At 45.2% G+C, this 132,992-nt stretch overlaps 1 protein-coding gene across 3 annotated transcripts; it reads left to right on the plus strand.

Annotated features, from left to right (window-relative positions):
• The first annotated feature begins 61,833 nt into the window (after window positions 1–61,833).
• Window positions 61,834–117,353, plus strand: sh2d5 (SH2 domain containing 5). 3 transcript variants are annotated; one of them, XM_085966827.1, is made up of 10 exons: window positions 61,834–62,205; window positions 65,389–65,469; window positions 67,305–67,379; window positions 78,993–79,139; window positions 91,151–91,413; window positions 92,248–92,332; window positions 93,687–93,852; window positions 98,665–98,773; window positions 115,896–116,055; window positions 116,145–117,353. In XM_085966827.1, the coding sequence occupies exons 1-10, from the start codon at window positions 62,149–62,151 to the stop codon at window positions 116,334–116,336; spliced, it is 1,335 nt and encodes a 444-aa protein (XP_085822953.1). In that variant the 5' UTR covers window positions 61,834–62,148; the 3' UTR covers window positions 116,337–117,353. The 3 variants fall into 3 exon arrangements, with proteins under 3 accessions (XP_085822953.1, XP_085822951.1, XP_085822952.1); XM_085966825.1 differs by lacking the exon at window positions 92,248–92,332 and having other exon boundaries at window positions 91,151–91,414; XM_085966826.1 differs by lacking the exons at window positions 67,305–67,379; window positions 92,248–92,332 and having other exon boundaries at window positions 91,151–91,414.
• Window positions 117,354–132,992: the final 15,639 nt, after the last annotated feature.

Genomic DNA, 132,992 nt, shown 5'->3' on the forward strand with positions numbered 1-132,992 from the left:
ATAAAGCAACAAACCCTGTTGTTTAGCAACAGCTTCAGAACAACGTCCACAAGTTGCAAGCGTCTCTGTAGCTTAGCAACAGCTGCAGCCACACCCTTGCCTTCCTCCATTTGTTGCTGTGCAAGTAATAAAAGTTACCTGAACCGACTCCTGAATTTAGCCGGTTAACCGACATTTCCGGTTATTTAGGTGCCGGTAAATCGAGAGTTTCCTGTACTATCTCACCCGACATAAACACTACTGACAGCAGATTAGCTGCAGCTAGACATTTACCAACCCTCAGGAAAAGTGGGTTTTCTGTTTCCAATGTTTTAAAATGAGTTGACCATCTGTGGTAATAAAAACAGAAAATGCTGGAAACACTCGGCAGGTCAAGCAGCATCTGGAGAGAGAGAGAGAGAAACCGAGTTAACGTTTCAGGTCGCTGAAATGCTATTTCCAGCATTTTCTGTTTTTATTTCAGATTTCCAGCATCCACAGTATTTTGCTTTTGTGACCATCTGGGAGGTCGAGATTAAGTCTGGTCTAAAGGGGTTGGGGGGTGGGTAAGACGTTCAGCCCATATTAAAATTATATATTATGCCTTTATCTTTTACAAAAATACTTTCTGGTTTTGTTAAATAGCCAAACTTACAATAATTTGGGAAGTACTAAGTGGAGGAATGTAGACACCTTCATTCTGTTATTACTGTCTCCCTTCTGTTCAGGTTTTCCTGTAAACAGCCTCTCTCCTCTGCTTGGGTCTTCCAGATGGTCTTTACCCAGCTTTTGAGGGTACCAGTCACATTCTTCTTTCCAAAATGTGCTGCATTACTGCATCTTGGCCACTGGTTCAAGTTTTGTTATGGAAACTCTACTTACCCAGTGAATTCTGGGAGGAAAAAAGCCTTCAGCTGGACTACACTAACCTCAATGCTCCTTTTCCCATCCCATGATCTGTGTTCTCGAGTGCTTTGCCTGGTCAAGAAACACTTCTTGCCAGAGCAAAGTATTTTTCTTGCATCTTCCTTTGTCGCGCATACCAAGTTAACGGGTATATAAACTTCAGGAGTGAGCACACTGATGTAGCGTGGAGACATTGCAGAGTAAAAGTACTTTGATTGTATTACCACTTTAATTGGGCTCAAGCCCAAATTGGAAAAGATCAAAAAACTTTAAATATTTTGCCGAAGCTATTTGGAGCAACAAAAAGGCTAGTTGTGAGTGAGGTGAACAAGTAAAACCCAAAGGTAACATATTCTTAGGGCAGGATTGACTGATAAGTAATAGTAAATGCATAAAGAATGACTTGAAATGCTGGAACAACATAAATTTCATCCAGCACAGAGTAATAGCTTAATTATATCAGCCACTGCAATTGAATTAATTCTTCTGTTCCAACAAAGCGGGTTACTCAACAGTATATCAGTGATATTTTATCTGCTCCTGAACTGCTGCAGAATTCCATACTTTCCTTATGATGGAGCATGTTGATCTTTAATCTTAAAAAGTAATTCACTAATTTTTGGCTCCATATTTCTAATTTAATAGAATTCCATCACCACTTGGTACTTAGTAACCCATCAACAAATACAGGGTATTAATATGTAAACTCCATTGTATGCCTTTCAAAGGTGATTGATACTGTTCCAACAAGCGCATTAATCAGCTGGTTTATACAACTCAAATCTGTCCACGTAATCGTGTGGTGTTCTGTATGGCTTAGAGAAGTGTAGAAATGTTTGCCCGAAAACTAATATTGGTATTGGATGTTTTGCGTGTTGGGGATTAACAAGTAGCTCACAGAGCAAAAGAAAAATCTAAGACAATAGCTGAGGTCATCCAGTCACCAGCCAGACCCCCACTCCCCCTTAATTTTAATTGACAGGATATTACAGGTTCACAAGCACAGGAGCGGAAACCCTGGCCATTGACCTTAAGGTCAGAGCACTTAAAAACTTTTAATAGTGTAACGATGAAGTCAAGTGAGACCATTGATCACTATACATGAATTAGTTCCTTGTGCTAGTAGTGACTTGTGTGCTTTTTAAATCAATGCTGCAATTAGTAGTTGACATCTTTAATGGAACAATTTGGCAAAAGTTCCTCCAACAGGCAAGTGCTTAAATGCACTTCCAGGTATGGTATGGAGCCAATAGTCCAGGAAGATACCAGTTTCAACCCTGCTTGGTGCTGAATTAGATGGTTTTCGCCATGTAATGGCCGTCTCTTGGACCAATATGTGGAGGGTCACTGTTGAAGGCATCAGAAAGACGCTACCTGAAACATTGTGTGACTCCACTAACCATTATTGTCTTGTGCCATTGGCTCAAGATTATGGACACATTGTTGCTGCTTCAAGATGGTTTGATGATGTAGGAGGTCCATAGAGAGACATCAACAGTTTTTGTACTCCTTTGGTGTTTGTATTTTTTTTTGTAGAGGCTAACATGAAAATGGTAGCATAATACTGCATGCTACTTATTAATCCCCCACTGATTGATTATGCTTGTTGGAACAGTATCAATCACCTTTGAAATACATACAATGTTTACATAGTAACCTATGTTTTCAGAAAAGTCCAACTTCTGTATACCAAGCTACCCACCCACCCCCACCACCTCCCTTTTCTTTGACTTGGTATGGCTTCAAGCTGTGTATTACTGTAAATAGATTTGCATTAGGTTCGCCATTACTGCTGGTCTCTTAACTTTTGCACCTGCCTTTTCTGGGCAAAGATCTGAAGCCTGCCTCTGATGGGTACTGGTAATGGAAAATTGCCTAAATGCAGATTTTCTGAAATGTTCCTGGTGATCTCCACACCTATGGGATCCCTGAAATTCTTACTTTCCAAAGAATGATCAACATGCGAAAGGATGAGTAACTACCATTTCCTGCAGGATATTGAATAAAAGTCTATAAAGCCAATGCACGTATTTTAGCTTTCCACATACTTGATTCTTCACCAGTTGTTGTACTTGGCAGAATGTTCTGATCACCTCATCACTATTACCTTTCCTGCTGTATGTAATTCTGCTGTTAAACAGGATTTCAATTATTTATTCCTGCTGTCTCTAGCGATGATTGACTCTCATCCAATTTGTAATGCCTTGAATTTATGCTCACTGTTATAATCTAATTCAGTTCATTTCTCATACCTACTGTACCAAACACACTTTAGTCAATTTAATTTCTAATAAATAACAGGCTGATTCTTTTTAATACCTTGTGCAGCCTGAACACAATCTTATTTTTATTCTGAAATATGAAGTTAAATGTCACCAAAAGTCCAAAATAATTGAACATGTATGAATAGATTGGAACTTACTTGACATTTTGTTAATAACTTCTTTATGGAGAAATTTGGATTTGCTTTTCTTAATATGCAAAGGTTAAACTACTCTGCCGTATAAACTGAATGGCTTTAAGTTGCTATGAATGTCCAATTACATCTTGGTTCAAATTGTCATTTATTTAACAAATAGTTCAAAATGAAATATTTTTGAATTTTGTGGACCTTAATACAATTATATATTCTCTTCAACAATATATTTAGAATCATGTTTTTTGCCTGTCAACAGTTTATAGCTGGGGCTTTCTTAAATACTTTACCTGTATGATTCCAGCCTGTGGAACTGTACCCTTCAATAAGCTCCTTCAGAAGAACAAGGGACAAATGAGGAGGAAATCTGTTCATTTTCAGGAACTGTTCTTCATTACTTAAATCCAGTTGATCTGTAAACACACCACATTACTTATCTGTTACTTGCATGTGGTTCTGTGCCTGTTACAGGCTGCAGGATAAAGCAACATTTGGCAATACCATGGACAACAGCCTTCAGTGTCTGGGGTGTGAGATGTAGCTAAGAGTGAAATACAATACTTCCCTTTGTAAGCCACTAGTATGTCCCCACCTTGAGTACGCTGCCCAGTTTTGGTCCTCTCACATGGGGATGAGAGTTTTCAGACCCTGGAGGAGGACCACTAAATTGATACCCAGTCTTGGGGCACTTAGTTATGAGGATATGCTCACTTGGGAAACAGATTTTGATATGATTGAGTTCTTTAAAATGATGAAGAATATATTCTATTAGAGTTGATAGGTTATTTGAGCTAGGTACAAAGGGGAGGACATCAGTACTGTACAACGTAAGAATAGAATTGAAAAGCAGAGAAGTGATGTTAAACTCGTATAGAACCTTGGTTAGACTGCACTTGGAGTACTGTGCACAGTTCTGGCCTCCATATTGCAAAAAGGATATAGAGGCACTGGAGAAAGTTCAAAAACGTTTTACAAGGATAATACCAGAACTGAGAGGTTATAACTATCAAGAAAGGTTGAACAGGTTGGGTCTCTTTTCTCTAGAAGAGAGGGGTGACCTGACAGAGGGCTTTAAAGATAACAAAAGGGTTCGATAGGGTAGACATAGAGAAGATGTTTCCACTTGTGGGGGAGACCAGAACCAGGGGCCATAAATGTAAGATGGTCACTAATAAATCCAATAGAGAATTCAGGAGAAACTTCTTTACCCGGAGAGTGGTTAGAATGTGGAACTCACTACCACATGGAGTGGATGAGGCAAATAGCATAGATGCATTTAAGGGAAGCTAGATAAGTACATGAGGGAAAGGAATAGAGGGATATGCTGATAGGGTTAGATGAAGAGGGGTGGGAGGACACTCCCGTGGAGCATAGACCAGATGGGCCGAATGGATTGTTTCCCTGCAGTAAATTCTACGTAAGAAAACAGAGTTGGGTTAGATGCCAGGAGGTACCTCTTCGGAGAGTCATTGACCCCTGGAACAGATTACCAGTATGTGGGGTGAGGATGGATTTACTGCAGGGAGCCAGATGAATAAGTAGAAGACAACTTGAGCTATAGAAAGTAGGTGGGAATAGCAGTGATTAGTGCATCGGTTACAACAGCCTCCTAGAGCTTGTTTCATTGCCTTCAGGGGTTGGTTAGGAATTTCCCAGCGTTTCTATACTGGCCTAAGGTATTTTCCTCTGATTTTTGCCTCTCCCGGGAGGTTCGGGGGATAGACTGTACCATATCTAGATGGACCAGTCATCTTTTCTGGTATCTCTTTTTCATACGTTATGTTTAAGTTTCCATGGTCCACCTCCATTAGCTCCTTTTTTAAAAGCCCTTTGCTTGTTTATTGAACTGTTACACTGTTCCAAATAAAAACGGACTTTCCCCTATTTTCTCTGAATTTAGAATTGTGTTTTGGGATCCCTGCTTTTCTCCCATTTTATGATGCTAAACATAGAAACAGGTAAGGTCCCAGGTTCGTAAATTGACAATAAAAAACAACTTTAATAATCGTTATGAATCAGGCAATACATTTAACCCATTGAAGATAATCCTTAGATCAGCCTAAGATGCAACATCTCATCTTCTAGACACACAACCATCCCATTCATTTTATGTGGGTAAAATATTGAGATCAATTGCCTAGGATTAAATCCTACTTAGGATATCTTTCAAAATTTAAAATTTGCTGTTTTTATTCCCCAAATCACAATAATTTAATATAATGTGTGATTAGGACAGGCAGCCTTAATCTTTAATATTTCACATGTTATAACACAACAAGTAAACCAAGATGGCTGTTTTATGAATATAAAGGATTTGGTGATTCTGATAGCATTAAAAGCTCCATTTCACTTCAAGCTATACAATTTCTGAATTATATCTTCTCCATGTGAACTTTTTAAGCTACCAAGTTATGGATAATTTGAAGGATATTGGTTATTTATTTCAATCAGACGTGCCAAAGATTGAGAGTTTTCCGATGAAGTCTTCAAAATGGCCGACCCGTCAGAAACAAGCTTTGTTCTGTCAGACGCAGACCAGATGTTTTTGATTTGCAAATCAGACAGGATGTGGAGAGCTCGTCTCAGGGCTAATCTGATTATACCCCATCAAAGCATTCATTTGGTCATCTGAGGTCTGGACGACTTGTGAACCAGTGCTTGTCAAGTGGTTCTCTGTTATTTCTTTGATTTAGCTTCATTGGCAATTCTGTGCTGAGAGGCCTCTTAGCCTGGTATATATTCTGCAGGCTGTGGGCCATTTTTTCAGTATAGTATCGGTGGTATGCCAGGTAACACTCGGCTCTGTGGAGAGAGCAGGATCATATTCTACTCCTATGTACAAATAACCTAACTGGAAGTCTTGCTGTTTATTTGACATTTTCAATTCTTGTAGACTGAATAAAACCTTTGCTGTTTTTATATATATATCTACATTTGTTAGCCCCTTAACTGCTTTCTTTTTCTTCTGTGTAACTTCAATTCATGCAAATAAATTACTTTATATTTTATCCTGATCAAAACGGATTAACAGTGAGGTGTTTTCCCACCTACCAGAGAGAATAGGAGTGTATGGTGGGAAATAGGGTCCTGAGGCACACTCCTTCTATTTATGGCATGCCCAAGACTGTAGGTTTCAGATCATAGGGGATGCGATTCCACTTCATGGATTTGCAATTCTCTGTGAATACAAACAAAAAGAGTTGGGAGAAAGCCGAATTGTAAATTGGTCTCTTTATGTTTTGGATGCTTGTTGTTGCAACAGGAAAGCTGGGTGATAGATCTTTGTTGAGTAGTTTATTCCTTGTTTACATGTTGCAGTTGGCATTATCATCCAGTGCTAATGGCTACTGCCAAAGTTACCAGAACCATGTAAACAAATTAAAGTGCAGAATATCCAGCACAAAGTCGAGTGTTAACTGCAGGGGGCATCGAGGTATTTCTGTAGTAGGGATTAATACTGTGGCACCATTATAAAGGTGCGAGAGACACGTCTCTCCTGTAGGCAGGAGCTGCACGTAGTTGGGTTGGTTTGTTCTGGAACTGCAGGTAATTGTTTTCTCTCATTGACAGGCAGAGCCGAAAGCTTTGCAGTGTCTCGACAAAACTAATATGTTGAACTAGAAAGGAACATTCAAAGAATTTAGAAATGCTAGTCAGGTCCGGTGTGTGTTGGGTTTATCATTGTAGCAAATTGTGTTGTGGAATTGCTTTTAACCCAAGCCATTACATTTCCATCAGCTCCCAAATGTGAAGCCATTTTCCCTGGTCTGTGCCCAGTTCTCTCTCTCTCGTGCTCCCTCTCTTTCTCTCTATCGAAGAACAGACTCGGGACCATTATCGCCCAGTCAGAACGGGGGCGGGGGGGGGCCAGTCTGAGCGGGAGGGCAAGGGCCAGTCAGGGGAGCAGACCCGTCAGTGGGAGGGGCAGGGGCACCAGTCACAGGGAGGGGAGGGGGAAAAGCCCAGTCAGAGGAGGGGGAGGGGTAGGGGCCAGGGCATTACGAGAAACACTAACCACGATGTGCCATTCTTCTCCCAAGTGCTGCCCAGGTTTGATGTGCAGTTCATCATCCCACCTGTGATCACCATCTTGGAGACTAGCTTCACAGTGAAGACCTGCGTGAGGTAAAAGTCTCTCCCCAACAATCCTCATGTCTCTCCTCCAGGGAAGGGGCTGCTTTGATCAGCCGAGTACATTAATCCAAAGTTAAACAGGTTCAGGGGCCAGAGATAGATCAGGTGGTTGGTTTTATTCATATCGAGAGAAAGTAGCAGCAAGTTATATGTCTATATACTTACCATTAGGATACTCATCGGGGTCTGCCAACTATTAACCATTCCAGGCGAGATCTCAGCACAGAATGCCAAAGAATTACTGAGAATGAGCCTATTTATACACCTAAGGTCACATGACTTGCTCCGAACATATCAAACCTGATCTATCCTGTCATCTTTGTGTGTCATATGCTATTCCACCAGTAGATAGCAATGTCACACCATACACACTACTTAAACTGAAATGTGGAAGTTTGCACAGTTATATACATCACACCTTAACAGCTAGATTCTAGACATGTTGACTCCAGCCTAGGCTATAATTCTTATACAAACTTTTTGATGCTTCTTAAATTGCATTAACCTAGAATCACACAATAAACAGCACAGAAGGAGACCATTTGGCCCATAGTTCCTGTGCCAGCTCTTTGGTAGAGCTACCCAATTAGTCCCACTCCCCCCTGCTCTTTCCCCATAGCCCTGCAAATTGTTGCTTTTCAAGTATTTATCTAATTACCCTTTTGAATGTTACTATTGAATCTGATTCCGCTGCCCTTTCAGGCAGCGCATTCCAGGTCACAACAACTTGCTGTGTAAAAAAAATTCTCCTCCTCTCTCCCTCTGGCTCTTTTGCCAATTACCATAAATCTGTGTCCGCTGGTTACTGACCCTTCTGCCAGTGGAAGCAGTTTCTCCCTATCCACTCTATCAAAACCCCTTGTAATTTTAAACACCTCTATTAAATCTTCCCTTAACCTTGTCTGTTCAAAGGAGAACAACCCCAGCTTCTCTAAGTCTCTCCACATAACTGAAGTCCCTCATTCCTGGAACCATTCTAGTAAATCTCCTCTGTACCCTCTCCCAAGCCGTGACATCCTTCCTAAAGTGCGGTGCCCAGAATTTACCACAATACTCTAGTTGAGGCCAAACCAGTGATTTATAACCTAACCTCATTGCTTACATTGCATTTCCCTGTGGCGTTCTAACCACCTAGTCTAATGCATGTGTCGGCCTCTATCACACAGGATACATTCTCATAATACAAAGATATTAATACTGGCTTTTCTATTGTTGAGCTATTTTTTCTGTTATATTATACATTCTCTTATGAGGGCCACTTGCATTAGTAAAGAGGCATTTACATTATAGTTCTCATCGTCATATTATAAAAAGAATATAGAGGCACTGGAGCGGGGGCTGATTCCAGGGTGAGTCCAGAACTGCAAGGTTATACTGATCAGGAAAGGATGAACAGGCTAGGTCTCATTTGTCTTTATAATTAAGTAAGAGAGAGTGTTTCCACTTGTGGGGAAGAGCAAAACAAGAGGCCATCACTATAAGATAGTCACCAAGAAATCCAATAGGGAATTCAGAAGGAATTTCTTTACCCAAAGAGTGGTGAGAATGTGAAACTCGCTACCCCAGTGGTTGAGGCGAATAGTATAGATGCATTTAAGGGGAAGCTAGTTAAGCGTATGAGGGAGAAAGGAATAGAAGGATATGCTGATAGGGTGAGATGAGGAAGAATGGGAGGAGGCTTAAGTGGAGCGTAAACACCGGCATGGACTGGTTGGGCCGAATGGCCTGTTTCTATGCCGTGTATTCTATGTCATTCTATGTAATTTCCTTCACCTCCCAAATGTGAAGCCATTTTCCCTGGTCTGTGCCCAGTTAACAAATCTCAGCCGAGACTGTAGTTGGAGCATTAAACCTGGCTTCAGTGTCCCTGGCTGGTGTTCCCCACTCCTGGCTGCTATCCATTGACCACTTCTGAAAACTGGGCATGTGTGGTTGTTGGATGAGTATGGGAATGGGTTCGACTGAACTGCTCTCCATGGTTGAATAGGCTATCAACACTCACTGCCTAGGATTGCCTATGAAGAATGGCCCATTGGATGAGGTACCTTAGCAGCTCCAGCAAAAGAAAACGGAAAAGGGGCGAAGGGTGGAAAAGAAAAAGCAATGTGGTGTATTTCTATGACAAACCCAGTAACACAAGCCACACCTCCCTGGGGGCTTGTACTTCTCCGAATGCTCCAGTCCAGTTAATCTGAGTATCTCACTGGCATCTCCCCGTTTGAAAATAAAACCACTCCAAAGAATCATCATTGACAATCTTTCGTTTGGTCCAATTCTATTGATTTTTAACGTATTTTTGCATTAAATATCAAGGTGCCGATGACATCATTTAAGGTAGTGGCTTGGAAGAGCTACTGAGACAGAGTGTAGGAGGTGAATCACTGTACACAGTTGCTGCTAAATTATCGCTGGCTAGATGATCATATCTCATTGAATACTGAATCAACCTAACTGTTGGCTGCAGTAATTCTTTTCAACCAGTAAACATCATAAGCATTCGGTGTTTAAACAAACATATTCAGATATTCTCAGGCAAGGGTGATAATGCCAGTCATAATTCTTTGTAAATATTGGTAGATCTCCCATGGCATTGCTCATGGCAAGTACTACTTGTGGAGAAATGAACCCCCCAATTTCATGATCTCCCCCAGCCAAAAATGAGGGCTGGTGTGAGCTGTGTTGAAATTGGAGCTGGAAGACTTGCCTTCTAATTGTCCGCAGTACATAGGAACCTTGTGCAGGGAGTCAGGTCTGCGAGCCGGCTCACTTCCAGTCGCAAAATCTGGTTAACCAGCAGCATTTAAATGGAGGACGTCCACCTTAAAAGGGGAGACATTGGGCTGGATTTTACGAATCTCGGCGGGACCATGGCGGGCGACGTCTATGGCGGGTCCCGACACCACTGCTGTCTCCATCCCAGCCTCTCAAATGAATTTCCCCTAACTGGGCTTGTTAAGCCCGCCCAGCGCTTTTCCCGGCCAATTAGAGGAAGCGGGTCTGGTGATGTCATTTGATGATACGTCATCAGCTGGTTTCCTTAAAGGGACCATGGCCAACATTATTTTGACAGTTGTGCTGTCAGTGTTCTACAGCATTGAGGTGCTGCAAAAACTGACAAGCACTGCACAGAGGTGCAGGGCTGCACCCAGGCTCTCCCATGACTCCCACCATATGCTTACGGAGGGAGTCACAGCACACAGAGAGGTCCTCTTTCCTTCCCATGGGCGGAAGAGACCTCCCTAGGAGATCAACACAGCCTGGTTGCACATTGCACAGGAGGACACAAGCAGGGATGTGGTCAGGAGGACCAGGTGCAGTGGCGCAAACCTTTCAATGATCTCAGTAGATCACGAAACGTTAGTACAAAGCCACGCTCAACCTCATCCTGCAGTGCCTCGCATCACATCCCCATCACTCTGCCTTCCCTACCCTACTCCTGCACATCCTTACTCACACCAACATACCTTGCACCTCCACCCATCCCTCTCTATCTACATTATCACTTCCCCATCTCACTCCTCACACTCACCCTCATCCTAGTGCAATCATACCAACTAATAACACACAAGGATAGGCACTTGGGTGTTTTACGCAATTTTCATGTAAAGTTTCTGTTAATGTGGTGTCAAACATTGAAATCTTTATTTTCAACACTTTGCGCTCTTGGACAGATTTGTGTGCACGTAGAAACATAGAAGATAGGAGCAGGAGTAGGCCATTCAGCCCCTTGAGCCTGCTCCGCCATTCAATGAGATCATGGCTGATCATCCAAATTCAGTACCCTGTTCCTGCCTTCTCCCCATATCCCTTGATCCCTTTAGCCTTAAGAAATATATCCAACTCTTTTTTGAATATATTTAATGAACTGGCCTCCACCGCCCTCTGTGGCAGAGAATTCCACAGGTTCACCACTCTCTGGGTGAAGAAATTCCTCCTCATTTCAGTCCTAAATGGCTTACCCCTTATCCTCAGACTATGACCCCTGGTTCTGGACTCCCCGGCCATCATAAACATCCTTCCTGCATCTAGTCTGTCCAGGCCTGACAGAATTTTATAGGTTTCGATGAGATCCCCTCTCAATCTTCTAAACTCCAGTGAGTATAAGCCCAATCGACACAATCTCTCCTCATACGTCATTCCTGCCATCCCAGGTATCAGCCTGGTGAATCTTCGCTGTACTCCTTCCATGGCAAGAACGTCCTTCCTCAGGTAAGGCGACCAAAACTGCACACAATACTCAAGGTGCGGTCTCACCAAGGCCCTGTACAACTGTAGCAAGACATCCTTGTTCCTGTACTCGAACCCTCTTGCTACGAAGGCCAACATACCATTTGCCTTCTTAACCGCCTGCTGCACCTCCATGCTTACCTTCAGCGACTGGTGCACAAGAACACCCAGGTCTCTTTGCACTTCCCCTTCTCCCAATCTATTGCCATTCAAATAATAATCTGCCTTCCTGTTTTTGCCACCAAAGTGGATAACCTCACATTTATCCACATTATAGTGCATTTGCCATGTTTCTGCCCAATCACCCAATCTGTCCAAATCGTACTGGAGTTTCACGACATCCTCCTCACAGCTTACCCTCCCACCCAGCTTTGTGTCATCTGCAAATTTGGAGATATTACATCCAATTCCCTCGTCCAGATCATTAATATATATCTTGTGAACAGCTGGGGTCCTAGGATCAATCCTTGCGGTACCCCACTCATCACTGCCTGCCACTCGGAAAATGACCTGTTTATTCCAACTCTTTGCTTTCTGTCCGCCAACCAGTTCTCTATCCAAGTCAATACCTTGCCCCCAATCCCATGTGCCTTAATTTTGCATGCTAATCTCTTATGTGAGACCTTATCAAAAGCCTTCTGAAAGTCCAAATACACCACATCCACTGGTTCTCCCTTATCTATTTTACCAGTTACATCCTCAAAAAATTCCAGTAGATTAGTCAAGCATGATTTACCTTTTGTAAATCCATGTTGACTTTGTCCGATCCTGTCACTGCTTACCAAGTGCTCTGCTATTACATCTTTTATAATAGATTCTAGCATTTTCCCCACTACCGATGTCAGATTTACCGGTCTATAATTCCCCGCTTTTTCTCTACCACCTTTTTTGAATAGTGGGGTAACATTAGCTACCCTCCAATCCATGGGTACTGTTCCAGAGTCTATCGAGTTCTGGAAGATGACCAGCAATGCATCTACTATTTCTAGGGCCACTTCCTTAAGTACCCTGGGATGTAGATTATCAGGCCCTGGGGATTTATCGGCCTTCAGTCCCATCAATTTTCCTAACACCATTTCCCTACAAATACTGATTTCTTTCAGTTCCACCCTTTCATCAGGCCCTATGTTCCCTGGCATCTCTGGGAGGTTATTTGTGTCCTCCTTTGTGAAGACAGAACCAAAGTATGAATTTAGTTGGTCTGCCATTTCTTTGTTTCCCATTATAAATTCCCCTGATTCTGACTGTAAGGGACCTACGCTTGACTTCACCAATCTTTTTCTCTTCACACATCTATAAAAGCTTTTACAGTCAGTTTTTATGTTCCCTGCAAGCTTACTCTCATATTCTATTTTCCCTTTCTTAATTAATCCCTTTGTCCTCCTTTGTTGAATCCTAAACTGCTCCCAATCCTCAGGATTATTGCTTTTTCTGGCCAATTTATATGTCGTCTCCTTGGATCTTATGCTATCCCTAATTTCCCTTGTTAGCCACGGTTGAGTCACCTTTTTTGTTTTATTTTTATGCCAAACTGGGATGAACAAATTCTGTAGCTCATCCATTCGGTCTTTGAATGTTTGCCATTGCCTATCCACTGTCAACCCTTTGAGTGCCATTCCCCAATCAATCCTACCCAACTCGCTCCTCAGACCATCGTAGTTTCCTTTATTTAAATTGAGGACCCTAGTCTCTGAGTCAACTACTTCATTCTCCATCTTAATGAAGAATTCGATCATATTATGATCGCTCAGACCCAAGGGGCCTCGTACAACAAGATTGCTAATTAATCCTTTCTCGTTACATAATACCCAGTCTAAGATGGCCTGATCTCTGGTTGGTTCCTCGACATATTGGTCCAGGAAACCATCCCGTAAACACTCCAGGAATTCCTCCTCCACAGTATTGTTACTAATCTTTGGAAGTGGCTTTGTGAGATGCAGTGAATGGTGAGACATAACGGTACCACCCCCCCCCCCCCGCAATGGTGATGAGTGTGAAAGGGATGGTTTGGGCATTGTAGGGGTGCTTTATGGTGTTGGTGTGGGGTGGTGCCAATCTGGCACATCATACATCAGCCAGGGTGTACAGCGTCAAGTGAAGTAAATCTGGCCATGATGAGACCATCCCCGGCCTCCCAGGCAGCAATGTGGTCGGGTGCTGATGCCCTGTGTCCTGTGCAGCATCAGGTGATTGCAGAGAAGCTTGTTGTTGTTGTTGCTGCTGCTGGTATGCCTGTTGCTGCTGGTGTTGGGGCTGATCGTGGTGGGATTCTGAGGACCAAGGTGAAAGAGTTTCAAGGGCACCGATGCTGATGGAATAGATGGCGGGTGAAATAGAGATGGCAGAAGCGATCTGTCAATGCTGGGAGAGGTAATAAGGTCAGACGATGTAGACTTGTGTGAAGACTTGCAGCATCCTGAATCTATAGTGGAAATGCAGTTTAGAGAAGCTAGTGGTTAAGGGAACATTTCTCAATCAGCTGGGAGCTTTGACTGGACATTTGAAGCTGTCAACTCATCAGCTGATTCAATGGCCACTGACCTCCCGCCTCAGCTTCACAGACAAGGTCTCGGCACAGCAGGAAACTGGTGGACGACCTGTCAAATCCAAAAAGCCAGGGGAAAAACCCATTGATAAGTGGCTGTAAACAAGCCACTAATGATTTTAATTGCCTTCCCCGCCGCTGCATCGGGTCTGCTCAGCGCTGACAGACCCGACATTTGGTAAAGGCGCGTGGCAGCGGGTTCACAGCGGGGTCGCGAATCGCTGGGGGAAAAAAACACTTTCTCACCCGACCCGCCACCGATCGCACCCGCTGACCCCGCCCCCCCCCCCCCCCCCGCAAAATCCAGCCCTGTGTTTTATCATCAGAAAACAACAGCTGCACTGGGCAAGAAGAGTTAGTAAAGAGCAACATGGGCAAAACTGTCCCTTTCAGTGATGAAGCCCTGGAGGTGCTCCTGCGGGAGGTGGAACAAGGAAGGGTGGCTCTTTTTAAGGTGGGATGCCATCCTCCAGCACAGCCTGTAGCGCAGGCTGCCGGGAAGGTGGTGGCAGAGCAGGTCAGTGCCATCTCCCAGGCCTGGCAAACCTGAGAGCAAATGTGGAAGAAGTTTACAGGCATATGCAGAAATGCCACGGGAAATGGACTTTCTTTTGCACAATAACTACCTCTTTCTCCAGGAAATGTGTGGCACACAGGGCCAGGTGCTCCCCTGCCCCCTCAGGAATACAGGATGTGGATAACATGTTTCCCTTTCCACATCACTCTTGCAGTCAATAGAAGGTGCAAGGCACATTTGCACCCTCACACCTTTGCTTAGTACATGCAAGTCCTGCTCTAACTCAGTGCAGCCACTATAGTGGGATCACGCAATCCCTTCTTTTAAAGGGATGGCCCTGGGAGGGAGGTGGTGTTGTCACCATGAGGTGATGTATGAGGCTCTCCAATATTCTTTACTCCCTTCACCTAGTAGGGCAAGGCTACACATAACCACCAGGAGAGGACCCAACAATGGGTGCGGGGGGTGCGGGGGGGGCTCTAACCCTCACTCCACACAAGGAGATGGTCCTGTTTCCCATGGAAACTGGGAGGCATTAGTGAGGCCGAGCTTGGAGACATGGTGCCACCATCCAGCAAGAATCCATTTTTTAAAATCTTGCCCTCACTCTCTGTCTTCCTTCTCTTTTGGGGCAACACTTGCTGTCTCACGCAGAAAATGCCAAACGTTTTTACCTCTCTGAAGGAATTGTCTTGGGGAAGCAATGGCTGACATTTCCTCTAAGGTGAGTGTCGAGGAGACAGTGGCATCACAGTCTCTTGCACAACACAGCAAGGTTGCGGCAAGTACTCTCCCGGCACCCAACACCAGCCCAGCTATTGGCACCCTGGAGCAGGCAATTAGTGACCTAAGGGCATTAGCAGAAGCACTATTTGTAAGCAAGGAAGAACAAGTGGGGCTCGATTTTCAGTGTGCCATGGAGTCGGGATTGGAGGCGTGTGGGGGGTTAAAATCCCGAAATCAGGGGTCCCGACCCCATCCCGCCCCCAACCCACCTCCATGCCAGTTTCAAAGGAGGCGGGTACCCGCTCCGCACTGGGACCCACCTCCCCGAGGCGGGAAGTGATTAGTGCCAATTAACTGCCTGTTAACAGGTAGTTAACAGGCAGTTTTTAGCCTAATCCCTATTTTTAAGCTTGAACTGTGGGATTCCCGACGGCTCCAAACCACGCCAAGTTGGAGGAGTCGGGCCGTCGGGTTGAAGGGCTTGGAGGAGTCGAGATGTCAGTGTTCAGGTGAGTGATGTGTGCATGAGTGCAAAGGTAAGTGTGTTTGGTGTGTCTAAAGTGATTAAAGAAGTGTAAATTACCTTTTCTTACCTTTTCAGCCTTCCTTCCTTTAGGTTCGGGGAGTCCCTCATCTCACCGGCACAGAAAGCAGAATGGCCACGAACTGTCAAAAGTGACAGCCTTCAGCTTTCTGTGCCGGTGAGATTTCTAATTGAGTCTGTGTAGAAGGACTCAGGTTAGAAGTAAAACTGTCAGTGTTTGACAGCTTCAAACAGCTGTGAAACGCTGATATTTCATCTGTCAAAACGTCTTGACAGATGAAATTTCAGTCTGTGATGTCACCTGTTGCTGGGTGGCCCTTAGTTGGCCTGCTGAGCCCGCTGGGCGGGCTCAACAAGGTCAATCAAGTCAAAATCGCGTGGATTGGCCGCATCTCGATGGAGGTGGGTCTACAACCCCGAAAGCTGTAGTCCCGCCTCCAACCCGACTCCTGAATGAAAATCCAGCCCGTGGTGTTTGACATTCATTTGCCCAATCCACTAAGTGACTAGGTCCATTTGAATGTTATCTGTCCATTATCCTGCACAACTTTGCTTCATCCAGAAGTGTGAACATTTTTTGTACCTTTGTCAAAATCAAAATCATGCATAAATACTATCAGATCTCCCGTGGTGTTGTTCAGAGTTACTGTGCGCTCTGGAAAATGATTGCGATGTTTAACTGTTAACCTGGCCTGTGCCTTTAAGGCCACTACGCTAAATAGGCAAAGCTAGCTGTAAGTGCTTGTAAATATCAGGCTCTCTTGCTTTCTCTTTTTAAAACTATTTAACATTTTTAGCAAAATGTAATGTCTGGAATGCAATGAATGCACAAGACTTATATATATATATATATTTATAAAATATATTAAAGAATTGCGAATAACATGCACTTCCTGTGAGAACCACACCTACTTCCTGTCACACTTTAGTCATCACACATTAGCATGTCCTCTGATTCACAGTGAGAAGCACCACTGAAGATCTGCTAATATATACACACACACAGCACCAGTCCCAGCACTGATCCTCGGCGGACACCAAAAGGTCATAGCTGCCCAATTCGGACAACTACCTTTGATAATTGCCATTACTTTTTATTGGCTAGCCAATTAATAAACCAAATTACATAACTTCCCGGCTCCCACCATTCTTCACGCTGCCCAAAAGATTCCTAAGAGATAGCAAATGTTATTTCAAAATCAAGAAAAACTTCAACTGCTTCCTTACCTTCATCCACAAATCTGGCACATCCTCAAGGAATTCTAATAAACGTGGCAGGCATGATTCTTTAATAAAAACGCTATAATCCTTGCTCTCCTTAGTGGCTCTTGAATTAATTTGTAGATATATTTTCCCCACACCAATGTTAAACTAATAGGTTTGTAATCATGCTTCTGACCTTCCAAGACTCGTCACACTAAATGTCCTCCAGACCTCTGTATCCATTGATGTACGTAGCATTTCTGCCATTAAATTTCCTACTTGCATATATTTGTTTCTTTTAGTACTTTCAATTTCAATCCATCGGGTCTGGTGTTTTATGTACCGACTGGTGTTAGCTTCTTGGTGCCTTTTCTTCGTATTTTTGCCATTGACTTGGATGCCTCCCTCTCCACTTTATAATTGTGCTTTGTTGGGTACTCAGTACCCGCAGATATATACACACTAGGTTATCATTGCTCGTCATATAACAGTACATACCAGATACAGATAACTGACTGGAGGCGATAGCTTTGTCTCTCAGCATTTGATGTACCTGGCCCTCTGTCAGGACAGCATGTTTAGTAGCTGCTGGTTTCCTCTACCCATTGCCCTCGAGCTAATATTTTGCCCTTGTTTCCATATAATATCATTGAGAGGTTTTTGGCAACTTCCAGCATCCCCTTTGATTGCAAAAATGTTGCTAATTAATTTTCAAAGCAGCACTGTGCTCCCTTGAGGTAGAAATACAGCATCTGGATTCAAGATTTGGCATCTTGCCTTTGTAGAAGTTACATGACTAGGTCATGGTTTGTGTGTCAAGGCAGCCTTGCCTGTCACCTTCAACGTTTGACAGCTGGCAGATATAATGCCTGAGTTTGTGACTGTGCTGAAATGGATTGTTTCCAATTACTAAGCTGATTAATTTCTGCGATTTTAATTTGGCTTAATTTACTGCGGTTTTAATACCCTTACAAAACTGCTCTTCAGCAGTGTTACCATTGGTTTACATATAAAGAGTCTTACCGTCCGCCTACTATTGGTTATACAGTGATTGAAAAGAATTAAAAATTAAACTCGGCTTTGTTACTGCACATCAGTCAGCTTGTGTTACTCTCAATCGCTTGGTCCAAAGCACAAAGCTAGATGTTTGAGCCTTTGAAAACGTGTGGCGTTCTGATTTCATTCAGAAGCTGGCCTTTTGTTGTGTTTCCAGTGAGTTGTTCAAATGGACATCAATCCTCCCCAGAGGAGGCAAACATCTGGTCATGATTAATTGATGTTATCACCACATCTCCACAGGGGATCCTCACGAAACGATAACTTGGCTACACCATGTTTCTCATCTCCATCAACACCTAGTTTATGTCATCAAGAGTGACAATTAATGGAATACTGTATCTATGTTTGCACAGGGAACCCGGGGACACAATGGAATACTGTATCTATGTTTGCACAGGGAACCCAGGGACACAATGGAATACTGTATCTATGCCATGTTACAGAGTCATAGAGTTATACAGCACAGAAAGAGGCCCTTCACCCATCGTGTCCGCGCCGGCCATCAAGCCCTATCTATTCTAATCCCATTTTCCAGCACTCGGTGCTTCTTGAATGTTGTGAGGGTTCCTGCCTCTACCACCCTTTCAGGCAGTGAGTTCCAGATTCCAACCACCCTCTGAGTGAAAAAGTTTTTCCTCAAATCCCCTCTAAACCTCCTGCCCCTTACCTTGAAACTATGCCCCCTGGTTATTGACCCCTCCACCAAGGGGAAAAGTTTCCCTCTATCTACCCTATCTATGCCCCTCATAATTTTGTACACCTCAATCAGGTCCCCCTCAGCCTTCTCTACTCTAAGGAAAACAACCATAGCTGAAGCGCTCCAGCCCAGGTAACATCCTGGTGAAACTCCTCTGCACCCTCTCCAATGAAATCACATCCTTCCTATAGTTATTTTTCTTTCTTTGCTTTACAGTATTTTTTGGGTTAAAGCAGACTCTTTTGAAAACAATTCAGCTTGGGGATTGCACGGGGTACATTTTAGTCTTTATCGCCTGAGTGGAGAGGCAGCGAGGAAAATTGGGCGCGGTGGGTCATGAAACCAGTAACAGGGGTGCACAGGGGTGATGGGCGAACGGGACGCGGTGCGAGTTAGGACACGGGCAGCCGAGTTTTGGATGACCTCAAGTTTACGTAGGGTAGAACGTGGGAGGCCAGCCAGGCGTGCGTTGGGATAGTCAAGTCTAGAGGTAACAGAGGCATGGATGAGGGTTTCAGCAGCGGATGAGCTGAGGCAAGGGCGGAGACGGGCAATGTTACGGAGGTGGAAATAGGCCGTCTTTGTTATGCCACGGATATGTGGTTGGAAGCTCATTTCAGGGTCAAATATGACACCAAGGTTGTGAACAATGTGGTTCAGCCTCAGACAGATGTTAGGGAGAGGGATGGAGTCAGTGGCTAGGGAACGGAGTTTGTAGTGGGGATCGAAAACAATGGCTTCGGTCTTCCCAATACTTAATTGGAGAAAATTTTTGCTCATCCAGAACTGGATGTCGGACAAGCAGTCTGACAATTTAGACACCGTGGAAGGGTCGAGAGAAGAGGTAGTGAGGTAGAGCTGGGTGTCGTCAGCGTACATGTGGAAACTGACGCTGTGTTTTCGGATGATGTCACCATGTAGATGAGAAATAGGAGGGGGCCAAGGATAGATCCTTGGGGAAACCAGAGGTAACGATGCGGGAGCGGGAAGAGAAGCCGTTGCAGGTGATTCTCTGGCTACGATTAGATAGATAAGAATGGAACCAGGCGAGTGCAGTCCCACCCAGCTGGACGACAGTGGAGAGGCGTTGGAGAAGGATGGAGTAGTCAAGCATGTCAAACGCTGCAGACAGGTCAAGAAGGACGAGGAGGGATAGTTTACCTTTGTCACAGTCACAAAGGATGTCATTTATGACTTTGATGAGAGCCATTTCGGTACTGTGGCAAGCGCGGAAACCTGATTGGAGGGATTCAAACATGGAATTGCGGGAAAGATGGGCACGAGTTTGGAAGGCGACAACATGTTCAATGACTTTGGAGAGGAAAGGGAGTTTGGAGATGGTGCGGTAGTTTGCAAGGACGGAGGGGTCAAGGGTTGGTTTTTTGAGGAGCCATCTTGTTGTCTGCTTATTTTACTGAGGAAGTTGTCTGTTTCCCAGCAAAGGAGGATCAAGAAATTGATAAAGAAAGGGAAAATAGAATATGAGAGTAAACTAGCGAGAGACGTAAAAACAGACTGTAAAAGCTTCGATAGGTATGTAAAAAGGAAAAGATTAGCGAAAGTAAATGCGGGTCCCTTACAAGCTGAGACAGGAGAAACTATAATGGGGAATAAGCAAATGGCAGAGAAATTAAACAAATACTTTGGGCAGGATTTTCATTGTGCCGCGGAGTCGGGATTGGAGGCGTATGGGGGGTTAAAATCATGAAATCAGGGGTCCCGACCCCATCCCGCACCCAACCCGCCTCCCTGCCAGTTTCAAAGGAGGTGGGTACCCGCCCCGCACTGGGACCCGCCTACCTGAGGCGGGAAGGGATTAGTGTCAATTAACTGCCTGTTAACAGGTAGTTAACAGGCAGTTTTTAGCCTAATCCCTATTTTTAATGCTGAAGTGTGGGATTCCCGACGGCTCCAAACCACGTCAAGTTAGCGAGGCGGGCCGTCGGGTTGAAGGATTTGGAGGGGTCGAGATGTCGGTGTTCAGGTGAGTGATGTGTGCATGAGTGCAAAGGTAAGTGTGTTTGGTGTGTCTAAAGTGCTTAAAGAAGTTTAAATTACCTTTTCTTACCTTTTCAGTCTTCCTTCCTTTAGGTCTCGGGAGTCCCTCATCTCACCGGTACAGAAAGCAGAATGGCTGGGAACTGTCAAAAGAGACAGCCTTCAGCTTTCTGTGCAGGAGAGATTTCTAACTGAGTCTGTGGAGAAGGACTCAGGTTAGAAGTAAGACTGTCAGTGTTTGACAGCTTCAAACAGCTGTGAAACGCTGATATTTCATCTGTTAAAACCCCTTGACAGATGGAATTTCAGTCTGTGACGTCACCTTTTGCCGGGTGGCCCTTAATTGGCCTGCGGAGGCCGCTGGGCGGGCTCAACAAGATCAATCAAGTTAAAATCACGTGGATTGGCCACATCTCGATGGAGGCGGGACTACAACCCCGAAAGTTGTAGACCCACCTCCTACCCAGCTCCTGAATGAAAATCCAGCCCTTTGTGGCTGTCTTCATGGAAGAAGACACAAAAAAACTTCCTGGAAATAGTGGACTACCAAGGGTCTAGCAAGAATGAAGAACTGAAAGATATTAGTATTAGTAAAAAAGTAGTACTGGAGAAATTAATGGGACTGAAAGCCAATAAATCCCCATGGCCTGATGGCCTACATCCTGGGGTTTTAAAAGAGTTGGCTATAGAGATAGTGGATGCATTGGTTGTCATTTTCCAAAATTCCATAGATTCTAGAACGGTTCCCGTGGATTGGAAGATAGTAAATGTAACCCCACTATTTAAGAAAGGAGGAAGAGAGAAAACGGGGAACTACAGACCAGTAAGCCTGACATCAGTAGTAGGGAAAATGCTAGAATCTATTATTAAGGACGTGGTAACAGGGCACTTAGAAAATAATAATAGGATTGGGCAGAGTCAACACGGATTTATGAAAGGGAAATCATGTTTGACAAATCTGTTGGAGTTTTTTGAGGTTGTAACTAGCAGAATAGATAAGGGGGAACCAGTAGATGTGGTGTATTTGGATTTTCAGAAGGCATTCGATAACGTGCCACTCAAGAGGTTATTAAACAAAATTAGGGCTCATGGGATTGGGGGTAATATATTCGCATGGATTGAGGATTGGTTAAGGGACAGAAAACAGAGAGTAGGAATAAACGGGTCATTTTCGGGTTGGCAGGCTGTAACTAGTGGGATACCGCAAGGATCAGTGCTTGGGCCTCCGCTATTCACAATCTATATCAATGATTTGGATGAGGGGACCAAATGTAATATATCCACGTTTGCTGATGATACAAAGTTGGGTGGTAATGTAAGTTGTGAGGAGGATGCAAGGAGGCTTCAAAGGGATATAGACAAGCTCAGTGAGTGGGCAAGAACATGGCAAATGGAATATAATGTGGAGAAATATGAAGTTATCCACTTTGGTAGGAAAAATAGAAAAACAGTGTATTATTTAAATGGTGAGGGATTGGGAAATGTTGGTGTTCAGAGGGACCTGGGTGTCCTTGTACACGAATCACTGAAAGTTAACATGCAGGTACAGCAAGCAATTAGGAAAGCAAATGGTATGTTGGCCTTTATTACAAGAGGATTTGAGTTAAGAGTAAAGACGTCTTACTGCAATTATATAGGACCCTGGTGAGACCACACCTGGAGTATTGTGTACAGTTTTGGTCTCTTTACCTAAGGAAGGATATACTTGCCATAGAGGGAGTGCAACGAAGGTTCACCAGACTGGTTCCTGGGATGGGGGGATTGTCCTATGAGGAGAGATTGAGTAGACTAGGCCTATATTCTCTGGAGTTTAGAAGAATGAGAGGTGATCTCATTGAAACATACAAAATTCTTACAGGGCTTGACAGGGTAGATGCAGGGAGGATGTTCCCCCTGGCTGGGGAGTCTAGAACCAGAGGTCACAGTCTCAGAATATGGGGTCGGCCATTTAGGACTGAGATGAGGAGAAATTTCTTCACTCAGTGGGTGGTAAATCTTTGGAATTCTCTACCCCAGAGAGTTGTGGAGGCTCAGTCGTTGAGTATATTCAAGACAGAGATCAATAGATTTTTGGATATTAAGGGAATCAAGGGATATGGGGATAGTGCAGGAAAGTGGAGATGAGGTAGAAGATCAGCCATGATCTTATTGAATGGCGGAGCAGGCTCGAAGGGCCAAATGGCCGACTCCTGCTCCTATTTCTTATGTTCTTATGTTATTTGCTTGTTTTGCTGAGAAAGTTGTCAATTTAAAAATTAATTTTGATTCTCAGGTTGTGGGCGTCGCTGTCAAAGCTGCAATGATTGCCCTCGAGAAGGTGGTGGTGAACCGCCTTCTTGAATCGCTGCAGTCCGTGTGGTGAAGGTACTCCCACAGTGTTGTTAGGGAGAGAGTTGCAGGATTTTGACCCAGCGACAATGAAGGAACAGCCGATATATTTCCAAGTTAGGGTGGTGTGTGACTTGGAGGGGGAACTTGGAGGTGGTGGTATTTCGATGCATCTGCTGTCTTTGTCCTTCTAGGTGGTGGAGGGGGTGAATGTTTAAGGTGGTGGATGGGGTGCCAATCAAGTGGGCTGCTTTGTCCTGGATGATGTCGAGCATCTTGAGTGTTGTTGCAGCTGCACTCATCCAGGCAAGTGGAGAGTATTCCATCACACTCCTGACTTGTGCCTTGTAGAGGGTGGAAAGGCTTTGGGGAGTCAGGAGGTGAGGCACTCGCTGCAGAATAACCAGACTCTGACACAGTATTTATGTGGCTGGTCCCGTTCAGCTTCTCAATGGTGATCCCCCCAGGATGTTGATGGTGGGGGATTCGACGGTGGTAATGCCATTGAATGTCAAGGGGAGCTGGTTAGACTTTCTTTTGTTGGAGATTTGCCCTGCTTTTTGTGGACAGGACATACCTGGGCAATTTTACACATTGTTGTGTAGATGCCAGTGTCGTAGCTGTACTGGAACAGCGTAGCTAGTTCTGGAGCACGCGTCTTCAACACTACTGCCGTGATGTTGTTGCGACCCGTAGCCTTTGCTGTGTCTAGTGCACTCAGACATTTCCTGATGTCACGTGGAGTGAATTGAATTGGCTGAAGACTGGCATCTGCGATTGTGGGGACCTCAGGAGGAGGCCAAGAAGAATAATCTACGGGGCACTTCTGGCTGAAGATGGTTGCAAACGCTTCAGTCTTATCTTTTGCTGGGCTCCACAATCACTGAGATTAGGCATGTTCATGGAGCCTCCTCCTCCCATTAGTTGCTTAATTGTCCACACCATTCGTGACTGGAGGTGGCAGAACTGCAGAGCTTTGACCTGATTTGTTGGTTGTGGGATTGCTTAGCCCTGTCTATAGCATGCTGCTTCTGCTGTTTAGCATGCATGTAGTCCTGTGTTGCAGCTTCCCCAAGTTGGCACCTCATTTACAGGTGCACCTGGTGCTGCTCCTGGCATGCTCTTCTACACTCCTCATTGAAGCAGGGTTGGGCACCTGGCTTGATGGTGATGGAGGAGTGAGGGATATGTTGGGCCGTGAGATCACAGATTGTGGTGGAATACAATTCTACTGCTGTTGCTGGCCCACAGAGCCTCATGGATGCCCAGTTGTGAACTGATTACCTCTCTTCTGAATCTATCCCAGTTAGCACGGTGTTAGTGCCACACAACACGATGGAGTGTGTCCTCAGTGTGAAGACAGGACTTGGTCTTCACAAGGACTGTGCAGTCGTCACTCCTACCAATACCGTCATGGACAGGCGCATCTGCAGTAGGTAGATTGGTGAGGACGAGGTCAAGTAGATTATTCCCTTGTGTTGGTTCTCTCACCACCTGCTGCAGGCTCAGTCTGGCAGCTATATCCTTTAAGACTCAGCCAGCTTGGTCAGTGATGGTACTACCGAGCACTCCGATGGAAATTGAAGTCCTCCACGCAAAATAAATCCTGAGCCCTTGCTACATTCAGTGCTTCCACTAAGCGGTGTTCAACATGGAGGACCACTGATTCATCAGCTGAGGGACGGCGGTAGGTGGTAAATGCCACGATGTTTCCTTGCCCATGTTTGACCTGAAGCCATGAGAGTTCATGGGATCCGGAGCCAATGTTGAGGACTCTCAGGGCCACTCCCACAGTCTACCAAAAAGTTAGAACAGTTTAACTTGATCTCAGGAAGGAGCCGAGCTATTTCATTTGACAGCAGGCCCAGCTCAGTCAGTATTCTCTGTGTTTTAAACCCTGCGGATGTTTGACAGCCTTATGCAATTGCAAAAGATACAACTTTGATTTCCTTCATTCCTGATTGAACTTCAAAGAGGATGAAAAGTATATCTCACATAGTTCATTCGTTTTTTTGGTACCAGTGCATTGCAGCCTTTGTGGAGAATCACAGAATCATAGAATGATACAGCACAGAAGGAGGCCATTCAGTCCATTGTGCCTATGCCGGAGAATGTGTGTAGAAACTTTGTGACCTATGTATAATTTTTATTGCTACAGATGCTGGTCCAGGTTGAATATTATTAAGAAAGTTAAGAAGTACAGTACCATGCATTAAAGTGATTTTTGATATCTGAGAAAGTGTAAGCTAAATATTCTATAATGAATTCAAATCTGCTGTGTTGACTTATTGATATTGTTAAACCTTTGCTTTTAATATACCTAATTTATAGTCTAAATCATGCGGTCTGATGGAACATTTATTCTTCCGCTGAATGAAAATGAGGAGAAAATAAGAGAACTCGTTAGCTCGAGAAATCTATTAGAGTAACAAGGGTTTCTGTTCAGCCCCAGGGCAATGCTACATTAGCAGACATTGGGCATGTAAAGTCACATTCGGGTTTGTAGGAAGCGAGGCTTTGCTTATGGGAGTGGTACTTGGGCACTGAAAATGAGAGAAGTAGCTGAGTAAAGTCTTAAAACATAACAAAGCCATCTCTTGTTCCTGGACTCAGTATGGCCCCAACACATGCCGATCAGTGGAGCTGAGGAGAACGGTACTATGTCAAACTCCACCTTCTGCAGGACCAGAAAGGTGTCTCCATCCTGTACAAGATTAGGAGCAGCACCATTAAAGTTGCAAGAACTCGAGCCGAACCCCAGTACTTAAACCAGAAATACAAGGGCTGCCTCAACATCCTGTATCAAGCAGCAGTCAAGCTCCAGATACTGCTTCTCCTATGTGTGAAATTCTCTCAGATGTCCTTGTCACCTGGAAATCTCTTCCTTGTGTGCAAACCATCACTTGGTGCCCACCCAGGCTTTAGGCTAAAGGAAGTCTGTGACTCACTTGATATCTTCAGACTTTCTGTGTTCCCAGCAAGGGCCAGGGTCAAAATCAGAGACATCTGTCTCACCCAGTTATTACGCCCCCCGCCCCCCCTCAATACCTATAAGTTAAAAGTCTTGGGCCATGTGCAGTCCCAAGCCCTGGCAATCCAACCCCTGGCCTTGGGGCAATTCAATCTTTTTGTGCTTATTTCTTTGCCAGTTTGTATTACTTGAATTCTGTGGGCCTGGAGGTTTGGTAAAACCTATTTGTAGCGGTGTTGCCTCATTAGTGGATGAATCCTAAATCAGAACCCTGCGATTTATCAACAACTTGAGATATATGGAAATTGATGTGAACATGGATTTAGACTTAATGGGTGGCCTCAGAGGCCCCATGGCACATACCTACTATTGCATCTTGACCGAACAGTAATGAATAGAGGAGACGGAATGTACCTTTTACTATTTACTGAGTAAATGGGTGGACATTACAGCACATTGTCTTTCACTTTCAGTTTCGGGTTCTGCCATGCAGACAAAGTAAAGCCGAGCCCCCCAGCACCCCCTTCAGGTAACACCCGGGAACTGGGACAAACTTAATTGAAGCAAAACTCAAAACACAACACTCCTTTCCTCCAGATAAAACCCCTTAGTCCTCCAGGCGTCTGGGACGGAATCTAACCTGACTTGAGCGCCGCTGGACAGGCATAGTCGGGGTGCCACTACTAGCCGCAGGAAAACCTTCCTCCGTGGCTGATGACTCCGTGACACCTTCTGTCGATGTGGCTTCCGTCATTGTTGCAGGAAGCAGGCCATTACTGCCTGGCAGAGGTGGCGGAGACAATGGCCTAGCCTGTGACGTCTCTGTTACTCTCACCGGAGTACGACCCCGTAGCTGGTCTACGTGGCGTCTGTGTAGCTGGCCATCAGGTGTACGGATACTGTACGACAGGGGACCCGTGGCCTGCTCCACCACGGCAGGCATCCATTTGTCTCCTCCTGCATAGCAACGGGCAAACACAGTCTCTGACGGCTCGAACTGCCTGGCGGTGCCCTGATGCTTCTTAGCCAGCTCCTCTTGCTTTGTGTGCATCTCATCCCTGTAGTCCAGGTGTAGCCGGTCCAGTGCAGTCGCCAGCCAGCGACCCATCAGCATCTCGGCAGGACTCTTCCCCGTTGCTGAGTTTGGTGTGGTATGCTGTGATAACAGGAACCTGGCCAATCTGGTTTGCCAGTCCCCCACCGATATCCTCACCAGTGCCTCTTTTGTGGTTTGTACCATCCTCTCTGCCTGCCCATTAGAGGAGGGGTGATAGGGCGCTGTGGTCACGTGGCGGATCCAGGTTCGGCCTGCAAAAGCCTTGAACTCCGCTGACGTGAAGGCTGCTCCATTGTCCAAAACCAGCACGTCGGGGACCCCATGTGTGGCAAACAGCAAATGCAACGCGTTGATCACTGCACTGGATGTCATGGAGCTCATGATAGCCACCTCCAGCCATTTCGAATGAGAATCCACCACTATCAAAAAGACCTTCCCCTGAAATGGCCCTGCAAAGTCAATGTGGAGTCTTGACCATTTACGAGTGGTCCACTCCCAGGGGTGAAGGGGAGCCTTGGATGGGCTATGGCGAGTCAGCTGACATGTCTCACAGCTCTTTACCACCTCCTCCACGTCTCGGTCCAACCCCGGCCACCAGACGTAGCTTCTCGCCAACGCCTTCATGTGCACAATCCCAGGGTGTGAGTCATGCAGCATTTTCAGCACCTCCTCTCTTGCGGCGGCAGGAACCACCACATGGCTTCCCCAGAGCACACAGTTCTTGTGTGCAGACATTTCATGGCGCCTCTGAACGAAGGGCTTGAAATGCTCCTCCTGGACCTCGGAGGGCCAGCCATGCAGCAGCCAGCGTAGCACCCGTGATAAGACTGGATCTTTCTGTGTGAGGCTGCCAATCCGCTGGGCATGGAGTGGGGCCTCCGGAACCTCCTCCAGTAGCAGCACCTCCAGGGGTGGTGGCGTCTCAGCCATCGGCCGGTTCAAAGGCAAGCGACTCAGAGCATCAGCATTAGCCAGCATCTTCCCAGGCCTGTAGCAAAGTTCATAACTGTAGGCCCCCAACATCAGACTCCACCGAAGCATACGTGGTGATATGATCTGGGGCATGGGCTTGGAGTGATGCAGGAGCCCCAAGAGTGGCTTGTGGTCTGTGTAGATGATGAACTGTCTCCCTAACAGGTACTGGCTGAACTTCTTTACCCCAAATATGATGGCTAGGGCCTCCTTGTCAATCTGGGCGTAATTACATTCTGTTGTTGAGAGTGTTCTTGAGGCAAAACTGATAGGCGCTTCCCGGCCATCTGGCTCTATGTGACCCAACAGAGCTCCCAGCCCGTATGGTGAGGCATCACACACCAACACCAATGGCTTGTTTTCATCTTGTGCCAGAACCTTATCTGCTTGTAGCAGTTCCTTTGCCTGTCTGTAGGCTGTTTCATGAGCTGAGGTCCAGTTCCACACTGTTGCTTGGTCTAACAGCCTGTGCAGTGGCTCTAAGATTGTGGCTTTGCCCTTGAGAAAACAACTGTAGAAGTTTAACAGTCCGAGGAATGCCTGCAGTTCAGTCTTGTTCTTGGGGGTGGGAGCGCTCCTGATAGCCTCCACCTTCTCCGTAGTCGGATGCACACCATCTTTGTCCACTCGGAATCCCAAGAACTCCACCCCATTGGCAGCGAACACACATTTCTCCTTCTGAAGGCGTAGTCCTACCTCAGCCAGCCGGCATAGTACTTCCTGCAGCCGCTCATCATGGGCTTCCTGTGTCCTGCCTGTAATCAGTATGTCATCCAAGTAAGGCTGAACTCCCGGAACACCAGCCAACAGGGTGTCCATGAACCTCTGAAAGATTGCCACAGCCGTAGACACCCCAAACTGCAACCTTGTGGCTTGGAAAAGTCCTCTGTGGGTGTTGATTGTCAACAGCTCGGCTGACTCTTCATCCAGGACCAGTTGCTGGTATGCTTGCTTGAGATCCAGCTTGGTGAACAGAGTGTCTCCAGCCAGTGTTGAAAACAGCTCTGTAACTGTTGGTAAGGGATACACATCTGGTAACACAGCAGTATTAACCGTACATCTGTAATCTCCACAGATGCGCAGGCCCCCGATAGGGGTGGCCCAACGGGAGTTCTTCACTGGCAAGAGAGCCCCTTGGTTCACCAGCTTATCCAGGGCCTCATCCACCTTCTTGCGCAACGCAAAAGGAACTGGTCGCGCCTTGAAGAACTTAGGCGCTACCCCTGGGTCCACTTCGATTGAGATTGGCGGTCCCCGACAGGCCCCGAACTCACCAAAAACCTCTTCATAGTTCTCCAACATCGGCATTATGGGCTGTCGCTGTACCGTGTGTACTCCTGTCACTTCAATACCAAGGGGCTCAAACCAATCTCTGCCCAGCAGGCTTGTGCCCTGCCCCGCCACCACATAAAGTGGAAGTGTGTCCTTGACTGCCTGATACTTAACTTCCACATGAATCATACCCAGCACCTGGAGTTGAGCTTGGGACCACTGACCTGAGCCATCGCCGGGGGTTCACTTGGCCACAGCCTATTGTAAGTCTCTTCACTTATCAACGAACACGCTGAGCCTGAATCCACCTCCATGCAGAGTGGTGCCCCATTCATGATCACATTTGCTGTGTATCCCCACCATCTGTGGGGTAGCTGCTCAGCATCCGTGGTATACACTGTGTACTCATCGTTGTCCACCAGTGTCAGGGTGTGTGTCTGCGATGCTTGTGTTGGCTCTGCTGCAGCAGCCTGAGCTTTCTTCATGCAGACACGAGCTATGTGTCCTCTTTTCTTACAGAAATGACATACCGCTGACACAAATTTGCATGTCGTGGAACCATGGAGAGCCCCACAGCGGAAACATTTTCTTCCTGTCTCTTTAGTTGCCTCCATGTCTCTCGCAGCAGCAGCTGCATGTGTGGTCTTGTGCACCTCCTCGGCGGCCTGAGATGGTGCTGCCTCTGTACGGAGCATACGTGTGTTCATCGATGCAGCCTCTGCTGCTAAAGCCTTCTCCTCGGCCAGTCGGAACGTCAGGGCCTTCTCCGCTAACAGCTGCCTCTGCAATGCCGAGTCCAGCACTCCACACACAATCCGATCACGGAGCATATTGTCTAAATGGTCACAAAATTACAATGTAATGAGCATTTCCTCAACTCAGCAATGTAACTTGAAATAGATTGTCCAGGCTGTTGTTTACAATTGTGAAAATGGAAACGCTGCACAATCTCTGAGGGTTTTGGGTTAAAATGTTTCTGCAGCTTCTCAATCAAATCAGCATAATCCACCTCACTAGGTTTACGAGGAGCCACCAATGAACGCAGGATGGAGTAAGTAGCAGCTTCGCATACACTTAGCAACACTGAGCGCTTCTTCTCTTCTTTGTCAATATTATTGGCCTCAAAGAAACACCCCAGTCTTTCTGCATATTCCTCCCATGAACTGTCCTTATCCCCAGAGAACTCTTCAATACGTCCCAAGGTCGTCATAGTTTTAATGTGCACTGTCCCTTTAAGATCCACGGACTTTTTTCTGTTTTTTAAAAATTCTTCTTCTCCTCCGGCCAGAGTTACGGTAGCTACACTCACGGTAGTTGCCTGGCCTGCACAATACTCTGTCCGCCGTCTACGTCGCTATCAAAATGCCGTTGATGTTGCTAGCTGAGTGGCCCGCTCGTCGCAATTTCCAATATCACGACTGTAGGTTCGCATGTCTATCTCCGTCCTTCTAGAGAGTTCAACAGCTGCCTCGTCGCCAGTATTGCATCTTGACCGAACAGTAATGAATAGGGGAGACGGAATGTACCTTTTACTATTTACTGAGTAAATGGGTGGACATTACAGCACATTGTCTGCATGGCAGAACCCGAAACTGAAAGTGAAAGACAAAGTAAACCGAGCCCCTCAGCACCCCTTCAGGTAACACCCGGGAACTGGGACAAACTTAATTGAAGCAAAACTCAAAACACAACACCTGCGCAGCCCATGAAGACAGAAGTTTTGCTAGCACTATGGTAATCCATCACTGTTGGAATCATGCACGTGTGGCCATGCATGGAACTCCATCGCTGACTCTGCTGAGGTTCATGGGGTTAGTGGGAAGGGCTGCCAGGAGCGGGTCTTTGACACCCGCTGCCAAAGAATCTGAAAACATTTTAGAAGTTGTCCAGGTCGGGGGTGGGGGAGGGTGCTGGGTTCCTCCCACCCCCACAGTGAAGAACAAATAGGCTGCCATTATAATCTTTGGGGGCCCCAGGGCTAGATGGGCTCCACTTTTGATAGTTTTGGCGAGGTACGCCTGGCGAGACCGATGCTAGATTGGGTCTTGACTGAGGGCCAGGGCATGGGAACTCCCGTCTTAGGGAGTCCTCTCCCCCCTCCACCCCCGCCTTATGTCGATGGCCTCGGTGGAGAGGTATCCAGATTCCAGCCGACTTTAGGCTCATTCTGGCTGATTCTCATCAAACTCATGGTGGCAGTCACCAGAACGGCCGAACAAACCTGGGGCCAGTATGTCATGGAGTTTGCAAGCAACACCACTACTGATAACATTTATTCACTGTAACATAGGTATCCAGTGTATGTGGGTAACAGGCAGAGTGGAACCCTGTGTTATTGTGTATGCTGTGTTTGAAATCTTATAATGAAAATCATACAATCACAAAGTGGTGCACTGGTGGTGAGGGCCTCAAACCATGCACTGGTGGTGAGGGCCTCAAACCATGCACTGGTGGTGAGGTCCTCAAACCATGCACTGGTGGTGAGGGCCTCAAACCATGCACTGGTGGTGAGGGCCTCAGACCATGCACTGGTGGTGAGGCCCTCAAACCATGCATTGGTGGTGAGGCCCTCAAACCATACATTAGTGGTGAGGGCCTCAAACCATGCACTGGTGGTGAGGCCCTCAAACCATGCACTGGTGGTGAGGCCCTCAAACCATGCACTGGTGGTGAGGCCCTCAAACCATGCACTGGTGGCGAGGCCCTCAAACCATGCACTGGTGGTGAGGCCCTCAAACCATACATTAGTGGTGAGGGCCTCAAACCATGCACTGGTGGTGAGGCCCTCAAACCATGCACTGGTGGTGAGGCCCCCAAAACATGCACTGGTGGTGAGGCCCTCAAACCATGCACTGGTGGTGAGGCCCCCAACCATGCACTGGTGGCGAGGCCCTCAAACCAGGCACTGGTGGCGAGGCCCTCAAACCATGCACTGGTGGCAAGGCCCTCAAACCATGCACTGGTGGCGAGGTCCTCAAACCATGCACTGGTGGTGAGGCCCTCAAACCATGCACTGATTCAAACAGGATTTGTTCCAAAGCAAAAAAATCCACAGCATGTCAGCCAGCTTTTGAAAGAGCAAGTTATGTTACATCTGAAACGCCAACTTACTTTGTCAGATAGATGCAAAATTTAAAATCTGATGAGACCATATTAGGAGGCATAAGAACATAAGAAATAGGAGCAGGAGTAGACCATACGGCCCCTCGAGCCTGCTCCGCCATTCAATAAGATCGTGGCTGATCATCGACCTCAACTCCACTTTCCTGCCCGATCTCCATATCCCTTGATTCCCTTTGAGTCCAAAAATCTATCGATCTCAGCCTTGAATATACTCAAAGGCTCAGCCTCCATTGCCCTCTGGGGCAGAGAATTCCAAAGATTCACAACCCTCTGAGTGAAGAAATTCCTCCTCATCTCAGTCTTAAATGGCCGACCCCTTATCCTGAGACTGTGCCCCCTAGTTCTAGACACTCCAGCCAGGGGAAACAACCTCTCAGCATCTACCCTGTCAATCCCCTTCAGAATCTTGTATGTTTCAATGAGATCTTAACTTGTTACTAGTATTTTTCTAAATATGTAATAAACGACGTAATGTGGGTAGAATTTGGGCAGGATTCTGGTTACACCGAGTCTCCACCCCTTTGTCCGCCCATCAGAGATTCCCCCAGTAGTAAGGTGGGTGCATAATAGGCCTGGCATAAATGGGCAGGTGGGTTATGACGCCAAGCAAATGAGGGTGTACATCCTATGAAGCACTTGTACCCTACCAATGTTAGGTGCAACAGACACCTGTATGTTTGTAGGGTCCAGCGTTGCTAAGGGCCTTGGGGATATAATGTAAAATGTAGAAGGCTCTGTGATCGATTGCTTTCAGGAAACCAGTTCCAGTGAAAGCTGCAGCATTTTAATCTTTTTAAATGTAGCTTTCTCTTGTCCCTGGGCCTGCTAACACTGTGGCAATGCACCCCCCCCCCCCGTTATGTTCATAAATAAATAGAGGTTTTCATTATGAACAGCTAGCTTGAGCTAGTCATTTATTCAGCCATGTGGACTAGTGTACAGGCATCCATCTTGACTACTGCCTTGTGGGTAGCCCACTACTAAACATACAGCTCCGCCTAGTGTACCATTCTAGAATGACATGTTACTGATCATTACATCCCCCTTCCTTAGAGGTTAAACAAAATCAATATCAATCAATATCAATCAATCATAACGACATAAACATCTTCACAACAGTCAACACATTTTCAAAGCTTTACTTTATGAACTCTAAGCTTTTCATTCTTTTACTATAGTTTTCTTTGTACTCAAAGATTAAGTCTATCAGGCTTTTTTACTTCACGTGTGGATCTTCTCAGCACAGGTAAGTCTGATGTGTTTTCATGAGAGCCTGTATGTGTGTTTGTGTTAGATTGTTCTGGTGGTGAGTGACAAGATTCAGTTGCGGCATTGTCATCGATTTGCTCTTGGATAGTTTCTTGTGTTTTCAGGAGGGAACGGCGGTTCCTCCTGAGAATCTGTCCTTCCTCAGTTGTAACAGTGTATGACCTTGGTCCTACTTCCTCAAGAACTGTAGCTTTCCTGTTCCATGCATCTGGATCCTCAATCCTGACAACATCATCCCTTGTCAATGGTTTCAGAGTTTTGGATGACTTGTCATAGTGTGATTTCTGTTTCAGCTTTAACAGTTGAAGTCTCTGTCTCAGTTCCTTACTCTGCTTTTCTTTTGCACAGCAGGGTAGCGTGGTGCGCAACTTGCGACCCATTAGGAGTTCAGCAGGTGAAGAACCACAGTCTAAAGGGGAGGCTCGGTAGCTCAGCAGGGTGAGATAAGGATCAGACTTGCTTTCTGTTGCTTTCTTCAGTAGCTGTTTGAGAACTTGAACACCTTTCTCTGCCTTACCATTCGATTGAGCATACAGAGGACTGGATGTGATGTGTTGAAAGTCATAATGTGCTGCAAACTGTTGCCACTCCTTACAGTTGAAGCACAGACCATTGTCGCTAACGGCAATCCTGGGAATTCCATGTCTGGCGAAGATGGATTTAACATGCATTATGACACTGCTTGCTGATGTGCTTGAGAGCAGCGCCATCTCAGGATAGTTAGAATAGTAGTCAATCACTATTAGATAGTCTTTACCATTCAAATGAAAGAGGTCCATACCAACCTTTTGCCATGGTGCTGTTGGTAAGTCAACTACTATCATTGGTTCCTTTGCTTGTTTGTTTTGGTGTTTCTGACATGTCTCAGATATGCCTATCATGTTCTCAATGTCCTTATTTATGCCAGGCCAATAAACAGTGTCTCTTGCTCTCCTTTTGCATTTTTCAATTCCGAGGTGTCCCTCATGAATCCTTTTGAGCATGTCTTGACGTAGAGCCTGTGGAATGATTATTCTGTTCTGTTTTAGGAATAGTGCACTTGCGACACTTAACTCTGACCTGATGTGATAGTACTTTGGACAGGAACCTTTTGGACAACCATGATGAATGTTCTCTATTACTGTTTGTAACACTGTATCTTTTACTGTTTCTTCTGCTATTTGCTTTGATTTTGTGTCTGACACAGGCAGCGCAGCAGTGACCATACTCACATGAACATCCACGTCTTCCTCAGTAGAGCTCACATGACTCATTGTGGGTGCTCGAGATAGTGCATCTGCTAACACTATGTGTTTGCCTGGTGTGTAGATCAGTTCAAAGTCATATCTTTGCAGCTTCATCATGAGTCGTTGAATCCTTGGAGACATCTCATTCAGATTTTTTTTTATGATGGCAACCAGTGGGCAGTGGTCTGTCTCAACTGTGAAGGTGGGAAGTCCATATATGTAGCCATGGAACTTTTCTAGTCCAACTACCAAACCTAGACATTCCTTTTCAATCTGGGCGTATCGACACTCAGAATTAGTCATAGACCTGGAGGCATAGGCAACAGGCTTCCAATCTTCACCCTCTGCTTGTAGCAAGACCGCACCTAGGCCATCTTTTGATGCATCCGTTGACACTTTGATTCTCTTTGTTGGGTCAAAGAAGGTGAGTACAGGTGTGGTTGTCAGCACTGTTTTGAGGTTCATCCACTCTTGTTCATGTCTTTCTGTCCATGCGAACTCATTTGTTTTATGTAGCAGGTCTCGCAGACAGGCTGTCTTGGCTGACAAGTTAGGAATGAACTTTCCAATGAAATTTATCATCCCCATGATGCGTAGCACTCCTTTTTTGTCAGTGGGTCGGGGCATGTTGAGTATGGCGTTTACTTTTTCCATATCTGGCTCTATTCCTTTACCAGATAGATTATCTCCTAGGAAAGTGACTTCCTGGATGCCAAACTGACACTTGGCTTTGTTGAGCTTCAGTCCATTCCGGCATATGCTCTGTAGCACTTTTGTCAGTCTCTCATTGTGTTCTTTCAGTGTGGAGCCCCAGATGATGATGTCATCAACATAGACCCAAACTCCTTCCAGACCTTCAATTATGTGTTCCATCACTCTATGAAAGATTTCAGATGCAGATATTATCCCGAAAGGCATTCTGAGGAAACAATACCTGCCAAATGGTGTGTTGAAGGTACAGTATTTGGTGCTTTCTTCATCCAGTTTTAGTTGCCAAAATCCTTGTGAGGCATCGAGCTTTGTGAAGTATCTGGCACCTGACATTTCACTGGTGATTTCTTCTCGCTTGGGAATCTGGTAGTGTTCACGTTTTATGTTTGCATTTAAGTCCTTTGGATCCATGCATACTCTTAGATCATTGTTCTTTTTCTTTATACATACCATGGAGTTAACCCAGTCTGTTGGCTCTTCGACTTTCCTGATGACTCCTAGTGTGGTCATTCTCATAGAGTCATAGAGTTTTACAGCACAGAAAGAGGCCCTTCGGCCCATCGTGTCTGCGCCGCCCATCCATCCCTGTCCAGTCTAATCCCATTTTCCAGCATTTGGTCCATAGCCTTGTATGCAATGGCATTTCAAGTGCTCATCCAAATGCTTCTTGAATGTTGTGAGGGTTCCTGCCTCCACCACCCTTTCAGGCATTGAGTTCCACATTCCAACCACCCTCTGGGTGAAAAAGTTCCTCCTCAAATCCCCTCTAAATCTCCTGCCCCTTACCCTGAATCTATGCCCCCTTGTTATTGACCCCCCCACTAAGGGGAAAAGTTCCTCTTTATCTACCCTATCTATGCCCCTCATTATTTTGTACACCTCAATCAGGTCCCCCCTCAGCCTTCTCTGCTCCAAGGAAAACAACTCCAGCCTGTCCAGCCTCTCTTCATAGCTGAGGCGCTCCATCCCAGGTAACATCCTGGTGAATCTTCTCTGCACCCTCTCCAAAGCAATCACATCCTTCCTATAGTGAGGCGACCAGAACTGCACACAGTACTCCAGCTGTGGCCTCACCAGCGTTTTGTACAGCTCCATCATAACCTCCCTGCTCTTATATTCTATGCCTCGGCTAATGAAGGCAAGTATCCCATATGCCTTTTTAACCACCTTATCTACCTGCTCCGCTGCCTTCAGGGATCTATGTACATGTACACCAAGGTCCCTCTGACCCTCTGTACTTCCTAGGGTCCTACCACTCATTGTGTATGCCCTTGCCTTATTTGTCCGTCCAAAATGCATCACCTCGCACTTTTCAGGGTTAAATTCCATTTGCCACTTTTCCGCCCATCTGACCAACCCGTTTATATCGTCCTGTAGCTGGAGGCTTTCCTCCTCGCAATTTACCACCCCACCAATTTTCGTGTCATCTGTGAACTTACTGATCATACCTTTTACATTCTCATCCAAATCATTTATGTAGATCACAAACAATAAGGGACCCAGCACCGATCCCTGAGGTACCCCACTGGACACAGGCTTCCAGTCACAAAAGCAACCTTCGACCATCACCCTCTGCCTCCTGCCACTCAGCCAGTTTAGGATCCAACGCGCCAAGGCACCCTGGATCCCATGGGCTCTTACCTTCTTGACCAGTCTCCTATGCGGGACTTTGTCAAAAGCTTTACTGAAGTCCATGTAAACCACAGCCACAGCATTTCCCTCATCCACCCCACTAGTCACCCCCTCGAAAAATTCGATCAGATTTGTTAGACATGATTTACCCTTGACAAAGCCATGCTGACTATCCCCGATTAATCCTTGCCTCTCCAAGTGGAGATTAATTTTGTCCCTCAGAATTTTTTCCAATAATTTCCCCACCACAGATGTTAGACTCACTGGCCTGTAATTCCCTGGTTTATCCCTGCTACCCTTCTTGAATAATGGTACTACGTTAGCTGTTCTCCAGTCCTCTGGTACATCCCCTGTGGCCAGAGAGGTTCTGAAAATTAGTGTCAGAGCCCCTGCAATCTCCTCCCTTGCCTCCCACAGCAGCCTGGGATACATCTCATCCGGGCCTGGGGATTTATCCACTTTTTGGCCCGCTAAAACCGCTAGCACCTCCTCCCTCTCGATGCTAATATGTTCGAGTATGTCACAGTCCCCTTGCCCGATTTCTATGTCTGCATCGTCTTTCTCCATAGTGAACACAGATGCAAAAAATTCATTTAAAACCCCACCTACATCCTCTGGCTCTACACACAGATTGCCACTTTGGTCCCTAATGGGCCCTACCCTTTCCCTGGTTATCCTCTTGCCCTTAATATACTTATAAAACATCTTAGGATTTTCCTTTATTTTGCTCGCCAGTGTTATTTCATGGCCCCTCCTCGCCCTCCTAATTTCTTTTTTAAGTATGCCCCTGCTCTTTTTATACTCCTCTAGGGCTTCTTCTGTCTTTAGTCTTTTGTAACTGCCAAAAGCCCCCCTTTTATTTCTAATGCATTTTTGTATATCCCTTGTCATCCAAGGTTCCCTTTGCTTGTTGGTCCCACCCTTGACCTTTACAGGAACATGTTGGTGTTGTACTCTCTCTATTTCCCTTCTGAAAGTCTCCCACTGTTTTGATGTGGATTTTCCTATAAGCAGCTGCTCCCAGTCCACTTTGGCCAGATCCTGCCTTATCATATTAAAATCGGCCTTCCCCCAATTTAGAACCCTTATTTCCGGGCCGTCTTTGTCTTTTTCCATGACCACCTTAAATCTCACCGAATTATGGTCACTGTCGCCAAAATGCTCTCCTACTGACACTTCCACCACTTGCCCGGCTACATTCCCCAGAATTAGGTCCAGTATCGCCCCCTCTCTTGTAGGACTTTCTACATGTCTGTCCAGTTCTTTCTTGAGCTGGTCACGCAGGGGTGCTGGAACTCTCCGTGGAGCATGTACCACTGGCTGAGCATCCTCCTTTAGCTGGATCTTGTAAGTGAATGGTAGTACTCCAAATCCTTTGAACACATCCTGGAAATTACTCACTACAGAATCCACCGAGTCATCTGGTCTGCTGATGGCACAGTTTATACGGTAGACTCTCTTGACCAGTTCTAAGTCCTCACAAGCTTTGTCACCTAGTAGTGAATCAAGTCCTTCAGCCACAACAGAAAACATGAGATGATGCACTTTGTCTTTGATTGTCACTTTAAGTCTGCATACACCTAAGCTATCTATTTTCTGTCCATTATAGTTCTTCAGTAGTACTGGCTTTTTCTGTATTTTGGGCTTTTCTTTCATATTTTTAATGTCACTCATACTGATTAAGTTTGCTTTTGCCCCAGTGTCTAGTTTCAATGTAACTAATGCTCCATTTACCTGCAGTGGCATCATCCATTTGTCCTCTTTTACTGCATTAACTTTATGTTCAGCATTGTCCATTCCTGAGGGCTGCACATTTTCTGTATCCTTTTCTATGTTGTCACGTGACACCATTCCTACAAAAAATGTCTCACTTAAAAATCAGTGTCCTCAATCACATTGACTTGTTGCCCTTTCTTTGTTTTTACTTTTGAAAAGCATTGTTTGGCAAAGTGATTCTTTCCATTACATTTTGTGCACATTTTTCCAAATGCTGGGCATTGTCTTGACTGGTGCTGGTAACCACAGCGTTTACAATTAAAAATTCCACCCTCCGATTGCTTTGCATTTCTGTTCTGCCCATGTTTCTTCCCCTTGTAGGACACAGCACCGACAGCAGCACAGTCACTCATTACAGTCGCATCATTATTAATTTCACTGAAAGTCTTTGTGTGCTGCCAAGCTAGCTCACTGGCATGGCATATTTTCACAGCTTCCTCCAATGTTAGTTCAGTTTCTCTCAACAAACGTTCCCTGACCTTTTTATCATGAATACCAAACACACTCTGGTCACGAATCATGGATGATTTCAGTTCAGAGAAATTACATGTCTGTGCTTTCAGTTTCAGATCGGTCACAAAGCCATCAAAAGTCTCATTTTGCTGCTGTGTCCGTGAACGGAACACATACCTCTCATAGGTCTCGTTCTTTTTGGGAGAACAATGTGTATCAAACTTCTTTAGCACATCGTCCATCTTTTCTCTGTCCTCCTCTTGATCAAATACAAATGTATTAAATGCCTGTGGGCCTGCAACCGTGAGCAGCAACGCTATTCTCCTTGCGTCTGGCTTCGTACCAAACCCAATGGCAGCAATGTAGAGTTCAAATTGTTGTTTGAAAGTCTGCCAATTGCAGTCAACATTCCCCGTGAGTTTCAAACCCTCCGGTGGCTTCAAATTCTCCATGTCGCGTTTCACAATATTCAGCAGATATTACCAAGCCTGGTATACCATGTTATGTTCATAAATAAATAGACGTTTTCATTATGAACAGCTAGCTTGAGCTAGTCATTTATTCAGCCATGTGGACTAGTGTACATGCATCCATCTTGACTACTGCCTTGTGGGTAGCCCAGTACTTAAACATACAGCTCCACCTAGTGTACCATTCTAGAATGACATGTTACTGATCATTACACACCCCCCCTGCCATTTTGGATACCTGGCAGGAATATACAGGTGTTTTTGGTGCGTGATTTAGGACTGGATCAGGAGCACATCCATGGGGTGGGTAGAAGGTCCACCCCCAAAAGCTCTCCATCAAAATTTCTGGGCCAAAATCTTTTTTGGTGAACATGCATGTCAGGCTCTTGTTACTTTTAAACACAGAATGGCCGTTGTTTACTTTCATTAATGGCTACTTATGTGATGATCTTTTCTGCAAAGTAAATCTTGTCACGAATCCCATCATGACATTGCAATCGCACGGCTTCCAATTTACCTTTTCTGACCATTGTTTTTTCTGGACTGGGTTGAGTTTGGGTTTTGAGCCCTCCAAGGCACAACTCTCAGACTTTTACTTTACATTCTACAACTTTATGAAAACAATATGCAGACTAGAGCTAAACGAAAAAGTTACAGATGCAGTGATGGCGATGGTTGTGGGAAAATCCTGTGTGTGGAGGGGAGGAGGTTTGTTCTGGACTTATTACATGCAGATAGCACCCTCTGGTGGTAGTTATAGTATAGCAGTGTTAGTATACTGCAAGATGTCATTTGACCTAGTTCCTGTCTCAACCTGGAAGTAGTTTTCCAGAAAGAACTTACTGAGTAATGGAGAATCCCTCATGTGAGATTCTCAATCCAGTGCCATCTCATCTCATATGCTAGGCCAGACGCAATGTCTGTGAGTATCTTTGTTTGTTAACATGATAGCAACTTTGTCAGTGTAGTATTTGACAACACTTTGTTTATAAGAAGTTATTGGTTGTTAGCTACAGAAGTCTAGCTCAAGTGCCATTTAGTTATACAATTAGTCTATTCTATTGTTATAAATATGTTTATATCTTATGTAACATTTAATGTATAGTACTCAGTTCAAAACACACTTTGTCTTTGTTTACAGTTTCACAAATTTGTTCAAGTAAAGCTTTGAAATAAAGAATAGATTGGCCTTCCAAAGCTAGGCTTTATTAACTTTAAAATCAGCAGCATATCTTTCCACATCCAGTCCCAACTAAAGCTAGAAAAGGACTGAATTTAAGGTAGCCACAACACATCATGTGATCATCAACTACCAATGAGATTACAACACATATCCCAAGGCAGTTAACAAACAACGAATCACAATACTTTTACTAATCAAGGAATAATCACCACATTCACCCCTCCTTTTAAAATATACTCCAACCTAATAACTTTTACAATTTACAATTAATTATTTACAACTAAACTATGCACGAGAATAAAACTATTTACATAACACAATACTAAATGAACAACAACAAATAATAACATTACGCATAAGTATTAAGTATCTCTCAACTAAAACAATATACTATAATATTTCAACAATTTTTAAAACATTACTATCAATTTAAAAGTCCATTTTCAATCGGTCGACCGGATATCTTGTTCGTGTCGACCTTCTTAACCTTGGTGAAATTCCTTGCCCTCCCACGCCAGAAGGCACAGAAGTATCTTCAACAGGAAGGCTATCCATATCCCGATTCTCAACGGTTTCCGGATTAGAAATCCCATCAGAAGATGAACTGGGACGGTCATAAACATCTATCAAAGGCTGACTAATAGAAGTATGATTATCTGCAATCGGATTGGAAATATTCGTAGTATCTGTAACAGCATCCACATTATCCGAATCATGACCATTATTAATATCCTCAGAAGAGGGCTGGCCCCCACAAGGAGCCAAGTCTTTAATTGAAACAGTACTTTCTTTCCCATCTTGGAATCGAATATGAGCATATTGGGAATTTGCCTCCAACAGCTCCACCTCCTCCACCAAGGGGTCATATTTTGACAATCTAACATGGCGTCAAAGCAACACAGGTCCCTGCATAGTAAGCCATGAAGGTACTGAATATCCCGTAGTAGATCTCCGCGGATAGTTAAAGAGCCTTTCATGGGGGGTCACATTAGTAGCCGTTGAAAGCAATGATCTAATGGAATGCAGGGCATCAGGCAGCACCATTTCCCACTGTGTATTCTTAAGGTGCCGGGATGTCAACGCCAACATAACTGCCTTCCAGATCACCCCATTGTATCGTTCACACTGTCCATTACCCTGGGGATTATACAGGGTAGTTCTACTAGTAGAAATTCCCTGACTCTGAAGGTATTCCTTCAACTGGGAAGACATAAAAGAACTTCCCTGATCCGAATGGATATACGCAGGCATCCCAAAGATGACAAAAAGTTGAGTCAAACATTTAATAACTGTAGCAGCTGATACATCTGCACAAGGAAAAGCAAAAGGGAACCTTGAAAACTCGTCCACAACAGTAAATATATATCGGTTTTGAGCAGTTGAAGGAAGAGGTCCCTTAAAATCGACACTCAAACGTTCAAAAGGAGAAGTAGCCTTTATAAGATGAGCTCGTTGAGGCTTAAAGAAATTCGGTTTACACCGAGCACAGATAGAACATGATGAAGTCATCCGCTTGACGTCTTCAACTGAAAAAGGCAAGTTCTTACTGCGTACAAAGTGTATCATCCTCGTAACCCCAGGATGACATAAGGCATTGTGAAGATTAATAAGCGTATCTCCGTGAATCACAGAACAATAAGCCCTCGACAGTGCATCAGCAGCAACATTATCCTTCCCCGGACGATAAACTATGTCAAAATGGTAACATGCCAACTCAATCCTCCATCTCATTATTTTATCATTTTTAATCTTTCTAAAATGTTTAACATCAAACATAAAGGACACAGATTTTTGATCAGTTACCAACGTGAAATGTCGCCCCGATAAACAATGTCTCCATTTACGCAATGCTTCTACTATTGCGTATGCCTCTTTTTCTATTGAGGGATGTCTTTTTTCACTATTATTCAAAGTACGTGAGAAAAAGGCCACAGGTCTTCCATTTTGGTTCAAAGTAGCCCCAATTGCAAAATCCGAAGCATCCGTCTCAATCACAAAGGGAACCTGCTCACCAATGGAATGCACAACTGCTCCTAAAATATCCTTTTTAAAATTCTCAAAACATGTCCTGGCCTCCCATGATAGAGGATATGTCGTAACCCGAATAAGAGGCCGGATCTTCCGTGAAAAATTTGCAATCCAATTAGAATAATAAGAAAACAGTCCAACAACTCGTTGCAAAGCCTTAGAATTAGTAGGACAAGGTAAATCGATCAATGGTCGCAGACGTTCTGGATCTGGTTTAATCTTATTTCCCGAAATAATATACCCCAATAGATTTACCTCAGTAGTCGAAAAGATACATTTCTCTTTGTTAAAAGTTAAACCAACTTTTTCCGCAGCTTGAAGGAATCTTTTTAAATTAGAATCATGCTCCACCCTTGATTTGCCACACACTGTGATGTCATCTAAGTATGAAAAGGTGTCAGAGAGGGAGTTATCACTTATAAAAGCATCCATTGCCCGTTGAAAACAAGCAACACCATTCGTAACACCAAATGGTATTCGGCAAAACTGATACAGCTTTCCACCAGCCTCAAAGGCCGTATATGGTTGATCCTTCTTAACAATAGGAATCTGATGATAAGCACTCTTTAAATCAATAGTGCTAAAAACTTTATACTGAGATACTTTATTGATAAGCTCATCAATCTTAGGCAAAGGGTACGCGTCTAATTGAGTATACCTATTAATAGTTTGGGAATAGTCTATCACCATTCGTTTCTTGTGTCTCTCATTAGTCATGACAACTACCTGTGCTCGCCAAGGCGAACAACTAGGTTCAATGATTCCTTCCAATAAGAGACGTTGAACTTCAGAATTAATAAATTCTCTATCCTGACTACTATATCTTCTTGACTTGGTAGCAATTGGCTTACAATCCGACATCAAATTGGAAAAAAGTGATAATGGAGGAATAGATAAAGAGATTAATCCACAAATAGATAAAGGTGGCTTAGTCCCTCCAAATGAAAGACTAAGAGACTCGTGTAACTGAAGCACATCATGTCCAATCAAAATATCCGCACAGAGATTAGGCAAAACAGATAGGCGTATATCAGTATACGTATTACCTAGAAGAACCATTTTCACAAAGCAACAACCAGCTATTTGTGAAGTAAGGGTCGGCTGAGCCATACACACCTGATACGTAACAGGCGAAATTTTCAAATGCTTCTCCTTCGCAAACTGAAGACTTATAAAACTCTCAGTACTGCCCGTATCTATAAGGGCCTTCACTTCCAACCCATTAACTTGAGCCGTAACTATAGCTTTGTTTAGGCCATGAGCAAATGCAGCAGAAATTGATGCAATAAACACCCTATCTAAAGGCTGAATAGTCACAGAAGAGGTAGTGGAGGAAGACCCTCCCACACCAGGAGAAGGGAAGGTAACTGAACCTGATGATTTGCACACACGTGCATAATGACCTCTCTTGCCGCATTTACTACACACAGCCTCCCGAGCAGGATACTTCAGACGAGGGTGCCGGATATTCCCACAAAAATAACACTTCTGAATCCTAGAGGCAACGGCCGCCGAAGTAGAAACTGTTTCAAAATCTAGTAAACCACTCCCATTAAGTCCACATAATTCCTTTTCATCCGAAACTGCCGAAACCATAGTCGCAGGCCGATTAAAAAGAGCATAAGAATCCGAACTTCTCTGAGCCACATCCAATGTAGAAGCTTGCTCAAAAGCACTTTTAAGATCCAGAGTCTTATTTTCTAACAACCGCTGACGAATTGATCTAGACAGTAATCCATTAATAAAAGCATCCCGTACCGATTCGTCCTTATATTCTTCAGCTGTCACAGCCTTATAATTACAGTCAACACTAAGGCACCGAAGTGCTTGTAAATAAGTATCCAAAGATTCTCCCACCTGCTGCCTACGGGCAGATAGAAGATGACGTGCAAATACCTCATTCTTTGGTTTAACAAAAATCTTTTCCAATGTAGAAATAGCCTCTTCATAAGTTTTACAGTGCAAAATATATTTATATACGTCCAGGTCAATGTAGTTGATCAGCATATTCAGCTTATTTAGAGCCTCTTGATCCAACACGCCCAAAAAGTTTTTAAATGTACAATACCAATGTTTCCATTTATCATCCACTCCAGCAGAATTGGGGTCAGCCTTGAATCGTTCTGGTTGAAGATATCGCTCCATTCTAACATAAAGTTAATAAATTGAAATAAAGAATAGATTGGCCTTCCAAAGCTAGGCTTTATTAACTTTAAAATCAGCAGCATATCTTTCCACATCCAGTCCCAACTAAAGCTAGAAAAGGACTGAATTTAAGGTAGCCACAACACATCATGTGATCATCAACTACCAATGAGATTACAACACATATCCCAAGGCAGTTAACAAACAACGAATCACAATACTTTTACTAATCAAGGAATAATCACCACAAGCTTCAAAACAGCAAACCGGCTTCTCGAGGAATTATTTGAATAAGTGTTTAGCTTGCTGGATAACTAGATAGGAGCACGTCTAGCGAGACCAGTACAAGGTTATTTATAATTCCTTACAATTTCCTTTTAACCAACTTCTTCCTGTGAAAATGCAGGCAAGTGAGATGGTGTCAGAACAGTTAAAGAGAAAAGAGAGTTTAAGGGGATTGCTTTTTAATTTAAAGTATTACCCGACTTGTTTTGGAATAAATATATCTTGATAAAATTATGTGTTGATTTTTTACTTTTATTTTTTAAAACATGTTATTCAGCTCCCTCATTTGCGTAACATTATTGGACCAGGTCGACACACTCTATTTTTGGTGAATTTTGTGCTTATTGGAATGAGGAGTGTTAGTATTGGTGATGAGGATATCTTTCCCTCTGCACTGATTGTAACAAGCAGTCCCAGGTTAGCTATATGATGGGATTGATGCAGAGTAAAACCCCCCTCACACACTATCCCAACCTTACTGTACAGTGTGATGCTTAAAATTTCATCCACCTGCCATTCTTGTAGTCACTCTGAGTGACGGTCAGTGCCAAATTATGACCAGCATTACAGCAACAGCTTGCATTTATATAGCGCCTTTAACGTAGGAAAACATTCCAAGGTGCTTCAGAGGAGCGTTATCAGACAAACAGTGATACCACTGTACCTAGTTCAAGTTGCCAAAACTGATTTCTTACGTCCCTATACGCTTCAGCGAGCAGAGACTTGATTCCCTTAGAGTCTGGACTGCATTCAGAATCAGGTCCCTGAGGTGTTTATTTTAAAATCAACAGATTGGAAACTAACTGTAGTGACGATTGTATTCCTGGGTATTTGGCAGCAGCTCAACTGCTGGGCACTGATAGTTTACTTACACTCTTGGATTTAAAGTGTCCCTTGAGTCGCAAAACTAGAAATTTGAATGGTTTTAAACATGACTAAAATACAAAGCTGATGGGGTTGTACTATCCCGTACTTTCAAAATTTAATCAACCCAGAAAAGATGCTGAAGAATTTAATACTAAATACAATCGATACATAACTAAAAGCAAAGAATGTCCTTACATTCTGGAGTATTGCACTCTGTATTAGAGGGCATAATTTCTCAGAGCAACCCCCCGCCCCACCTCTTGTCAGTGAACCATATTATACCCCTGAACGTGTGTCATCGTGCAGTGACTACACGCCTCCAATCCCATTATGTGATAAGGTCAGCAGTTAGATACACCAAAGGAAGACGTGTGCTCTGGAAAAATTCAAGTAGGAAAACGTCACAAAAGTAAGGAGTACCAAATGATACTATACAAGCAAGCCGTGTTTTGGACTGTGTCCAAGGCTGTAAGACACTTTCAAGGCTTTTGGCCTTCTAAACACAAAGTGTGGCTGAAGTTTGGAACTCTCTTCCGCAAACGGCAATTGATGCTAGATCAATTGTTAATTTTAATTCAGAGATTGCTAGATTTCTGTTAACCATAGGTATTAAGGGTATGTGGGCAAAGGCGGGTATATGGAGTTAGGCCATGATCTCATTGAATGGCGGAACGGGCTCGAGGGGCTGAATGGCCTCCTCCTGTTCCTATGTTCCTATGAAATGCACTAGTCTCTCTTTCACTGGCTGTAAGCTAAGTACTGTTGTGGAAAAATCAGGTCATACCAATATCACCCAGCAGAAAACAAGGCCCAAAATATTTAGAAAATATAGATGAATAAAACAGCTTATGTGTAGCTCGAAGCAGTAAAACTGCAGACTTCCCTCAGCAAAGTAGATATGCACACAACGCTGTAAAAAAAAGTCACAAAGGTTGGTTCTGAATCCATGCTGGGTTATCAGGTTATTGTCATCCTCACATTCACTCCTGATAATCAGTATTTTACCTGGTGTTGATATAAATCTAATGGGTCTTATGTAGGCTGTCGTGCAAAACAGACAGTTAATGTCTGCTTTTACTTTGAAATGCTTGCGGAATTTTTCAAGCCTGAAAGTATGTAGCCTTGAAGATTTATTATACACCACACATAAATACAGGGGAAGAACTGGGCTCTCAATCCCTCCACTACTACAGGAGACTAACCTTTCAGCTCACTAAAGTCATTTAGGAAACAGGTAAGGAAAAGCAGGCACACCATTAGATTGCTCAGTGTATAGAAGAATTCAAAGTGTAACAAAAACAAATACTTTATTTTAAAATGGAGATTGAAACATGCAATAACCCCAAGGCCAGAAATTGGCCAACGTCAGAGTTGAATCTTTGAGGGGGCGGGACAGAGTTGCGGGGGGTCACGGTGTGTGTGTAAGTTCTGCCACGCCAACGATATGCCAGCAAAGTGGTCAAGAAAAATAGAGTGAGCAGGAAAGGAAGTGGTTCAGCCGTATGCCAGGGACCTGCGAGAGGTTGGTCTCGTGGGAGGTAGAACATTTTACCATCAACTACTCTCGTTGGCCATCTTCAACACGAAAAGATTAAGGCTAACACTAGGGGTATGTGCTAACACTAGGGGTATGTGCTAACACTAGGGGTATGCGCTAACACTAGGGGTATGTGCTAACACTAGGGGTATGTGCTAACACTAGGGGTATGCGCTAACACTAGGGGTATGCGCTAACACTAGGGGTATGTGCTAACACTAGGGGTATGTGCTAACACTAGGGGTATGCGCTAACACTAGGGGTATGTGCTAACACTAGGGGTATGTGCTAACACTAGGGGTATGTGCTAACACTAGAGGTATGTGCTAACACTAGGGGTATGTGCTAACACTAGGGGTATGCGCTAACACTAGGGGTATGTGCTAACACTAGGGGTATGTGCTAACACTAGGGGTATGCGCTAACACTAGGGGTATGCGCTAACACTAGGGGTATGTGCTAACACTAGGGGTATGTGCTAACACTAGGGGTATGCGCTAACACTAGGGGTATGCGCTAACACTAGGGGTATGTGCTAACACTAGGGGTATGTGCTAACACTAGAGGTATGTGCTAACACTAGGGGTATGTGCTAACACTAGGGGTATGCGCTAACACTAGGGGTATGCGCTAACACTAGGGGTATGTGCTAACACTAGGGGTATGCGCTAACACTAGGGGTATGTGCTAACACTAGGGGTATGTGCTAACACTAGGAGTATGCGCTAACACTAGGGGTATGTGCTAACACTAGGGGTATGCGCTAACACTAGGGGTATGCGCTAACACTAGGGGTATGTGCTAACACTAGGGGTATGTGCTAACACTAGGGGTATGTGCTAACACTAGGAGTATGCGCTAACACTCGGGGTATGTGCTAACACTAGGGGTATGCGCTAACACTAGGGGTATGCGCTAACACTAGGGGTATGCGCTAACACTAGGGGTATGTGCTAACACTCGGGGTATGTGCTAACACTAGGAGTATGTGCTAACACTAGGGGTATGTGCTAACACTAGGGGTATGTGCTAACACTAGGGGTATGTGCTAACACTAGGGGTATGTGCTAACACTAGGGGTATGTGCTAACACTAGGGGTATGCGCTAACACTAGGGGCATGCGCTAACACTAGGGGTATGCGCTAACACTAGGGGTATGCGCTAACACTAGGGGTATGTGCTAACACTAGGGGTATGCGCTAACACTAGGAGTATGCGCTAACACTAGGAGTATGCGCTAACACTAGGGGTATGTGCTAACACTCGGGGTATGTGCTAACACTAGGAGTATGCGCTAACACTAGGGGTATGCGCTAACACTAGGGGTATGCGCTAACACTAGGGGTATGCGCTAACACTAGGGGTATGCGCTAACACTAGGGGTATGCGCTAACACTAGGGGTATGCGCTAACACTAGGGGTATGTGCTAACACTAGGGGTATGCGCTAACACTAGGGGTATGTGCTAACACTAGGGGTATGTGCTAACACTAGGGGTATGTGCTAACACTAGGGGTATGCGCTAACACTAGGGGTATGCGCTAACACTAGGGGTATGTGCTAACACTAGGGGTATGCGCTAACACTAGGGGTATGTGCTAACACTAGGGGTATGCGCTAACACTAGGGGTATGTGCTAACACTAGGGGTATGTGCTAACACTAGGGGTATGTGCTAACACTAGGGGTATGTGCTAACACTAGGGGTATGCGCTAACACTAGGGGTATGCGCTAACACTAGGGGTATGTGCTAACACTAGGGGTATGCGCTAACACTAGGGGAATGCGCTAACACTAGGGGTATGCGCTAACACTAGGGGTATGTGCTAACACTAGGGGTATGTGCTAACACTAGGGGTATGTGCTAACACTAGGGGTATGCGCTAACACTAGGGGTATGTGCTAACACTAGGGGTATGTGCTAACACTAGGGGTATGTGCTAACACTAGGGGTATGCGCTAACACTAGGGGTATGCGCTAACACTAGGGGTATGCGCTAACACTAGGGGTATGCGCTAACACTAGGGGTATGCGCTAACACTAGTGGTATGCGCTAACACTCGGGGTATGCGCTAACACTCGGGGTATGCGCTAACACTAGAGGTATGCGCTAACACTAGGGGTATGCGCTAACACTAGGGGTATGTGCTAACACTAGGGGCATGCGCTAACACTAGGAGTATGCGCTAACACTAGGGGTATGCGCTAACACTCGGGGTATGCGCTAACACTAGAGGTATGTGCTAACACTAGGGGTATGCGCTAACACTCGGGGTATGCGCTAACACTAGAGGTATGCGCTAACACTAGGGGTATGCGCTAACACTAGGGGTATGTGCTAACACTAGGGGCATGCGCTAACACTAGGGGTATGCACTAACACTAGAGGTATGCGCTAACACTAGGGGTATGCGCTAACACTAGGGGTATGCGCTAACACTAGGGGTATGTGCTAACACTAGGGGTATGCGCTAACACTAGGGGTATGTGCTAACACTAGGGGTATGCGCTAACACTAGGGGTATGTGCTAACACTAGGGGTATGCGCTAACACTAGGGGTATGCGCTAACACTAGGGGTATGTGCTAACACTAGGGGCATGCGCTAACACTAGGAGTATGCGCTAACACTAGGGGTATGTGCTAACACTAGGGGCATGCGCTAACACTAGGAGTATGCGCTAACACTAGGGGTATGTGCTAACACTAGGGGCATGCGCTAACACTAGGAGTATGCGCTAACACTAGGGGTATGCGCTAACACTAGGGGTATGTGCTAACACTAGGGGCATGCGCTAACACTAGGAGTATGCGCTAACACTAGGAGTATGCGCTAACACTAGGGGTATGTGCTAACACTAGGGGTATGCGCCAACACTAGGGGTCTGCGCTAACACTAGGAGTATGCGCTAACACTAGGGGTATGCTAGAGACTGCCAGGTCAGAAGAGAAAGACAATGTGCGTTATGAACAGATGAGACGAGTATGTGAAAGCAGGATGTTATTTTAATGGGCGATTTCAATCAACCAAATATAAACTGGTAATACCCAATTGGTTCAGAGTCTGAGTTGATAAACATAATGCATGATTGCTTCATGACTCAGTGCATCAGAGAAGCCGCATGTGACAGCACAACATCTTGATTTAAATATACAGGATGGGGAAGTCCTGAGTGATAGAGATCACAGAATGATCTAGTTCAACATAATCTAGGATCTGAGAACCAGGAGTCAGTTATATCAATTAAAAGGTTAACGTCAAGGAAATTAAGAAAGTGCAAATTGATTTGGGGAGTTTGTTGAACAAAATTTCAGTAGAGAACAAGTAGAATAACTTTAAAGATAAAATTTAAAACAGAAAATGCTGGAAATACTCAGCAGGCCAGGCAGCATTTGTGGAGAGAGAAACAGAGTTAACGTTTCAGGACAATGAACGTTCATCAGAACTGGAAAAAGTTAGAGATGTAACAGGTTTTAAACAAGTACAGAGGCAGGGAAAGGGGGAGGGGAGGAAAGAACAAAAAGGGAAGGTCTGTGATAGGGTGGTAGGCGGGAGAGATTAAAAGACAAAAGGGATGATGGTGCAAGGCAAAAGGGACAAGTAAAGAAACAAAAGATGGATCTAGAGGAGGTGTAAATGGCAACAGCAGAATCATTACCAACAGCTGCTGTCTGAAAAAATGGGAGCAGAGGTTATGATCTGAAATTGTTGAACTCGATGTTGAGTCCGTAAAGTGAGGCTGTAAGGTGCCTAATTGAAAAATGAGGTGCTGTTCCTCGACCTTCCGTTGAGCTTAATTAGAACAGTGTAGGCGGCCGAGGACAGAGGTCAGAGTGGAAGTTGGGCGGAGAATTAAAATGACAAGTGATCAGAAGCTCAGGGTCACGCTTGCAGACTGAACGGAGGTGTTCCGCAAACCGATCACCCAATCTGGGTTGGGTTTCCCCAATGTAGCGAAGACCACAGCGTGAGCAGCGAATACAGTGTGCTAAATTGCAAGAAGTACAAGTAAATCATGATTTCATCTGGTTTGGGGCCCTGGATGGTGGGAAGGGAGGAGGTGAAAGGGCGGGTGTTGCATCTCCTGCACTTGCATGGGAAGATGCCGCGGGAAGGGAAGTGGGTGTTGGGGGGTGATGGAAGAGTGGACCAGGGTGTCATGGAAAGAACGGTCACTTCGGAATGCTGAAAGGGGAGGGGAGGAGAAGATGTATTTGGTGGTGGCATCACGCTGGAGCTGAGCAGAAGTGCAGGAAATGGGACGAACACGGTCGAGGGGCCAGTCAACCACGGTGGAGGGGAATCCTCGGTTGAGGAAAAAGGAAGACTAATCAGAAGCACTGGTGTGGAAGGTGGTATCGTCAGAGTAGATGCAACGGAGGCGGAGAAACTGGAAGAATTGAATAGAGTCCTTACAGGAAGCGAGGTGGGAGAAAGTGTAATCAAGGTAGCTGTGGGAGTTAGTGGGCTTACAGAAGATATTGGTCGACAGCCTATCCCCAGAAATGGAGACAGAGAAGTTGAGGAAGGGGAGGGAAGAGCCGGAGATGGACCATGTGAAGGCAAGGGAAGGGTGCAAATCGAAAGCAAAGCTTATGAAATTTTCCAGTTTGGTGCAAGGGCAGGAAATGGCACTAAAACAGTCATCAATGTACTGGAAAAAGAGGTAAGGGAGGAGTGGTAAATGACAACAGCAGAATCATTACCAATGGCTGCTGTCCAAAAAAATGGGAGCAGTGGTTACGATTTGAAGTTGTTAAACTCAATGTTAAGTCTGGAAGGCTGTAAAGTGTCTAATCAAAAAATGAGGTGCTGTTCCTCGAGCTTCCAGTGAGTTTCATTGGAACAGTGTAGGAGGCCGAGGACAGAGGTCAGAGTGCGAGTGGAGCTTGTCATTTTAATTCCCCGCCCGTTATATCTCTAACTTTTTCCAGTTCTGACGAAGGGTCATCGACCTGAAACATTAACTCTGTTTCTCTCTCCACAGATGCTGCCTGGCCTGCTGAGCGTTTCTGGCATTTTCTGTTTTTATTTCAGTTTTCCAGCATCTGCAGTATTTTGCTTTTAAAGGTATAATACTGGACGTGCATAATAAATGTAGACTCAAGTGTAGATGAAACAAACATGGCACCAAATCGATTAACAAATTAATCAGGATTGAAATAAGTAGGAAAAATGACCTCTACAAACCTTGTTGGGACAAAGGGATGAATATAGGAACACACAGAAATGTTTTAAATTGATGGTCAGATGGGCAGAGTGGGTCCTGGAGAAAAGAAAAGCTGCAGGCATCAAATATAATGGTGGGAAATTCCTTCCTTTATAAGGACAAACTTACAGTTTGTTTTGTCCTAAGCTGTGCCTAGTGGTAGCACACGCTCCTCTGAGTCAGAAAGTTGTGGGTTTAAGTCCCATTCCAGAGACTTGAGCATAAAATCTACGCTTTCACTCCAGTGCAGTACTGAGGGAGCTCCACTGCACTGTCGGAGGGGCAGTCTTCTGGATGAGACATTAAACCGAGGCCATGTCTGCTCTCTCAGGTAGACATAAAAGATCCCATGGTACTATTTTGAAGAACAGCAGGGGACTTTTACCCAATGTCCTGGCCAATATTTATCCCTCAACCAACATCTAAAAACAGAATACCTCATTCTTATCACATTGCTGTTTGTGGGACTTTGCTCTGTGCAAATTGGCTGCCGCGTTTCCTACATTACAACAGTGACTACACTTCAAAAAAGTACTTCATTGGCTGTAATACACTTTGGGACATCCTGAGACCATGAAAGGCACTATTGAGGAAAACCATATTGAGGAAGTGACATCCACCATGGTCTCTGGAAAGCCTTACAATATGGTATATATTGACTATTAAAATGCATTTTGATTTCCAAAAGATATTTAACAACGTTCCACATAAAAGGCTACTATTTATGATTAAAGTGGTGGGGATTCAGGGTAAAACTTGTGAATGGATAAGAAATTGGTTGAAAGCAATAAGCAACCAGTACTTATGTTGGGGTGCGGGAAAAGTGCTGAATGGGTGCTTCAGGGACCAGTGTTTGGATAACTACTGTTTTTAATTTGCATTAACCAACTTGGATTCAGACGCTCAGTGCAAACTGGATAAATTTGCAGACAATACAAAACTAGGAGGAGCAGTTCAATTTCAAAGGACAGCTCGGGAAATATAAAATTAATTAGATAAAATATGTAAATAGGCAGGTCAATTGTAGATGAAAATGAATATGGACAAGTATAAAATATGACACAAAGGATGAAAAAATGGGTGAAATACATACTCTATAAATAGTGTTGAGAATCAATGGTCAATGTGTCCAATCAAATGGAATTCTGACTTATAAAGCCAAAAAAATAAAGTACCAGTTGAAGGAAGTCATACTCAATCTGTACAGTGATTTGGTCAGACCGGACCTTGAGCACTGTGTCCAGTTCTGGTCACCGAGATACAAGGGAGAGATTGAAGCTCTGAAGGCAGCTCAGAGAAGAGCCTGGAGATTGAATCCTGTCCATAAAAGAGAAAGTTTTGAGAACATTTGGAGAAACTTAGGGCTAGATTTTCAGTATAGGCAGTTTTGGGGCGCTAACCTTAGCACCCGCCCGAAGTTAGCGCCCGCCCCAAAGTAGCGCCCCGTTGCCGGGAATTCAGTGGCTTCGCCCTAAGAGGTTGGTGGAGCGCTAAAAGAGGCGTTCCACTACTCTCTTTAGGCGCTAAGCCGGCGGTCCAGAGGGATAGCGCCCAGGCGGGGCGCAGCACGGGTGCGGTCATTTTTGCACTGACAGCAGACCCCGTGGTGCCGACCAGCTCTTAAAGGGGGAAGGGACGAATTGGTCTGCTGCCACGCCCTGCACACTGCAGCCTTGCAAAGAGGCCTCAACACTACTGCTCAGCCCCAGGGAGTCATGGCAACGCCAGAGAAGGCCCGTCAGCGTGCCCTGCGCTTCTCAGAGGGTGATCTGGACATCATGCTCACAGCTCTGGAGGTGAGGCGCAAGATCTTGTTTCCAGACAGTGGGAGGAATCCAACCCACCACGACTACACCAAAGCCTGGAAGCAGATCGCCCAGAGGGTGACGTTCACCGGCGAGGCCCCCAGGACCCACACACAATGCCGTAAGAAGTACAACGATCTGACCAGGATTGTGAGGGTGAGTAGCCTTTCCAGTCTCCTCCTCATTCTTGCATGTACACCTGACATGATGGGCAAAGGGACCTGAAAGTCCTTTTGGCCAGCCCTCAGCCAGCAGCATTGGGACAGTCATGAGCATCAAATGGCCATTCGGCACTCTACACTTTGGCCAAGCTATTCCACCATGGGAGGCAGTGCACACTACATCAGGGCTTCACTCTGTCCAAGCTATTCCACCATGGGAGGCAGTGCACACTACATCAGGGCTTCACTCTGTCCAAGCTATTCCACCATGGGAGGCAGTGCACACTACATCAGGGCTTCACTCTGTCCAAGCTATTCCACCATGGGAGGCAGTGCACACTACATCAGGGCTTCACTCTGTCCAAGCTATTCCACCATGGGAGGCAGTGCACACTACATCAGGGCTTCACTGCGCACTTACAGCCCGTCCTTTCTCTTGCAGGCTAAAGTAGCGTTTAATCGCCAGGCCCGTGCCAGGGGTGGCCGCGCCAAGCTGCAGAAGCTCACTCGGCTGGAGGAGCGCGTGTGTGTGCTCATGGGAGCACGTGTGATTGTCCCCACAGCGTGCGGTGTATCCGACCCTCCACTGCCCGGCAATGGTAAGGACCTCGCCTTTTGGCCCTCTCGCGTCGCACTGGCCCATCCGAGCTACCTCCTTTGCCACTGTCCCACCAATGCGCTGAATCCCACCAGTCCTAACTCCCTCGCTGACGCCGTCTCCTCACTCTGAAGCTACTCTTGTGCATTCCTGCTTTCAGCTGGTGACGACCAGGACCCTGAGGCTGCCAGTGACAGCACCTCCAACCAGGAGGAGGAGGAGGAGCAAGCCGGACCTTCGGGGGAACAGTCACGTCCCGCAGGAGAGGAGGAAATGCTCGACACCTCCTCACTGGACGAGTGCCTGGAGGAACTGTCGCAGGGCAATGCAGCTTCTGGGACCAGTGGCGTCCAGCCACCCAGCAGCCGTGCGCGTGGCCCGCGGCCTTCCCCCCAAAGGGGGGAAGGATCAGAGGGGAGTGCTGCTGCTCGGCACACTCGCCGTCACCAACGCGGCAAGGGTCCCCTAGTTCGGCCCCCTCCTCCCCAGCGGGAGAGTCGCGACTCCAGTCCGGACACCTTCACTTCGGAGGAGGTGCGGAAGCTCGATCAGATGGCCGACGACTCGGACCGGCGCCACACGGAGCTCATGAGCGTGGTGGGGCGCATGCCTGAGGCCATCGAGTCGCTGGCGACCAGTGTGCGCGAGTTCGGGGCAGCAACTGCCGCGACTGGCCGCATGCTAACTGATGCCGTCAAGACCCTGGCAGATGTGATGCACGCGCACACCAGGACCACAGGGCCACTCACTGCTGCCACACGCGCTGTCTCAGGCAGGCATCGCCAGGGCAGGCGCCGCGCTGGACCATCCCAGCAAGCCGGCCGTCGGCTGATTGCTGCGGATCCTGCAGTGCGGGCCCGGCCGAGTGCCACCGCGCCACAGCACCAGCCAGCGCATCCCAGACGCCAGCTGGCCCACATTGCACCATCCGTCGCCGCCATTCCCCCTCTGGGGCGTCAAGGGCAAGCGGCTGCAGCTGATGGTGGCCAGGCTCAGGCGCGCCACTCAGGAGACGGCCCCTCGAGGCCCAAACGCCGTGTAGGCCGCCCCCCAGCGGCATCTGGCGGAAGGGCATCTGAGCCTCAGGCGCCTTCCCCCAGCCTCGCAGCAGCCACTGGGCAGAGCTTGCGAAGGAGCAGCAGGCAGGGCAGGGGAGGCAAAATGCTGGCCAAGGTCTCGCCCTCGCGGGCCACTCAGTAGAGGGTGTGGCCAGCTTTCCTTTAATATGGCGGTGGCCATCTTTATTTTGCCCATGGTTGTGCTTTTGGAGGGCTTTTTTTTTGCGTTAGGCCGACGTTGAGGCCCGGTTTCAATAAAGGTGGAGTGGCTCCTCCCCAGTTTGTGGGAGTGAGTCGTTTGTTGGGCTTTTTGTGGGGCCCGTTTATTGTTTTTGGGGATTCATGTGGGAAGGGCTTTTCATTTTTGTTTAATAAAAAATTATCTTTATTCATGCAGTCTCCATGGTTGTTCTTCTTAGTGTTTGTTGGCTTCGCCGGCTGAGGGCTTGCGGAGCGGCTGCATTCATCTTCCCTCATGGCCCCTGGCCATTCCCTGACAGGGGGCTTAGAAGTACCGTGTAATAAGGTGGCGTCGTGCGGCCCTTGGCCCTGGTCGCTCCCTCCTGGGAACGTACTCCTGCTCCTCCTCCTCCTCCTCCTCCTCCTCCTCATGCTCCTCCTGCTCCTCCTCCTGAGGTGCTGGTCCAACGTCAGGTGGCAGTGCCTGAGTCCTGCGGATAGCCAGGTTGTGTAGCATGCAGCAAACCACCACAAATTGGGAGACCCGGTCCGGCGAATACTGGAGAGCTCCTCCGGAGCGATCAAGGCAGCGGAACCGCTGCTTGAGGACCCCAATAGTTAGCTCGATGATGTTGCGGGTGGTTTGATGGCTCTCGTTGTAGGCCTCTTCAGCAGCGGTCCTGGGCGCGCGGAGCGGGGTCATGAGCCAGGTGCACAAAGGATAGCCTTTGTCCCCGAGTAGCCATCCTCTTGGGGGAGGCTGTGCCTGGAACATGTCATGCACAGTACTCTGCCGCAGGATAAAGGCATCGTGGCTGCTGCCTGGGAAGCTGGCATTGACTGCCATGATGCGCTGCTTGTGGTCACAGACCAGCTGCACATTCAGAGAATGGTAGCCCTTCCTGTTGCGATACTGCTCGCCATGCTCCAGAGGGGCCCGCAAAGCCACATGCGTACAGTCAATGGCGCCCTGCACCAAGGGGAATTCCCCGAGTCTGGAAAATCCCAATGCGCGCTGATGCTGGCTCTCCAGGGCCATGGGGAAGGAGATGAATTGGCTTCTCCTTCTGAACAGTGCTTCGGTCACCTGGCGGATGCAGCGATGCGCGCCGTACTGGGAGATGTTTGCTATGTCCCCAGCAGCGTATTGGAAGGAGCCGGTGGCATAGAAGTTCAATGCCACTGTCACCTTCACTTCCACCGACAGAGACGTCCTGCACCTGAGCTTTGGCCGCAGATCTCGGCGAAGCAGGTGGCAGATCTCTGCAATCACCCCCTTCCGGAATCGGAGCCTTTTAACACATCGCGCGGCACTCATGTTTAGGTAGGAGCGCTGCTGGCGGTATAGCCTGACTGGGTAAGGCCTACGTGGCCGACGCCTGTAGCCCCCTCTGCCTCTAGCCAGGGCTGCCCCTCTCACAATACGTCTGCGAGCCCTACGGACATGGAGCTGCAGCTCCGCGTTGGCACCCCATGCAACCCCCATCAAATCCTGGCAAACACTCTAATTTCCAAATGGCCACTTGCAGCGCTGTTGCCTGAGTCCAAAAATACCTGGCTCTTGCTGCTTGAAACCAGTTAGCTATCCTCCTTGTTGTGTCTCCAGAAATGCGTTGCACAAGACTGTTTTCTGAAATAATGGATGGCCTTTATACTGGAGAGGACGTTCCCTTTAATTAGCGCCCCCCGGGGCCCGCGCTGGTTGTGTTGCGTTCCTTTTTCCAAACGCTCCGGCCGCCCGCCGCACAATGGGGCGGTCCGACTGAAGTTTGCAATCGGGGCGGCCAAAGGGCGTTGCACGAGGATGTGACGTCATTTTCTGCGCGCGCATCCGGGCGGGCGCTAAACTTTGCGCCGGCGCTAACGGGCAACTTAATTTGGGGCGGGGCGCAAACTGCGCTGCGCCCGGGCGCTACACGCATAGCGCCCGGAAATCACTTCTCTTAAGGCGCTAACTGCTGGCGCAAGCAACTGAAAATCTAGCCCATGGGCTTTTCATCCTTGAAAGGAGTTAACCTTATATAAAGGTATATAAGATAGTGAAAGTGCAGAAAGGTAGATGTGGAAGACTATTTCAAACCAAACCCTTGCTGTGGGATAAGGAGACACGGGTCAGGAAGGAAGTTCTTTGCGCAAAGAGTAATCAGCACCTGGGATGGTCATACTGATTATCAGGAGTAAGCCTGAGGATGATAATAACCTGGTACCCAACATAGATTCAGAAGGAGAAGATCCTGCCCAACCAACCATTTTTAGGAAGTGACATCCAACAAAGACTTTGGAAAGCCCTACAATACAACCCTGGGTTAATTTAAGAAATATTTAGATGCCAGGATGGGAGGCTGGAGGATCTTTTTGGATGAATGAGCTAAGAGGGGTTGAATGGCCTTCCTCATCTGTGTCTACCTTTTGAGTTTGTGAGGTCTACTATCGGCCACAAAGTTATCCAATGATCAGACCAGTCATTATAAAGCACCTGAGGTTGTGTCCCTCATAAATGACCCAGGCAATGCCACCCATTGTATAAATACAACAATTTCCATATCTAGAGTGCTCCTTGCTCACAAAGAAAAAGATTTGCATTTCTATAGCGCCTTTCACAACTTCACAATGTCCCAAAGAGCTTTACAGCCAATGAAGTACTTTTGAAGTGTAGTCACTGTTGTAATGTAGGAAACGTGGCAGCCAATTTGTGCACAGCAAGCTCCCACAAACAGCAATGTGATAACGAGCAGATAATCTGTTTTAGTGATGTTGGTTGAGAAATAAATATTGGCCAGGACACCGGGGATAACTCCCCTGCTCTTCTTCAAAATAGTGCCATGGGATCTTTTACGTCCTCCTGAGAGGGCAGACTGGGCCTTGGTTTAGCATCTCATCTGAAAGACGGCACCCCTGACTGTGCAGCACTCCCTCAGTACTGCACTAGAAGTGTCAGTCTAGATTTTGTGCTCAAGTCCCTGGAGTGGGACTTAAACCCACGACCTTCTGACTCAGAGGCAAGTGTGCTGCCAACTGAGCCAGGCTGAGACAGAAATGTCTTAAAGCACCTTACAAAGTACAGAGAAGACAATGGGCTCTGAGTAGAAGGGGAAAAAAATTAGAATTGAAAAATTCGGGGGCGAAGACACAGTTGAAGGGAATGCCTTTATGAGATATTTGAAAGCAGGAAGGAAGGTGGCAAAGCGAAATGATCAAGGAAGGGACCTAAGTGCAGGGGTGGAGTGACTGAAAGGGTGGCCAACGTGGGTGGGGCGGAGAGAGTGGGGAACAAGGAGTAACCTGGGGTCAGAAGAATGTTTGGAAGCATACAGCTGGGGTGAGGCCATGGAAAGATTTGAAAGCAAAGATGAAAGTCCCGCAGTCAATTCACAGGAGTACAAGGAACCAATGGAGCGTGGGAAGTATAGGGATGATGGACTGCATTAGCTGGTGTCCCATCTGCTTGACTTTTTTTGGTGTCCGTACCTTATCTAAATAAAAAAAAAGCAAAAATATACTGAAAATACACAGAATCTGTCAGGAGAAAAGACAGGTGAATGTTTCAGCTGTAAGACCTATACTCAGATTCGCCATTCATTTTATTTTACTTGTACTTCCTTAGAAAAAACAATTCTGTTGGCCTGATCCCACCCTAACATTCCCAGGGCCACCACTTTGGATTCAGGTAAATGGAATTGAGATACAGATCAGCCTTATCTAACTGAATGGCGGAACAGGCTCGAAGGGCTGAATGGCCGACTCCTGTTCCTATGTAGGTCTCCAAACAGGTAGGTCATTCAGAGCGCATTTACTGTACCACCAGAGATTTTGGCTTACTGAGAAATCAAGGTGAAGGGCCAAGGACGATAGTTCAGTACACTTTAAAGGTTGAAAGGATCAGGAGAGTTGAGGTAAATGCAGAGGCAGTGTTCATGCGATGTAAAGTCTGAGTTTTAAAGAGTGTAAACTGCGAGGAAGGTAAAAAGAAAAATCACAATTTTGAGGCGTTTGCAAAGAATGAGCTGGGCGAAAGTGTGAGGAGACTTGATTTCAGCACACTAAGAATGCAGGATGGAGGAAGAGAAGGTGGGAGGCGCAGCAGCTCCAGAGACACAAGAGGATAATCCAGAGTAGCAGTAACCAGTAGTAGTAGTATTGATTGAAAAAGAGACACGATCGTTTGCAAATACGAGATAGAGAGAGCAGCACAGACATTGTCCTTGCAGAATGCGAAGGGGCTGCTAGAAGGTAATAACTTAAAAAAAAGTAAAATAAATTATAACATTGAAAATGCGACGGGTACCTTTAGTTTATAAAAGCTTTGGATGGGTGGAGCCAAGTCTTTAAGGGAATCCTGGAAATGTTAGCTTGTTGCTGACAGACATTTCACAGGGGGCGGGGGTGTGAACTGATACTGTTGGTTTCTAAATGTGTGGTGTAACAACGATATGGTCAAATCCTCCTTAGAACAGAAAACGAAACTTTTTATGTCCAATGTAAGGGTTGACAGCGAGGAGAGAGTGACGCCCCCTTAACTCTTGCACACTCCCCCCCCCCCCCCCCCCTGCCCTGACTCCCTGACTCTGGATGTGCTACACCGGGAGCTGTGGCAATAACAGTGCCATAAAAGAGAGGCATTTCCGGCACAGGACGCACGCCTCTTGTCAGCAGTGCTGTCAACACAGACAACGATGAGAGGAGGACCAGGTGAGGCTTTGGCCGTTGCTCTCCACCCAGTGCCGGCCTCGGCGGCTCCGCAGTCCTAACTCCCCCGGGAGCCCGGCACTCACCTTCACCCACCCACCCCACCCCTCAAAACTTGCTCCAAGTTTAGCCCGGAGTTACCCCAACACCCCACACCCCACCCCGCCGTCCCTTTGGCGGAGTCTCTGCCGTGATGGCCAAGAGCCGCTCTCCAGACAAGAAACCCAGAATCAGGACCAAGTTCGCCGAGGTAGGTGCTGTGCATTGCTCGCCTCGCATTGTGTGCTGCGTGGTCCCGGTGCAATAGGGAAATATTGGCATGGGTGTTCCACAATGTTTAATCTGCAAAAAGCCTCAATTTTTTTAAGCAGACGGCGGTTATTTTCGCTACCAATTTGTTAAATGTATTTTTTTTAAATAACTTGACCTTCTATTGAACAACTGTCGGAGGAAAATAAAAAAAAATCCATGTACAAAGCAGGGAGGTGAGATTGCCTTTTGGATTAGGTGCGGGGTTTGTGGATTTGCCCGGCTCTTTCTGGCGCATTCTGTATTTTTTTGCTGATTGCTCCTTTAAGTCGCGACATGTCATGAATGTTTCATGCGATACCTTCCCTGTCTTACAACATACGCCCACCCCCCACTGCACGTTACTCACATCCTGCGACTAACAGGATCAGCATGCACAGTTTTCCAGCACCGAGCATCCAAGAGAAAGAATGACGTGTTTGTAATGGAAAACGATCAAGCTACCAAGAAAAATAGAAATCTGCTACTGGAAAATGTTCGGAAGGCTGTTGAGAACTGATTAGATTTCCAGAGTTGAATGCCCAGTTTGCATACAATACCATGGGGAGCGATCACAACGCTACTTACATGGGAGCCTTCCCAACACTTTATTGAAAGATGGAATTCTTAAACAGTTTCATCAGTTCTGTCCCCTATGACACTGAATGTATTAGAATTGGGCAATAGCAAAATACTATGAACGCTGGAAATCTGAAATAAAGACAGAAAACGCTGGAAATACTCAGCAGGTCAGGCAGCATCTGTGGAGAGGGAAACAGTTAAGGGGGGGAATTTTGCTGGGGGTCAGCGGGCGCGATCGGTGGTGGGTTGGGTGGGAAAGTTTTTTTTTCACCGGGTCGGGACGCTGCTGTCAACCCACCGCCACATGCCTTTCCCAAATGTCGGGTCTGTCAGCGCTGAACAGACCCGACACGCAGTGGCAGGGGGAGGCAGTTCAGGTCATTATGACCTGGATAACAGACCATTAAGAACTATTTTGAGCTCACCTTCAGAGTTTACCAGGTCGCCCACGGGGTCCACGCTGCTCGGGGATCACATCAGGTAAGCAGAGCGGGAGTTGAATGGCCATGAAATCATCTCATTACTTGACAGCTGCAAATGTGCTATAAAAGCTCCCATCTCACAGCTGTTCACTTTCCAAGCTCAAGCTGTTGCCTCATTGGAACAACCTCTCTCACCATTGATAGATTGCTTCTGTCATTTCAACTTCACCTGCCATCTATTACATCAGAACGGATACAGCTTATACTGTCTCACCTTGATCCTCAGAATCCCACCACGATCAGTCCCACCACGATCAGCCCCACCACCAGCAGCACCAGGCACACCAGCAGCACCAGCAACAACACCAACCTTCTCCGCAATCAACTGATGCTGCACAGGATACAGGGCATCAGCACCCGACCACATTGTTGCCTGGAACGCAAGGGATGGCCTCACCATGGCCAGATTTACTTCACTTGATGCTGTACACCCTGGCTGCCACATGATGTGCCAGGTTGGCACCACACCAACACCATAAAGCATCCCTACAATGCCCAAGCCATTCGTTTCACACTCATCACCATTGTGGGGGGTACCGTTATGTCTCACCATTCACTGCAACTCACTAAGCCACTTCCAAAGGTGCACACAAATCTGTCCAAGAACATAAAGTGTTGAAGATAAAGATTTCAATGTTTGACAGCACATTAACAGAAACTTCACATGAACATTGGATAAAACACCCAAGTGCCTACCCTTGTGTGTTGTTAGTTGGTATGATTGCAGTAGGATGAGGGTGAGTGTGAGGGGTGGCTAATGAGATAGGGAAGTGATAATGTAGATAGAGAGGGATGGGAGGAGGTGCAAGGTAAGTTGGTGTGAGTAAGGATGTGCAAGAGTAGGGTAGGGAAGGCAGAGTGATGGGGATGTGATGAGTGGCACAGCAGGATGAGGTTGAGTGTGGCCTCCATGATCAATTAGCCTGCTAATAATTACTGTCTGGGCTCACAAATGAAAAATGGTCACTTGGGCAATGTAATGGAGGTTGGCTGATATCTGTGGCACTGTATCCCAATGTGAGTCAATGTCTTCAGGAAGAAAGGAAATTGGGATAAGAAAAAAAAAATAGTTCTTGGAGTGTTGACCAGTTATGTCACTATACTTAACTTCTTCTCCTAGTCTACTGTACCAGTATTTCAATAGACTGACATGACTGGTGAGAGGCTCCCTGTCAATCCCCATATGAGGAAAAAACATGTCCTGTCTTTTACTTTTACCATCTGAATATTGAAATGGGCAATAAAATGAATGAAATCTAACCCAGTGAAAACTGACCAATAATTCTGCAGTATTTATGGGAACCATTACTGCAGGCATTTTGTGGCTGGTGGAGGTGGGTGCATAGTTTGGCTACATTCTAAGGGAGGTCTGTTAAATGATGGTTTTTACTGTTGACCTCCTGAAGCTTCCAGAACGTTTATGTCTATGACAAATGTTTTTTTGGCAGCTAACAGTATTTCCTAATTTTGAAATTCAGTATCAAGAATAATGATTCAGCGGCCTCTATTTAATGGTTCTCAGGAACGTAATCCCCTGTTTGGCAGTGTCTGTACTTTACCCAATCAAACAAATTACCCCATGTGCTTGGGCAAAGTGCATTTAGATGGGTTGGGATGTTTCAACTGCAGTATCGCTTACAAAGGGGCACGGGGGGACATGTGCGTCTTATCCAAAGAATAATACATTCAGAAAGAAGTTTGGAGCATCAGTGCGCTTGATACGTGGAATGACGGGATGTGGGGTTGCATCTGTGGTGGTGAGCTCCTAATCTCAGTTGGATTGCTGAGGAGAGGTCAGAGTGGAGGTTTAATGGTTTTTCAGTAGGAGGGTGAGTGCCTCAGGTCACTCCTCAACACCTTTCACTGAGCAACTGGTTACGCAGCAGAACTATCAGAGGCCTGGGAGTGTGTATCCTTTCAGCTGGGGAATTGTTCACGGTATATGGCAAAAACTGCACATAATCTGAAAATTGTTTGCTAATCACTGGATCCACTTAGTGCTTTGCTGGCAACAAATGCTGAGTGGTTTTATAAGCCTCTGTTGTGAAAGCTGTGGTTCATCTTTGGAATTATTCCCGCAGTATGTAGGTTCCTTTACTGTGGATGATCAAGATCTCGATGAGAAGACATGGCGGATCCATCAACAGCTTCGTATTCTGAAGGTAAACGTTATATGTTGTAGCTAAGATCCATCACAATGTGGGAGTGGGATTGTAGTACTACTCATTTACTGACTCATTAAAAGGTGGACAATTCCTAATAAATTAAACCACGACAGTAGGATAAGGTTCAAACTAGGAAAGGAAAAATTTAAGACTGATGTCAGCAAGAAAAGAGTGATCAGCACATAGACTTCTGGTTACAATGTTGGAGATAAAACCTCAAGTCATTTAATAAGCAGCTGGATCTTGTGATGGGGAGGGGGAGAAGAGATGGTAGGTTCTTTAGGGATGGATGAGCTTGGATGGGTTAAATAGTCTTAAATAATGAAAAATGATTAAGAGTGAATAACGCAGCTGGACTTATTCCACTGATACGAGGGGAGAACTAGGAAACCTGACATGGGAAACTAGAAAATAAAAAGAGCTGCAGAAAATGACTGGCATTAAAATAGATTCAACTGAGAAACTTGCTGCCGAGAACCAAATTTGACAACATCTGGAGCAGGCAGAAGTGGCTGAATGGAGATCTAAAGAAACTGCAAAACAGCAAGAGTTTCAAAGCAGAATAAGACTTGGAAAGTGGGAACAGAATTGAAGCTAAGCTTAGCAGCTTCAAAGTAGTAATATAGATTTGTGATTTCCAACTTGCACTGTTTTTTGATTCTTTTTTCGAATTGGTCAGCTTTGAAATTTGACATCTTTGGGGGGGGGGGAATAAAATAGTTACTTCTTTTAATCATGACACCACAAATATACCTTAACTTAAAAACCCCAATGATGGACATTAGGTGAATGCTCAGAACTTGGTATCCAATATTAATAACTAACTTTTTTAATGAAAGAATACTTGGGGGTCAGCTCCAAAAGGCTGAAACCTGCCGACTACGGAAATGGGGACGTCGTCCCAAAAGATCCGTTAAGGGGTAAGCCATTTAGGACAGAGATGAGGAGGAATTTCTTCACCCAGAGAGTGGTGAACCTGTGGAATTCTCTACCACAGAAGGCAGTTGAGGCCAATTCATTAAATATATTCAAGAAGGAGTTAGATATATTTCTTAAGGCTAAAGGGATCAAGGGATATGAAGAGAAGGCAGGAACAGGGTGCTGAATTTGGATGATCAGCCATGATCTCATTGAATGGCGGAGCAGGCTCGAGGGGCCGAATGGCCTACTCCTGCTCCTATCTTCTATGTTTATCATCATGTTAATCTCATCCCATGTTTAAATTGTGACATTTTTCTTCTAATCTACAAAATGGAATGAGTTTGGGTCAAACAGCTATCCTCCATCCACAGACCCTAGTGTAAATTATAAAGTAGAATTGATCAGAAAAGCTCATTTTAATGTTTTTTAAGGTCATAAAAAGGTATAAGATGAATGATTGCGCCATTATAAATTATATTGTAAAGTAGCTTAACACATTTTTAATAAAATAAAGTATGATAGTAACAACTTCCACTGATCTGGTTGTGGCCTGTGGGTTTAATCATTGCATCGGTTAATTATTGCCATTGTTATGCTGCAGAAAAATACACACATTTTGCCTTTTTTCTGGAATATCTGCTGATTTCATTGTGGCCAAGTTTCCCAGTAAAATAATTCCAAGTGGCACACATTGTGTGCAAAATAGTGTCCCCATGATCTTACAGGATTAATACTTAAGACTTAATACTCCAGATAATACATCTCAAAATATTTGGTGCTGGAATTCTCCTTCAGTGTTCAAAAGCGTAATGAATCTACTTTCCGGTAGAATTTCAGTTTATTAAATTTTTTAAAAAGGCACTTGTGTTGCGTCTCACCTCGTCTTGACATGTGATTTTATTTTCTTGTAGAATTTTCCTCGCAAAATGGCAGTAATACTGAAATTCTCATCTCAAGGAATAAAGATGTATAATGAAAATAAAGAGGTAGCGTGCACCGAACCATTCCTAATGCAGACTATGCCACTCATTTGCTTTGTTCGTGACATGAAAACTTGAAGTTAAAATGGCCACTGGGAGTCGAAGATAATGGAATGCTAAATGCCATGAATAGTATTTGGTATCTTACTCTGTTTATGACACTCTTAATAACTTTGAACATCTATATAATAGCAAAATACTGCGGATGCTGGAAATCTGAAATAACAACAGAAAATGCTGGAAATACTCAGCAGGCCTGGCAGCATCCGTGGAGAGAGAAACAGAGTTAACGTTTCAGGTCTGGGACCCTTCATCTTCTGATGAAGGGTCCCAGACCTGAAACGTTAACTCTGTTTCTCTCTCCACGGATGCTGCCTGGCCTGCTGAGTATTTCCAGCATTTTCTGTTGTTATTTTTAACTTTGAACATCTGTCTTCTTTCCTCTTCCTCAGTCCATTTCCCCACCCTACCCTCAATTTTCTTGCCTTTTCTCCTTAAGGCAGTAACTTATGCTGGGATGTGGTTACACAAGTGACCATCTCATAAACAAAAAGGTTTCTCAAGAAGAAAGGTCAAAATGGTCACCTGCAGACAATGGAAACTGTCTTGCAGTCATGAATGTGGACATGTTTCAGAGACTGGCATTAAAAGTTTCTGCACATTCAAGCCACGGGCACAGACGACCAATTTTTGACCGTGCCTCTTTGGCTGTGCCTGTCTCTGATAGCGGTATACTTTTGGCTCCAGACATCTTCCTGGCCTATTGTTCTTGAGTAAACGTCCTCAGCTCCTGGGTCAAGTACATGCAGTGTATGGACCTTTTCTTCTCAAATGTTGAAACTATTGGACCTAAGGCTCCACCTTCTCCATTCCCCTCCCGACCACCTCCTCACTCCAGCTCTGACCCATTATGACTTTGTAGTTGGTATTTTGCCCCTCCTCCTCCAGCCCTCACAAGTTTCATCTCCTCTGAGACCCACCTCCGGCTCCCCTGACCCCTTATCCACCCAACTCCTGATCATTCAACTACCTTTCCTGGCCCAAATGTTTACCAATACTGTTAATGGCCCCCTCCCCTTCAAAAGTGCCATTATCATTCCTCTCTGCCAAAGGCCCACCCAGCATCATTGGCACATACCTAACCTCCGTTTCTTCTCTCAACTCTCTGAACCCATTGGTGCTGCCCAGCTCTGTACGCCCCTCTCCCACAATTCCCTTTACTCTGGTTTCTGTCCTGCCCACAGCACCTAGACCACCCTGGTTGAAATCACCAATAACACTCTTTGTGATTTCACTGATATCCCATGGTATCCTCTGTATCTCACATTTGACATGATCAACCACTCCATCCTCCTCCATTGTTTGACTTCCGTTGGACTGCCCTTGCTTGAGTCCACTCTTAACTATCCAAAAGTAGCTAGCACAGCTGCAGAAATGACTTCTTCCAGTTTGCTACTGCTACACTTGGTTGCTTTCAGAATACCCCAAGGTTCTGTCTTTAGCTCTTTGGTTTTCCTTGTTTACGTGTTGCCCCTCAACCATATTACGTGTTGCCCCTCAACCATATTATCTGTAGGCATGGGATCAGTTTCCAAATACATGTTGACAACATCCAGCATCCAACTCTATCTCTCCACCACCACCCTTGACTCCACTGACAACTCTGTGTTGTCATATAGTTTGTCTGACATTGTGAATGAATCCAAATTTTCAACAAATGAACATGGGAAGGAATGAATCTGCTCCTGCCAAAGACTCTGTTGCTTGCCCTGAGTCCACCCCTCTCACTGGCTCCTCACTCAGACTGAACTATACAGTGCGCAGCCTGGTATCCTGTTTGACTGAGTCGAGCTTCAAATTCATCATCAAAACTTTCACTTACACAACATTGTTCACCCTTACCTCACCTCCTACCATCCCTGAAACCTCTTTTGTTACATCCAGACTCATCTTCTCCAATGTCCAGCCTCCTTAATTCTACTCTAAATAAGCTGCAACTCATTCGAAACGCCACTACCCTAACCTGCCCCGCACTGACTCCCGCTTATCAAGCATCTCTGCCCTCACCAACCTCGATTGACTCCTTGCCCCCAATTTGTTGAATTCAGATTTCTCATTCTCATTTATAAATCTCACCACTGACCCACTCCTTGCCCTTTGGTCTATCGGCTCTGGCCTTCCATGCATTCCACCCTTCCACCATCAGTTGCCATGTATTCAGGCAGCTTGACCCTACTCTCTGCAATTTCGTCTCTCTATCCCTCTGCTGTTCTACTTCTCTCACTGTCTTTAAAAGCCTCCTCAAAATCTATCTTTGCAATCATGCTTTCAATCATCTCGACTAACTCTTCTATTACTGCTCAGTGTTCATTTTTCCCATGAATCGCCTTGGGATGTTTACTTTGTTAATAATGGCACCTTTCCAGCTGCCACAGTATTTTACTACTTTCCCCAATTAATAACGTGTTGTATTTGAATCTGAGCATCTTGATAAGAGACAGATAATAAGATGAGGTCTCATTCAGTGATACTGTTAACCTATCTGGGTCATTTATTTAAAAGCAAACCTGAGGCTTTCCAATTTAATTCTTCCTAGGTTGTGGAGCCAAGCTAATGCTATTGATTTTGATAATCAAATTAAATTGCTCCGAGTTCAATGGACCAAGTCAGTCCTAGCCAAATTGAACTGAATATCTGCTGATTAAGTTGTCATGGTTAGCGAACCTGGCTTAATTTCTGCAGCGGGATTGCTATAGTACAAATTAGATAAGTGTTGAACCTGTAGTAATGTCTTGTGTTGACTGTAACAATTGAAGGAATGATATGTTGATACTTTTCTAGTCTTAAACCACAGGAATGTGATTATGTGTACATCACAAAACACACTTGTGTGGAAGTAGCTGTTCATTGTGTTCTCTAACTATATATTTCTGGCCGATTTTCTCCTGGCATTACACTGGTTTCCTGGGGTCACTCTGGTGGGCGGGGCAGAACATTGGGTGGGATGCCATTGTGCTGGTTCCCCGCAGCCCACCGCTATTTTCTGGTTCAGCGAATACGTCTATTGTCACGTTTTGGGATTTTTTGGTCACTTTGAAAGAAATTGGAAAAAAAACCAGTTACATTTAAGGGTTGTATTTTAAAGTAAAGTGTATCCACGCAAGCATTTTTTAAAAGGCGGCGATGAAGGGGTTAAAATGCTAATGAGCTAGGTTTTGCAGTTATTTGCCTAAGGAATGTAAACCATAAGCAGATTGTTAGCCAGTCTCGGTAATCGCTAAGCACCTCACACCCATTTCCTGGGAAGGTTCCTGGTCCAGGGTGCTCGGCAGGGATTGTTTGACATAGGCCATCCCCTTCAGGTTGTGAAAACTGAGATGAAAACACAAGACAGGAACTCTCACGGACAGTCAAGCTTTTAAACAGAAAGTTACGAGGGCAGGCGGGCAGGCGACCACAAAGCTCAGAAAGTTAGAATGCACTGGGGTAGTTAGAAGTTATTTTGATTAAGTCAAGCAAGGTGCCTCATAGATGTGGGGAAGTGTAGCATGTTCATTGTTTTATATTATAACATGAACACTAGTCATGTTAAGTGAGTCTGATTATAACTGTTGTTCTTTATGGTCATTTCCCATGAAATAAAGTGGCTTAACATAGAAACATAGAAGATAGGAGCAGGAGTAGGCCATTCGGCCCTTCGAGCCTGCTCCGCCATTCAATGAGATCATGGCTGATCATCCAAATTCAGTACCCTGTCCCTGCCTTCTCCCCATATCCCTTGATCCCTTTAGCCTTAAGAAATATATCCAACTCCTTCTTGAATATATTTAATGAACTGGCCTCCACCGCCCTCTGGCAGAGAATTCCACAGGTTCACCACTCTCTGGGTGAAGAAATTCCTCCTCATTTCAGTCCTAACAATTCGTAGATGGCCTCATCTTACCAAGTGCTTTCTCGGTCTGCATCTAAAGAGATTGGAGAAGCACAGGCGAAAGACACGAATATCCAGGGAGTACTCTTGTCACACCTCTGTACAGTTAGACATTGAGCACTGCAGACACACCCCTCAGTGTAAGATGATCAGATTGTTTACAGGTGTGAATAACGCTGCTGTACCCGACAAAATGTGTAAGACAAGACCCGAATTCATAACATCCACCCAAAGATAGGCGCGTGCATTCAATTGACGATGTATTTTCCATCGTTATTACCGTAGCACCACTGGTTGTTAGGAACACTCTTCTGTTCCTGGCATACATCGCTGCTGTGGCAGGTCGAGGGAGATTAAAAATATAAATCCTCCCACCCAAGGCGGTGTAATTGATTTTAGAGCGATCGATTACACTCCTGAAGCCTTCTGCCTTGGAGACAGCGGGCCATATTTTCTGCTGCAGTGATTTCACAACCATTCCCCAGGCAGGCTAGTTGACACTGATAGGAATCTCGCCAGGCGATGCCAAAAAACATACCAATGAGGTTGACCACGTACGATTTGCAGAGTCAGCGGGGCATTCTTTGGGCAGAGGGAAGTCCTGTCCCGCCACACGTAAGCCATCTCTGTATCTGTAAAGTTGGGATGATGCGTAAACGGAGCTGGGGGAGGGGGGAAAAGAGGGGAATGATCGGTACAGTCGGTTAGAACAATGTCCTTTCGTTTTTGAGATCTGCGTTTGAATCCGGAGCAGACTGACGGGATGAACGTCTTCTGTGCAGAATGTTAGGGTAAATTTAATCAGTTTTGGTAATCTTATCCCATCTACCATTGGGAGTGTGTTCAAAGCGTAAACTACCCCACTTCAACATTTAATTAGAAGCCTCTCACTCAGCGGCCACAAGAATGACGGGTGTGTGAAATGGAAAATTCACACTGCTGCATTTAACAATGCTTTTCTATGGTTCAGAACCTTATTGTGGCAGCATAGAGGATGCTTTATTACCTGGACTCTGTATTACTTAGACTGGTGGTGCTTAACACTGACACAGTGCCGAAAGTGGAGAAATGGTCAGTTTTATCCAGCTGACATTCCTTCCTCCAGCTGATGTCGCAAATGAATAGAATACCATTCACTTAACGAAATACACTGAATGTGAAGTCTAGACAATCAAGTAATGCATTCATGGATCAATATGCTGTGTGTGGAATGGTAGAGTTTTGCACTGGAGTGTCAGCCTGGATTTTGTGCTCAAGTCCTTGGAGTGGGACTTGAACCCACAACCGCAGGGTACGCTGCAGGTGAACCTAAAGAAGTGGCAAAAAAGAACCGAGGGGTAATTTTCCATTTACGGTATCCTCTGGGCCCAATATTCCGACATGTGCTCCTGGCATGTGATGCTCTGTGCGGCGAGGGCAAAAGTAGAACATTTACCCTCTAGTCTTTCTCTGTTTTTGTATTTACTGTACAGAAGTCTGGGCTGTATGCTAATTCGTGTTGGTAGAGTTGTAGGGTGGTGCATTCAGATAGGGGCTGCTTCGGTGCTCGCTCTGTATCTGAGTGGTAGGCACGTAGAGCATCAGCAGCATTTCTGCCGTCGTGTGGCTAACTGTGCACAGTTGTCCTCCCAGCACGATGGCTGTTATTAATAAAGTTTGTGTTTGTGGTGCGTCTTCAAATGATATTAATTAAGCACTTCCTCCATGTGTGGATGGCTTACAGTAAGCAAAGTGAATGTGGAAAATAGCTTGTCGTGGAAATGGAACGAGAGACAAATCAAGGCCTCGCTTTTCATTGAGCCGTGGAGCTGGGATTGGAGGCGTGTGGGGGGTTAAATTCCCGAAATCGGGGGTCCCGACCCCATCCCGCCTCCATGCCAATTTCAAAGGAGGCGGGTACCCGCCCCGCACTGGAACCCGCCTACCTGAGGCGGGAAGGGATTAGTGCCAATTAACTGCCTGTTAACAGGTAGTTAACAGGCAGTTTTTAGCTTAATCCCTATTTTTAAGCTTGAACTGTGTGAATCCCAATGGCTCCAAACCATGTCAAGTTGGAAGGAGTTGGGCCGTCGGGTTGAAGGGCTTGGAGGGGTCGAGATGTCGGTTTTCAGGTGAGTGATGTGTGCATGAGTGCAAAGGTAAGTGTGTTTGGTGTGTCTAAAGTGATTAAATAAGTTTTACATACCTTTTCTTACCTTTACAGCCTTCCTTCCTTTAGGTTCGGGGAGTCCCTCATCTCACCGGCACAGAAAGCAGAATGGCTGCGAACTGTCAAAAGTGACAGCCTGCAGCTTTCTGTGCAGGAGAGATTTCTAACTGAGTCTGTGGAGAAGGACTCAGGTTAGAAGTAAGACTGTCAGTGTTTGACAGCTTCAAATAGCTGTGAAACGCTGATATTTCATCTGTCAAAACGTCCTGACAGATGAAATTTCAGTCTGTGACGTCACCTGTTGCCAGGTGGCCCTTAATTGGCCTGCTGAGCCCGCTGGGCGGGCTCAACAAGGTCAATCAAGTTAAAATCGCGTGGATTGGCCGCATCTCGATGGAGGTGGGACTACAACCCCAAAAGTTGTAGTCCCGCCTCCTTCCCGACTTCTGAATGAAAATCCAGCCCCCAAGTCTTTGTGTAAATTGCAACACCATAAGAAACCACCGATTAAATGCTCCACAGGATGAGGGGACATTTCTTTCTGTCCACCCATCAAATTTGTGCTGCGAAAATTGCCTTCCCGTCCAGGAGCTCATTGGCAATTTTCCATGTTCTGACTGGAAGGAAGTCTGAACCTCAACCGAGCACAACCTCAGTTCTGCTGAACTGTCCAAGTGTCGAATTTGTTGCTGCCTATGTGCTCCTTCTTGGTGTACATCTGGCTGGGAAAACTCCCTTGTACTGTTGCAGACATCTGCCGTTAATTTGGTTTCTAGTATCAGATTTATTTGCTGCAGTAAGAATGCATCTTTATCTCTCTGTGGCTGTTAGTCACACATGCATTGGCCAAGTTTCATGTCTGACGTTTTCAGTTCTAAGTTACGGATTGAGTAAAAGGAGAAAAAATTAGCACTTGGCATGGTACGGTTCTCCAGTATACATTCCAACTGCTTTAATTCAAGAACTGTCACAAGTTCTCAAAATAGTCTTTACAATACTGTGGTGTCACGCAGTCAAAAGCACTCCCCAGTGTAAACCATCTGACCTGCCGAGCCCCTTCTTTTGAGGACACACCTTTGAAATAATTGTTGTGTCTCCTACTATAAATAATAGACACTTTTAGCTTATTTTAGTTACTGCTTTTACTAGCTGTATTCTTGCCTTGTTTCTGTGCTGCCGCATGGTGCGGAGTGATACAAGATGTCCGACGCTGCACTGTGCACTGCCCGTGCACAGTGTGCCACATAGCAATATAACTACACCATACCAAAGTAGTTCCATACCAAAGTAGTTCCATTTAACGATGTGATACTATAACAATGTAACAATAATCTCTTGTGGATTCAGTCAGCCTGCAGGAGACTGGTGTCCGACATCTAACGTGAAAATGGGAGAGTGATGCAGGGAGTTTCTCTTGGGGTCGCTCTCCCAGGAGCCCAGACCCCACTATAAGCGTGCCTTGGAGCTTTGCTTCCTTACCTGTTACCAGCTAGGATTCGATTGCTGAATGAAAAGGAAGACTCTCTTTTCAAAAGGGAGCTGGGAACCAAAAAAACAGCCATGGGCTTGAGTCCAAGGGTTGAAAGTCTCATTTATTTGATTAATGTTACGGAAATGCAATCACACATATAGAAAATAAAAAGTGAAGTGTTTTACTCACAAATGCAGTTCTCACCAGATTCTGCTTTGCTCTGGAGAAAATCAGCTTGTTACACAAACTCTGGATGTTTGAGAGTGAGTAATACAGCTGTGATTTAATTAAGGAGTTTCGATAATATCACAAAACAGGAGTGGTGTTGTACAGGCTTACGGGCATCATCTGATAACACCATTATATTACAGTCCTGATTTTTAAAATCTGTTTCTTAAAAATGGTTATGATACCAAGGGTATTGGGTCTGAAACAAAACATTTTGGCATCCCACTTACTGGTGGCGCAAGTAACAAATCCGAATATCAACTATGAAAAGTGATAATAAATCTACCAATAAAAAAGCAGAAAGTGAACCAATCAAATTGCTCTGTGTTTTTCAAAAACCTTTTGTCGACCATTTTCCTTTCTCTCAATCTCAAACATCCAGGGCTCAAATTTTTAAAAAAAGCACTAGAACTCGAGCTTGACTAGTCAGCAAAGTCTTCCAAGAAAAGAAAGGAGGAGAGGAGCTAACAAAATTGCTCCAAATGCTTTTTGGAAAAACCTTTGTCCGCCATTTTTGTTTCTCGGTAAGTATACAGTGCTGAAAATAACGTTTCAAATTTAAAGAGCACTTAAATTACATATTTCAAAAATACATAACCAAACTTACCTAAAAGAATTGACTTTATGGGGGTGATTTTGCCAATGGGGGCGCGTTGGAGGTGGGACTGCTGCTTGTTGGGTTTTAGTCCCACCTCCATCGACTTCTGGCCAACCCACGCTATTTTCCAATGATTGACCTTGTTAAGCCCGTCCAGCAGACTTAGCAGGTCAATTAAGGGGAAGCCGGTTACAGAGAACATCAGCGTATGATGTTTCATCTGAATTGTCATCGTTTGGCAGCTTTGAGAAGCTGTCAAACACTGACATTCTCTGTTGTTTGGTGAGTTCTTGTACTCAAGACTCACCAAACTCTGCCATTGAGATGCCGGAGCCTCCGCATCCCCAACGATTGAAGCCTGCAGGAAGAAACAAAAGCAAGGAAACTTTTTATATCACTTTTCACTCACCTGACATACTTACCTCTCCACACTTGCACCCATCACTCACCTCCACAGCGCACTTTTGGACCCCGCAGACCCACTGCTCGCCTCGCTGACCCTGGCGGGGTTTCCCGACGTCAGGAAGCCCGCGCCTATGATGGAAAAATAGGGATAATCCTCTTAACTGCCTGTTAACAGGCAGTTAAGTGGCTGTAATCCCCTTCCTGCCTCCAGGAAACGGGACCCGGCACGGGTCGGGTATCCGCCTCCTGGGAAGATGGCACGGAGGCAGGTTGGGGGTGGGATGGGCACCCACCCCCAGATTCTGCCATTTTCCCGGCAAACCCGCCTCCCCAGGACTGGCAAAATCGCCCCCTATGTCTTTATTAATGTCTTCAATTAGAGCCTATTGGTGTCTGAGAAGCCTGGGGCTATGGTTGGGATTTAATATTGTCAATGAGGTCGTTTTCCTTGGATTTTATCTGTGATTTGTTTAAACTTTGTTGTTTGCGCTTTTGAGACATTTGCCCCGATTTAACCCCCTCTCCCCACCGTGTCTGATGAGAATGGGGTGGGCAAGGGGATAAAATTGGGGCAGCGTCCTTACCTCTGTGTTCGCAACGCGCTCCAGCCCACCACCATTTTGACTCCTGGGTTTCAGGAGGCGTCGGAGGCGGTAGTCTCAGGCAGGCATAGGCCTCATGAATATGCGAAAGTCGGAGTCTGTTGACATCACTTGGACCCCCAACACGATTTGTACTCAGGATTGCGCAAGTCACACACAGTGCCGGACCTGCCAGTGATTGGGGCCAGAAGAGGTCCAGGTGAGCTTGAATTTTGAATTATTTAAAGGTTTCCTTGTGGGCCATGATGAGCAGGAGTGCTCTTCTGGGCCCTACTAGGAAACTTGGGCTTCCCCTGCCCTGGGCTTCAACCCCACCCTGATTTTCTTACGCCAGGGACCGTTACCTTGGGTCCCCGGCAGCTGCCTAAAGTCCCCCTCCTTCCCCCTGACCAGGTAGCAATTCCCACCAGGTTTGGGCGGGCGTCACAATCATGGCCGCTTCCCTCGCGCCTCGGCCCCCGCACTCGCACCCCGAGTCCAGATCGGGGCTATTGAATTTTTTTGTGTTTATTTGATTTTATTCCGTTTTCATTTGATTCTATAGCCCGTGATTGTGCGCTTGCAGCTGCTGTCCCTGGGCTGTACATTCCTAATCGCCCGGCTTTTATTTGCAGCCATTTTTGTTTCCTTTTTAGTATTTGGTACATTGTTTTTTTTTTGCTTTTTTTGCATGGACTCCGATATTATTGTTTCCCCCGCTCCAGTTAGTAGGAGTGCTACAGTTAGCCTGGGCACTCCTGGGTTGGCAAGGGAAAAATGAGCTAGCCAATCGCTATCCAGTAAAACCCTGTTGCAAGCACGCATGCGTGGTTGTCAGCTAAGGGCACGATTTGGGGGTCAGTTGTGATCCTTATAGTGGTCAAAAAACTCACAGGCCAACAATCGCAGCTGGGGCAAGGTAACTGCGCCCGCCCAGTACCTTTGAACCTTTGCCCCAGATGGTCTGGAGGGGAAACAATTGGTGAGAGAGGAAAAAGTAGCCAAGTGGAAGAATTATTCAACGTGGTGGGTTCTAAGATTCTACTGTAAAGGCAATAGTGCCATCATCCTAGGTTCTCTTGGGGATGGGGCTTTGTAAGTAAAATGAGTTTTTAATGCAAGTTGAAACTTATAAAATTCTAACAGGACTGGACAGACTAGATGCAGGAAGGCTGTTCCCGATGGCGGGGGAGTCCAGAACCTGGGGTCACAGTCTAAGGATAAGGGGTAGGCCATTTAGTACTGAAATGAGGAGGAATTTCTTCACCCAGAGAGTGGTGAACCTGTGGAATTCTCTACCACAGAAGACAGTTGAGGCCAATTCATTAAATATATTCAAGAAGGAGTTAGATATATTTCTTAAGGCTAAGGGGATCAAGGGATATGGGGAGAAGGCAGGGACAGGGTACTGAATTTGGATGATCAGCCATGATCTCATTAAATGGCGGAGCAGGCTCGAGGGGCAGAATGGCCTACTCCTGCTCCTATCTTCTATGTTTCTATGTTTCTAAGTCCAAAAGCACTGAAGTCTACTGCTCAAGTTAGGATTTGAATCAACTCGCAGTCATCTTACTTAAGGTGAACCTGCTTATTATGGGGTGCCACACAAATGCAGTAGGAGTACCCTTCCAAATCATACTGCCTGGGCAATGTACGTGTGTGTGGCAGGGAAAGCACTGCATCTAATCCTTGTCCGTGGCATACTTTAAAATTGAGAAGTCTAGGTGGAGGATCATGGTCTACAGTACAGGGCACCATCAAGGTTGAAATGAGTAGCAGCAAAGATGAGTTAAATTAAGAATTACTGGTTTGGGGTGGGGGGGTGGTGGTGGGGGGGGGCAACAAGCTCGGGGGTTTTAAAAGCTTGCACGCTGGAGGAGGAAGTGAAACTAAGGGTGGTAGAGGGTTCTACAGTTGGGAAAAGAGTTAGGGAAGGCTGCTACCGAACTGACACTTCCGTGGTTTCTCCTGCCCAGCATTACCATCACCCAGTTTGGTGAGTACTTGTACTAAGAAGTGGTGGGACCGGTGCTACCCTGCAGAATGTTGGTCACCTTGGTCAAAGCACAAATTGCTTCACCATCCTGGCTTAAAGACAGAAATTTGGTATCAAGGTTGAAAAATTGAAATATTTGGTGTCAATTTTTTTTTTAACTGAAGTTTTTATTGCTGACTTTAAAAAAAAATTACATGAAATACTGTACACACGACTTGGTTGCGCAGCTGTAACTAATACCTGTGCTGTGTTTTGACTAGACGCTGTTGATGGCTCACGCCCTGAGAAGAATCTTGTACACAACGTGTCAACCGTCGGACTGTCAGTTTGCATTTGTCACGCGTAACCCCTGCAGACCACCAAGTGAGCTCTTCTGCCATCTGTTTATCACCATGCAGCCAAATGAGGTGGGTGAGTGATATTAAAAAGTCATTGTGAATCAGATGATAAAAATCATCCATTTGTCCAATTAGACAGGACTGTCTGCTTTTCTTTAAAAAAAAATCATGCTTCGATTTCTGTACTAAAAATCCTCCCAAATTTTTTTTTAACTTAAGAAATATGGCTCCCCAATAGCTCAGTACTAAAAGCCTACAGGAGAGAGAGTATTGGGCTCAATCCTGGACTGAGTTTTCCCCTTCCTAATCCAGAGGTCCTGAGATCAATTTATCCCCGGCCCCTTCACCACCATTCATACCACTGCTGTGGCTGAGATCCGGTAACTCAGCACAGAGCCTGAATTGAACTTGGAACCTACTTGCTGTGAACTGTCTTAACCAGCTGAGTGAATAGATGAGATTGGCTGCTGTGTTTATAATTGGCTGTGATTGGCTGCGCTTTTTGTCTTAAAATCTAACTTTTTTCTCCGAGAACGACAGAACCACTTTCTCTTCCGTGATCATACATTGCATCAATGTGTGGTCAGGTGTCCTGGAGCATGGGGAGGGGAGAGGGGTTCAAGGCACGTGTTTCACATTGGGGCGATTTTGCCAGCCCTGGGGAGGCAGGTTTGGAGCCGGGACTGCTGGGAAAATGGCAGAACCTGGGGGCGGGTACTCATCCCGCCCCCGTGCCATCTTCCCAGGAGGCGGGTACCCGACCCGCACCGGGTCCCGTCTCCTGGAGGCGGGAAGGGGATTACAGCCACTTAACTTCCTGTTAACAGGTAATTAACAGGCAGTTAAGAGGATTATCCCCATTTTTCCAACAGAGGTGCGGGCTTCCCGACGTCGGGAAACCCCACCAGGGTCAGCGAGGCGAGCAGTGGGTCTGCGGGGTCCAAAAGTGCGCTGTGGAGGTGAGTGATGGGTGCAAGTGTGGAGAGGTAAGTATGTAAGGTGAGTGAAAAGTGATAGAAAAAGTTTCCTTACCTTTGTTTCTTCCTGCAGACTTCAATCGTTGGGGATCCGGAGGCTCCGGCATCTCCACGGCAGAGATGACAGAATGGTTGCTGCATTCTCCGATGCAACAACCATCTGATTTCTGCTCAGGAAATAGGTTTGGTGAGCCTTGAGTACAAGAACTCACCAAACAGCAGAGAATGTCAGTGTTTGACAGTTTCTCAAAATTTTTGACGCTGATGTTCTCTGTAACCGGCTTTCCCTTAATTGGTCTGCTAAACCCGCTGGGTGGGCTTAACGAGGTCAATCAAGGGAAAATAGCGTGGATTGGCCACAAGTCGATGGAGGCGGGACTAAAACCTGACGAGCAGTAGTCCCACCTCCAACGCGCCCCCATTGGCAAAATCACCCCCAATGTGTTGCGTTGCGGCACTAGGAAGATTTATGGCAATGAAAGTTGTTAGCTGACTGAAGTGAATCGGTGCTTAGAGCAGCCTCACTGAGAGAAATGTACAGGAGCAAGCTGTCTCAGTAAGACTGGCTGATGTAGTAATTCTGAAAAGATTATTTCTATTTCCATGGTTGGCAGAGCTTTGTTATGTCTTTTATAATTGATCTGAATGCAGTAACCCAGTGATGGGGATTACAGTATTTAATTTGTGGACTGGGTCAATTGAGAAGGCTTCTGGATAGTGGCATTACACTCGCAGCACTAAACTCTTTCTAAATAGAAATCGTTTGCAAGTGTTGTGAATTAGCATAATTATTATTTTTGCTGTTGGTGTTAAGTAGTTGATTTGGAAAATTTCTCATTTCATGTACCTTCCTGATAGGCCTATTATTCAGTAAGGTCAAAGTCAATGAGCAAACACTCCTTTTTATAGTCTCACGTTGTGTGATATTCCCCATTCCTTTATACACCACTTCTCATCAATTGTCAACTGTTGATCTTGCATTAGGAAAAGTTGTTTGTCATGACTAGGAAGGTGCAATTAGACAAGCCAGACACCAGAGGACAGCAGTGAGCTCCATTACACCAGCAGCAAATGACCACTTAACTTGGAAGAAGTGCAAGGATAGTTGCAGGCAGCCTTCACTGGATCCCCAGGAAAACTCTCCACTTAGAAGCACAGTCTCAGGGCAGGGACAAGGACCTCGAATTCTTATCCTCTGGCTGAGGGGAACTTTAGTTTGTGGCAGGGGCCGAATGAGATGGCTTTGGTTTTTCTGACGTGCTGGGAGCTCAGAACTGACTGTTGAGTAGTGTCATGGGCTGAATCTCGTGCTACCTGCAGTCGGTGGAACAATGCAGGTGAAAAGGATGCGACATAATTTGGCAATAACATTTACCGAATGCGGCACATTCAGGGCTTTTAATGATTAAACACTGTTTGAATGAGACCTGATAGCCCTCGGAATTTAAATAGTGTGCTGTAATAACCAGTAGAGCTTACATTTTGGCAATCGGTATTTGAGAGTTGCTGCTTTAATCTCTTCTCTGCAGTGCAAGCCTACGTTCATCATATAAATCTTGAGTTTAACATTGTGGGGATCTGAATAATGTCTGTGCATAACTCCAGGTTTACTATTGCAGCTAATGCATTGTAAAAGAGGCTGGAAACAGATAATTTACAACTTGAGAGCTTGCTGTCTATAACAAAAAGACTGATTTCAGCTAATGATGAAACAAAAATTAATGGGAATATTAATAGAGCACATATTCATTCTCCCTCGGTGACTACCCTTTAGTCATTGATTGGATATTTTACATAGTAGAGTACTTCACCTACATCATTCATATCCAGGAACATGACAATGTGATACTGTCAGATAGTTAGCAGCCTGCCAAGTTCTACCAGTATTATTAAACTGAGCTGACTTTCAAACTACTCGCTCTGTTTGTCAGTGGCCACTTTTTATTTTAATGGAAAATAACTAAAAATTAATGTTAGGTGATCAGAAGTAGATTAATGTTCAATGTGGTCTTAGCTTTTTTAAAAAGGAACACTTTAAGATATGTTTAGCCGAGTTCTCCCAATAGCCAATCACAGTGCGGTGTGGCGCATGAGCCAGGCAGACCTGAAGTCCTAGGTTATATCACTGGTCTGTACTCAGGTAGCCAACCTCAGCTGGGGCAGTAATGGGTTTTAACTTCCTACGCTGTGATCGCTGTGCAGTGATCCGTGCTGGAGTTATATGTGTAGGGATGTCTGGTCACAAGATTGGGCCGATAGCCTATGCTTGACGGGTTTGATAACACTGACTGTCCAGGTTCATGAATGAAGAATGACCACTTCGATGAACAGTAATTAAAGTGGAATTATGTTGAGAAAGTGTACTTATGCCCCTCCCCCTTCTCCCAGCCTACTTTTAAGACACCCCGTCCCACAACTTTGGTCATATTTATCTAACAATGTAGGAGCGTGCCTTTGGCTTAGTGGTAGTATTCCTGCCTCGGGTGCAGGGTTCAAACCTCCTTACAGACAGTCCCGGTGAGTGGAGACCGGAGCTCTGGCTCCGAATCCTGGGTTGAAATCCAGCGGGATACTCGCGTCCAGTGGCCTCCCCCACCATCATACTGATTGTGGGAGCCCATATAACCCTCCCGCTGTACAAGACTAACCACCCTATCGGCTGGTATAAAGATGGTTACGGCCATGGAAGCAACGTTCACATCGGACTGTTAATCAGCCTGTGAATCCTTTCACTACATCACACCAACCTCCAAGGGAACAGTGTGAAGATGCAAACCTAATAAGGTCAAAGAGCAATTTATTCATTTTTCAGAAACTATCACCAGTTTCAGTAGAAGTCAGAATGCATTAAAAAAATATATCTGAGTCCTTCCCAACCCCAGCCTCCATTCCTTCCCTCACTGCCAGCAAGCTCCCCATTTGTACAGGCTACCGAATTCAACCTTCCCTGCCTGGTATGATGCTACCATTAGATACAAAACTAGAAAATTGTTCCATTACCGATGGTCCCTCATCAAATTGGCCATGTAATGTACCAATGGTACTATTGTGTTAATCTGGTGCATTTTATTTGTCCTTTTTTTAATGTTTATTTCAAGTTGATATTTTTTTTAACCAAATGATTGCTCAGGGTATTATTAATTGGCAGTCTCAGTCGGAGTTCCTGGCAGTGAATGCACCATGCAGCTTTTAATAAAGAACAGATTTCCAGAGTTCCTCCCCATGGCTAGAAAGTTAATGTGCTTTTTGGTGTGATACTCAACCAGATTAATTTCTTGATCAGTGCTGAAATAATTAATTTCTGCCTGGATGGCAGTAAGGGGATGAAAATAAGCCAGGGTTCCCACTCATGATTGCTGTCCAGTGCATGTGTGTGGGCACTAGGTAAAGACATAACCAGTTTTAAATCTGATGCCCCACACAGCTGAATAGCCTACTCGCTTGAAGACGACTGGTGCACATAGAACTGTTCTTTAGAATGAGTCGGTGCCTTCAGAAGCAAGGTGGAGTAAACTGGGGGAAAAGAAAAGATTTCCCCTTAACGCTGATAAATAATAAGGTGCTGAAAAGTATTGATTATTGCTTTAAAGAAATAACTTCGGAACTGGATAATAAAAAGTTACAAACAGCTAATGGAATCGTTTCAGGGATTTTCTTTCTTTTGGGCTTTTCTTTATTGCACTCCACCCCCAGAATTTGAATCTGCTGATTTTGTTACCTTACCTGTTTTTTTGTGAACTGGGCCTATGATATAGATTCAGCACTGCATACATTAGAAATGTATTGGTTTGTTGGTCATTTAAAAAAGGAAATCTGTTTTGTGGGGAGACAGTGCGACGTGTGCTGACATAGAAACTGAGGAGGAAATGGGTTGCTCGTGGGACACTCTGTCCTGTTCTGGAATCCCGCTTTCCTGGGCTGGCGTTTCAGTCCGAATCCTGAAAGCACAGAAACAACCAGGAGGGATAACTCGCAGCATGTATAAATGGCTCTGGATATTAAATTGTACTGCGTGGGAAAGAAAGAAAGAAACTTGCATTTATATACTGCCTTTCATATTCTGAAACACTTCAGTCAATGAAGTACTTTTGAAGTGTTGTGATGCAGCAGCCAATTTACGCACAGCAAGGTCCCACAAACACCAGTGAGATAAATGACCAGATAATCTGTTTTAGTGATGTTGGTTGAGGGATAAAGGTTAGCCAGAACACCAAGAGAGCTTCCCTTAGTCTTCTTTGAATGATGTCATAGATTTTTTTTAATGTCCAGCTGAGAGAGCAGGTTTATACTTCTCATCTGAAAGATGGAGAAAAAACCATGTGGAACTGGGGAGGGGGCAGAGAAGCAAAACAAAAACAAATTGCTGTTTATAAAGAAACTGCAGTTCTGGTTTGACCGGGAATCCGCTGGTTTTCTGTTGAAAGTATTGTGATTAAAGTTTTCTTTGCCATATGTTCAATTGCACTGACTGGCAATATCTGGAAATGTCAATACGGTAGTTTGCTTTGTAATGTCGTGAATACAGAACATTTCACATTTAAACTGAGAAAAAATGTTCCGCTGTATTAGGTGTAATGACGGCACTGACCTGACCAGGGTGGGATTTTTCCTTTCGTCACTGGCCATTTTTTTTTTTTTTACTAATCTATATTTTGATTAAAAATTATGATGGTCAAGTGGCTTGATAAGGAAATAGACCCCCCAAAAATTCACCCCCCCAAAAATTCACCATCACCATCTTTTAGCACTGCATCTCTAACATCTGTGCAAAGAGTTCGAATATCTATACATACATACATAGAAAAATGGCTCTATATACAGCTCTGACAGGCACTAAACTAGTTGAAGGTGAGGCACCTGTACTGAAAGAAAGATCTGCATTTACATAGCGCCCTTCGTGTCCTTAGGACAATCTGATCTGCTTCACAACCATCGAAGCTTATTAAGTGGCGTCACTGTTGTTTTGTAGATAAACATGGCAGCCAATTTGCACGCAGCAAGGTCCCACAAACAGAAAATGAGATAGACGACCAGTTAATCAGTTTTTGGTGATGTTGGATGAGGGATAGATGTTGACCAGGACACCCTCTGCTCTTCTTTGAGTAGTGCCATGTGATCTATTATGACCACATCAGATGACCTTGGTCTAATATCTCATACCAAGGTTTGAAAGACAGACTTCAGAGTTCAGATGCATCAGTTTGAGGTGCAGGTCATTGGAGGTTCTACGGGATTGCAGTACTGCACCTTCAGCAAGTAGTACATAAAAGGGAATCCAAAAGTCTTCTATAGGCATATAAATAATAAACGGGTAGCAAGAGGAGGGGTGGGGCTGATTAGGGACCATAAAGGAGACCTGCGCATGGAGGCAGAGGGCATGGCTGAGGTACTAAATGAGTACTTTGCATCTGTCTTCACCAAGGAAAAAGAAGCTGCCAAAGTCATAGTGAAAGAGGAAGTAGTTGAGATACAGGATGGGATAAAAATTGACAGAGGAGGTACTAGAAAGGCTGGCTGCACTTAAAAGTAGATAAGTCACCAGGACCGGATGGGATGCATCCTAGGATGCTGAGGGAGGTAAGGGTGGAAATTGCGGAGGTACTGGCCATAATCTTCCAATCCTCCTACGAGGGTGGTGCCAGAGGACTGGAGAATTGCAAATGTTACACCCTTGTTCAAAAAAGGGTGCAAGGATATACCCAGCAACTACAGACCAGTCAGTTTAACCGTGGTAGTGGGGAAGCTTTTAGGAACAATAATCCGGGACAAAATTAACAGTCACTTGGACAAGTGTAGATTAATTAGGGAAAGCCAGCACGGATTTGTCAAAGGCAAATTGTGTTTAACTAACTTGATTGAGTTTTTTGATGAAATAACAGAGAGGGTTGATGAGGGCAATGCAGTTGATGATGTGTACATGGACTTCCAGAAGGCATTTGATAAAGTGCCACATAATAGGCTTGCCAGCAAAGTTGAAGCCCATGGAATGAAAGGGACAGTAGCATGGATACAAAGTTGGCTAAGTGACCGGAAACAGAGAGTAGTGGTGAACGGATGTTTGTCGGACTGGAGGAAGGTAGACAGTGGTGTTCCCTAGGGGTCAGTACTAGGACCACTGCTTTTCTTGATGTATATTAATGACTTGGACTTGAGTGTACAGGGCACAATTTCAAAATTTGCAGATGACATAAAACTTGCAAGTGTAGTGAACAGTGAGGAGGATAGCGATAGACTTCAAGAGGACATAGACTGGCTGGTGGAATGGGTGGACACGTGGCAGATGAAATTTAACACAGAAAAGTGCGAAGTGATACATTTTGGTAGGAAGAACGAGGAGAAGCAATATAAACTGAAGGGTACAATTCTAAAGGGGGTGCATGAACAGAGAGACCTAGGGGTATATGTGCACAAATCGTCGAAGGTAGCAGGGCAGGTTGAGAAAGCAGTTAACAATGCATACGGAAGACTGGGCTTCATAAATAGAGGCATATTACAAAAGCAAGGAAAATATGTTGAACCTTTATAAAACACTGGTTCGGCCTCAACTGGATTATTGTGTCCAATTTTGGGCACCGCACTTTAGGAAGGATGTGAAGGCTTTAGAGAGGGTGCAGAAAAGATTTGCGAGAATGGTTCCAGGGATGAAGAACTTCAGTTACGTGGAGAAGCTGGGGTTGTTCTCCTTGGAGCAGAGAAGGTTGAGAGGAGATTTGATAGAGGTGTTCAAAATCATGAGGGGTCTAGACAGAGTAGATAGAGAGAAACTGTTCCCATTAGCGGAAGGGTCAAGAACCAGAGGACACAGATTTAAGGTGATTGGCAGAAGAACCAAAGGCGACATGAGGAAAACCTTTTTTACACAGCGAGTGGATATGATCTGGAATTCACTGCCTGAAAGGGTGGTGGAGGCAGATTCAATCGTGGCGTTCAAAAGGGAATTGGATAAGTACCTGAAGGAAAAAAATTTGCAGGGCTACGGGGAAAGGGCGGGAGAGTGGGACTAGCTGAAGTACCAGCATGGGCTCGACAGGCTGAATGGTCTCCTTCTGTGCTGTAACACTCTATATGATTCTATGAAAATGACTCAGTCAAAGGGTTTAGAATATGGAAGTACTCCACACTAATACGGAAGTACTCTGCACTAGGTGGGTGCCTGTTGCACTGCATAACAGAGTGTGTGTCTGCTCGCTGATTTCTTGGCTTGTACATTTGTCTCGAGGGCTGCTGTGCATTTTAAAATGAGGAATGCACGAATTAAACTGTTATTCGGCAGGGTAATCAAAGAGATAGGAGTGGGGAAAATGTAGCAATGGTACAAAGCTTTTTCTTTCTCGCTCTAGGTCAGAACACTTGGGGCTAAACTTTTGTCCTCACCCCTCACCACAATTTATTGGTATATCTGGTCGATAATGAGAGGACATAAATTTAAGGTGATTGGCAAATGAACCAGAGGCGACATGAGGAAAAATGTTTTTACACAACGAGTGGTTAGGATTTGGAATGCACTGTCTGATAGGGTGGTGGTTACAGATTCAATAGTAGCCTTCAAAAGGGAATTGGATAAATACTTGAAGGAGAAAGAATTGCAGGGATATGGGGAAAGAGCGGGGGAGTGGGACTGACTGGATTGCTCTTTGAAAGAGCCGGCGCAGACTCAATGGGCCGAATGGCCTCCTGTGTTGTACTATTCTATGATTTTAAGTACATATCCATCATGGGAAGTAATGAGTTAAAAAATACTCATCATCTAAATAATGAAGAAAAAGGAAAGGTTTTGAGGTGCAAAGAATAAACGGTGGCAAAGAATAAACGGTGGCATAGTGGTTAGCACTGTTGCCTCACAGCGCCAGGGACCCGGGTTCAAATCCGGCCTCGGGTGACTGTCTGTGTGGAGTTTGCACATTCTCCCCGTGTTTGCGTGGGTTTCCTCCGGGTGCTCCGGTTTCCTCCCACAGTCCAAAGATGTGCAGGTTAGGTTGATTGGCTATGATAAATTGACCCTTAGTGTTAGGGGGATTAAATACGTGGGGTTACGGGGATCGGGTGGGATATGTGTCGGTGCAGGCTCGATGGGCCGAAATGGCCTCTATCTGCACTGTGGGGTTTCTGTGATTCTGTGAAAAGCCCTCGCATCTGAAGCAAATACTGCAAATAGTGTAAATACCTGCAAATTATGTATTGTATCAGATCAGTCTTAAGCATCTTTTGTAACGTCTGAATAAATAATATTACAAAGTGTATTTTTCCGTATCAGTAGTGTGTAATATTTTTACATTTTTGTCAGTTATGATATATTGCTTCAGTAATGTTGCTTAATCACAGCAAAAAAAAAAATTGCAGGGCTATGGGGAAAGAGCAGGGGAGTAGGACTGATTGGAGAGCTCTTTCAATGAGCCGGCACAGACACGATGAGTCAAATGGCCTTCTTCTGAGCTGTCTGATCTATGATACATTGATAGGCAAACTGCTGTCGTTGGGGGACCTCGGAGAGCATGATTTGGGGAACTGGGTGGTGCAGTGGGTTAGACACCGGCCTTTTGCCCCAGGGAATTGGGTTCAAATCAGCCCAGATTGATTGGATGAAAGTCTCCCCATCTGTTGCCTGTAAGGGTCCTATGTAAAATGAGTTTGGGAAGTCTTGATTCAGTTCGGATGGACAGAGGCCTACAGAAGAAACCTGTCTCTGATTTAGCTCTAATTTACAGTCTCACTCAGACTCACACAGGATAGCTGGAGTAGGGAATGGGAAGAGGAGGGGGGGGAAATGTCACTGCTGCAGTAGGGGCTGCTGATCTGAGTTTGGGGCCAAGGTACAAATTTGGGTCAGAGCAGATGAAGCTTTACTCTGTGTCTGACTGTTCCAAATCTGACCTCTGAGCTTGATGCCAAGCCTGAAATGGCAAGAGTTCCATGCCCCAGCGCTAATGTCCCTCATAATTTAATAAAATGCAAAAAAACAAAACCACAGTCTAGGTTTTTTACAATCTGTGAATGTCAGTCACAGAAGATCTACTTGTAAAAATGTAAAACCTACGAAAATGAAATGAAGAGAAGCCAAGTATAAAGTATTGTATATTTTATGAACTAAACAGAATGCATTTTATATAAATAAAAATATAAAGTGCTGCAAACATACAACAGGTGTGCACGTATCTGTAAAGAGAAACAGTGGTAAATGTTTCGGGTAGAAACCCTTTCAGTTCTTTCAGCATTTTCCATTTTTATTTCAGATTTCTGGCAGCTTTGATTTCTTTTCAATCTCAACATTTACTTCACTAATACTGATTATCAGCTGATTTGAGTATAACTTTTTTTTTTAATCACTTCTGTAGCCTATGTCATTTTTCCTCTTCAATGCCAGAGTGGATATTTCCAGCAGGATAGGCATTCCTCTTCCAGGCTGAGGTCTGTAAAATAGGATGCTACTTTTTATCTGGTCAGTCCCCTGACTGTCTATCAGGAATATTCCTGCAGAGGGTGATTGACATTCTACCATATACAGATATATTTTGAGATTTATACAAAAATGTTCAAAGTGCTAACATTCCATTATTTTGTTGAAAGCCAATAGAAATACATTGTAAAGCTCCACTGATCAGTTAGTTGATGAAGCTGGCATGTAATTGAGCAATATAGACCAGAAGGTCCCAGGTTCAGTTCCTGGTCTTTGCTGAGTTAGTTGATCTCCGCTGGAGTGGCAGAACTCCTACAATTGGCCTCAGTCTCCCTGGGCAATGGAGGGAGAAATCAGCCAGGTTGCCTGCTATCTGGTGGCCACTGTCGGAATGTGTTGACCTTGGTTGAGAACAGAATTGTCTTGGATGTGATGGTTGATTAGCAAGCCACCACTCTATGTTCATGCATACTGAGAAACCTATGTCTTGATACCCGTCGCTGTGTGAATTCAGAAGAGAAAATCAAGAAGTGGCAAATAAATCCAGTATAGTTCAAATAGCTTAATTCAGGTGGATGTAAAAAATCGTATGACACTATTCAGAGCAGGGAAGTTCTCCTGGTGTCCAGGCGAACATTGACCTCTCATCAACAAACAGTTCACTGGTCACTTATGTCCTTGTTGTTTGCAGGACTTGGCTGCGTGTGAATTGGCTGCTGTGTTTGCCTACATAACAGTGGTCATATTTCCAGAATAATTAATTACTGTCAAAGGCTTTGCAACATCCTGAGGACGCGAAAGGCTCTATATAAATGCAATTTATTTCTTAAACATATGGCATAAATTGCCAATACTGTATTACTCTGTATTTTATTTCAATTTCAATTTTTCAATTTTCAATTTTATTTGTCACATAACCAAATACAAGTGAAATCCAGTCAGTGAAATGCTTTTTTCTTAACGAGCCGAGCGCACCAAGCAGCAAAGGACACTTAGCTGCTGGTACGCACGGATAAGGACGGCAGCCATCTTCATCGGCGCCATCACAATGGGGTCTGCTCTCGCCTCGCTCCGCCTTTCCCGCACTCCTGCCCGACAATCTTCAGCCGCCGTGGTACCGACGTCCCGGGGCCTGCTTCTCCCTGACTCTCCTTCCACCCGGTCTGACCTCCAAGCCTCCCACGGTGTCCGACCTTCCAGGGTCTGCTTTTCCCGCCCTCGGTCCGCTGGCCGCCTCCCCTCCTACCGGTTCGACCTCCGAGCCTCCCGCCGAGGAGCAGCCGGCCGCCGTGCTACAGCGGGTCGTTGTGGCCTCCATCGCTGCTTCTGCTGCCTCCTCGCCGAACTCATCAGCGCTGATGCACAGCGTCTGTAGCGGAAGTGGGCCGACCGACTCGGAGAGCGCTTACCCTGCGACCGCCACCGACAGCATCTTGCTTTCTATCATACATTTTTATCATACATCGATAATGTATAAACATTAAATATAGAGAATCCTGTCCATTATATTTACTAAAAAGGTTTAAAGTGCCTGGACCCAAGTTTGGGAGCAGTTTTATACTGGCCCAAGTGTAACTTAGTGCAAATGACTTTGTAATGTCAGTATAGTGTTATGTCAATTGCTGGGTCCAAACAACTTACTTGATTGGTGCTTTGAGTTTGTGTATTTGTCTCCAACCTTCTGTCTAACACAGTTCTTTCTGCTGTAGGCAACCATTCTGAATTTGCAGCTATGCCGGTTGTTCCAGCTTGCTTCCGGCATGAAATACAGGAAGGAACAGCAGAGCAATGCATCTGCCACTTGCCACCCTAACCAGGAAACTCACCTGGAACCAGGCTCCCCAGTACAAACTGTTTCTACAAGACATGTGAGAGAGCGTTATGGAGAGCTGGATTTTTCCTTGAATGTCAGTGCCCTGGTGTCCTTCAGGAGATTGTCACGACAAGAGGAAATCAGACCGTCAGAAGGAACAGTAAGGCAAAAGGACCAGGTACAGGAAACTTTGTGCTATCCGGCACCGACGGGACCGAGCTGTTGCCGTCCCATCAAAACTGCCGGACAAACCAGCGCTAATGTTGAAACATACGGAGATTTTGAGCTCCGTATCTGGCAACAAACCCAGCTTCTAAACAGTCGGCCGTACCTTGCAAGTGTCTCTGTAGCTTAGCAACAGCTTCAGCGAGACCTTGCAGAGCCTGACTGGTGGGAAAAAAAAGCAACAAAAAGAAAAAAAACCTAACGAAACGGCTCCTGATTTTTGCCGGTGGCTCGAGCATTCCGGACAGTTAACCTCCAGATAAACCAAAGTTTCCTGTATTGTGCTTATAGATGAGTAAAAGATTGATATTTTCAGAGCTGCAGATGTCACTAATTTATTACAAAATCTGAAAAATCTATGATAACACTAATGAAAACAATACTCAAGTAAACAGGCATTATTACCTCTTTCAAAGTTATTGAAAATACATTTTTTTGCTAAAATTTATTTTGTCGAGTATGTATTCAGCTGGTATTAGAGTGTAATATGTGTTTAGAATGCCTCTTAGAACAGATGATTCATTCCCAATTGCTCTCCGGCAGAGGCAGGCACTCCTGGTTCCTAATATACAATAAGACAGGCTGGGCACAGGAACACAGTTTCACAGCTCCTGTATGGAGAGATAACTGCTTTACAGGAGCACAAGCCCATAGACAACAAGGTACCAGCCACCCCACCTCCTACACAGTCGTTGAGTAACAACTTAAGTTTTCTGTTAAACATCTGAACTCTCCAAAATCATGTGCGTATGTAATCTACTACTTGCAAGATATTGAGGAAACCACTAAAAGTGAAAACTTTGGGTGTAGTACCAGTAAAACAGCTGCACATGATTCCACAAGTGGTTCTAAGGTATGTGCCATAAAAGATTGTGAATATTTTCACCTGAAGCCTGCCTTTTTCATATGTCCCACTTGAAAGAGGCGTCATGGACAAAACATTGGTTTTAGTCCATACATTTTGCTCAGTGCTTATATTAACATGGAATTTGCCTTTTCTATTACTGCAGCCTCAGTAGAGCAGTAGCTACTAATCCCTGCAGCAGCCTACTTACTAATTAATGTAATTAAACATTGGCGCGATTAGCATGTGCTGAATATTGTATCTAGTGGAGGAGAAAGTGAGAGTGGTGATTAAAGAAATGTGTTCCTAATTAACATTGGCTTGATAGCAACATGGTAAATATGGATAAATTACATTTTCCTATCCTGGTCCCACCAACTGATCTGGGAGGTGGTAGAATCTAGCGGGCTAGAGCAACTCCATTTAAAGTAACTTCCAGAGGAATGAGTCTCCAATGTGTCCTAATTTTTAGAATGTAAAGCACACTGCTCTTTATGATCATGGGTCGTGCATAGCTCCTAAATAAAGGACTCTCCTGATTCCTCCCACATCCCAGCTGCACAAGGATATTCTCCTGGGACAAAAAGTGTTGCTCTCAGGGTAACTTCAGTCATATCTTCATCTCTTGTTAACTCCCGGAGAACACATTGCTGTCTTAGCAAGAAAATCATGTTCTGAATGTCAGTCTCTCTTCTCTTTCACCCTTTCTCTTCAGCCCCCTCTCCCCCCCCCCCCCCCCGTTTCTGCAGATGCTTTTGAAGAAGTCTTGTCATTTTAACATGTCAAGAAATGACTGGGAGTTATAGAAAGAAAATGGGTGTTCACGTGAGCTTTTCCCATATAGGGCTCAAATATGTACCCGACTGAAAATGTTTTGGAGTCACAGCTTCTATAGGAACAATTTTAGAAAACCTGAAAGTCATTCAATAGAATAGTTTAAACATCTTTTGAAAACTGGTCTCTGATTTCCAGCACCATCTTCATACAAAGTTGGATGAAGTCTAAGTGGTTGCAGATATGTTATGTAGAGTCCAGACCCTTTCCCCAATAAATGTAGTTTAACAATCTATGATATTCATCTGCATACACAGAACTAATTCTGATTTTAACAACCCCCTGTAGAAGTACCAGAAGATTGTTGCTAAAGATGATTATTGCCAATAACTTCTGGATTCCCAGAAGTGAATCGAAGTACCCTGAACAGGTTAAAAATGTCACTGCAAAGTTCTTCCACATATTCATTTTTGCTGTAATCTACTAATCATACTATCAAAATGTAGGAAGAAGGGGTTGGTGGAATGACCCCCCTTCCGCACCCAATAAAAGGTAAATTGAGCTAATGCTTCCTTGCTTATATCTTTAGGCTCAACCAAAAGAATTGGATCCACTTGAAAAATCACTAGAAGACTGTCCATTCTCTTCACTAACGTTAGTACGAAAGAAAGCCATACGCAACAAAGGGATCCGGTCAGGAGCTTACAGGAGTTCTACCTTCAAGAGACAGTTTCAGCAAGCACTGGCAGATGGCTGTGAGTATGAAGCATTTGCATTTTGCAAGAACTGCGTTTTGGAAGGTTAAAACTAGGAGCATCCAGCAGGATTTTCATTATTTGTTTAGTATCTGTTCTGGACGCTGTAATTTGATTTATGCCCAGTTAATGTCTACCCTGAAGCTACATTGTTTTGCGGAACATTGTTATTTCTACAATCTAGTCAGAATGTAGAGAACATCACTCTTTTATAATTGCTTAAGCATATCTTTTCTATTTGATGCTCGTACATGTTCCTGTTCACAAGATAGCTGTTGGTAAGAAAGGCTATTCCGACCCCCTTAAGCTCATTCATCCAGAAAGACCCTACAGTTCCCCATCATAGAATCCAACTGTTTCTTATCCAACCGGCAAGTCCATTCCATATGTTGGTCACTCTTCATGTGAAGAACTTCCTGATCCCAATCCTAAATTAGCCTTTTTATTAGTTTGAACGCTTGTCCCCTTGTACTTCTCTGATGGTTTAGTTTAAAATAATGTTCTGGATTTACATTTTCTATACCTTCTACTATATTATATATACCATTTATTATAAGGTCCCTGTGACTGTTCAGACATCTATCCTTCTTAACATCATAAGAATCCCTACTTTTTTTGGTGGGGTGTTGGTGAGAGAGTTGTAGCTGTGCCACAATTATGGGAGTAGCATGTCTAGATGGATTACATATATGACAGGAAACTCTTTATTTTCTGGCACCAACGGGACCGGCGTGGTGCCGGTTTATCAAAAAGTCCGGATTACAGAGAGATATAGTTAAAAGGTACGAGAGCGCCGTACACAGCAACAAATCCAGGCTTCCCTGTTGCTTAGCAGCATGTGCCGGAACTCCGGCCACAAGATCCAGGCATCCCTGTTGCTTAGCAACAAGTGCACGAACCCCAGTTACACAGCCACAGGTCCAGGAACTGCTACTAATATGAAATAAAACTTACCTGAACCTACTCCTGAATTTTGCCGGTTAACAGAGTTTTCCAGTTATTTAGGTGCCGGTTAAAAGAGAGTTTCCTGGTATCAGGATCAAGACTCCAGTATCAATGGCATAGCTATTTAAATAATGTGATTTTGGATTCCTGTTCTTCTTTGATGTATTTTAATTACATTTAAGGGACTATCTCGGACTGCACCCAGTTATGTGGAATAGAAGTTCCTTTGCCCTATTCAACAAATGAGAGAATACTTACAGCCCACCCAGGTGTTAGAAATAATTAATATTAATCATCAGGCTGTGATCTTTCCATATTTACAAGTTATTTTATTTACTATTGTACCAGGCCTTAGGAAGAGCGTTAGTTATCATGTCTGACTCAACAAGTAGTCCTATGCAACAGACCTGCAGCTCTGCTTTGTCCTAAAAGTGGGCGAACAGTTTGGGCTGGATTTTATCAATGGAGTCGAGTAGGAGGCGGGACTCCCACTTTTGGGGTTGTAGTCCCGCCTCCATCGAGTTGTGGCCAACCCACTCGATTTTCCCTTGATTGACCTTGTTGAGCTCGCTCAGCGGGCTCAGCAGGCCAATTAAGGGCCACCCGGCAACAGGTGACGTCACAGATTGACATTTCATCTGTCAAGAGCTTTTGACAGATGAAATATCAGCATTTGATAGTTCTGTGAAGCTGTCAAACACTGACAATCTGTACAGTTAATTCCTTCCTCTCAGGCTGATTTAGAGATCTCTCCAGAACAGAAAGCAGAGGCTGCAGCTTTTGACAGCTCGCGGCCATTCTGCTTTCTGTGCCGGTGAGATGAGGGACTCCCGAGACCTGAAGGAAGGAAGCCTGCATTAGTAAGTAAAGGTAAGTAAAACTTATTTAAACACTTTACACACACCAAACACACTTACCTCTGCACTCATGCACCCATCACTCACCTGGACACCGGACATCTCGAACCCTCCAAGTCCTTCAGCCCGACGGTCCGCCTCGCTAACTTGGCGTGGTTTGGAGCCGTCGGGCAGCCCACACTTCAGGGCTAAAAATAGGGACTCGGCCAAAAACTGCCTGTTAACAGGCAGTTAATTGGCACTAATCCCCTTCCCGCCTCGGGGAGGCGGCTCCCAGCACAGGTCGGGTACCCGCCTCCTGGGAAACGGGCATGGAGGCGGGTTGGGGGCGGGATGGGTTCGTGCCCCCCGATTTCGCGATTTTAACACCCCACACGCCTCCATTCCCGCCTCCACAGCCCTGGGAAATTCTAGCCCTTTGAGTCAGGTTTCTGAGGAGGGTGCCTTGGTATCTTTTGAAGTCTATTTTAATGGACAGGTTTGTAGCCAGAAACTGGGTTTAAGAATGATATTTACTAGCTTCTTGCACCACTAGGTTTAGGGCAGAGGTTTACAAAGGACTCTGTAATGGTTCAGTTTTGTAAAACTGCTCATTACATATTCCTGGTCCAAACAAAATGTGTTAATACCAAGTCCTGCTAGAGCTTTGATGCTTTTGTTTTGTTTTGAAGAGCTACTTTAAGTTAAGTGATTAATTGGTATACTAACTGTCCTAACCTCATTTGGCATTTTAGTCCCGTTAACATTTTTTATGGTTTTCATCCTTTCTCTGATCTTTTACTTTTATAATACAGAAAGAATTTTTCACTGTTGTATTTTGCCTGTGGTTATGCTTTTATTCCAGATCGCTCTTTGCCCCTCTGACCACCTTTTAACATGATTCTGTTTGTTCTTTTATTCACCCCAGCAGACCTCCCTGCAATGGAATCAAAGCTCAATCATACTTCAAACTGTAAAATCTTTGTAGTATATCTTTTTCAATAAACTTTAGATTGACCAAAATACTGTGAATTCAAAAGGTGACCAGTGAGCTGTGCTTTATAAGAGTTCTTTTATCTTTGTAGGGAAAAAGACAGCACACAACTACTGTCTAGAGCTAGCTACATTTCTATGGGGATTATCTGCCCAGACATTTTCCTGCAATAATGATGTCAGATTTATTCACAAGTCAGTTGAATGAGAAATCCCTCGTGTTTTTGAGATGTTAATGCAAAATAGCTCGCAGTCTCACATCTGTGCCAAGCTGACTGCAAGAAAGCAGGCAAGCTGTTTCATATGAAAGTCAGGTATCAAAATCAAACAAAACCACCAGCAAGGCAAAAAAAACCTACTATTCATACTCTAAATGGTAAATTTGGTTAATAACACGATTGCCTGCTTAATGGGAAGGAACTGCTTTATCTGGTGTGTCCAATTCTGCTTTGGAATGGTAGAGTAATGCTGATTTTTTTATATTCTTCAGTTCCCTATTTGTCTGTTTACACATCATGGCAGCAATAGGGGGTCTGTGGAGCTCAGTGCCTACCTTACATTCATCCAGCACTTAGTCAAAAGATTGAGGACAATACACCTAAAATTTTGAAATCATTATTTCAGAGCAGTTCAAGTATTGTGGAATTGGGCAATTAGGGATGGGTAATAAATGCTGGCCTTGCCAGTGACACCCACATCCCATAAACAAATTTAAAAAAGAAATCGGATACTGTTTTGCTCCTGTGTAATCCTATTCTTTGTAAATAAATTCAACTCATCGTTTTAGTTTGAGCGATATGACCCAACAGTGTGGCGATTTTTGCTTTTCAGAGTGTGGGGTGGCTAACCCACATTGGTCTCCAGTGCTTACTACTGTGGAGAAATAATAATTGTTAGTCTTGCAGCAAGCTACCTCATTCACAACATGCAGACATTTATATGTTTCAGGTCATAGGAGATGCAAATCTGCGTATGGAAACTGTCTTTTTGCTATGAACACAGATAGTGTTGGGAGAGAGCCTGATTGTAAGGGGGGAAAATTCAGTTGTTTGCGCCTCCCGTTAGTGCCTTAAGAGGACGCTAATGGGGCGCAAAGTAACTAGCGCCCGGGCGCGGCGATGTTTGTGCCGCTCACGAAATTAACTAGACATTTTGTGGCGGCGCTAAACACTACCGCCACGATCTCCTGCGCCGGCAGATTGTGACGTCAGTCAAGTGCGCAACGCCCCGTTAGCGCCCCGGACCGGATATTGAGTGGCGCCCCCTGCCTTACCGCCTGCCGCTAGCAACGACAGGTTGAGGAGAGCGTTATGCTGTCAGAAAGGGACTGGGGGAGCCCTATTTAAAGGCGTCCGCTTCCTGCCTTTTTTTGTCGGTGACATTTTTGCACCACGCATTCTGAGAGAGAGAGAGAGGCTTCTGGAGAGATTCAACGCTGTGTGAAGGAGTTTTGAGTACTGAGCAGCATGTTGCAGGTTTATTTTGATTTGCCCTTCCTTGCTTCGCCAGCGCTCTGAGGTAGCGCCTTGCTCCTCGGCCTTTGCGCCTTAAGACAGGTGTGAAGCGCCTGATTTAGCGCTCCAATCACCTCCAGGGGCGATAAAAGCCAAGTTTGCTGTCGGAGGCGATAATTAGCGCCCGGCGCTAAACTTTGCGCACGGCCGATAATGGCGCCCCAAACGGGGCGGCGATACTGAATTTTTTTCCCCTAAATCTTTCTAACTTAGCACTTAGAGTTTAATTCAAGGAGTGTCAGTATAGAAATGGAATAGGCAGGATCCAGCATCCTCCAACAATACCTGATTTTCATAAGTGGACCTGACACGAAGCCAGAGTTGATAACCTAGCTTGAACATGCCCAATTCCAGTTCAGTTTGGTGCTCTGCCAACTTGTGCTTTGTTGAGTAACTGATTAAAAAGGATGGTTGAAAGCTGTTCATTTTTAAATCAAGATTAGACTTGAAAAAAGGCATGAATAGCCAAAACAATGTCCGAGCCATGCGTATCTGAAATATTTTTAATTTATTATTTTCCACAGACAATTGCAGCTGGGGAGATGAACTCCTGGAATCCTGGAGAGCACTAGCTCCACTACAGCATGAAGAAGTCCTAATGGACACAGTCTGGGCCAGTGCTGGGATCCCCAGGTTAGTATGCCAGTGACAGTATAATGGTAATTCTTCTAAAAATGAACTTTGTTTTTTAAAGAAAGTTGTGGTGTCACATCCTCAGATGCTTGGGTGGTTATAACATCCATGCACTCGCTGTAAAAAAAAAAAAAAAAACTGCAGAAATGATCTCAATGGATTAGATGGTGAAATAGAAATTCCAGCACAAGACCTCTGATTATTATATCAATAATCACAGAATCACAGAAATCACAGAAACCCCACAGTGCAGATAGAGGCCATTTCGGCCCATCGAGCCTGCACCGACACATATCCCACCCGATCCCCGTAACCCCTACACCAACACATATCCCACCCTATCCCCGTAACCCCACGTATTTAATCCCCCTAACACTAAGGGTCGATTTATCATAGCCAATCAACCTAACCCGCACATCTTTGGACTGTGGGAGGAAACCGGAGCACCCGGAGGAAACCCACGCAAACACGGGGAGAATGTGCAAACTCCACACAGACAGTCACCCGAGGCCGGATTCGAACCCGGGTCCCTGGCGCTGTGAGGCAACAGTGCTAACCACTATGCCACCGTGCCACCGTAAACATGCTTACATTTGACATTTATTCTGGTAAGGCAATCAAGAATGCCACGAGGTGAATAAAAATGCAGCTAGGTGAGGGAGCAGAAGCTTTTCTAATTGGGGCCAGTGGACTAGTTTTACACCAATTATTGTCTTCATGGCTGGGGAGGGCAACGTAACTGGCATTTTCAATTGAGTTGCAGTTTGATGTTACACATATAATTGAACATGACTTTTTTTGTAAAACTAGTCAATCTCCTGTGGCATTGAACGTGGTAAGTTGGAGGAGATGGGCCTATAAATTCAAATTTGTGTGTGGGGGCAGGGGGCCCGCAGGAATCGATCCCTGTGCCTGAATGGATAGGCCCTTAATGCACCCAGTATTGGGCCTTGGGCTTCATTATCATGGAGCCAGCGAGCTGCAGACCCCTAATAGGCGTTCCCCAGGTAGATCGCGGGCTCGATGAGGAATCAAACATCGAGCCGCTGCCACGCCAGCAGCGTCCCTCAGGTAAGTAGTTAAAGGGGACCGGGAGGGAGGGGGTGACTGGGTCGAGAGGGTAGCAGTGACCAGGAAGGGCTGGGTAGCCATGATTGGGAAGGGTGGCTTGCAGGCAGAGGCCATGATGGGTCGCGGAAGGCAGAGGCTGGGATCGGGGGTTTAACGGCAGGGATCAGGGAGCGGTCAAGGTTGTGATAGAGGGAGGAAGCAGTGTCTGGCAGCGGCCCAAGTGGCTTGAATGTGGGGTCAGGAGAAGAACTCCTGCTCCTCCCAGCTCCACATTCAGGTAAGTATATTTTAAACACTTAACTTGTTGGTTGTGGCCTGCAGGGGTCCCTTTAAGGCCTCCCTATTAGGCAGCATGTAGACCTGAATATGCAAAGAGCATAATGCCTGTTTCAGATGGCGGGCCTGGACAATGATTCTTTTGCCTACACCAATATGGCAGGCAATGCACTGCCGCCTTGCAATGAGCATGTGTTTCCTGCACACCATATTAGAGGCTTAGGAGGCCCTTTATGGGTGTTGCGCAGTCAATATTTAGGCCTTTGTCGCTCTCTTGTCTTCATGTTGTTGTTTCTCTCTCTGTCGCTCCTCTTCTGCTTTTCTCTCCTTAACTTATTTTTACTTCTCTTGGTGCTCTTTCTGCTTTCCTTTCAGGTGGAAGCGGGTGGGTGGCATGGCATGGCATGGTGTGGTGGAAAAACGATTCACTAACAGTTGCAGGCTGTATTTGGGATAGGCTTTACAGGGAAAATGGAACTCTCAGCCGATCTCTTCCATCACTCCCCCATCATTCATATGCCCTCCCTTTTGCTCCCTTCACGCTCTAGGCATGCTGCCTGGCTCTCTTTTTCTATTTGTGCTTCGCTCGATGTCTCATCGGTGTTAGCAATAAGAATCTCTGTCTTATGTTTGTAAGCATTTACCTTTTCTAATTGTCAACAGCAAAGGTCAGATAATTGAACTTTTTTGAAAATAGAACATTAGTATGTAGAAATACTAATATTTAATATGCTTCATGAAGTTTATAGAACACAAAACAAAAGCTACAACAGATGTGTAATTATTATACTGTTATTTTCTCTCTGTTTAATGAAGCATTAACTGACAAAAGGCAATTTAGTGGATTAATCTAATTGTGTCATTGTAAAAGGTGTAATTTTTTGGTACTTTGTTTACATCTTTATTTTGGATATTAGGAACTTTAGTTACTGAGGAAAAATTGGATGATGAGAAATTTTCAGAAAGCATTTTGAGCTATTTGTGGGAATAGATAATACAACACAACCCAGTGATCAGATTGTACAATGTGACAAGTTATGTGGGCTTTTCCCATTATAAATGCAGGCATAGAAATTTATAAATGGGGGAACACATTGATGCAAAAGTGTGATGGAAAGCATGACAATGGAAGTAAGGTTTTATAGACAGAAAGTGAGCACAGACATTAAGCATATTAATAAGTTATACAGATAATTATAAAGAGGGATAGTCAACAATGCCTATTACATCATGACTTATCACTGCTACAGTGTGAAATTGATTTAATCTTATAGTGGAATAGAGAGGTTTACTTTGCAAAAGAGACTGGAATGATCCATCCTCTAAACCTTTTGAGAAGGTCCATCCACATTAATATGGGGGCATATCAGGACACAGAACTTGGGAGTCAATGAAAGAAAACATCAATTTAAATTTGACATTTATTAAATGTTTTTGCACACTTACTAGAATTCGCTGCTAAATATTTTTTATTTATGGTTTCTGTCTTTCTGTGACTGTTTTACTTCATGAGCAGTCCTGGCAAAATGCAATGAATCCCACTGTTTCAGCCTGGGCGTAACTCAACATCATAATGATGCGAATGAGGCTATCCTGTTTAGTTGACAAATGCAAAAAAAGTTTGCCAAATACTTTCTCATGAAGACAATACTCCTTTTAAAGGAATGGCTGTGTGGGGGAGGGTTATTGAAGACTGCAGTCCCTTTTGCCCTGTGCAGCTGAACCCCTGGGTGGAAATCCATAAGGAGAAAGTGAAGCACTGATTTTACATAGGATATACAGCACAGAAACAGGCCATTCGGCCCAACCAGTCCATGCCGACGTTTATGCTCCACTCGAGCCTCCTCCCGTCTTTCCTCATCTAAATCTATCAGCATAACCCTCTATTCCCATCTCCCTCATATGCTTGTCCAGCCTGTCCAATGTATCTATACTATTCGCTTCAACCACTCCCTGCGGTAGCGAGTTCCACATTCTCACCACTCTTTGGGTAAAGAAGTTTCTTCTGAATTCCCTATTTGATTTCTTGGTGACTATCTTACATTGATGGCCTCCAGTTATGCTCTTCCGCACAAGTGGAAACACTCTCTCTCTGTATCCACTCAATCAAAGCCTTTCATAATTTTAAAGACCGCTATTAGGTCACCCCTTACCCCTTAGAGAAAAGAGACCCAGCCTGTTTATCCTTTCCTGATATGCATACCCTCGCATTTCTGGTATCATCCTTGTAAATCTTCTTTGCACCCTCTCCAGTGCCTCTATATCCTTTTCATAATATGGCGACCAGAACTGCACGCAGTACTCCAAGGTTCGATTTTACTGTTCTTCATTGTTTTTCTATGTTTAACACTGCAGTATTACTTTACTGTTCGTCTGCTTGTCAGTTTCAATTCAGTTTAACAAACTTGTCTTTAATTTGTATTTTATTATAAAAATATTCTAATGTTTGAAAAGGTGCCACAGTACATTAGTGCTCTGGCCACTGCTAGGGAGCAGCACAGATTTACATTTGTCCCTTGTGATTCCCCAAGCTGTGGAGTTGCTGATCTAAACTGGCCCATCTAGGGGGGATTTTCACTGTTTTGTTGTGAAATCATAAACCAAGGATTTATACACATTTATGACTTTTCAATAAATAGCAAACAGCAGAAACCTTTTCTCAAAAGAAGTGTTAAATCTAGATACTATCCCTATATTCTATATAAGTATAAGTTCTTTTTTCTTTCCCTGATACAGGGAAAGCCAGTCTAGGCATTTTCTAACAGCTGCAACAAGGGTATCACTGGAGAGATGAGAGAATTTTGAAAAGGATGATTCAGGCAATATAATTACAGAACTTTAAAAAAGGGCCAAAGTGCTTTTATTCTTCATGGATGTTAACATAGGCCTGTGAAAAGTACAAGAAGATTCAGTAACCAATTTAAGCTAATCATTTAATAAAAAGTAATTGCAGATTCTTTTCTATGGCTATTAAAAGGATTATCCGTTCCCATAGAAATGTTAAAACTGCAGGAGGTATAGGCCGCGATTTCGCTAGCGGAGGTGGGATCGCGGCGGGAGAGGTGGTTGGCGGGTCCCGGTCCCGGTTCCAGCCCGCTCTCTCCAAGTGATTTTGCCCACTCCGCGCGTTTCCCGGCCAATTAAACGGAAGTGGGTCTGATGACGTCATTTGATGATGCATTATCAGCCGGTTTCCTTAAAGGGACCATGCTCACATTCATTCTAACAGTTGTGCTGTCAGTGTTCTACAGCATTGAGGTGCTGCAAACACTGACGAGCACGGCACAAAGGTGGATGGCTGCACCAAAGCTCTCGCATGACTCCCGCCATATGCTTATGGAGGGAGTCACAGCACGCAGGGAGGTTCTCTTCCCTTCCCATGGGCGGAAGAGACCTCCCCAGGACACTAACGCAGCCTGGTTGCACATTGCACAGGAGGGCACAAGCAGGGATGTTGTCAGGAGGACTAGGCTGCAGTGGGACAAGCCTTTCAATGATCTGAGCAATCATGAAACGTTACTGCCAAGCCACACTCAACCTCATCCTGCTGTGCCACTCATCACACCCCCATCACTCTGCCTTCTCTACCCAACTCCTGCACATCCTTACACCAACTTACCTTGCACCTCCACCCATCCCTCTCTATCTACCTTATCACTTCCCCATCTCACTAGCCACCCCTCACACTCGCCCTCGTCCTACTGCAAGCATACCAACTAACAACACACAAGGGTAGGCACTTGGGTGGTTTAGCCAATGTTCATGTGAAGTTTCCATTAATGTCTTGTCAAACATTAAAATCTATATTTTCAACACTTTACCTTATTGGACAAATCTGGACTCATCTTTAGAAGTGTAATAGTGAGTTCCAGTGAATGTTGAGACATAACTTACCCCCTCCCCCCCAGTTGTGATGAGTGTGAAAGGAATGGCTGGACATTATTGGAATGCTTTATGGTGCTAGTGTGGGATGGTGTCAACCTGGCGCGTCATGTGGCAGCCAGGGTGTACAGCATCAAGTGAAGTATATCTGGCCGTGGTGATGCCATTGCTGGCCTCCCGGGCAGCAATGTTGTCAGGTGCTGATGCCCTGTGTTTTGTGCAGCATCAGGTGATTGCGGAGAAGGTTGGTGTGGCTGTTGGTGTTGGGGCTGATTGTGGTGGGATTCTGAGGACCCAGGTGAGATTTTTTTGAAGGGCACCGATGTTGCTGGAATAGATGGCAGCTGAAGTTGAGATGACAGAAGCAATCTGTCAATGGTGAGAGAGCTACATAAGAACATAAGAACTGTACAAAACGCTGGTGAGGCCACAGCTGGAGTACTGTGTGCAGTTCTGGTCGCCTCACTATAGGAAGGATGTGATTGCTTTGGAGAGGGTGCAGAGAAGATTCACCAGGATGTTACCTGGGATGGAGCGCCTCAGCTATGAAGAGAGGCTGGACAGGCTGGGGTTGTTTTCCTTGGAGCAAAGAAGGCTGAGGGGGGACCTGATTGAGGTGTACAAAATGATGAGGGGCATAGATAGGGTAGACAAAGAGGAACTTTTCCCCTTAGTAGGGGGGTCAATAACAAGGGGGCATAGATTCAGGGTAAGGGGCAGGAGATTTAGAGGGGATTTGAGGAGGAACTTTTTCACCCAGAGGGTGGTTGGAATGTGGAACTCAATGCCTGAAAGGGTGGTAGAGGCAGGAACCCTCACAACATTCAAGAAGCATTTGGATGAGCACTTGAAATGCCATTGCATACAAGGCTATGGACCAAATGCTGGAAAATGGGATTAGACTGGACAGGGATGGATGGGCGGCGCAGACACGATGGGCCGAAGGGCCTCTTTCTGTGCTGTAAAACTCTATGACTCTATGACTCTATAAGAACATAAGAAATAGGAGCAGGAGTAGGCCAATCGGCCCCTCGAGCCTGCTCCACCATTCAATAAGATCATGGCTGATCTGATCCTAACCTCAAATCTTCTATCACTCTGCATCCACCCGAACCCATGTGATCTCCCGGGAGAGGCGAAAAACCAGATAAAGACCCAATGGCCAATTTGGGGGAAAAAAATCTGGGAAATTCCTCTCCGACCCATCTAGGCGATCGAAATTCTTCCAGGAGATCACTCTGTCCCTATATTTTCTACAGTACTTACCTTCTGTAAAGGCGATCTCCACCCCAGCCAGGAACAGGAATAAAACCATCTCCTGAAATCTAACAGAATTAGAACACAGTAGGAGCAGAACAAGGCTACACGGCCCCTGGGCCCGCTCCACTACCCACAGGGCCATGACCATTCCGAACCCAGACTCATGTCCAATTTCCTGCCCGCTCCCCGTAACCCTTAATTCCCTTTACTTCTAGGAAACTATCTATTTCTGTTTTAAATTTATTTAATGATGTAGCTTCCACAGCTTTCTGGGGCAGCAAATTCCACAAACCTACCACCCTCTGAGTGAAGAAGTTTCTCCTCATCTCAGTTTTGAATGAGCAGCCCCTTATTTTAAGATTATGCCCCCTAGTTCTAGTTTCACCCATCATTGGGAACATCCTCACCGCATCCACCCGATCAAGCCCCTTCACAATCTTATATGTTTCAATAAGATCGCCTCTCATTCTTCTGAACTCCAATGAGTAGAGTCCCAATCTACTCAACCTCTCCTCATATGACCACCCCCTCATCCCCGGGATTAACCGAGTGAACCTTCTTTGTACTGACTCGAGAGCAAGTATGTCTTTTCTTAAGTATGGACACCAAAACTGTATGCAGTATTCCAGGTGCGGCCTCACCAATACCTTGTACAACTGCAGCAATACCTCCCTGTTTTTATATTCCAACCCCCTAGCAATAAAAGCCAACATTCCATTGGCCTTCTTAATCACTTGCTGCACCTGCATACTAACTTTTTGAGTTTCGTGCACCAGGACCCCCAGATCCCTTTGTACTACAGTACTTTCCAGTTTCTTGCCATTAAGATAATAACTTGCTCTATGATTTTTCCTGCCAAAGTGCATAACCTCACACTTTCCAGTATTGTATTCCATCTGCCAAATCTCTGCCCACTTACTTAGCCTGTCTATGTCCCTTTGCAGGTTTTTTATGTCCTCCTCACTCACTACTTTCCGTCCCATCTTTGTATCATCTGCAAACTTTGATATGTTACACTCGGTCCCCTCCTCCAAATCGTTAATATAGATTGTAAAGAGTTGGGGACCCAGCACTGACCCCTGCGGAACACCACGAGTTACTGGTTGCCAATCTGAGAACGAACCATTTATCCCAACTCTCTGCTTTCTGTTAGAGAGCCAATCCTCCACCCACGCCAGAATATTACCCCCAATCCCGTGATTTTTTATCTTGAGCAATAATCTTTTGTGTGGCACCTTGTCAAATGCCTTTTGGAAGTCTAAATACACTACGTCCACTGGTTCCCCTTTATCCACCCTGTATGTTACTTCCTCAAAAAACTCAAGCAAATTTGTTAAACATGACTTCCCCTTCATGAAACCATGCTGAGTTTGCCCTATTAAATTATGTTTATCCAAATGTCCCGTTACTGTCTCCTTAATAATGGACTCTAACATTTTACCAACCACAGATGTTAGGCTAACAGGTCTATAGTTTCCAGCCTTCTGCCTACTACCCTTTTTAAATAAGGGTGTTACATTAGCAGTTTTCCAATCTGCCGGGACCTTTGCTGAGTCCAGTGAGTTTTGGAAAATTATTACCAATGCATCCACAATCCCTACCGCTACTTCCCTCAAGACCCTGGGATGCAAGCCATCAGGTCCAGGGGATTTATCCGCCTTGAGTCCCATTATTTTACCAAGTACCACTTCCTTAGTGATTTTAATTGTATTTAGTTCCTCCCCCCCTAGAGCCCCCTGTTTGTCCAGTGTTGGGATATTCTTAGTGTCCTCTACTGTAAAGACTGATACAAAATAATTGTTCAGTGCTTTTGCCATCTCCATGTTTCCCACCATTAATTTCCCGGTCTCATCCTCTAAGGGACCAACATTTACTTTAGCCACCCTTTTTCTTTTTATATAACTATAGAAACTTTTACTGTCTGTTTTTATATTTTTTGCTAATTTACTTTCATAATCTATCTTCCCTTTCTTAATCAATCTTTTTGTTATTTTTTGCTGTCTTTTAAAGACTTCCCAATCTTCCATCCTCCCACTAGATTTGGCTACCTTATATGCCCTTGTTTTTAGTCGGATACTATCCTTAATTACTTTACTTAGCCATGGATGGCTATCTTTTCTTTTACACCCTTTTTTCCTCAGTGGAATATATTTTTTTTGGAAGTTGTAAAATAACTCCTTAAATGTACACCACTGGTCATGTACCGTCTTACCCTTTAATCTATTTTCCCAGTCCACTCTAATTAATTCCGCTCTCATACCTTCATAGTCTCCTTTATTCAAGCTCAGCACGCTTGTTTGAGATCCAACCTTCTCACCCTCTAATTGAATATGGAACTCAACCATGTTATGGTCACTCATTCCAAGGGGATCCTTTACTAGGACATTTTTAATTAATCCTGTCTCATTACACAGGACCAAATCTAAGGTTGTTTGCCCCCTGGTCGGTTCAGTTACATACTGCTCAAGAAACCCATCCCTAATACACTCAATGAACTCTTCCTCAAGGCTGCTCTGCCCAATTTGATTTGTCCAGTTAATATGATAATTAAAATCCCCCATAATTATAGCTGTTCCCTTATTACAAGCCTCAACTATTTCCTGATTAATACTCCGTCCAACAGAGTTGCAACTGTTCGGAGGCCTATAGACTACACCCACTAGTGTTTTTTTCCCCTTATTATTCCTTACCTCCACCCAAACTGTTTCACTATCCTGCTCCTTTGACCCAATATCATTTCTCTGTATTATAGTGATTCCTTCCTTTATTAACATAGCCACCCCACCTCCTCTCCCTTCCTGCCTGTCCTTCCTGATTGTTAAATAACCTGGTATGTTTAATTCCCAGTCATGGTCACCCTGCAGCCATGTTTCTGTAATGGCCACAAGATCATACCCATATGTCATTATTTGTGCTGTTAACTCATTCATTTTGTTACGAATGCTACGTGCATTCAGATAAAGAACTTTCAAATATGTTTTGTAACACTTAGTTCCTGTTTTTTCCCTTTTTAGTACTTTACTTTTTACTCCATACCTTCTGTCCCTTCCTGACACATTCTGTTTTTTAATTCCCCCACTGCTACCTAAGTCTATGACCTTCTCTGTTGTCATTTCTATTATTTGCTTTCTAGAAACCTCCCCCCCACTAATTAGTTTAAAGCCCTCTCTACAGCCCTAGTTATATGATTCGCCAGGACTCTAGTCCCAGCACTGGCCAAGTGGAGTCCGTCCCAACAGAACAGCTCCCTCCTGTCCCAGTACTGGTGCCAGTGTCCCAAGAAGCAAAACCCATTTCTCCCACACCAGTCTTTGAGCCACGCATTTAACTCTTTAATTTTATTTATCCTAGCCAAATTCGCTCGTGGCTCAGGTAATAACCCAGAGATTATTACCCTTGAGGTTCTGTTTTTTAATTTGACCCCTAGCTGCTCATACTCCTTTAACAGAACCGTCTTCCTTGTCCTATCTACGTCGTTTGTACCAACATGGACCACGACAACTGGATCCTCCCCCTCCCACTGCAAGTTTCTTTCCAGCCCAGAAGAGATGTCCTTAACCCTGGCACCAGGCAGGCAACACAGCCTTCGGGACTCCCGCTCTTGACTGCAGAGAACCCTATCTATCCCCCTAATGATACTATCCCCTACCACTACAACATTTCTTTTTACTCCCTCCACTTGAATGGCCCCCTGTACCACGGTGCTGTGGCCAGGTTGCTCATGCTCCCTGCAGTCCCCGCTCCCGCCCTCACAGGGAGTAAGAAACTCGATCCTGCTGGACAAGAACAAGGGCTGCGTCTCCTTCAACACTACATCCTGGATCCCTGTACCTTCCTCACTCGTAGTCACACCGTCCTGTCCCTGACCACGGACTACATCTGCAGTAATTAACTTCATAGGTGTGACCATCTCCTGAAACATAGAGTCCAGGAACTTCTCCCCCTCCCTGATGTGTCGCAGTGTCCGAAGCTCGGTCTCAAGCTCCATAACATGGAACTTGAGTTCCTCTAGCAGCAAACACTTGTCGCAGATGTAATCACCGTTAGCCTCAATGGGGTTCAACGGCTCCCACATCTCGCAACAGTAACACATCACCTGCTCCATTCTATATAATTAATTAAATTTCTTATTATTAGTTATGAAGACCCTGCCCGGATATATATGATAATATCACACCACTATTCAATAGGACTTACCAACTTAAAGGTATGAAAGAGAAGAGAAGGAAGAAAACCAACCAACCAGCTGATCACCAACCTCCTCCTTGAATAGTGTCTGTGGAGCCTGTTTGGTTGACTCGTCTCGCTGCTCCGCCTCCGCAGTGCTGTCTAAGCCTGGGAGTGGGGAATAAAACAGAGCAAAAAACACACCCTCACCTCCCACTTATCCGAACTCTCCCACTTAGCAAAACTCCAACAGCACTCAATGCACAAAGCACTCCGTGCACTGCACTAGCCCCTCCCCTTTTATACCCGGATTCTACTTCCTGTTTAAACTGCCCAAGAGTTTAAAAAACCCTTAAAAAATTAAACTTACTTCAAATAATTGACTTCTTAACACACTAAAATTCACAAAATACACTTAAATGATTTTTCTCCCACTTAGCAAAACTCCAACAGCACTCAATGCACAAAGCACTCCGTGCACTGCACTAGCCCCTCCCCTTTTATACCCGGATTCTACTTCCTGTTTAAACTGCCCAAGAGTTTAAAAAACCCTTAAAAAATTAAACTTACTTCAAATAATTGACTTCTTAACACACTAAAATTCACAAAATACACTTAAATGATTTTTCTCCCACTTAGCAAAACTCCAACAGCACTCAATGCACAAAGCACTCCGTGCACTGCACTAGCCCCTCCCCTTTTATACCCGGATTCTACTTCCTGTTTAAACTGCCCAAGAGTTTAAAAAACCCTTAAAAAATTAAACTTACTTCAAATAATTGACTTCTTAACACACTAAAATTCACAAAATACACTTAAATGATTTTTCTCCCACTTAGCAAAACTCCAACAGCACTCAATGCACAAAGCACTCCGTGCACTGCACTAGCCCCTCCCCTTTTATACCCGGATTCTACTTCCTGTTTAAACTGCCCAAGAGTTTAAAAAACCCTTAAAAAATTAAACTTACTTCAAATAATTGACTTCTTAACACACTAAAATTCACAAAATACACTTAAATGATTTTTCTCCCACTTAGCAAAACTCCAACAGCACTCAATGCACAAAGCACTCCGTGCACTGCACTAGCCCCTCCCCTTTTATACCCGGATTCTACTTCCTGTTTAAACTGCCCAAGAGTTTAAAAAACCCTTAAAAAATTAAACTTACTTCAAATAATTGACTTCTTAACACACTAAAATTCACAAAATACACTTAAATGATTTTTCTCCCACTTAGCAAAACTCCAACAGCACTCAATGCACAAAGCACTCCGTGCACTGCACTAGCCCCTCCCCTTTTATACCCGGATTCTACTTCCTGTTTAAACTGCCCAAGAGTTTAAAAAACCCTTAAAAAATTAAACTTACTTCAAATAATTGACTTCTTAACACACTAAAATTCACAAAATACACTTAAATGATTTTTCTCCCACTTAGCAAAACTCCAACAGCACTCAATGCACAAAGCACTCCGTGCACTGCACTAGCCCCTCCCCTTTTATACCCGGATTCTACTTCCTGTTTAAACTGCCCAAGAGTTTAAAAAACCCTTAAAAAATTAAACTTACTTCAAATAATTGACTTCTTAACACACTAAAATTCACAAAATACACTTAAATGATTTTTCTCCCACTTAGCAAAACTCCAACAGCACTCAATGCACAAAGCACTCCGTGCACTGCACTAGCCCCTCCCCTTTTATACCCGGATTCTACTTCCTGTTTAAACTGCCCAAGAGTTTAAAAAACCCTTAAAAAATTAAACTTACTTCAAATAATTGACTTCTTAACACACTAAAATTCACAAAATACACTTAAATGATTTTTCTCCCACTTAGCAAAACTCCAACAGCACTCAATGCACAAAGCACTCCGTGCACTGCACTAGCCCCTCCCCTTTTATACCCGGATTCTACTTCCTGTTTAAACTGCCCAAGAGTTTAAAAAACCCTTAAAAAATTAAACTTACTTCAAATAATTGACTTCTTAACACACTAAAATTCACAAAATACACTTAAATGATTTTTCTCCCACTTAGCAAAACTCCAACAGCACTCAATGCACAAAGCACTCCGTGCACTGCACTAGCCCCTCCCCTTTTATACCCGGATTCTACTTCCTGTTTAAACTGCCCAAGAGTTTAAAAAACCCTTAAAAAATTAAACTTACTTCAAATAATTGACTTCTTAACACACTAAAATTCACAAAATACACTTAAATGATTTTTCTCCCACTTAGCAAAACTCCAACAGCACTCAATGCACAAAGCACTCCGTGCACTGCACTAGCCCCTCCCCTTTTATACCCGGATTCTACTTCCTGTTTAAACTGCCCAAGAGTTTAAAAAACCCTTAAAAAATTAAACTTACTTCAAATAATTGACTTCTTAACACACTAAAATTCACAAAATACACTTAAATGATTTTTCTCCCACTTAGCAAAACTCCAACAGCACTCAATGCACAAAGCTTGCTCCAAGGAGGTGACATTGGATAGAGAGTTTACTCCAAACACTTCCAAACTGCATAAAGCTCAAAAGTGTCTTCCAAGTCCTGAAGGCTCCAGCTTCTGACATTGGAAAGTGACCAGCTGTCAAAAAGCAGCTCTCATACCACTTTTGCAGCTGTCACCTGTTCACAGCAATGGGGAGAGATAGAGAACCCGACATACTTACCTGACGTGATCTCCGAATGACGTGAACCCCATTAAAAATGTGGTAAAATAGAAACAGGCTGACAAAATAGTAGTTAAAATAGAAATCACAGACCCGACATTTTGGAAGCTTACATGGAGGTGGGTTCGGTGCGGGTTCCCAACCTGCTGTCAATCATTTCAATTTTGACAGCCGACCCGCCTCCAAACCTGGGCTGGATTTTCTGAATGGGAAGCTTTTGGAGGCGGGACTCCCACTTGTCGGGTTTCAGTCCCGCCTCCATCAGCTTCTGGCCAACCAGTGGGATTTTCCCCTGATTGACCTTGTTAAGCCCGCCCGGCGGGCTCAGCAGGCCAATTAGGGGGAAGTTAGTGACAGAGCACGTCAATGTATGACGTGTCATCTGTCAAGAACTTTTGAAAGAAGAAATGTCATCGTTTGACAGCTCTGTGAAGCTGTCAAACACTGCCATTCTGTGTAGGTTGATGAGTCCTTGGGACCCGGGGCAGGACGGCTTCCCGCCTCCTGGCAAGAGGGCACGGAGGCGGATTGGAGGCGGGTTTGCCACCCGCCCCCAAATTCTACAACTTTCCTGGCAGTCCTGCCTCCATACCCGCCTCCTCGGGGCTGAGAAAATCCAGCCCTCTGTGCGCCGGCAAAATCGCGGCCGTAGTGTAGTGATTTTAGCAAATTATCATGAGAAACCAGATCATTTTCCATGGCTGTACATCTGACCTTAGGATTTGAAGTAGCACTCACATATTTAACATCCTGATGTGATTTTTCAGTTGGAATTATATATATATAATCTCATATCTCAGTTTTCAAAAAAGTAAGTGCCCAAGCTCCCCAACTGTTCAGTGTGTAAATGTACTTCATGCTTTATCACTGAACCATACAAACAAGCAATGTGAAGACAGGAATAAAAACAGAAAATGCTGGAAATACTCAGCGGGTCAGGCAGCATCTGTAGAGGGAGAAACAGAGTTAACGTTTCAGGTCGATGACCCTTCATCAGAACGAGTATTTGTGTGCAACCAGAACGAGTATTTCCAGCATTTTCTGTGTTTATTTCACATTTCTAGCATCCACAGTATTTTGCTTTTGTAATGTGAAGACAGGATGGTGCTCAGTTGTGATGACCTTTGTGGTGAAATCGCTTGCTAACACTCACCATCTGTGCTCGCACATAAAGAATTGACTTGGCTCAGTTGCTGGGGGGGCTGTTGTCCTATGGGGTGTGCCATAGCAAGAGGTACTGCCTTCAGGAGTGGAAAGGAGTAAAACATAGTGGGGAGAGTGCGTATCAGTAAGGGTCCATTTGATATTATTTGGGTCGGATTGCCTTGTGATCTGCACAGCAGCCTGAGGTCATTCCTGATGCCATTGCTGATTTAGGATCGCCAGTGGGCTGGGACAAAAATCCCTTCTGGACTTGGTTCCACATGTCTAGTTCACCATTGAGCTGTAAAATGATCTGTTTGTGTTTTTTGGAAAAACGTCAAAGTTGACTGTTTTGTAAGAAACATAAATGCCGCACAATGCATGGAAAAAGCACTGTAAGAGTTTTGGGCCATTCATTTCTCTGCATGATTTAGCAGTCTTGGCTTGGCACTTTTCCACTGGGTGAGGGAAAAAAATGAAAGGAAAGACCATGGTCTGGTTGCACGCACCTCCTAGTTTCCAAATCTCCCAATGTCCAGATCAAGATTCGGTTTCTTAGAAGGCTTGAGAATAGCTCACCTGACCTCTGTCTCAGCTGGTGAATGAGGCCTGGTGAGTAGGAAAGGAAAAAATCTGAATATACTTCTGACTGAAAATGGAATCATTCAGTTTGACTGAAGTTTTAATCTTCGAAGCAATGTGTGGAACATTCTAACTAATACAATCCAGCTGTTTTCCTTCACTTAGGGTTGCCATTTGACCAGTAGCCAGATGTGTTCAGAACATTGGAAGGAAGGAATTTCCTTTAGTTTTTAAGCACATAAAACCCAAGTTGAATTTTGTTCCCCTTCAGTGATTCTGAACCACCTTCAATTTTGTTACCTAAGATAAGAAAGTAGGGAACAAGAACAGGCCATTCTGCCCATTAACCCTATTCCAACCACAGCCCATGTACACTTTTCCCTATCATGGACTCTATCTCACTGATCCACCAGCCACGGTGAACTTCCCAGAAAATAAAGCCATGTAGAATTTCTCCCTGACCCCAAGGTAATTTAACAAAACTCCAAAATAATTAACATTACAGTGCACAATGATGATCTAATACATGACGGTGAACAGAAACTTAATTTTGGGTCAGTGAAATGAATTGTGAGTTTATGTTAAATTGTAAATGGAATTCGCTGCTTGATTGAAACAAAAACCACAAAGAGGAAAATGTTACCACTGTTAAGTATAGTAACCTTATCTATAAGGCATTTCTAAAAATGCTTCAAAGAGTTTAATTAGATATGGGAGTAGGCTGTTCAGAGATGGAGAATTTGATACGATTCACTTGTTGGTCAGGGAGCCATGATTGATTCTCCTTGTGGTGAGAAGCCATTGTTTGAACAGAATACTGTAACATTTGATCCCTGACACAAAAGTGAAAAGGGAAGCAGAGCAGGGCAGGGATTTATTTAAGTTGTTAAGTACTAAACATATATCAGTTGTCTGTTCAACCAGAGAGAAATGGACAAGCATATCAAAACCAAAACTGAATAAAAGTTGATCACAGTAATGGAATACAATCTTCAAAGTTCCTAAATGTTTAGCAGCTGAATACATTAAAAGTAGATGAAAAAAAAATTGTGAAATTATTTCCCTGGATTTTGCGGACAGCGGTGAATGAACGGCATTACGCTTATAGCTGCCCACAGACTTTTCATGGGCTTTTGAGTGGCAACTTATTGTCATCGTGCATTTGAAACAGCGCAGTGCTCTCTACAGGGGATGAACAGGACAAGCAACAGTGTGTCTCTTTCAATCAAACAGACTGAAGAATCCTCACTGAGACACGCAGAGTGTAAACCAGGAAATGTAAGTTAGAATATTTAGTTCAGTGTAAAATCATATACAGAAAGTGAAATAAAGAGAGGGAAAGAAAGATGGGATTGAGAGAGAGATAAAAGACAAAGAAAAGGTTTTAAAAAAAAGGTAAATTAAAAAAAAAACTCCAACAATAATTAAAATCTGAAGGAATGAGACTCTACACTTGTAAATGTTAATTTTCATTGCCAGAGAGGTTGTTTGGCAGTAATTAAGACTTATCACACTGTTAAAAATTGACTTACACTTGTATGGACATGCCCTAACTTTTTCTGGTGTGTTTATTGGATAACTAGTGGGTAAGGACTGCAACTTCAAACCCTTACATGGATATCAATGCTGAGTCTCTTGGCGAGATACTGTTAGATCGAAGTTTGTGGAGACGCATGGCAACTCGGACAGCAACTTCCGAATTTCTGCATTTTACTGCGCATGTGCGGACGCCGGAAGTTGCGGTGCGATTTACTCTTTAATAACGGTGAGCGCTGATAGCCTCAGCGTTATTCTTACCACAAAACCTGGACCACTATTTGTGGAGCCAAAACCCTGTTTGGTACTTGGCAGAAGAATGATTCTAGGCAGTTTTTCCGCATATCTATAATCTTTGGAGATTCTCCAACTCTCTGGACAATTAATATTGTCTGCTTGACAAGCATAATTTTTTCCAATGCTAAGATTAAAAATAAGCATCAGGTTCCCTGTTAAAAAGAGCTTTTCTTGTCTGCAAACCCTTTTAAATGAGTTTGTTGTTCACAAATCTTTTACTATTTTTCATAAAGGGATTTAGCCACAGCACTCTTAAAGCATGATGTTCTGGGAGCATTTTTACTGTGGGTGAATCCTGGTCCCCTGCAGTGCTGGACAATGATGATGCGGACCCCGTTTGGCGTGATAAACTATCTGATCTGTAAAAATGATGAAGGCAAATATTATCTGCAGGTAGGATTCCAAAAACTTTTAAAATTCTGAAGTGTTTGTTTTTCCATGGTAGCTTTTAACATTCATAATGTGTATTTATTCTCTTCCAGCATCTGAACACACTAATGTTTCCCAGCATAAAAGCTTTGATAGAACATTACACAGCGATTGAAGATGGTCTCTTTTGTTGCCTAAGTGCTTCAAGGGTAAATCACTGCTATGAAGAACAAGATTCTACAGAATGCTATGGCTTGCACCCAGCCCAGACCAAACCTGAGGACAGAAAGATTGCATCAGATTAGTGAAGCGAAACTGAAAAGATTGCTTCCTGCAAGTCATAACAAGAGACTAGCTGCAAGTTGTGATGTGTAAGGTGGTTTAGGAAAATCAACTGCAACAAACTTGAATCTGCCATAGATACCTTCTTGGGTTCAGTGGCGTCAGTCACTCCTGCAGTGGTCCGAGAGTCTTACTGTTTGGGAGTTGACTCACATTATACCATAGCATAGCTCAGAAGTTGTAATAGTGACCTGAACTGGATATCTGTGTCTTCCGCATGTGTGTTTCTTCAATCTCTCCAAAGGTAGACCGAGCTAACACTTGGTGAGGTGAGGTTTGATACAAATCATTAAGCTGCTTTATTTCACAGCAAATGAACATACAGACCAACAGTTATGAACAGATTAACATACTGTAGTTCAATTAGTGCGACCCACCTTTACCTAACGATACAAAATAGAAACGCACTTCCCCCACATCAGAGTCGCTTTTACTTGACGTAAGCAAGATGCTTCTATCCTCCAGCATTTTTAACCTCATTGCCTCAGTAAAAGGCTTCTCAGCTTCGCCTTTAACAAACCTGATTGCCTTTCTATTTAAAAAAAAAGCCCATCTTTCTGTGTACTTGTATCTCTCTTTGTCTGTAGATGTAAAAAGAGATCAAAGGGCTTTCCAGCACAGGTTGAGGTCTCCCTTGATTAGCCAGAGAAGCTAGCAAATTGCTTATTGTTTACTCACCATTTAGCATATGGACAACCTTTCATCTAGTGCCTTTTTTTAAAAAAAATTGTGAGAATTCACGTTGCTTTAAAAAAAAAAATAACCCTTATTTTCAAATCCTTTCCGAGGAAAAGTGGTCAAAAAATACTAAAACGTGACGGCAAGCCTTGTAAGATTAATGGTTAAATGAAAGAAAGAGCCCAAGTAAGGGGTGTTGACCAGCCTTAACAAGCATAGGTATATGCAACAAGGGCCAGGACTGTCCTTGAATACATTAGTGGACTTTGATAAATTACTGATCCCTACCTTGGAGGTAGAGGTGCCCTTCAGCGGCTCAATGCAGATTATGGCACCAACCATGAGCTTCTCTGCTTATCTGTGTGAATTCCAAGTAATTTCTGTATTAGAAACATCCTTGTTTGATTTAATATAATCATACTGAAATCATACAGTAATGCAGTGAAAATCTAATATGGGGTGAAGCTGGTCCAAGGTTGTAAGTGATCTTACAAGTTTGCCTTTTATTTCATTACATTTATTATGGTAATCACAGATCACAGAAACCCCACAGTGCAGATAGAGGCCATTTCGGCCCATCGAGCCTGCACCGACACATATCCCACCTGATCCCCGTAACCCCTGCACCAACACATATCCCACCCTATCCCCGTAACCCCATGTATTTAATCCCCCTAACACTAAGGGTCAATTTATCATAGCCAATCAACCTAACCTGCACATCTTTGGCCTGTGGGAGGAAACCGGAGCACCCGGAGAAAACCCACGCAAACACGGGGAGAATGTGCAAACTCCACACAGACAGTCACCCGAGGCCGGATTCGAACCCGGGTCCCTGGTGCTGTGAGACAACAGTGCTAACCACTATGCCACCGTGATACTAAGCAATTAGTTTAAATTGTGTATATTTGTATTATATATAATTCCTAATCTGAATATAATATTTAATCCATAATAAGTATAACATTGTCCCAGTTATACATTTTTTTAAAGAAGATCCAGGGTCTCGTGGACTAATTGATTCTCACTATTTTGGGCTGTCCTCATGATCTCACAGGAAACATAGCAAATCTGACTAGTTTATCTAATTCTATATATTGTGCTTTTTGACTTTGAATGTACAGTCTTGTGTTATAACTATGTATTTTCTATTTTTTTTAAGTTGCTGAATTCATTGATTGCAGAAATTCCATAATAAAGAGCATGTGACTTTTAACACCTAACATTTTTTCCTGGAACTGAGTGATGAGCATATTGAGATTGGTGCACCTTACCCAGTCTAATCCACTTTGGTCTTGCTTGGCCATGCAAACCACCTGCAGTTGAGACAGTGGGAATAAGACCGGCTCCCAGGCCTTTCCAGTGAACCTGATGTTAGGGTAGTGGCTCGGTCACAGAAACATAGAAGATAGGAGCAGGAGTCGGCCATTCGGCCCCTCGAGCCTGCTCCGCCATTCAATGAGATCATGGCTGATCATCCAAACTCAGTACCCTGTCCCTGCCTTCTCCCCATATCCCTTGATCCCTTTAGCTTTAAGAAATATATCTAACTCCTTCTTGAATATATTTAATAAATTGGCCTCAACTGCCTTCTGTGGTAGAGAATTCCACAGGTTCTCCAATCTCTGGGTGAAGAAATTCCTCCTCATCTCTGTCCGAATTGGCTTACCCCTTATCTTTAAACTGTGACCCCTGGTTCTGGACTCCCCCGCCATCGGGAACATCCTTCCTGCATCTAGTCGGCACTGATTTCCTTTAATCACACTTTCCATCCCCCCCCACCACCACGTGGGGCGCTGCCTGGCCTATGCTCAGGACCTCTTACAGTTGTGCAGCTCAGATCGTGAACTCAAAGTGAAGAGCTGAACGTCCATTCCTCCACTCTGTGGTGCTACATGAATGTCAGCACGCCACTCTAGGCCTATCAACTATTCACAATATATATTAATGATCTAGACAAGGGAACTAGATGTAATATCTCCAAATTTGCAGACGACACAAAGCTGGGTGGGCGTGTGTGCTATGAGGAGGATGCCGAGAAACTCCAGGATGATTTGGACAGGTTGGGTGATTGGGCAGATGCATGGCAGATGCAATATAACGTGGATAAATGTGAGGTTATCCACTTTGGTAGCAAAAACAGGAAGGCAGATTATTATCTAAATGGCAATAGATTGGGAGAAGGGGAAGTGCAACGAGACCTGGGTGGCCTTGTGCACCAGTCGCTGAAGGTAAGCATGCAGGTGCAGCAGGCGGTTAAGAAGGCAAATAGTATGTTGGCCTTCGTAGCGAGAGGGTTTGAGTACAGGAACAAGGATGTCTTGCTGCAGTTGTACAGAGCCTTGGTGAGACCACATTTTGAGTATTGTGTGCAGTTTTGGTCGCCTTATCTGAGGAAGGATGTTCTTGCCATGGAAGGAGTTCAGCGAAGATTCACCAGGCTGATACCTGGGATGGCAGGAATGACGTATGAGGAGAGATTGGATCGATTGGGCTTGTACTCGCTGGAGTTTAGAAGAATGAGAGGGGAATTTCATCGAGACTTATAAAATTCTAACAGGACTAGACAGACTAGATGCTGGAAGGATGTTCCCGATGGTCGGGGAGTCCAGAACCAGGGATCACAGTCTAAGGATAAGGGATAGGCCATTTAGGACAGAAATGAGGAGGAATTTCTTCACCCAGAGAGTGGTGAACCTGTGGAATACTCTACCACAGAAGGCAGTAGAGGCCAATTCATTAAATATATTCAAGAAGGAGTTGGATATATTTCTCAAGGCTAAAGGGATCAAGGGGTATGGGGAGAAAGCAGGGACCGGGTACTGAATTTGGATGATCAGCCATGATCGCATTGAATGGCGGAGCAGGCTCGAGGGGCCGAATGGCCTACTCCTTCTATCTTTTATGTTTTTATCAAAGAATATCGAGTAGTATTTGCTTTGGGGAATGTAACTTTTAACATTTGCATAGATTCCAGCTTTAAACCAAAAATGATAGCAAGATACATTTGACTTGAGTGGGATGGTGGCTTTTTTATTCATTCACGGGATGTGGGCATTGCTGGCAAGGCCAGCATTTATTGCCCATCCCTAATTGCCCTTGAGAAGGTGGTGGTGAGCCGCCTTCTTGAACCGCTGCAGTCCGTGTGATGAAGGTACTCCCACAGTGCTGTTAGGTAGGGAATTCCAGGATTTTGACCCAGCGACTATGAAGAAACGGCGATGTACTTCCAAGTCAAGATAATGTGAAACTTGATGGGGAATTTGGAGGTGTGGGGTTCCCATGCGCCTGCTGCCCATGTCCTTCTAGGTGGTAGAGGTCGCAGGTTTGGGAATTGCTGTCGAAGAAGCCTTGGCGATTTGCTACAGTGCATCATGCAAATGGTACACACTGCAGACATGGTGCGCCGGTGGTGGAGGGGATGTTTAAGGTGGTGGATAGGGTGCCAATCAAGCGGGCTGCTTTGTCCTGGATGGTGTCGAGCTTCTTGAGTGTTGTTGGAGTTGCACTCACCCAGGCAAGTGGAGAGTATTCCATCACACTCCTGACTTGTGCCTTGTAGATGGTGGAAAGGCTTTGGGAGTCAGGAGGTGAGTCACTCACTGCAGAATACCCAGCCTCTGACCTGCTCTTGTAGCCACAGTATTTATGTGGCTGATCCAATTAAGCGTCTGGTCAATAGTGAGCCCCAGGATGTTGATGGTGGGGGATTCGATTATGGTAATCCCATTAAATGTCAAGTGGAGGTGGTTGGACTCTCTCTTGTTGGAGATGATCGTTGTGTGGCGCAAATGTTACTTGCCACTTATCAGCCCAAGCCTGAATGTCATCTAGGTTTTGCTGCATGCAAGCACGGACTGCTTCATTATCTGACGAGTTGCGAATGGAACTAAACACTGTGCAATCGTCAGCGAACATCGCCACTTCTCACCTTCTGATGAAGGGAAGGTCATCGATGAAGCAGCTGAAGATGGTTGGACATAGGACACTGCCCTGAGGAACTCCTGCCGCGATGTCCTAGACTGGCCTCCCAACAACCAAAACCATCTTCCTTTGCGCTAGATATGACTCAAGCCAGTGGCGAGTTTTCCCCTTGATTCCCATTATCTTAAATTTTACTAGGGCTCCTTGATGCCACACTCTGTCAAATGCTGCCTTGATGTCAAGGGCAGGCACTCTCACTTAAAATAGAACAATTCACCCAACCTGTTATACAAGGGAGACTTGAAGCTCACTGCAGATCTGAAGTGCCTATTTCACTTTACAAATTGTTGAAAGAATTCCATTTGAATTTATATTTTTAAAACATGTTAGAAAAATGCTCAAATAAAATTAACTATTAGAGCTCCAAAATCATACAGTAGGATACTAGAATACAAATGCATTTATCTCAAGTGCCTCTCTCGCTTATTTGAATGGGTTAATTCTTCTGCTAAAATGGCAGAAAGGAAGCTCAGACACTACTATTCCATGGCATAATTTCGAGGGCTATTTCTTTTGAATACCCATACTCTACATCAGGGTGCTCAATCTTTTGTAAATTAATTTGCAGTCTCTTGCCTTTTTTGATGTTAGTCCTTTGTGGTTATTTGAACAACTTGTTTACGTTGAGACAAGAAAAAACTGAAATCCTGGAAACCTGAAATGAAAAAGATAGAAAATGCTGGAAGTGCACGGCAGGTGGGTCAATATCTGAACGAGAAAGATAGGTTAATGTTGACTTACCTTTTCCTTTCAGATTGAGTCATTTGTGCTTTTCTAGCACTTACTGTTTTTCATTTGCCTCACTCTAATGACCACATTAGATCATAACTGCAACATATGAAAAGGTATTCCACTGTTTTATTTTTATTTTTGATGTGTCTTTTTTAATGCTGCTGAATTGTCTTATATGATTGTGCATTTCTTGACAGCCAATGGTTGTTGCCATGGCAATGCTCAGAGGAGTAGCTCCTTTACGGACACAGTTTGATTGGTGTCCGATTGCTTTAATATATTTTGGGATAGAAATTTACTACCAAAAAAACTCTCTTCCAACAAGTGTTTATACAACATCCAGAAGCAAGCACTATGCTATAAAGTGAAAGCTGCTGTTTGAGTTCATCCAGCAAGAACATCTGTCTAAGCAACATTTAATTTTGTTGCTTTCAGTTCCAAACACCATAACATCATAGTTTATTACTGCAGCTCACGAAGAGCACATCGTGCTGAATCCTACGTAGTTTTATATTTTTTCCTCCTTGCCTGAAGGTGCTGACTCTTACAAATCAAATCAAATCAAATCAACTTTTTATTGTCATTGTTAGTGCACAAGTGCAGTACAACGAAATGTAGGCTTGCGGCTCCCGAGAGTGTACATTTAGATTAAGACATTTAAACATTCAACATACATTTGGCTTGTAATACATTAACGTAAACATAGCCATAATAAAGTGCATTGGCAGATGTGCAGGCTTTAGAGTTTATTTGTGGAGTTCAGTAGGATGACAGCCCTGGGAAAGAAGCTGTTCCTAAATCTGGTCATACGGGTGCGAATGCATCTGTAGCGTCTCCCAGATGGCAGGAGGGCGAACAGACTGTGGCTGGGGTGGGTAGGGTCCTTGATGATGGACTGTGACCTCCGTAAACAGCGTTTCTGGTATATGTGCTCTATGGTCGGTAGCCGGGTGCCGGTAATGCGTTGGGCAGTTTTGACTACCCGCTGCAGGGCTTTCCGGTCATAGGAGCTACAGCTGCCATACCATACTGTGATACAGTTCGTCAGGATGCTCTCTATTGTGCAGCGGTAAAAGTTAGAGAGGATCAGGGGTGACAGGTTACATCCCTTCAGCCTCCTTAGGAAATATAGGCGCTGCTGTGCCTTCTTCACCAGAGAGGAGGGATTGAGGGACCAGGAGAGGTCTTCCGTGATGTGGACTCCGAGGAACTTAAAGCTGTCCACCCTTTCCACCACAGCCCCATTGATTACGGAGTATGGTTCCAGAGAGCCGGCAGCTCTCCTGTACCCCACCCAAGTGTTTAGTCTTCCTGTGTGACCTTAGAGACTGGAGTGTTGGCAGGGGATTCAGCCATAGGCAGCATCACAGCTGAACCCGACCCTGGCCTCTTCTGGCATTTATGTTTTGCTATCCACCGACCATTTATGGAAAGTGTGAATTTGGGACACTAAGGCCAGAATTTTCCTTCCCTTGGCGGGTCCGGTGCGGGCGGTGTCCGTGGCGCGTCTTGACCCCGCTTGCTGGCTCCATCCCACTGTACAGAATGAACTTACCTTAATGGGGCCTATTAAGCCCGCCCAGCGCGTTACCTGGCCCAATTAGATGGAGCAGGCCTGGTGAGGTCACTCATGACGCGTTTTAAGCTGGGATCCTTAGAGGGACCCTGGCCACATTAAATTTTAAGTTCAAACTAACATAGCGGGTGTTGAATCTTTACTGTACAATAATATAATAAAAGTTATATATGAGTGTGGTAAACCACTTTTATCGTTCACTATAGTTATCACTGTTGTATTGTTCTCACTGTTCTCACTGTTGTATCACTATACGAGGTCGCCTCTTGTCGCGCTGTTATACCTGGGCTGACCACCTCCGACTCCGCCCATGGCTCCACCTACCTGCCCAGGTATAAAGGTAGTCGACTGACTGGTATTCCTCCTTGTTGGACCCGATCACCCACGAGGGTGGGCTCTGTTATTTAGTCAATAAAAACCTTTAGTTACGTTCCTAACTCGTCGCTTTTTATTGGACGAATTGATAGGTATATCAATTTTATTGACTAAATTTTAAAGATGTCTACTACTGGCCAGCCAGAAGCCCTCCCAGAAGCACAGCCACAGCAGCTTCCAGACACCGGGCTACACCAGCCACACCAGCCGGCTTGGCTGCAAGCCCTCAAACCACCGTACCTGGATCTAAACCCACAGGCAGCAAACTCAGCCCTCAACTTCAAACACTGGCTGGACTGCTTCGAATCCTACCTGGAAAAATCCGGCATCCCTCAGAGATCCAAACTAAGAGTTCTGAACGCCCAAGCGAGCCCGAGAGTATACGCACTCATCCAGGACACGACTACATACGAGGCCGCTATCAACCTACTGAAACAGCAGTACCGGAGCCCGGTAAATTACATGTACACCAGGCACCTCCTAAGATCCCGCCCGCAACAGCCAGGAGAGTCTGTAGCTGAATTTTTACGGGCGCTAAGAGCACTCGGCAGGAACTGTGACTTTAAAGCGGTGACGGCTGTTGAAAATACGGAAGATAATATCCGCGATGCCTTTGTGAAAGGCCTACGGTCCGACTACTCACGGCAAAGACTGCTTGAAGCTAAAGACCTCGACCTGGACAAAGCTGAAGCCCTCGCTCTCTCCCTAGAGGTGGCCCATCAGGACCAGGAGGCGTTTTCCAGGTACTGCTCGCGACCCTGGGACTCGGGCCCGACCCCTACCGCAATACCCTTCGCAGCACCGCCCCCGGGACCTACCTCAGCGTCGGCGTCCCGGACCCGACCGGGACCGCCACCCCCGGTACCGGCTCCGACATCGGGCACCCGCGATCAGGCCGCCGGCTGCTTCTTTTGCGGCCAGGAGAAGCACCCGAGGTCGCGCTGCCCAGCCAGGAACTCTACCTGCTCAACCTGCAGGAAGAAAGGCCACTTCTCTAAGGCCTGCAGGAGCGGATCTTCAGAGGCCAGCAGTGCCTCATGCGAACTGTGGGGGCGGCCATCTTCTTTCAAGGCAACTGAGGCCAGCATCCCCACACGTGAGTCATGGGGGCGGCCATCTTTGATCAAGGCAACTGACCCCAATAGTGCCTCATGTGAGTTATGGGGGCAGCCATCTTCTCCGCCATTTTGTCCTACCTCGTGGGAGACGCCATTTTACCCACCACGCCCGACTGCCACCGGGCCCCCGGACCCGACGACCGCCTCGCCCGCAGACGACAACGACTCGCTTACCTACACACTAGCTTCCGTCACTCTGGATCAAGCCCGCCCACACCACCTGTCCAAGTCGATGATGGACATCAAAGTAAACGGCCACGCCACGACCTGCCTGTTCGACAGCGGAAGCACGGAGAGCTTCATCCACCCAGACGCGGTGAGCCACTACTCCCTCCCTGTCCTGCCAACGCGCAACCGAATCTCGATGGCATCGAGGTCCCACGCCACGGACATTAGCGGCTACTGTGTTGTGACCTTGTCGGTTAAGGGTACGGAGTATAAAAATTTTAAACTCCTCGTCCTCCCCCAGCTCTGCGCTGCCGTCCTACTAGGGCTGGACTTCCAATCCCACCTCCAAAGTGTAACCCTAGCATACGGTGGACCCCTCCCCCCACTCACAGTCGACAACCAGCGAATGTTAAACCGCCCACCGCGTAACACCTGCAGCCTATCCACCCTCAAGGTGCCGCCACCTTCCCTGTTCGCTAACCTCACCCCCGACTGCAAACCCGTCGCTACCAAGAGCAGGCGGTACAGCGCTGGGGACAGAGCCTTCATTAGCTCTGAGGTGCGGCGCCTCCTGAAAGAGGGCATTATCGAGGGGAGCAACAGCCCCTGGCGTGCCCAGGTCGTGGTCGTTAAGACCGGCGATAAAAATCGCCTGGTCATCGACTACAGCCAGACCATAAACAGATCCCAGCTGGACGCATACCCCCTTCCCCGCATATCTGACATGGTCAATCAGATTGCACAATACTGCGTATTCTCGACCATCGACCTTAAGTCGGCCTACCACCAACTCCCTATCCACCCCGAGGACCGCCAGTACACCGCCTTCGAGGCGAATGGGCGCCTATACCACTTCCTTAGGGTCCCCTTCGGTGTCACCAACGGGGTCTCGGTCTTCCAAAGGGAGATGGACCGGATGGTTGACCAGAACGGACTGCAGGCCACATTCCCCTATCTAGATAACGTCACCATCTGCGGCCGCGACCGGCAGGACCATGACGTGAATCTGGAGAAATTCCTCCGTACGGCCCAACGGCTGAACCTCACCTACAATAAGGAGAAATGTGTGTTTAACACCTCGCGCCTTGCCATCCTTGGCTGTGTAGTAGAGAACGGACTCATCGGCCCCGACCCCGAAAGAATGCGCCCCCTCATGGAGCTACCCCTCCCCCACTGCCCTAAGGCACTTAAGAGAACCCTGGGGCTCTTCGCCTACTATGCCCAATGGGTGTCCAATTATGCGGACAAAGCCAGACCCCTCATGAAGTCCACATCCTTCCCCCTCACGGAGGAAGCGTGCGCGGCCTTCTCCCTCATCAAGGGAGACATAGCCAAGGCCACAATGCACGCAGTGGATGAGTCCATCCCCTTCCAAGTGGAGAGCGATGCATCCGACTTCGCCCTAGCCGCTACCCTTAACCAGGAGGGGAGGCCGGTGGCCTTCTTCTCAAGGACCCTACAGGGCCCCGAGATCCGACACTCGTCGGTCGAGAAGGAAGCCCAGGCAATTGTGGAGGCGGTACGGCGCTGGAGGCATTACCTGGCAGGCAAACGATTTACCCTCCTCACCGACCAACGTTCGGTTGCTTTCATGTTTAATAACAAGCTGAGGGGCAAAATCAAGAATGACAAGATCTTGAGGTGGAGAATCGAGCTATCCACCTACGATTATGATATCTTGTACCGGCCAGGTAAGCTGAACGAACCCCCTGATGCTCTTTCACGAATTACATGCGCCAGCGCGCATATTGGTAGACTTCAGACCCTCCACAACGACCTCTGCCACCCCGGGGTCACCAGACCTTACCATTTCATTAAGGCCCGCAACCTGACCTACTCCATCGAGGAGGTCAGGACCATGATCAGGAACTGCCAGACCTGCGCCGAGTGCAAACCGCACTTCTATAGGCCGGACAGAGCAAGCCTGATCAAGGCCACCCGCCCCTTCGAGCGCCTGAGCATCGACTTTAAGGGGCCTCTACCGTCATCTGACCGCAATGTGTACTTCCTCAACATCGTTGATGAGTACTCCCGTTTCCCTTTTGCCTTCCCCTGCCCAGACATGACCAGTACCACGGTCATCAAGTGCCTGAACGACCTCTTCGCCTTGTTCGGGTTCCCGAACTATATACATAGTGACCGGGGCTCCTCCTTCATGAGCGAGGAACTCCGTCAGTTCCTACTAGCGAGAGGTATTGCAGCAAGTAGGACCACCAGCTACAACCCCCGAGGGAACGGCCAGGTGGAAAGAGAGAACGCGACGGTATGGAAGGCCGTCCTCTTAGCCTTAAAGTCTAAGGGCCTCCCAACCTCCCGCTGGCAGGAAGTCCTCCCGACAGCGCTGCACTCCATCCGGTCACTACTTTGCACTGCCGTTAACGCCACCCCCCATGAACGAATGTTTGTCTTCCCCAGGAAGTCGACTACGGGAACCACTCTACCAACCTGGCTGACCTCTCCGGGGCCCGTCTTGCTGCGAAAGCACGTGAGGGCCCATAAAACGGACCCCCTGGTCGAGAGGGTGAACCTCCTGCACGCCAACCCCCAGTACGCCTACGTGGCTTACCCAGACGGGCGGGAGGACACTGTCTCCTTACGAGACCTCGCACCCTCGGGCACTCCGGAGACACCACCTTTACCCCCCCCCCACCACCCCCCCAATTCCAGCCCAGGTAGACGGCATGCCGGAACCCCACGAGCCTTCGCCGACCACGCAGACACCGACATTAACACCGGATAATGCAGCACCGCCGCTGCGACGATCGGAGAGGCTTACGAGGCCTCCGGACAGACTGACATACCAGAACTGGTAGTACACTTCACCCCGCCGGACTCAAATCTAAACAAGGGGTGAATGTGGTAAACCACTTTTATCGTTCACTATAGTTATCACTGTTGTATTGTTATCACTGTTCTCACTGTTGTATCACTATACGAGGTCGCCTCTTGTCGCGCTGTTATACCTGGGCTGACCACCTCCGACTCCGCCCATGGCTCCACCTACCTGCCCAGGTATAAAGGTAGTCGACTGACTGGTATTCCTCCTTGTTGGACCCGATCACCCACGAGGGTGGGCTCTGTTATTTAGTCAATAAAAACCTTTAGTTACGTTCCTAACTCGTCGCTTTTTATTGGACGAATTGATAGGTATATCAATGAGTGACAAATATTTAAATAAAATTATTAAGTAATATGACTCCATCTACAAATACGATCAGAACATAATTTAAAAAGAACATTAATTGTGAAGTTATTGGTGCTTTAGTCACAGCTATAGACTTTTGTATCAGTAACTGATACAAATAAAAGATGTGTGTGTATAGGTAATATATAATTACATTTAAGATCTGCTTCATTTTATAAAGGGGTGGATTTACAATTTTATGCAAGTTCAGCGGAAGAGCTGCGGAATCCCTGACAAACAGTGTAAGTGGTGCTTACAATGCGTTTCTGGGATTTCTGCAGCTCTTCCGTTGAAGTTAACAATGGACAAGTGAGGGAACCTCTGCAGAAATTCACCCTAAAGTCTCAGACTGAAAAATTAAATTAGTCATATTCAGGGACTGAAAGCAAATTGAACCAGTGGAATGAGTGATGAGAATGAAATTGTTACAGTTGATGACTTGATTTAACGTGTAACTGGACAATGCCAGTATACTGTGAGAAAAACCTGACCAGAAACAACACAAACATTTATTTAAATGGTATATGTCATTTTTGATAGTGCAGATCAATTCACTGCAATTACTGTTCAGTTGGAAGGCAACAACCGAGAATGGCCAGTAAAAAATTAACATTTACCAGTAGCTTTTCAAGTAGTACAGAATCTCCATCAATCTGTTAAGCTGATGTAATCAACATGTTTTGATTGTGGTTTGTTTTCCATGCTGTCAAGTAATCAGCTGGAGCAATGGCCATGGAACTCATGTCTCAGGTTGACAGACGTGCTTCCCGAGCTGTGTGAATCCCATGGTCATGTAGGGAAATTTAAAAAGTTGGGGGGAAAAGGCTCTTAAGTGCCTGTAAAGTACCTCATAATGATTTCAATTGGGTCCCCTGCCGCTGAGGTCGTGTCAGCTCCACGCTGACAGAGGCGCCTGTGGGAAAGGCGCGTGGGAGCGAGTTGAGAGTGGGTTCCCGACCCGGTCAAAAAAAACAACTTTCCCACCCGACCCACCACCAATCGCGCCCACTACCACTACAGAAAATTCAGCCCCTAAGGAACTGAGGAAAATTCTAGCATCTAATTATAATGGGCACATAGAATTGGGCCACTGCTTGTGTGGAGGATAAACACCAACATGGACTATTTAGGCCAAATGGCCAGTTTGCCGTGATGTGATTTCTGTCTAGCCTGATTGTTGTGATAAGATTTCTGGGTACAGGCTGTATCTGCAGAGTCCCACTGCCAATCTAAAGCAGTTGAAATAAATTTATACAGATTAATAACTTCTGACCCTTTCCTCATTTCTTATTTTCTTCTAACTTACTGGAAAAAAATCACAAACAAATCCTTACCACTGACAAAAATGAAGCCACGGTGTTGTTGCTTTTACAATGAATTCCAATTTTATGCATGTGTCTAGTGCAGTGAACAATGGATATATAACGCCACTTAGGAATTTATTAACAACTCTTCCTGCTCAAAATGGTACTGTTACACAACAGCATTGCGATCTATGACATTCAACCACTATGCAGAGTATTAATGATCAGTACAAGCTCATACTGAAATAACATCAGGGCAGTGGAACAGACACTGGCTTTTCACCACTGGCCTGGTTTCAAATCGAGTTCAGACTGATAGGATGAAGGTTTCTTCATTTAAGGGGGAGCTAGATAAGCACAGGAGGAAGAAAGGAATAGATGGATATGCTGATAGGGTTATATGAAGAGGGTTGGGAGGAGGCTCATGTGGCGCATAAATGCCTGCATAGACCAGTTGGGCTGAATGGCCTGTTTCTGTGCTGTAGACTGAGGGGAATTTTAACCTAAAAAAACAGGTGGGTTGGGGGCGTAGGGGTACTTAAAGTGTTAAAAATGTGAATCCTGACCTGAACCCGCCACCAACTCATCCACTTCCAGTTTTAATGCAGGCGGGATGGAGGGGGGGGGGGGGGGCGACAGCCAATCCGCTACCAGGAGGCAGGTCGTCAAGTTAAATATTACAATGAGGCTGGAAGCCTCTGCTTTAACCTCCATTTTGTATTTAACTTTAGCAGGTTGGGTTTTGCACACGTCGTGAAACCCGCCAGCTAAAGCAAGGCGAGAACTGCTGGATCCAGGAGGTAAGAGCCTTTACACTTACCCACTAGATCCAGGGTCGCTGCCTAACCCACCCCTGAGATTGGAGACCCCCACGAGGCTTCCGATCACCACCCCCTCCCCCCCCCCCACACCAATCTTCCCGCAGGCCCCCGATCCCTACCACGAGGCCTCACCCACTCCCTCCCCCCCGCTGCTCCACCCGCCGATCCTCGGGGTCCCTCCCCCTGTTCCTCTGGCCGCCAAACCTCAGGATCACCCCCCTCTCACGCTTCCCTGGCCACTCCTCCGGCCCTGGATCCTTGGATCCCCCCCTCCTGTTCCTATGTCTGCTCCTCCGGCCCACGATCGATGCTCAGACCCCACTCACCACACCCTGGCTCCTCCAGGCCCCCGATCTTTTTGCAATTCCCCCCTGCTCCTCTAGGCCGCACCCGATATTTTTCAGGCCCCCACGCAATCGCTCCCTCCCTCCCTCCTCTGTGCGGCCTAATGTCACAGGCCTACCCGTCTGGAGCCAGCCAGCTTCCCAATCTCACTGGCTGCAGGTGGGAAACAGAAGCTTCCCATTCAAATCAGGCCTAGCCATTAAAATCGGCAGGGCCTGCGGTAAAATCGTTCTCCTGGGTTTCCCAACCGCCTCGGAGGCCCTTGGCCCCAACTTGCTTCCCCATTAAATTTCAGCCCTATATAATTTTATGTAATTTTGTTGGCTGTAAAGGTTTTAGAGGAAATAAATTTTGGATAGTCCCAATCTAGTTTCTCGTGGAATAAAAACAGAAAATGCTGGAACTACTCAGGTCAGGCAGCATCTGTGGAGAGAGAAACGGAGTTAATAGGCTGAATTTTAGCACACAAAAACATGCAGGTTGGGTTTGGGTCAGATGTTAACATTTTTAAAATTTGAACCCTGACCCCAACCCGCCCACTTCCAGGTTTACGGAGGCAGGACAAGGGGTGGGCAGCCAACCAGCTCCCAGGAGGCAAGTTGGCAATTTAAAGATTTTAATGAGGGTGGCAGCCTCTGCTTTAACCTGCTTTGTAGGTTTTACAGTGAACGGCCGGGTTTCCCAGGACTCGGGAAACCTGGCAGCTGAAATGAGGAGAGGACAGCTTCAGGGAGAAGGTAAGTGCCTTCACAGCACTGCTTGTGGGCCAGGAGGTGCAGGAGTGCTTCCCCCCGGCACACCAAGCCCCCACCACAAAAGCCTCCGGGGTTGGGGATTGGATCCCCGCTCACCCACCTCGGGTCGTGGATCGGACCTACTTGGTCCCCGTCCGACTGGAAGCCAAGCCTCTCAATCAGGCTGACTTCCGGGTAGGGAACCTGTCAGGGTCAAAAGATGCACGCTTAAAACTCCACAGCATGCGGGGAAACCCGGGTTTCCTGTCTGAAACTCCGCGCCCCCACCTACGTAACCCGCCCCGTCAATATCCAAGCCATCGTTTCAGGTCGATAACCTTTCGTCAGAACTGGCAAAAGTTAGAGATGTAACAGGTTTTAGGCAAGCGCAGAGGCAGGGAAAGGAGGGAGGGGAGGAAAGAACAAAAGGGAAGGTCTATGATAAGGTGGAAGGCAGCAGTGATTAAATGGTGAAATGGGATGATGGTGCAAGGCAAAAGGGGGTAGTAATGGGACAAGTGAAGAAGCAAAAGATGGATCTGGAAGAGTGCAAATGGCAACAGCAGAACCATTACCAGCACTTGCAGTCTGAAAAAAATGGGAGCAGTTTCTCGTCGGAATGGGATCACAGCCTCTAAACTAAACGGGTAGTCTCACTCAGAAAGATGGCTGGCATGGGATACTCTTCTGCAGTTGTGGCTGAGGACATTGTTGAGGCAGAGTAAAGGAAGTTAAATCTGCAGCTAATCTGACCTGGGTGTGTTCGATGCTGTCACTGTGTGCTTGAAATGGAATATATTCCATTTTGTAATACCAATATGAACACAAAAATAATAATTTTTAGAATATATATTTTACCTCTTTAGTAAAATGGAGCCCTTGCATGGGGCAATGTTTAGAACTGAACAGCCCAACTGGTACACAGTCAGAAACCCAACAATTCGATCCCGCTCCAGGTACTTGAGCACGAAATCTAGGCTGACATTCCAGTGCAGTACTGAGGGAGTGCTGCACTGTCGGAGGTGCCGTCTTTTAGATGATACCTTAAACCAAGGACCTGTCATTCCTCTCAGGCGGACGTAAAAGATCCCATGGCACTATTTCAAAGAACAGCAGGGGAGTTATCCCCAGTGTCCTGGCCAATATTTAGCCCTCAACGAACACCTAAAAAAACATTATCTGGTCATTATCACATTGCTGTTTGTGGGAGCTAGCTGTGTCCAAATTAGCTGCCGTGCTTCCTACATTACATCATTGGCTGTAAAGCGCTTTGGGATGTCCTGAGGTTGTGACATGCGCTATATATATATTAATATTTTTAAAGTGACCAAAAATGCTGCCATACCTGTAACATTTGCATATTGATTTATCACTGGCCCGCAGGCATCTGTAAGGAATACCTATTATATTAACATGTGATCACATGCTGAGTTGTCATTGGCCTGCAGGCATCTGTAAGGACTGCTATTGTTTGGGAAGACCCAGGGGTCCTGACTCCATCTTGTCTACACGGTGCTGTATTGATTGAGAAAGCTTACAGACCTGATGCTTCGTTAAAAGAGTTTAAACTGTAATATTCCATAGTCCTGCAATTTATTAT

Source organism: Somniosus microcephalus, chromosome 25 (assembly GCF_052327205.1).
Source record: "Somniosus microcephalus isolate GS21.2 chromosome 25, FLI_Smic_1.0, whole genome shotgun sequence".
NCBI lineage: Eukaryota > Metazoa > Chordata > Chondrichthyes > Squaliformes > Somniosidae > Somniosus > Somniosus microcephalus.

Excerpts from the sequence above, each read along its gene's own strand:
- sh2d5 (XM_085966827.1), top strand. The coding sequence starts at position 62,149 with ATGGCCAAGAGCCGCTCTCCAGACAAGAAACCCAGAATCAGGACCAAG. Across the intron at positions 67,380-78,992 it reads TGTATAATGAAAATAAAGAG|ACGCTGTTGATGGCTCACGC; the intron begins GTAGCGTGCACC and ends TGTTTTGACTAG. Across the intron at positions 93,853-98,664 it reads GCAAGCACTGGCAGATGGCT|ACAATTGCAGCTGGGGAGAT; the intron begins GTGAGTATGAAG and ends TATTTTCCACAG.